General features: G+C 46.2%; 17 protein-coding genes across 18 annotated transcripts; 9 read left to right on the top strand and 8 right to left on the bottom strand.

Annotated features, from left to right (window-relative positions):
* On the top strand, positions 17,535–20,096 carry LOC110430089. Its single transcript, XM_021447039.1, has 7 exons — positions 17,535–18,081; positions 18,192–18,286; positions 18,486–18,606; positions 18,708–18,826; positions 18,914–19,109; positions 19,200–19,346; positions 19,665–20,096. Exons 1-7 carry the CDS (start codon positions 17,845–17,847, stop codon positions 19,953–19,955), a joined length of 1,206 nt encoding a protein of 401 aa, XP_021302714.1. The 5' UTR covers positions 17,535–17,844; the 3' UTR covers positions 19,956–20,096.
* Positions 20,219–24,594, top strand: LOC8085916 (probable WRKY transcription factor 58). Its single transcript, XM_002466374.2, has 4 exons — positions 20,219–22,555; positions 23,174–23,760; positions 23,852–23,998; positions 24,111–24,594. The coding sequence occupies exons 1-4, from the start codon at positions 22,277–22,279 to the stop codon at positions 24,370–24,372; spliced, it is 1,275 nt and encodes a 424-aa protein (XP_002466419.1). The 5' UTR covers positions 20,219–22,276; the 3' UTR covers positions 24,373–24,594.
* On the bottom strand, positions 24,699–28,186 carry LOC8086210. Its single transcript, XM_002463809.2, has 10 exons — positions 27,443–28,186; positions 27,094–27,333; positions 26,905–27,000; positions 26,408–26,806; positions 26,183–26,318; positions 25,937–26,099; positions 25,703–25,828; positions 25,441–25,635; positions 25,203–25,325; positions 24,699–25,077 (listed from the first exon to the last, which is right to left on the bottom strand). Exons 2-10 carry the CDS (start codon positions 27,308–27,310, stop codon positions 24,964–24,966), a joined length of 1,569 nt encoding a protein of 522 aa, XP_002463854.1. The 5' UTR covers positions 27,311–27,333; positions 27,443–28,186; the 3' UTR covers positions 24,699–24,963.
* On the top strand, positions 33,341–35,829 carry LOC8085915 (origin of replication complex subunit 1). The gene is made up of 4 exons (XM_002466373.2): positions 33,341–34,244; positions 34,420–34,845; positions 34,928–35,240; positions 35,324–35,829. Exons 1-4 carry the CDS (start codon positions 33,457–33,459, stop codon positions 35,372–35,374), a joined length of 1,578 nt encoding a protein of 525 aa, XP_002466418.1. The 5' UTR covers positions 33,341–33,456; the 3' UTR covers positions 35,375–35,829.
* Positions 37,225–40,067, bottom strand: LOC8086209 (probable receptor-like protein kinase At5g61350). The gene has a single exon (XM_002463808.2). The coding sequence runs from the start codon at positions 39,905–39,907 to the stop codon at positions 37,370–37,372; it is 2,538 nt and encodes an 845-aa protein (XP_002463853.2). The 5' UTR covers positions 39,908–40,067; the 3' UTR covers positions 37,225–37,369.
* LOC8085914 (transcription factor bHLH123) lies at positions 52,605–56,587 on the top strand. 2 transcript variants are annotated; one of them, XM_002466372.2, is made up of 7 exons: positions 52,605–52,802; positions 52,913–53,374; positions 53,581–53,688; positions 54,072–54,137; positions 54,973–55,038; positions 55,310–55,363; positions 55,479–56,587. In XM_002466372.2, the coding sequence occupies exons 2-7, from the start codon at positions 52,943–52,945 to the stop codon at positions 55,725–55,727; spliced, it is 975 nt and encodes a 324-aa protein (XP_002466417.1). In that variant the 5' UTR covers positions 52,605–52,802; positions 52,913–52,942; the 3' UTR covers positions 55,728–56,587. The 2 variants fall into 2 exon arrangements, with proteins under 2 accessions (XP_002466417.1, XP_021315929.1); XM_021460254.1 differs by lacking the exon at positions 54,072–54,137.
* Positions 57,204–60,100, bottom strand: LOC8086208 (isoflavone 3'-hydroxylase). The gene is made up of 2 exons (XM_002463807.2): positions 59,078–60,100; positions 57,204–57,929 (listed from the first exon to the last, which is right to left on the bottom strand). The coding sequence occupies exons 1-2, from the start codon at positions 60,017–60,019 to the stop codon at positions 57,312–57,314; spliced, it is 1,560 nt and encodes a 519-aa protein (XP_002463852.1). The 5' UTR covers positions 60,020–60,100; the 3' UTR covers positions 57,204–57,311.
* LOC8086207 (isoflavone 2'-hydroxylase) lies at positions 69,251–71,572 on the top strand. Its single transcript, XM_002466371.2, has 2 exons — positions 69,251–70,372; positions 70,633–71,572. The coding sequence occupies exons 1-2, from the start codon at positions 69,308–69,310 to the stop codon at positions 71,245–71,247; spliced, it is 1,680 nt and encodes a 559-aa protein (XP_002466416.2). The 5' UTR covers positions 69,251–69,307; the 3' UTR covers positions 71,248–71,572.
* LOC8086206 (isoflavone 2'-hydroxylase) lies at positions 74,588–76,539 on the top strand. The gene is made up of 2 exons (XM_002466370.2): positions 74,588–75,602; positions 75,707–76,539. The coding sequence occupies exons 1-2, from the start codon at positions 74,679–74,681 to the stop codon at positions 76,319–76,321; spliced, it is 1,539 nt and encodes a 512-aa protein (XP_002466415.1). The 5' UTR covers positions 74,588–74,678; the 3' UTR covers positions 76,322–76,539.
* LOC8086205 (isoflavone 2'-hydroxylase) lies at positions 95,889–98,092 on the top strand. The gene is made up of 3 exons (XM_002466369.2): positions 95,889–96,095; positions 96,161–97,180; positions 97,302–98,092. Exons 2-3 carry the CDS (start codon positions 96,242–96,244, stop codon positions 97,917–97,919), a joined length of 1,557 nt encoding a protein of 518 aa, XP_002466414.1. The 5' UTR covers positions 95,889–96,095; positions 96,161–96,241; the 3' UTR covers positions 97,920–98,092.
* On the top strand, positions 100,752–101,742 carry LOC8085913 (cytochrome P450 81D1). Its single transcript, XM_002466368.2, is given in 4 exon segments — positions 100,752–100,760; positions 101,206–101,259; positions 101,399–101,507; positions 101,510–101,742. Coding segments are annotated over 4 exon segments (405 nt in total).
* On the bottom strand, positions 102,226–105,407 carry LOC8085912 (TIP41-like protein). Its single transcript, XM_002463806.2, has 8 exons — positions 105,226–105,407; positions 104,293–104,478; positions 103,860–103,950; positions 103,623–103,730; positions 103,494–103,553; positions 103,344–103,385; positions 102,666–102,800; positions 102,226–102,572 (listed from the first exon to the last, which is right to left on the bottom strand). Exons 1-8 carry the CDS (start codon positions 105,369–105,371, stop codon positions 102,468–102,470), a joined length of 873 nt encoding a protein of 290 aa, XP_002463851.1. The 5' UTR covers positions 105,372–105,407; the 3' UTR covers positions 102,226–102,467.
* LOC8086204 (zinc finger protein ZPR1) lies at positions 106,684–112,837 on the bottom strand. Its single transcript, XM_002463805.2, has 16 exons — positions 112,517–112,837; positions 112,362–112,406; positions 112,230–112,270; positions 112,036–112,117; positions 111,827–111,871; positions 111,681–111,737; positions 111,520–111,579; positions 111,318–111,445; positions 110,681–110,948; positions 110,524–110,590; positions 109,641–109,711; positions 109,443–109,532; positions 107,830–107,938; positions 107,607–107,698; positions 107,099–107,204; positions 106,684–106,982 (listed from the first exon to the last, which is right to left on the bottom strand). Exons 1-16 carry the CDS (start codon positions 112,649–112,651, stop codon positions 106,882–106,884), a joined length of 1,497 nt encoding a protein of 498 aa, XP_002463850.1. The 5' UTR covers positions 112,652–112,837; the 3' UTR covers positions 106,684–106,881.
* Positions 115,118–118,202, top strand: LOC8085911 (aspartate-semialdehyde dehydrogenase). The gene is made up of 8 exons (XM_002466367.2): positions 115,118–115,802; positions 116,581–116,667; positions 116,751–116,795; positions 116,890–116,985; positions 117,110–117,211; positions 117,454–117,540; positions 117,672–117,739; positions 117,866–118,202. The coding sequence occupies exons 1-8, from the start codon at positions 115,245–115,247 to the stop codon at positions 117,948–117,950; spliced, it is 1,128 nt and encodes a 375-aa protein (XP_002466412.1). The 5' UTR covers positions 115,118–115,244; the 3' UTR covers positions 117,951–118,202.
* Positions 119,618–120,586, bottom strand: LOC8085910 (peamaclein). The gene is made up of 2 exons (XM_002463804.2): positions 120,375–120,586; positions 119,618–120,212 (listed from the first exon to the last, which is right to left on the bottom strand). Exons 1-2 carry the CDS (start codon positions 120,460–120,462, stop codon positions 120,019–120,021), a joined length of 282 nt encoding a protein of 93 aa, XP_002463849.1. The 5' UTR covers positions 120,463–120,586; the 3' UTR covers positions 119,618–120,018.
* LOC8085909 (upstream activation factor subunit UAF30) lies at positions 123,504–126,440 on the bottom strand. Its single transcript, XM_002463803.2, has 2 exons — positions 125,988–126,440; positions 123,504–124,002 (listed from the first exon to the last, which is right to left on the bottom strand). Exons 1-2 carry the CDS (start codon positions 126,297–126,299, stop codon positions 123,883–123,885), a joined length of 432 nt encoding a protein of 143 aa, XP_002463848.1. The 5' UTR covers positions 126,300–126,440; the 3' UTR covers positions 123,504–123,882.
* On the bottom strand, positions 126,678–129,608 carry LOC8085908 (probable protein phosphatase 2C 34). The gene is made up of 4 exons (XM_002463802.2): positions 129,082–129,608; positions 128,625–128,992; positions 127,546–127,782; positions 126,678–127,452 (listed from the first exon to the last, which is right to left on the bottom strand). Exons 1-4 carry the CDS (start codon positions 129,338–129,340, stop codon positions 127,183–127,185), a joined length of 1,134 nt encoding a protein of 377 aa, XP_002463847.2. The 5' UTR covers positions 129,341–129,608; the 3' UTR covers positions 126,678–127,182.

The raw sequence follows: 129,854 nt of genomic DNA, 5'->3' as shown, positions 1-129,854 counted from the left end.
TCCGATGGTGCAGCTAAAGGGAAGCAGAAGGCCGAGGCCACCGAGGCCTCGGGATCACGCGACCCTAAGAAAAAGAAGAAGGGCCGCAAGGGGCGGCAGGGTCAGTCGGACGACAACCTGGTCGCTGCGGCAGATCGCAAGAACCCCAAGCGGGCTCCTGCTGGCCCCGGTCTCTTCGACGAAATGCTGAAGAAGCCCTGCCCCTATCACAGGGGACCGACCAAGCACACCCTCGAGGAATGCACTGTCCTCCGTCGGTACTATACCGACATCATCACCAAGGAGAGTGCCGAAGAACCTCCCAAGGACGACGACCCCGAGGGAGAGGTTTTTCCCAAGATCAAGAACTGCCTTCTGATCTTTGGGGGACGAGCGGCTCGCCTCACTGCGAGTCAGAGGAAGCGCGAACTCCGAGAAGTCTGCGCAGTCAGCACCGCCACCCCATCGTACCTCAAATGGTCCGAGAGCGCGATCACGTTCGACAGACAAGATCACCCGGAGCGGATCCCCAATCCCGGGAGCTATCCTCTGATCGTCGACCCCATCATCGCCGATACCCGTCTCACTAAGGTGCTGATGGATGGAGGCAGCGGCCTTAACATCCTCTACGCCGAGACTCTGGCCCTCATGGGGATCAGCAAGTCCCGGCTGAGGAACGACACCGCTCCATTCCATGGAGTGGTGCCGGGGCATCGTGCCCACCCCCTCGGACAGATCGATCTGCCCGTCTGCTTCGGGACCCCCAGCAACTTCAGATGAGAGTTCCTCACTTTCGATGTGGTCGGGTTCCCAGGAACCTACCACACGATCCTGGGACGACCGTGCTACGCCAAGTTCATGGCCGTCCCCAACTACACTTACCTTAAGCTCAAGATGCCAGGGCCAAAGGGCATCATCACCGTCAGCACGACCAGCCAGCACGCCTACCAGTGCGACGTCGAGTGCGTCGAGCAGGCCGAGGCTCTGGCAGAGTCTCTGGCCATCCTTACTGGCCTCGGCGACTGCGACCTGGACGTCCCCGACCCCAAACGCCACGCCGGGAACTTCGAACCGGCAGAGGAGACCAAGCTAGTATTTCTCGACCCCGGCACCTCTGAAGGCAAGGCGTTGAGAACTAGCTCCAGTCTCGACCCCAAATAGGAAGTGGTGCTCGTCGACTTTCTCCGCGCAAACGCCGATATATTTGTGTGGAGTCCCTCGGACATGCCTGGGATACCGAGGGAAGTCGCCGAGCACTCCTTGGACATCCGAGCCGGCTCCAAACCCGTAAAGCAACGCCTGCGCCGATTCGACGAGGAGAAGCGCCGGGCCATCGGGGAAGAGATCCACAAGCTGCTGGCGGCCGGATTCATCAAGGAAGTATTCCATCCCGAATGGTTAGCCAACCCCGTGCTAGTTAAAAAGAAAATTGGGAAGTGGAGGATGTGTGTAGACTACACTAGTTTAAATAAAGCATGTCCAAAGAATCCCTTTCCATTGCCTCGTATCGATCAGATAGTTGACTCCACCTCGGGATGTGAAATTTTATCTTTTCTTGATGCTTACTCCGGCTACCACCAAATCAAGATGAAAGAGTCCGACCAGCTCGCGACTTCGTTCATCACCCCTTTCGGAATGTATTGCTACGTAACCATGCCTTTTGGCCTCAAGAACGCGGGGGCTACATATCAACGATGTATGCTCCAGGTTTTTGGGAACCTTATAGGCAAAACGGTAGAGGCATACGTAGACGACATCGTCGTCAAGTCCAGGAAAGCAAGCGGCCTGGTTGCCAACCTGGAAGAAACATTCCGATGCCTTAGGGCGAAAGGGATCAGACTCAACCCTGAAAAGTGCGTTTTCGGGGTCCCCCGAGGCATGCTCCTTGGGTTTATCGTGTCTGAACGAGGAATTGAGGCCAATCCAGAAAAAGTCTCGGCCATCGCGAATATGGGCCCCATTCGTAACTTAAAGGGAGTACAGAGGGTGATGGGATGTCTAGCCTCCCTAAGCCGTTTCATTTCTCGCCTCGGAGAAAAAGGGCTGCCTCTGTATAGGTTACTCAGGAAATCTGAGCACTTTTCCTGGACCCCTGAGGCCCAGGAAGCCCTTGACAAGCTCAAGGCTTTGCTCACCCACCCTCCTATCCTGGTGCCCCCCGCCGAGGGGGAGCCACTTCTTCTTTACGTTGCAGCCACTGATCAGGTGGCCAGCGCAGCTATCGTGGTCGAAAGGAAGGAAGAAGGGCACGCCCTGCCGGTCCAAAGGCCGGTATACTTCGTCAGTGAAGTACTCTCTGACACAAAGACCCGATACCCCCAGATTCAGAAATTACTCTACGCTGTAGTGTTGGCTCGGCGCAAGCTCCGACATTACTTTAAATCTCACCCGGTCTCAGTGGTCTCATCTTTCCCTCTGGGAGAGGTGATTCAGAACCGAGAGGCCAATGGGAGGATTGCCAAATGGGCCATAGAGCTCATAGGCGATGGGATCGCCTATGAGCCTCGCAAGGCCATAAAGTCCCAGGTCCTGGCAGACTTTGTGGCAGAATGGACCGGGACTCAGCTCCCACCCCCACAAATCCAGCACGAATGCTGGACCATGTACTTCGATGGGTCTCTGATGAAAACTGGGGCCGGCGCAGGCCTTGTCTTCATCTCACCCCTCGGGGTAAGGATGCGATACGCAATCCGGCTTCACTTCCCTGCTTCAAACAATGCAGCTGAATATGAGGCCCTCCTTAACGGTCTTCACGTCGCGATCGAACTTGGGATCAAGCGGCTCGACGTCCGAGGCGATTCTAGACTCATCATCGATCAAGTCATGAAAGAGTCTACCTGCCGTAACCCGAAGATGGACGCATACTGCAAAGCGATTCGATGCCTGGAAGAAAAGTTCGACGGCCTCGAACTTAACCATGTGTTAAGGAAGTATAATGAGGCCGCCGACGCGCTCGCCAAGATGGCATCCGAGCGGGCCACGGTCCCCCCGGATGTTTTCGTCAGTGATCTCTACAAACCTTCCGTCGACTACAAGGACGACGGGGGGTCGGACGAACCCCAAAACAAATGGAGTGCCGACCCCAAAGACGCCGTCCCCCAAGAACAGGAGGCCATGGACATCGAGCCAGAGCCACCTGCGACTGACGATTCGCCTGACTGGCGCTACCCTTTGCTTCAACGCCTGGTCGAAGGCACTCTGCCCCTGGACCAGGCTGAAGCGAGACGCGTGGCTCGTCGTGCCAAGACCTTCGTCCTCCTCGACGGGGAAATGTACAAATGCAGTCCCTCGGGCATCCTCATGCGTTGCATCCCACGTCAGGAAGGAGTCAAGCTCCTACAGGACATACACTCGGGGGCTTGTGGCCATCACGCTGCACCTCGAACGTTGGTAGGAAATGCCTTTCGACAGGGTTTCTACTGGCCAACCGCTGTAGCCGACGCCACAGAAATCGTAAGGACCTGTGAGGGATGCCAGTTTTACGCTCGGCAGATACATCAACCCGCCCAGGCCTTGCAGACGATCCCCATCACCTGGCCTTTCGCCGTCTGGGGCCTCGACCTAGTCGGGCCTCTGCAGAAAGCGCCCGGGGGCTTCACCCACGTGCTTGTCGCAATCGACAAGTTCTCCAAGTGGATCGAGGTCCGACCCATCACAAGGATCAAGGCCGAACAGGCGGTATTGTTCTTCACAGATATTGTCCATCGATTCGGAGTGCCGAACTCCATAATCACCGACAACGGCACACAATTCACCGGACGAAAGTTCCTACAGTTCTGTGACAGACACCACATACGTGTGGACTGGGCGGCAGTCGCTCACCCCAAGACCAACGGTCAGGTCGAGCGCGCCAATGGCATGATCCTCCAGGGCTTGAAGCCCAGGATCTTCAACCGCCTGAACAAGTTTGGGAAAAGGTGGCTCAAACAGCTACCGGCCGTCGTCTGGAGTCTGAGAACCTCCCGAAGCCGAGCCACGGGCTTCACCCTGTTCTTCATGGTCTATGGGTCGGAAGCCATCCTCCCCACTGACCTGGAGTACGGGTCTCCAAGGGTACAAGCCTACGACGAAAACAGCGGCAAGACGTTCCAAGAAGATGCGCTGGACCAGCTCGACGAAGCCAGGGACGTAGCTCTCCTGCACTCCGCCAAGTACCAGCAGGCCCTCCGCCGATACCATGCGCGGCGGATCCGAGGCCGAGCATTTCAAGTCGGCGACTTGGTGCTAAGGCTCAGACAGAGCAACAAGGGTCGTCACAAGTTCACACCCCCCTGGGAAGGACCCTACGTCATCGCCGAAGTTCTCCGACCAGGCACCTACAAGCTCGCCAATGAAGCAGGGGAGGTCTTCAAAAACGCATGGAACATAGAACAGCTACGTCGCTTTTTCCCTTAGAGCTTTATAAAAATTTCTTTGTTCATCCATTGCCTCCAAGGAATAAATCAAAGTTTAAGTTATCAGAGAGCCTCGGACCTGCCGAGCTAAGTCCGAACCTACCTCGGGGGCTACACGGGGGGAACCCCCTATGTCGACTCCGAATCTTTTTCTTTTTTCGCACAAGTTAAAAGAACCCCGACCCAAGGTCTTCCTCCTCCTTCCTAAAAAGACTCAAGAAACCGAGAATCCGTCCCCTAAATCTTAAGGTATGAGCCCGAGGAAGGATCCGCGCTCACGAGCAAAGACCACCTCAACTCACCTTAGATTCGGGAATGAATTCGGGCTTCCAGGAGTTACTAAGGAAAAAGGAAAAACACTTAGGCTTGGGGACTCCGACTTGCGCGATAACTCTAAGTAGCTCACCCGACCCCGCGCTGCCGAGGTCGGATCGGTATAAAGAGAAAGGAAATAAGATACTTAGGGAAAAGGCCCAAAAAGAGCAGTTATATTTACATTCAACATTAACATTATATATATATATGCTACAAGGCCCACCGGCCTCAATACCCACAAAAAGAAAAGAAAAACTAAGAATCCTATTGTCCTATCTACTCAGGTCCTTGAGCCCCGAGGGGGGAAGCTCCGCCTCATCGTCAAAAAAGGCGGCCAAGGCGTCTCTAGGGACAGCCGCGGCATCATTGAGCCTCTGCACCTCCTCCTGGGCTTCTGTTTCGTCGTCAGGGAGGACGTAGCCCTCACAAACCGCCGGCAAATCAATGCCGACATAGTGAGAGCTCACCACCGCCAGGGCCTTTTTCACCCCGGTGTGGAGCGCCTCCCTCATCCTCTCCCCAGCCCGGGAGTAAAGGGCCTCGACCCGACTGCGCAGCGACGACCCCGACACCGATACCCCGAGCGCCTCACACGCTGAGGTGACCACGGCTTCAAGAGCCGAGCGGTCCGAAGCCTCAGCGTCGAGGGACTTTTCCAGGGCCTCGGCAGTAGAGGTCGCCTCGACCACCTTCACCTCCAATTCTGATCAAAAAACAGAACAAGAAACGAGAAGTCAGGAAAAGCTAACTCAAAAGTACAAAGGCGTCTAAGGAAAAGGGCGCAAGTCCTACCGTTGGCGCGCTTCTCGTACTCGGCCGAGCTCTGATGCCAGCGGGACACCTGGCTCAGAGCCCCGGCCAGGTCGGTCTGAGCTTGGTTCAAGGCGAGGTCTTTTTCGGCGAGCAAAGCTTCAAGCCGAACGACCTCACTCTTGTACCCCTCAGCCGCCGCCTTCTGCGCCTTGGACTCTTGCGTGAGGGCCCCGATCCTCTCCTCCAGGGGGGCGACCTTGTCTCGGGCCTCCCGAGCCTCGGGGGCCAGTGCTGAGCACTTCTGCCGAAGATCGGCAGAAATCTCGCACTCCTTCGCGAGCTCCCCCTCGGCCGCCTCCCTGGCAGCCCTCTCCTTCTCAAAGGACGCCCAAGCATCCTTCTCCCGACGGAGAAATACTGATTTCTCCTAGGAGGTGGCCTTGAGCGCCTGCAAGATCAGAGGTCACACACGGGGTTAGTACCGCAAAGGTAAGCACAAAACTACTTTATAACGCGGAGAAAAATCTCACCTGAGCCAAATTAAACATGTCGCGACCCACAAGCTGGGTAGCTCGGTTGAGGGCCTCGACACCGGCGCGCCCACACGCATCCAGACCCTGCCAGAGGTAACTCTCTGACGGGTCGTCCAGGACAAATCTGGCTCCCCCCTCAGCATCGCCGAGGTTGGGCCAGATTACGGGGCTCTTGCCCCATCCGGTTTCCTCCTCCCTCCCCGCAGCGGGGGCCTCGGGCGCCGCGCTGGACACCACGATGGCTCGCCCCTCCTCAGCGCACGCAGGACGGGCCGCGCCTCCGAGGTCAGCGTCCTCCGGTCCCTGGGGTTTCGGCGCCCCCGTGTCTTGCCCCGGGTGGCGTCCTGCCTCCTCGTAGCCTGGAGGCGGCGGAGACACGGGCCTAGCCGACCCGGGAGTCGACTGAGCCCCCCTCTTTACGGCCTTCAGGGGGGCCAGCGCCACTGAGGGCGCCTTCTGCTTACGGCTGGGGGAACAACAACAAGTTAGAAGAAAGAGAAAAACAAAAAATCAGCTGAGGAGTCAGAAACCCTCATGCATACCTCGCTCGGGGAGCAGACTTCTTCTGGGAGCTCGGAGCTCCTAAGGGGCCTCCCGCGGCACCAGGGGCCGCCGGTTCGACCCTGGCCTCGCCTGCCGACGGCGCAGGAGATACCGCGGCAGTCTCGGCCTGCGACGCCTCCGCCGAGGCATCAGTTCCCACCCCGGTCGCTGGGGCGGGCTCGGCCGGAGCCTCCGGCACTACCGGTTGAGGTAGCGCCTCGGATCCGACCTCCGACGCCCTCTCCCCTTCTTGAGGACCCACCGGGGCCGAACCCTCACGAGGGGCGCTGTCCTCATCATCCACAATGATGTGGGGGGCGGCCTGTCCGCCCCCCGGCGCTTAGGCCCCCTGGGGGGCCTCTGACCCCTCTCAGATCTCCGACCCACCTCGGGCCTCCGACCCCCCTCGGGCCTCCGACCCCCCTCGGGTCTTCGACCCCTCCGGGGCCTCGACTCCCCCGCCGGCCGGAGGGATAACGTCGTCCTCCTCCATCAGCTCGTCAAGCCAGTCGATGTCGCCGCCCCCGCCCTCTATCTCCGAGACCGAAGTCTCGGGAGAGGGGGGCGGGGCGACCCCTGCCTTCTCGGCTTCACGATGATTTTTGGCGGAGATCTCCCGCCGCTGCGCTTTCCGCGCTGCCTTGGCCTTCTTGTCCTCCTTGGCCTTCTTCTGCTCCTCGTTCCGAGCCCGATTCTGGCCCGGAACTCCTTGTCCTCTGGGACAGGGGGTAGGGAGTCCTTGACGACCCCCATCCTCTGCGAACGATCGGGAGTCAAGGACACGACGAGAAGGATACGAAAAGAAGGCACAAAAAATCCATACTTACCAGGGAAATGTAGCCCTTTTCAGGGCGCATCGGCAACACCCGGGAATTCTTCATCTCTAGGTGTGTCGTCTTCTCGACCCGGGCGGTGATGTCCGAGGCCGAAATCGGCTCGGCCAACATCCTCGTCCCGGCCCAGGGGACCCCCCGGGTCATCTCGAACATGGGCACTCGCCGCTGCGCCAGCGGAAGTAAACTCCTCTTGTGGAAGGCGATTGCCACCGTCGCCGCGGTGACTTCGGCATCTCGCAACTTCTGAAGCCCCGCGAGAAGCGGGGCGAGCCTCTTCTGCTCGTCGGACGGAGCACCCCACGCCCACTTCATGGGAACCTCCGTCACCATCTTCCCGGAGTACTTCGGGAGCAAGCCGCCGTCGTTCCGGAGGTAGAAACACCCGCTCTGCCACCCCCGGTTCGACGAAGGCATCGAGCTCCATATGTACAGCCCGGCCCGCTGCTGACAAAGCTGCAGCGTGCAGCCGCCGGCCCGCAGGGGGAATTTCTCCTTCCCCACGTAACGAGCCGACATCTCCGCCTTGAAGAGGTGGAGCCAGAGATTCCAGTTGACCGGAACCCCCAGGAACCCCTCGCAGACCGTGGTGAAGACGGCAGCCTGCATCACTGTAACATCCCTGATGTTACGAACACTAAAAACGGATCATGTCATCATAAGCATTGCAAAGCATATTTGTTAAGCACATTATTATGCATCAACTTAAAACAAGTTTATTTTGATTGCTTGTGCTTAGGGAAGTAGAGTGTACTTATGTTGTGAAGTGATGCTTGTGTTGGTTGTATAACCCCTAGGGCGGAAGGTTTCCGATAAAATAGGGGGGAAAACCCTGATTTTAAAACCCTGGATTTGCCCCCTTTTTCACAATTTAAAAACCAAACAAAATTTGAGGTTGAGTTCAAAAGCAAAGTTGTAGATCTTGTAAAGATGTACAACTTTGGTGTTTTGAGTTTTTGAAGTTTCAATACAAAATTCAAAGTAATTTTGAAAATACAGATTTCCAAAAAGTGTCCCCTTTTCCAATTTGAATCCCCAATTCAAAATCTATTTGGAATTTTGAAAAGTGACCAACATGAAAGTTGTAGAGCTGAAAAATTTGAACAACTTTCTTGTTGGAAATTTTTCAAGTTGTTATGCAAAATCAAAAGTAATTTTGGAAATTCTGATCTGCTCCAATTCAAAAATTGGAATTTCCCCCAAATTGAGATTTGAATTTCAAACTGTTTTGTCAAATTCATCTTGTTCCACTCAGAATTGGCTTTGGTCACCAAAATAAGTTTTGTAGCTTGCAAAATTCTGAAGAACTTTTGTTTTGGTGGAATTTTGGCTCCAGTTTAACTTTTGGGCGAATTTTGCAAAACCACAAAACTGGTTGGTTAGAGCTCGCTACAGTGCTCGAGCAGGGGGGATGCTCTGCCGCCGGGGGCAGAGCCGCTGCGTCCAGTGCCGCCACGCGCCTGGCCACGCAGCTGCTTGGCTGCGTGAGCCCGCCGTGATGTGGACGAGCCCCCAGCGTGCTCATCCACTCCCCTCGGTGATCCCACTGCTCGGCCGCCTCGTTTTTCCCTTTTTCGCCCAACGCCGACGACCGTGCTGCGCCTGCGAATTTAGCCTCGCTCGCTCCCTTCCCAAGCACCCCGAGTACACCAGCAGCTTCGCCAAGACCTTAGCAACCGATTGCGCGCCCTCTCGCAAGCTCTAACCTGTCATAGCTCCAACCCGAGCTACTCCTCTCCAGCTCCGGCCAAAAGCGCCGTCGAGGAGCACCTCACCGTGGCCAAGCCACTCTAGTGCATCTCCACGGCTGAAAGGCACCTGTACACACTCCCGGTGAGTCACTGATGCTCACGCGCCTTTCGTTTTGCTCTCTACCACGCGGTAGGTAGTGGGCCGTGACATCGCCGCCAGTCTGCACAGCCGAGCTCCACCTCCGCGTGGCCATGCCTCTGCAGGCCATCTCCGACCGAGTGGAGGACACCATCAAATGCGCATGAGTCCGAGAAAGCTCCCTCGCCACTCCGTTGCCACAGATACGCATCCCACAGTCGAAACCACAAGCTCCGACGAGCTTCCTCTGTTTTCAGTTCGTGCCAGGGACCTCGCGTTTGAATTAGACACAAGGCAGGGGTCTAATTGCGAAGTTCGTGACTCAGATGATTTGTTAGAATCTTTGGAAATTCATATCTGGAGCTTGGTAACTCCAATTTTGGTGAACCAAATTTTGTTGTGCTCCTTGAAATGTCTAGTTTTTATTAAAAATATGGAACTGACTATGTTTTATAGTAAAATAATTAGTTATGAATTATGTCTTTTAATTATGCTTAAAAGGAAGAAATTCATATCTATTGCTGTATAGCTTCTTTTAAGATGAAACTTTTATGGTAGACTAATGATTATGTGTGTGTGCTGTGGTTAAGTTTTTAGATTCATTGGATGACATATGATTAAGTTATTGATTTATCTTGTGTAGTGCTTATTAAATAGTTTACAATTAAACTAAAAATGAATAAATGTAAAATATGGTTCCTCTACCTTTATATGAGGTTGTTATATCATATAGATACATAATTTAGCTATGTGTGTGTAGAAAATGTCGAGTTTCTTATTTATCTTGTTGTTACATGCTTCCTTGTGATGGAAATTTATCTTTTTCATGGAAATTGCTATACTTAACCAAATGGCATGAAATTTATACAGTAGACTTTGGAGAGAATATATGAGCCTCTGTAGTTTTCTCAGATTTTACTGTGTACTTTTGATATATGGTTATTACTTTGTCTATTTATCTAAATAAATTAATAAAGACATGAAAGGTACTTATTTAGGGATGACCGTGATATTTTCTAGTATCTCTTTGATGTATTCCAACTGTTGGTGAGCTGGGTTTTGCCCAGGTTTAAGTTTGGAACATAAATGAAATGTTTTTCTCTGTAATTCAATTATTAGTGATTTCTAGATAGTTTCTGGAACATTATAAATTGCTCTAGGTAAATAATGTTGGATATGAAACTTGTCTATAACAAAGTTGTATATAATTCATGTATCTACCTGGTGTTAAATTTTGGTGGCATTTGTCCCTGTAGTTTCTGAGTTATGCTTGTTTCAATTTAAGTTTCAGAAATGGTTCCCCTCTGTCAAATCCTGGATCAGTTTCTGTAGTAGTATAATTTCAACTTGCTAAACTTATGAATCATGCTTTCATGATAAAAGATGAAATGTGGTAATTTTCATAAGCTTTCCAAAATGTTATGGATCATGAATTTTGGTGATCTATAACTCTGGTTATAGATGTATGAAGCTTAATGTCTGATTCTGTCCATGGTCTGGACAGGAATGTTTCTTCATGCTATTTGGCCATCTTATCTATTAAATCAGTTCTCGAAGATAATAACAAAGTTGCAGAAAATTATCTAAGCTTTTCAGAAAGTCTAATATCACCTTTATTGGATGCTTGGATCTCTAATTATGGTTGAATGAAGTTACATATATGCTGCTGTCCTGGTTATGTGTGCAAATTTGATTTATGTTTGAATATATATAGAAAAGTTGTGCAGATTCGAAAATAGTGAAAATATTTGGATATGTTCTATGCAGTATGTAGAACACAGAAAAAATGCTAGGTTTTATTTTCTAGCAATATATATATGTATGAAAATGGTAGCCTTTATTTAGTAAATAACACTATCATGAATTTCAATAATTTAGTGATATGTCCAAAAATCACCAAAATTTGTGGGATGCCTCTGAATATTATTCCCTGGCATCACACAAAATTTGGTGGCACTTGGATGAAGTTTGAATAAAATATTATTATACCCTTAATTAGTAATAATTCCAAAATAATTAGGTAATGATTAGTTAAATTCTCAAAATTAGGGTTTGAGTGATTTTGGGATTATGTGATGACCTGAGGTCATTGACCTTAATGACCTTTGGCATTTAATTATTGTTTGCCCTTAATGCTTAATTATTGTCATTAGTAATTAATTAAGAATTAATTAAGGTAAATAAGATTAATAATTAGTTAATTCAGGTTAATTATGAATTAAAAGAGATTTTATTTTACAGATGCAACCTCTTGGGTAAAAACATTAAGATGTTAAACAACTTTATTTAGTGATAATTCTGTATTGCATCAAGAAGGCGAGTTGTACTCGATTTGGTCCTTCTTACATATTTGTCATACGCATATCATAAGCATTCATCATTTTGCGTATAGTGTCCGTGACCGAAGGAGCGCCCGTTGAACCGAACCCCGAGGTCGGTGCTCCGTTCGAGGAAGTCGGATCCGAGACTTGGGAAGTCTCCGAGGGTCCCTCTCTGCCCTGCAACCAAGGCAAGCCCCGGATGCATTAACCCCTCCTTGAATGTTTTGAATCTTTTATCACTTATGAATTGAAAATGCTGCATTAGGTAGTTGAGAATTGGGTTAACCTACTTGCTGCATTTACTACCTTGATATCTGTATCCTGTCCTTGACACCTGTTTTATTTTAAAACTGCGTAGCGATGCTTAGCCCTGCTACTAGATAGGTTTTTAAACAAGAAAGTTTGAAGGGTTGTTGTGGGATACACTTACGATCAGTGATGTTTCAATTTGAGACCGGTCGGTGGACTTGCTCTAAGAATGGAGTCTTAAAGTAGTGTCTCCGACTGTGTTGATTAAGGACCGTTCCGTTGATGGCCTGCTGGGTTGAGAATTTATAGTACTAGCCACTTGCCCTCGGTAAGCCCGATCTTGTAATCCCTCGACGCGAACAGCTACTCGCGCACTGGGAGTGGAAAGATGGCGAGAGTAACGTGTGCCCACCTTACGGATCTGAGATGACCGGAAAACATCTAGATCGGCTGTAGGATGGTGGAGTACTGTGCTCTCGGGTGCCGCGAACCTGGTCAAATTTGGGGAGAGCTTGATTCGGGTTGATATATGCAAGATTTGGTTCTACATATGTCGGGTGGTTAGGAACTCCAGCTGGATTGCTAAGCGATTCGAATTGTCGTTGCTCCCCGATTGGGAGACTCAATTCCTTCGACCCTCATCGTAGTTAAATATGCAACTAAGCGATAAAATGAGAAAGGGGGAAAATGTCTTATGAGGTTCGGATCCCAATTCCCGGACTCAGAGTGACATGAAGCTTTGGCCGTTGGATAGATAATACTTTGATTAAGGACGAGGAACTTACAGACTTGTCTGTGAGAAGCAACTAGATAGACTGTCCTCGAACTCCTCGACCTCTTAAGGAGAGGAATTCGTGGGTAAAACTTGAAAGTAAGGATGCACTATTAGTAAGCTTTTTGGCAAAACAATTTGGCTCCTTGCTCAGCCACTCCTTGTCTACCCCAAGCCTGCATTCCTAAGTTCTCCTCTTTTTCTGCCGGGTAAGTCTTGTTGAGTACTCCCATACTCAGGGTTTTATAACCCCTGTTGCAGGTGCTGACTTATGCTGCTAATGGAGGTCATGTCGGTGGGCGCGACATGATTTATCCACCTCTTCTACCTTAGAAGCTTCACCTAAGATGCTTCCGCTACTCCACACACCTTTTGGAAATTTAGTTGTTTATATTCCATCATATGTTGTAAATTGAGTTATAAATCTTGCGCACTCCAATGTAAGTTATTTTTGTAACAAATGATGTAATGTTGTGGTAACTCCATGTTGATCCTGTATGAGTTAAAATGTGGATGATTCGGGGTCCTCTAAGGGCACCCGACAGACTACCTGGGTTATATGACTCTCATGTGCAGTAATCAGAGGTCTTAATGACAATGATAGGTGCATGTGGGCCATATAATTTAGGTGGTTCTGCCACAATCACCGAGTTTGGGTTCAGGTTGTGTAACTCCACCTCATAGTGGTGGAGGATGGCCCTGATCAGGCGGCCGGCCGGAACTCCGAACCCCCGGTCTAGGAACGACAGGAAGCACACCACATTGCCCGGCGGCGGGTTTGGCTCCCTGTCGTTCGCCGAGGGAACGATCCACTCCGGGAACCCGACGTCCTTGAGAGGACGAAGAATCCCGGCCTTCACGCGCGCCTCAAGCGCGGACTTGGTCACATTGCTCGGCGGCCACGCCTCGACGCCGGCCATGGCTTCAGGAGGAAGAGGAAAGTCTGCGCAGTGAAGGTGGAGTGGACGGCGGCGCAAAGAAGAGTAGGAGGCAAAGGCTTGGTGGCGCGGGAGCGAGAGGAAAGAAATCAAGCCCCCAGTAGCCGCTTTTATAGAAGGGGCGAGCCACGACCACGCCCCTGTGAGGAAGGCCAAGAGAGAGAGAGAGCAACCGTCGCCCACTTAGGTGAAAAACTCGAAGCGCCAACTCCCTCCGATTCCCGCACCCACCGCACGCGCGCATTAAATTCGCAGGCGAAACGTCCCGTCCAAACCGGGGCGAGACGGCACAGCCGTTTCGAGTCCCCACGCGCCGCGCCTCAAAAGGAGCGCCCTAAAAAGTTATGTCAGGGCGGTTCCTTCCAAGGGACGCGGCGCCCGACCCCCCGCTGACCAAGCGTCGCATGGAGGTCTCAGTCGGGCGTCAGATTCCGTCTCGCCCGACCCCGACGCGAAAGAACGAGTCTAAAGAAAGCCTTTCAAGGCCCAAAATCCCCAGGCCATGGCCACCTACGTTCTAGAGGTTGCGAGACTGACCTGCGACACAGGTTCGAACAGTCGCCTCATGATAACTGAGTGAGGGATGACTGGAGATGAGCACAATAGAGGCCAAGGTCCGAACCCTACAGGGAGTCGGCGCATCTTTGCAAGTCATATCCGAGACCCATGCGGGTGCCACGAGAGTGGGACCCCATCGAGGGAGGCATCGAGCCCTCAGGACCTAACGAACGGTTCCGACATCCACCGTGACTGCCCTCGGGTACTTTTTGAGATGTGCCCATAAGGCCACTAGCCGACCCCTATCGAACGGGACTCGGACATCCACTCGGATCTACCCGCCTGCAGCTCCCGGGAAGTGTCGTCACTCGCCCACCGAGGGTAGTACGGCACGACCCACCCCTCCTCCGAGCGAAAGGAAGAATGAGGGACGAAATTACAAGACGAGAAAGAACCTGATCGACCCTTGCGGGGAAAGGGCTCGGGGGTTTCCTCGCACCACAGGAACAGGCACTACGTGTAAAGAACACGTAACCTTTTCCTTGAAACACTCCAGACTAAAGATGTCAAGGGGTGAAAGCCTTTGAAGGAATAACATCATTCCTCCAAAAGGCTCGGGGGCTACACCCGGCGGGTGCACTCGCGCGCACCCCCCGGAAAAAAGTAAAAGGCTCCGAGTCGACTACAGTTCGTGGGAAGAGAACCTCTAAAGAGGTGACCTCACCCCTTCAGAGGCTCGGGGGCTACTGTTGGGTACCATAATAAGGGATACCCAAATCAGAGCAATAAAAAACGCAAAGGAACGTACTAACCACAATCATCAGGGCCTCGGACGCAAGTTCCGACTCGCCCGACCCCTCAGGGCCTCGGACGCAAGTTCCGACTCGCCCGACCCCTCAGGGCCTCGGACGTAAGTTCCGACTCGCCCGACCCCTCAGGGCCTCGGACGCCAGTTCCGACTCGCCCGACCCCCCAGGGCCTCGGACGCCAGTTCCGACTCGCCCGACCCCCCAGGGCCTCGGACGCAAGCTCCGTTTCGCCCGACCCCGTCTAGGCTCGGGCGCCGGACCCCACTCCACCTGGGTAACAAGACTTCCCCCGACATGACGGACGCGACGGCCCCCATAACGCGGCAGGGCAAGGCGACGACTGTTTCAACCACCCCGGTCACTGTGGCCTTACCTCTGTCACTATACACCCTTACCCCTGTTCACTGTAGCACACTACCGCACAGGAGAAAGGGAATGGGTGAGGTAAATCAGCACCACTGTTTGTGGTCATTTCCCACTGTTGACAGGATATGCAGCAGTACCGGCGATCCGACCCCCACGACCCCTACAGGGTTCGGTAACCCTCTACAGGAACAGCCATGCCGTCAACCATCCCTCAAGGACGAGATGGACCAGCCTCAACAGGGTCGGGACTGTGGTTTCACCATTCAACAGAAGAAATCTACTCTTGTAAAAACCTGTCTTCCCCTTTACACTATAAAAGGGGAGCCAGGGTTCACAACTGGATGACACGCACAGGTCCAGAACACACGCACGCATACACTACCGTCACACTCTTCCAGAGCAGCTACCCGCACTCTTTCCACCACCAAGCCGAGACCTGGGACTTAGCACTCTCTCGCAACCAGCTTGTACCCCCTACTACAAGCGCCTTTGGGTGCAAGGTTATACAGAATCTACAGCCACACTGGACGTAGGGCATTCTTAGCCCGAACCAGTATAAACTCTCTGTGTCCCACTTGCATCACCATCCGAATTTGGGTAGTCACGGAGACTTATACTCGTCAGTGCCTAGATCGCGAGTCTAGACGCCGACAGATTATGTGCGGGTCAAGCTTTATTAAATTTGACTCGATCTATAGAAAATTTTAGCAACATTTGTATTTTCAAATATTTATTATAAAATATATTCATCTAATATGTTTGTTTTAAATATATATAATCTAATAATACTTGTGATTCATTATAAATATTAATAATTTCTTGTATATATTTGATCATATGGCTGAGAGGAGCTCATATGTAAATGTTCTCTGTCCAACTCGATCGAAATGTGTTTTTTTTTTCGACCTTTGCTGGCTTTTTTTTGACAGCTAGTTTATTTTTCATAATATACAACGCCATATGTTCAGGGTGTGATTGTTTTGTGAAACTATAAAACCGCAAATACAATAAGTTCAAGTTTTAAAATGTTTTTTGAGCTATTACTGATGGGCATAATAGCGTGGTGGTATGCAACCTGTATCCAACCACTAAAGTCCACAGTTTGAACCCTCGTATAGTTGGAAGTTGCTCGGTTCCGTATTATTTCTGTGTAGAGAATGGGATAATTTTGTCCTTTAATATGGACAAATCTAATATTTATCTTATTTTTTAAAGCATTCTCTATAGCCGGTCTGCCCACTAGCCTATCCTACTTTAGTCAAGGTGACGGGAGATTGCTCAATCAGAAAAGGAAAACATTAGATCCTTGCAAAGCTTCACGACATGAATTGGAATGAAAAAAAAAGGAAATGATTACTACAAACTTTAAGACGCTTCGAAAAGTCGATCGAATTGTGAGAAATTCAAAAAACAAATATGCTTTTTATGTTGTATAGAATTCAACATTGGAAGTAACTTGTATGAACATGGACCATGAAATCCAGATCACATACCATATAGATGTACGGTGAGTGTGTAAGGGCGGTTTGAAGTTAAAATAGTGAGAAAACAACACATTAAATCCCGTTTGGTTTGTCCTATTAAAATTTACCACCCGTCACGTTGAATGTTTGGACACATGTATGGAGTATTAAATATAGATTATTTACGATAAGCGAATCTTTTAAGCTCAATTAGTCAATAATTAGACTCTAATTGTCAAATAAGACGAAACTGCTACATATCTGTTAAACTTTAACATCCCAACCAAACACACTATTGGGTTGTATACTCGGTTTCCTTGCTAGACATTACGTCGTCTTGCTCAACAAGTTCACATGAGACACAAGTTTGATTTTCGGTCAAAGGCGCATAAGGTCATAAGGATACGCGTTTTCTAAAATTTTAAAACAGAGTGGTAGAGATAGAAATATTAGGTATAACTATAGAAAAATTTATTGAGTACAGTAGTTGGTAGAATCAAAATCAACAAAATAAAACGAAATAATGAATTCACATGATCACATCTTTTTCCGGAAGACACATTTTTCTGATGTTTTGAATTTCATAAACTGTAACATGTTTTCTCGGCAGCAAAAATACATCATCTTGATACGCGTTGATAGCTTGATAAAACTCCGCATATCAAGTAGACACATGTGCTTGTTCAGTACGTCTCAGCTTCGTCTTGTTCGCTTAAGTTTATCAATCGAATCTGTCAGTCATTCAACATTCAATAGTATCACAACAAATCAGCCAGCGGTATTTTCTGTCATGGTTTATCAATCAAACAAAGCTGAATTTGTTTTTATTAAACCATTTCATAAAATAACTCATGTTTATTGCAAAAGAGTAAAATACCTATAATATATTCTTTTCTTTTCTTTTCGTGATTTTTCTTCTCTCTTTTCTCTCTCCACCATATCTCTTCTTCCACTGCGTGGTGCGTGCTAATCTTCTTCCCCGGCTGTTTGCTCCACGCGCGGCCACGCGACGCGACCCGCCTGAGCTCCTCCTCGCGCGGCCCACGCCACCGTCGCCCTGCGCCGCCATCACCGCGCCTCCGACCCGGCGCCTCCGTCGTCCCGCTCCGCCGGCCTTGCCCGCGACGACGCGCGACGGGGTAAACCGGACAACGGACACGCGAGGGCCCACGAGGACATCAAGAAGCGGGGCAAAGCTATAGCACATCTATCCCGCTTCCCTCTCGGCCTCTCCCCACTCCACTCGCCATGGCAAAAGCCCTTGTGGGCCTCCGCGTCTCTGCCCCCGCCGTCCCGCAGCCTAGGAGCCACCGCAGCCGGCTTCTCCCCACTGCACGCCTCGCCGCATTCCGGCGCGGCCGTCAGTGCACCGCCCGCGCGGCCGTCGCAGGTCCACCGGAGGTGGACGAGGACGACTCCATGAGCATCGACAACTTGCATCGCTTCTTCGACCTCAACGTCGGGAAGTGGGATGGCTCGTTCTACGTACGCTCCGCCCTCTTTGCCAGTTGCCTCTAATCTTCGAGCTTTTCTGCAGTTTCCGGATTCGTGATTTGGCTGAGTGTTGTGCGCGCCTGTGCTTCTCTTCTGTGTAGCAATTCGACGCGCACGGGAGGGTTCTTCAGGAGATTAGCACGCGGCTGTCCGTGAGCACATACGGGGAGGACAACCTCATCAGCCTCCTGCAATCGTAATATTTCTTCCCACAGAAAACAATCATATCATTATCCATGTTAAATTGGGAATGTGTTCAGTTGGCATACTAATTTTCAATCAGCTTGTACGTGTATATTTCTAGTTTACGTCAGGTCTGTGACAATAAATAATTCGCAATACTTTTGCTTGTTGTATCTGCCTGAATCAATGTATTTACATATTGAGATTTTCAGGTTGTACATTAAGCAAGCATCCTCTGCAATATCAATTGTGGACGAGGAGGATTCTGAACCTGAATGGATGGAGTACAAAATCAAAGAGACGAACATGTTCACTGTGGACAAATATCAGCAGGTGCACTGAAATTTGTACTTTTCCCATGGTGCCATCCTTCTTATAGTTGTGAATTCTGTATGTCTGGGCTTAGTTAATGAGTGGCATTGTTTAATGTACAGATAGGGTTCTTTCCTGAAAAAAAGGCATTTGCTCTGAGGTACCAGACTGCTGGAATGCTGGAGACTGTCCTTCGGGTTGGTGTGCTTGGAGAAGATGATACTGGTGAAGAATCCCCCAAGTAAGTAATAGCTACAAATTTAGTTGCTTATTGTCCAGTAGTGAAACTCTTATACGAGGTGTAACATAGCTATTTTGTCTTCACCAGAAACTTGAAGATACCTTCTCGTAAGCCCTCTATTGTATGTGAAAATTGTCTTTACTCCCTTGAAGGCAATGGTCGAATGAGGGCTTTCCACATAATGGATCCAAAGGGAATGCTTGACACACTTCTTGTTTTTCATGAGAAGAGGCAGGGATCTGAAGTGCCACAGTCTATTAAACACCATTCAGTTGGTACCACTGTGAGTTTAGTCATTGTGACACTGAAACCTTCATGTATAATTATCTTATGACAGGATCTTGCTGAATTAGCCCCAACCTTTTACTTTTAGAGTGCCAGCAGTGATAGGATAAATACACTACTTGGAAAATGGGAGGGGCATTCTGTTACTAAGAGGAGTGGGGTGTATGGAGCAACACTTGCTGAAGCCGATACAGCTGTTGTTCTCAAAATGGGCAGTAATGGCCAATTGATTCAGGTATGTTTCAGAGTTTCTTGTTGGCTTGTTGCAATTTGAAACATAATCCACTGTTTGAAACGTAAAATTCTGACTAATGTTTTGGCAGAATGGACCTAATCAACTATTCCTCCATCCATGTGTGCATGAGCATGCTTATACCTTAGCTTTTATCTTAGTCAAACATCTAGTTTACACATAAAAAAAAAGAAAAAAAAGTTTATGCTGTGTGCCCTTTGTAAGTATCAGAAAATTTGTAGAGGAAAAATGGCCATTTACAGTAGCGGTATATTTTCTTCAGAAGAACGTAAATAAGAATTTCGGTATTTCTATTCATAGGATACTTTATCAACTAAAGTCGGAACTGGCACAACAACAACTGTCAACTGGACAGGATCAGCAAATGAAAACTTGCTTCAGTTTGATGGAGGATATGAAATAACATTGCTACCTGGTGGGATGTACATGGGATATCCATCAGACATTAGCAAATCTGTTTCCCAGTTAGATTCTTTTCATTTAGAGTTTTGTTGGATGGAATCACCTGGAAAGAGGCAGCGGCTTGTCCGAACATACGATTCAGCTGGTTTGGCTGTTTCATCGACCTATTTTTCTGAAACCAAAGTATGAGTCGCAGCTTCTACAAAATGTATTGCAACAATTTTGTAAGTCATCCAGTAATCTCGCTATCTGTGTTGTTCAGTGAATTATACTTGAGTATATGTTGTCTGCAGGTCTTTCTATCCAAAAGCCAGAAATTTATGAACCAAACATATTCTTGTTTTGCTCAAATTCTACTGTCGTCTTGCATTCGTCCCTATGATAACAAAGGAATAATGGAAAAATAAAAAATAGTACACTTTCTCACAACATATCACCGAGCACCTTGTGAAGTTTAGTTTTCTTCTTTTCTATTTTGTTCTATTTAAGTTTTCTTTATTTTTCTATTTTTTTTCTTTATTTTCCTTCTATAAGTGATGTACTTTGCAATGTTTTATATTGTACGGTGTGATATTTTAGGTATGCTTTGGGTGGAATACATTTTTTTCTTGGACTTAGATGGCCTGATCAGTATATATTCACAGCTAACTTTCTTGGACTTAAATGGTCTGGTGTAGTTTAATTATAAAATATTCCATAGCTAATCTTTCTTGGCCTGATCATTAATATTTATTAGCTAACACAAAACCATCTTCAGGGTTTAGTGGTGAGTAATGGGTTCCTGTCTTGTGTTCAACTCCTCCCACGACACATTCTGTTTTTGCTCCTATTTATGTATTTTGAAATTTATTTAGCTCCTTTGTCCTCTCTGCATTCACGGACTCCCTCCGCTCCACAAATAAATGTATTTCTTGACTACTATGATTCATGTTTGACCATTCGTCTTATTTAAATTTTTATACAAATAATAAAATAAATAAATCATTATAAAAATAAATTTAACAATAAAATAAGTCATAAAAAATAAATAATATTTATTAAAAAATTTTAAATAAGACGAACGGTCAAACATGAATTATAGAAGTAAAAAAATGCAATTATTTGTGTATCTCAATTTCTCCGACCTCTGGCGGCCGCGAGCGGGAAGCGGATGCACAGGAGCCCAGCATTCACAGTTTTCGGCCCACAAGCGTAGAAGAAATGCTCGGCTTTTGGTCCACGAGCGCAAAGAAATGTGTGGCCATGGATGACTAAATATGCGCTGACCGGGTCGGTGTCTAATCGCTCAAAGACAATTGAGATTAGGAATTTACGATGATATTGAAAACTGTTGTAAAACACATCCACAGCGGTTAGAATTTTTCTCTCTCCATCTCTCATCATCAATATAGTAAATAAAATAGAACACATAGACAGAAGAGATAGAAGACTATTCTTTATTCTCAAATAAATATTATTGATTACAACATATATTTTCCATGTATTACGAATATTTAGAGCTTAGTAAGAGCCCACGTGTAAACAGAACATGATTAGGATTCCTTCTTCCTTTTTATTTTAGAATAGAGTCCGCATGTATTACAAGTTCACAACAAAAGCAAAATACTAGTGATTAATTCATAGGTTGAAGTGTGTGAAGAACCCCGTTGGTCTCTCGCTGCCGGGCCTCGTTTGTATACTCGTAAACTTTTATCCTCATAATAAAATACGGTAATAAAATACCGGTGAATAACTCGATCGTGGAAAAAAAAGGTTGAAGTGTGCGATGGTGATGTTCCATCGCGTGTGCCCAGAGCTTGGATGAGGACTGGCTCCGGTAAATTTTAGAGTTTAATTAGTTCAGATTTTCAGGTAATCTTTAGGTTTCAGTAAACACATTTTGATGCCAAAGCTCCTAAATCTAAATGACTCCTAGAGAAGTCTGCTCGGAGCTCTTCAAAAAAAAAAAAAAAGTCTATGCTCGGAACCAATGGGGAGCCTTGGTCAACGTTGTTTGAGACCGTGTGCCCGACGATGCCACTCGTAATGGTCCGCCACAATTAGCGCTACAACTCGCAAATCGTAGATGAGCCTCGCTCGTAAACAATGCAGCTTTAGTTGTAGACAGCATGCGGTCTCTGTGACAGCTAAAACTGAAAGCTAGCCTGGCTATCCATTTGGCAATTTTTGAGATAATCTCAATTCTCAACCGCGTGGCATATAGCTAGACTACAGTTTAGAGACTTTTGAAATACGTCTCATTGGTAGAGGCAATCGAAGACGAATCAAGTTTAGAATTCAGAGACAGTTCGGAGTTCATTCAGACAGCCGGTCGCGCTTCGGCAGCCAGGCGTTGCACTTGACAGCAACGGTGCAACCCAGCGGCCGCCAGCGCAGCCCTCAATCTCTCTCGGGCTCTCGGCCTGCCTCTCTATTTGTCGCTGGTCTGTTCTCTGGTCGGCCGCCGTCCCTGTCATTGCCACCGCCAAGTCTTCCTTGGCTTCTCCAGAGAAGCAAGAAAGGTCGCGGCAATGGACGACCGCCGCGGGCGCCGCGACGCCATGGGCCAGAGGCCGTTCGCGTCTGCTGCTCAGGGACAGGAAAGGGTGTTCGACGGTGGAGGCGGTGGCGGTGGCGGCGGCCCTGGGCCAGCGTTTGGCGGTGAGTTTGATCAGGGATCGTCGTCCCTCATGGCTCTTCTCGGAGCTGGTGGTGCAGTCAGCTCCCAGCCACCGCCGCCGACGTGGGGCGTCGAGGAGGTGACAGCGGCGCCTGCCATTAACCTGGTGCCTCAATCATTATTCTCCATGGTAAACTCCGTGTCTTTAATTTATATTCTTTCTTCTCAGTTTGATGCATGTGTGTTCATTGCAAGTCAGTCAAGTTCCTCTTTGAATCTGAGTTCATTTTATCGTCGTATATGTGTTCATTTGACAATCACGGTATATTTCTACTGCTATCTTGGTCCAATAACTACGATCAGAACCATGTCTTCTGTCAGATGTAGTTGATTCATATGCTCTTTAGTCACTGTTACAAAATCTAAAAGATGCAATGATCTGGCGTTCTATTCTAATTACTGGCTAAGGGATTGATTTGCCCATCATTCGTTGGAGTTTTCTAAAGAATTAGCTGGCCAGGGATACACAGCAGGCTGCAGTTGTACAAGTACTTGGCAATGAACTTTCAGCTTTGCACGTTCTAGCGTGTTGGATTATTAATCTACAAATACAAATTAAAGCCTCCAATCTCGGGTTCTACTCCTAAATGCCAACTGGCACTTGCGAGAATTTTATCATCCTTTCATGACTGGTAACACAACGTAAACATGCAATTACGAATTATCACATGCATATTGCAGTACAATTGACAAATGACAATGATACCTCAAAGTTCACAACAAGGCTGCATGTTTCCCCTCCATGCAGGCGAACTACGCGCCACCGCCGCCGTCCTACCAGCAACCCACCTCGTTCGCCCCATCGCCGCTGGGCGGCAGAGTGGATCCATACCCGCCGTACCTTGTCGCGGACCAGCCGCCGCAATGGCCTCCTCCCCGACCGGCGGCTGCTGATTCCTCCATGCCGCACTCCAACTTCACCGTCTTCTTCCCCAGGAATCCATACGACCATGACATGCAGCTGCGAGCGACCGCGCTCTTCGGCGGCAGCAGCGGCTTGCACGCGCACGCCCTGCCGCCGCCGCCGCCAGCCATCGAGCAGCCGGCGAAGGACGGTTACAGCTGGCGCAAGTACGGGCAGAAGCAGCTCAAGGACGCCGAGTCGCCGCGGAGCTACTACAAGTGCACCCGCGACGGGTGCCCCGTCAAGAAGGTCGTGGAGCGCTCCTTCGACGGGTTCATCAAGGAGATCACCTACAAGGGCCGCCACAACCACCCGCGCCCCCAGGAGCGCGGCCTCGCCGGCGGCGGGAACGATGCCCTCGCCGCCGCCGAGGAGGACGTGGACGGCCCCAGCGACGACGACGACGATGACGTCGACGGGGCTCCCGGCCGGTGAGTTATTCTCTGCTTGGTCCCAGTACATTATAAGGCGCCGCGCGCGCAGACAATGTGAACCGTGGCAGTCTGGCGATTGTTTGGTCAGGGCCGCGGACGGCGTTGTGGCCGGGCAGAGGGTGGTGAAGAAGCCCAAGATCATCCTCCAAACGCCGAGCGAGGTGGATCTCCTGGACGACGGCTACCGGTGGCGCAAGTACGGGCAGAAGGTGGTCAAGGGCAACCACCGGCCAAGGTGAAAAATTCACTTCGACTATCTGATCCTGAACATTTTGTGACGTGCACCAACCATTGTGAGCTCTGATGGTGCTCAGTGCATACTCACTGGTCTGCTCAATGCTGTGCAGGAGCTACTACAAGTGCATCGCCGACAAGTGCAACGTGCGCAAGCAGATCGAGAGGGCGTCCACCGACCCCAGGTGCGTCCTGACGACGTACACCGGCCGCCACAACCACGACCCACCGGGCCAAGGCAACGAAGCCGCCGCCGCCACCGTCGCCGCAGGCGGCTCTTCTGCTGATCCGGGCCCTCCGTCCAGGAACACGGCTAGTGGAAGTGGGGCGTTTCAGGAGAACTGGGGGGCTCGGCAGCTGAAGGAGGAGTGCTAGCCGGGAAATGATTGGACTTGGCCATTGGCCTCATATGTGGAGTGTGGCTTTCCTGGGTGTGAATAATAGAGGCTGGATCATTGATTCTTTTGGGCAGGTGTGTGTCTGCCGGCTAATTGTTATTCGATTAGATTTCAACTGTTGTAGAGGAGCTGACATGTTGATTTCGGCTAAACATGTGCTTGTGCTGCATGGTATATATGTACATTTGTTTTCTCTTTATTTATTTCTTTTATTTTCACTTTTTTTTCTCATGGGAAAACTTCTAGCTGAAGAATGGAAGGAACTCGTGTGGTGATGTAACTGAACCATTAGTAATCGTCAACTGAAAACACAGACATGTATTTCCTTTCAAAGAGAAAAAAAACAGACATGTATATACATCTTCAGAGTTCATAACGAAGATTGCTGCAATATCTTTTTTCTCCTCTTTTGGGGCAATGATCAACAAGTATTTACACAAATCTGTGTGCAGTATTTCTTAGCTCACAAACTTGAGTTAGTTCCTACAACTATCTGCCGCTCTATACAAACCACACTCTCTTTTGCTTTTTTCCTGAAAGTTAGAGCCCTACAGTAACATGACAGATTTTACTCATCAGCTGCAGTTATCAGCGTCGGTATCTGCCCATTGTCGGCGAAGTCGATCTTGTTTAGCCTCATGCAGCATAAGACATGCTCTGGCAACTCCTCAGCCTTTTGTGCCTGCAACCAGTATCAGACCATGGTTAAGTTACAGACATTCAGTCAAGGGGTCACTTTTCTTTTTTCTTTTTTTGAAACAAATCAAGCGGTCCCTTTTCAGCCACGAGCAGAAGAAAACTAAGTACCTGAATAGTTAGACCAAGATCAAGAACACCATGCTTGAGCCGCTCCCGGAAGGTCTCGAGCCCTTTCCGCGATATGAAGCTGAACCGATGGACATCGAGATCGATCTCAAAGTAATTTGGACCCTGCATTATCAATGAAAACACACACATTTTTTATGTTTCAGTCAGAATTGAAAACACATTTTACTATTTCAGCACCTGTTTGTATATAAACTAGTGAGGAAATGCAGTCAGTTACCTTGTAGAACTTGTGTTGTGGGCGAGATAGCACAGGCTTCTGATTGTAGGTCTGCACCAGCTTCCTCTCTGCCGTGCTCAGCTGCAGGTCTTCAGGGTTTGCCAAACCAGCCAGGATTTTCAGCCTCTCTGTGTATGGCACAATGCTGTCTACTGGGAATCCCTTCACCTTTTCGGTTTCCTCATTCATAAGCCTCTGCATAACTAGTCAGTCAGAAACTTTTCCTAAGGAGGTGCTTCATCTATGTACAAGAGAAATCTACCTTGATGCTGTCCTGCAATTGAGGGGAAATCTCCTTGTCAAAATTGTCAGATAACTTGAAATACAGAACTAGGCTTATCCCATCACCGTCGTTATCGCCAAACACTGTAGCAGGATAGGTGGGCAACTGCACGAACAAGTAAACTGTCAGGCTCAGAAGCCAGAACTGATAACCAATTGACAGTCGGTAGTTAAAAAGTAGCGATTAAGAACCCTTTATGACCTACTGAATTACCTGAATGTTGACAATGAGGAGAGTAGGAAATGTCTCATGTGTCTTCAGAGATGGAAGGGAGAGGTGCTGCGCAATGTGATGAATCTTCCTCGTGTAGGCGAACATGTCCGCTCCAATAGGAGTGTAAGGGGAGCAGTCTGGAGCTGGGTACTTCCTCTTGTCCCTGCAGGAATTTAACAGATTCAGTCAGGCATAATCACGTATGATATTGTCAGAATTCTGTTTAATAATGCCACTGCTTCTTACTTGAAGAAGCTCTCCCCTCGGACTCTGAACGTCGATGGCTCAAGAACCGACCAGCAACCTTCTGACAGTTTCTCGCCGGTTGAACACGGCACCGTGAAACCTGCCCTTGGGCGGTACAAGTAATTTGCAGAACCACCTGGGATTGGAATTTGTCAGCAAAGTAAAATTCAGCTACTGAACGGACGCATTACGTGAAATTCAGCTACTGAACGCTAAGCAACTCACTCATTTCGGTCATCTCGTCACCCTCATATGACCTCCTCCTGAACGAGAGCCTGACCACGGCTGTTTTCTTCTTCTGCTGCTGATGGTGCGGGCTGACACCAACGATCGGCATCGGCTGGACCTTGTTGCTCGGAATCGACGCCGGGAACGACGGCCGCGGCGACATTGCAGCCTGAAGTTCCTTCAGTGTGCTACTGCAGAACTCCTCATCATTGCAGGTACCACTGTTAGTTGCAGCAACATTCGAGTCGTCACTCTTGTCAGGTTGTTCACTTTGATCACAAGCTTCTGCATTTGCAATGCTCCTAAGGAGCTGCATGGTGTCCAAGAAGCACGCTGCGTCCTTGCGCTGCGGCGCCTGCGGTGCATTTGAGCCGCCCGTGACATCAGGGAGAGGATCTGGATTGAAAGGGAACACGTAAGTACTGGAAAGTCTGAAACTGCAGTTCAAGTTTTCAGTTTGTGACTATGAACGACAAATGTCTGAACTACATTACCTCCGCTGACGCTAGCGAAATCGTTGTCGAGATCATCGTCGGAGTCCGGTGACTCCAGGATACTGACAGAATCGTACCATGCTTCTTCGCAAATCACTGCACAAAATTTGCAGAGGTGTAAGGAAATCTGCTACTGCTGGTACCAATTACAGAATTCAGAAGGAGGATGAGTATGCTGCTGCTATTTACCGCTCCCGGCGTCCATCTGGCTGTGCTGCCACTGCAGCTTGGTGAGGTGCAGGGTGACGTTGGAGTCCGGCGCCTCCACATGGACGACCCCGTGCCGGCCGCGGATGATGGGCGCGTCGGCGATCGCCGAGGACACCTTCCGCCGGAACTTCCTCGCCGCGACCGACAGCTTCCTCGACCGCCGCCGATGCCTCGTCGACGACACGCAAGAACCCATGGCCGCCTAACTAGGCTACGCACCTGGATCGACCACCAAGAAAAAAAGCAAGTCGCACCTTGCAGAATCAGCAACCTTCAAGAACTGATCAAATAACGATCACCAAATCATCAAAAGGCATTAAGTAGTTACCCTTATCAATCGATCCAGGAACAGCAACTGACCGGCCTCCAAGTGTCTCCGCGCTCTCTATATTTCTCCGCGGATAATGCTAACAAGAAAGCTTCCGCTTTTATCAGAGGTCACGGACTCACGGCCTCACGGGCGGCAATTCTGAAGCAGCCAGGCCAGGCGACTAGGCGAGCGAGAAGGCAAGCACCCAGAAGAAGCAACCTGAATCAAATCCTCAGCTGCCCCCCTCTACTTGCAATCCGCGGCAACGGCAAATGCGAAGCGGCATCCTCCTCCACGCGAGAACGTGATGTGCATGCGATTAGAGAAATATAATGGCAGCGGGATGACCCGTGTGTGCTGCCGGAAGCGTGTTGATCCCTCTGCTTTTCTGCTCCGCAAAGGCACGGCAATATAAATCATCAGAGGAGGGGGGAGGTCCGGGGCCGGGCCGGGCTGGGGGAGATGGTACAGGTCGCTGTCACGCGTGTTCGAAGAACCGGTGGAGCCCCAGCCGCCTGCCCCAGACCCCAGCCGCCGCAGGGACTCATGAAGCGCTAAACAATTCAGGCCATGCCCGTGGGTGAACCGGTGAAGGTTCTAATGGTCTAGTGGAAGTCGCCTTGTTTTTTTTTTTTTTGGTAGGTTTGTGCGTGCTGGGGGAAGGCAAGGGAATACAGGTTAGGTGACACAGCAACTAACTCTGCTCCATGTCCATGATCAAGGTTTGGTTTTCGTGTGGCCAGGTTTGGCAGAGTCAAATGGGCAGTAGAGTATGTAGGTGCGTGTATATAAACTTCAAGACCTGGTCATGGAGGAAACCTAATGGATTGAAGCGACAAACTGGTTGTGGGAGAAAAATATGCAGCTGATTGATACGAGTATATCTTTCTGGGTGGCTTGCAAATCTCAGCAAAATATGTACTCCTACTCCATCAGAGAATATTTTTTTAAAAAAAAACTTTGGATTACTCGTCGTGAGGCTGAGCCGCTGAGGCATCTCCAAAGCTGATTGAGGGACTGAGACTGACGTGGACACCTGAGCAAAATATCACCATATATAATTGGGGTGCTGCAATATACTACTACTAGTAGTGTTCCGAAAAAGAGCTCCTTTTTTGGAGGCAGACAGCTGCAAGCCAATACCATAACCGAAGAGGGAATTTTTCATTTCAGCAAATGATTTGCAGGCCAGCTCCAGCTGCTGAAAAGGGCCTCCCAACCCAACCTACCAAGAACCCGAGAGAGAGAGAGAGAGAGAGAGGCGCCAAACCGGTCAAGCCGAGGCCTTTCTCTTTCGAATGGGAAGAGCACATCATGATAATGCGACACGCCCGGCCCCTTTCGTTTTCCTGCTCGGCCTGTCGTCTGTCTGCTGGTGGCGTGCTCGCCTTGTAGGGCCACGCCACACTCGAGCCGCGTATTGTCAAATCCAACTCCAGGAAAAAGAATTGGAATGGAATGGAATTTGTGGCAATGCGAATGGACGTACCACCATCTGTGCGGCTGAAACTTCCAAAGTAGCAGTACAGTACAGGTCTACAAACTACTCCATCAGAAACAGACATGACAAAAAAAACATAGTCCGTGATTAGTTGAGTGCTAAACTGCTAATGGAATTTATTTTGCTAACTCAATGTGGCAGAGCCGTGCTGATGGGCGATGAATTTGAACTCGTGAGGGTGGTTAGTGGACTCCGGAAGAAGACGACCTAAACTCCCGAAGCAGCAGTGCCGTGCAACCGGCGTACCCAACGCTGCCCCGATGTGGGCCGCAGACGAAGCTGGAGAGGCCTTTTCAGACGGAGACGCAAGCAGCCGCAGCCGCGAAACGCCGCGGGTCGCGGCAAATGGTGGGCATCGCATCGCCCATCGTCGGCATCTCGGATGGTTCAGAAAATCGGGTGTGTTTGGTTGGCCTCAGACTAGACCGTTTGCAGCTGCTGCAGCACGCGGTGCGGTCGTTCGTTGGACACTTGGACGCGAACGCTCGGAGTCCGAACAAACGCCTCGTGGCCTCATTTGCGTTTGTCAATAAAAGATTTTTTTCTCTCTTTCTCTACTAGACTTCTTTTTTTTCGTGGAACGAACTGAGCAGTGAGTCCGCAACGTGTCGCCGCATCGAATCGTCAATTTAAATGGCTGTGTTCCTCTCTTTTCAGACACGGCTGTGTGACCTGAATGAAACGGAAAGAACATGACGCGTGCCTCTCTGATAGTCGTCTGATTGGAAAGGTACGTGGCACGGTGGTAGATTTACGCGGGTAGGAGTAGGAAATTGGATCTCGATACAACGACCGGAGAAATAAGCAAGAATGGTAGGTCGACCATAAATCCATAATGCATCTAGTACTCTATTAGCACATGCGGTTTTCTCTTTATAATATTATTAATAATAACAAAAATAAAAACGCTAATAACCGTGCTATTGTAGCCATCCTTTGAGGGTGCAATTCCATGCATATTACTTCGTTCCTAAGTTTTAAGACTTTAAGCAATAGGATTTCGCCGAAAATTACCATAAGTAGAACTCTGAAGAAGCTACATGTAGAAAATGGCATGCAAGTTGGTAATTGCGCAAAGAGAAGAATGGCCATCCCCTGCCCCTCTTTTTTACCATCCTTTTTGAAGAAAAAAGAAGGCAGAGGAGGAACATATGCTGCGGCTGATATCAACCGCCACTAATCGTACTCACCATTCTTTTTCGCAGTAAACAATTCTTCCATTTTGGCAAATATGCTATTGTGACAAGGGTACATAATACTTCTACGTTCCGGCTAACAATATGTGTCCCCGTTTTATTTAAGAAAAAGTCTTGAAGGAATTGGTTTTTCCTTCAAGACCGCGGTGCTGTATCTTACTAATGTCTAGCTGTATTTTTTTTAGTCTAATGTCTAGCTGTGTATTTCGTTGGTTATATATAGAATTTCCATTAACGTGTAATAACAAGTAATATGCTGGTCCAGATCAATCGCCTAAACAGCATCAGGTATGGATTTGCAAGGTACTGCTCCATCAATTAATTAAATAATTAACTAACAAATAAAGGGAATACTGTTGCTGCTGCTGCTTTGGGCACTTTGTCGCCCTGTCCCCTTGTAATCATGTTGATGTGGAAAGACTGCGCAGCATGATGCCAAGACAAGTCCCTGTCTGTCAGGTCAGCACGCCGTGACTCGCCCTCTCATCTCCGAGATGCACCGCACATAATAATTTTTATTACGAGTTTGTATGCGTTGCCGCCTGGACCGGATGGACGATCGATCGACGCGCCTGTCCAAGTCCGTATTGCAAAGAACAAAGAGTTGTTCTCCGTTGACACCACCCATCGTTGTTAACAACGACAATGTATAATCTAGACATGCTTGACTAATCAGTAGGTTGTAAGATGGATTAGTTTTGTTTCTGTGTACTCGTCGGATAATAATAAAACAACAAGCGTTCCTTGTGGACGAAGGCAGCAGACGCGAGAAGGGGGAAAAAAAGGACCGCGCGCGGACCCGCGGCCGGACGTGCACCGGTGTTCGTGCTGGTGAATTTGGCTTCCTCTCCAGCGGGGCGCGTGCTTTTTTGCATCTCGGAGTGGTGGCGCCGTGAACGGCTGGGTCACGCGGCGGATTATGGTTGTTCTCGTCGAATAATAAACAACGCTATTGCACTAATATAGCGGGGACACAAACACCAAGGCCCTGTTTAGTTTCGAAAAGTGAAAAGTTTTCGGTACTGTAGCACTTTCGTTTATTTGTGACAAATATTATCCAATCATGGACTACCTAGAATCAAAAGATTGGTCTTTATGATTTACAACTAAACTGTGTAATTAGTTTTTGTTTTCGTCTATATTTAATGTTTCATGCAAGTGCTACGAGATTCGATGTGACGGGAAATCTTGAAAACCTTTTGGTTTTCAGGGTGAACTAAACGAGGCCCAACACGTGGATAAATTCATTCTTGAAGTTTGCCTCGATGAGTTATTATAAAAGAATCTTGTTAGACTTGGTCAATGGAGTGAACCGTGCGATGTGTGTTATCCATTTGGGACGTGATTAGTACTGGATGCTGATATTTCAATGTTTTTTTATAGTATAGTAGTGACAAACAACACCTCGTTAGGACATGTTTGATATACATAGCTAGCTATTAGTAGTTGGGACTAAAAATTAGACCAAATTAGCTATTATGATTCCGATTTAAAAAAAACTAGCCCGTATTTCTTATTTTTGGATGTACTAGCGCTATTTTTTAGCTAGCTAATTAGCAATTCCTAATTAATATTATCTATAACTCCATACCCACCTTTTGGAAGGTTTCAAAAATGATATGTAAAATCCTGTTAGATCAACAAGAGGTTTCGAAGTTGAGAATAAAATCACGTTAGATCAACAGACACGATTCTTCCTTCAAAACATCTGTCATGATCGAGACCAATATCCTACATCTCTTCTAGCACTCTGTTTCTTCTTCTTTTTGTGATACAATAATCGTCAGAACAGGAGTTTATGGATTACTTTTATCATACGTGTGGACACTGAAAATGATACGAGCAAACTTGTCTATAAAAATATTTTTAAACAAAATCGTACTTTCATCACCGTGTACATGTGCAAAATATCTTTTTCATTCGTGCACCCATTCATAATGTATTTTTCTTATTATTATAGGGAGAGTACACCGGAGACGTGACATAGCAAGGACCAAGGACGATGGCTGCTATTTTCCCCATTTTTTTAATCTGAAAGTGGCGACGGCTGCTTTACATAGGTATACACGGTTGCATTAGATTTTTATTATGATTCTTTTGACACCAAATTTGGATCACAATGTTATTGTATACTAGCGATATAGTTATTGGTTAAAGTTTTGACCTAACGAAATAAAACATGATTTACATTATTACACAGGGAAGTGCTCTCTCTCACTTGAAAAAGAGGAAGCTAGAGAGCTTCATTTTATCATTAACATTAACATCCATGTTTACATCTAGAAAAATATAGGAGAGAGGCCAGCAAGAGCAAATACAAGATGCCATCTTCTAGAGTCACAAGCTACCTTTTCCCAACACATAAGAGCCTCCTTATTTGAATCTCTACCCTTGTGCACATAATGCTCAAATAAAAAACATGTTGTTCTCTCTTGGATGTGGATAATCATAGAAGCATCTCTCAATTATTTATTGATATAAACATTTAAGCAGTCTGAAAAGCCACTTTTGTGATTACGAATCCCATAATCTTCAGCAAATGCAAAAAAGCGTCAACATTCATTTTGTGCAAACCACTCTCCATGGTGTGTTTAGTTTCCCTTTTATCCCAAAAAAGTCTAGGTTTTAGTTCATCATTTAATATAATGAAATTAAACATCATGCAAAAAATTTGATAAAAATGTGGCTATTCTCTATTTTAGATTTTGGTCTTAAGAGGCAAAAAAAAACCCAAATTCTGTATTTTAGATAAAACTAAACATAACCTTAAATATTATTTTATATTTTATTATTCCAAATATTTATTATTTTGTATTTTGCATTTTACGAGGAACTATACAGGCCCTCAAACCATGGACGAGCATTTTCCCATGTCTTCCTCCACATCTTCTTTCCTGAATCTCTCTGGTCTGTGGACAGTGGACCTCTAAGTTTGGGCTTGGTATATGGTCAGAAAGGCCCTACTTCATTCATTCCTCAGAGGGGAACTACTCTTCTCGATTGGGGCCAACCCTTCCCCAAGCCCAGCTTGCCACTGCCCGTGTATCCCATGAGCTTTCTGGGCTTCACCCGTTTACCGAGCTGACCGCCCGTGGATCCATTTCTGTTCGGAACGGAACTGCCAAAGGCCAATGGAATCGACAAGGGCCCAACCGTCCGTCATCTTCCCGCCCGCCCACGCCGCGGCGCGGCGCGCGCCCAAAATTTCCCCAAAGTCCCGCCCGCGGCTCGCCATTCCCTGATCCCCTCCCAAGTCCCACCCGGTCCCCGCCTCCTGCCGCCTAGGGTTCCGACGGCATCCTCGCCGACGTCGACCACCGCCGACACCCTCCGCGATGTCGCAGCCCGTCACCCCGCGCCGCGCCACCCGCTCCTCTACGGTCGATCCCGCCTCCCCGACCTCCCCGTCCGGATCCAGGCCCAAATCGACGCCCAGGCGCCAACCCATCCCCACCGCCGCCGCAGCGAAGGAGGAGGAAGGGGAGCATGAGCGGAGCACCGTCGACGCGCTCCTCGAGGCGTTGCCCGGCCGCCGCGCGCAGGCGACGGACCTCCTCCGGCTCCTGGCACCCGCGCCGGCGCTCCCGATTCTGCTCCACGGGGGCGCCGCCACGGGGAAGACGCGCGCGCTCCTCCTCGCTCTCCGCCACGTGCGCCCCCGCCCGCTGCGCGTCGCCTACGCCGCCTTGCGCTCCCTCCCGTCTCCTCGCGCCCTATACGCCTCCCTCCTCACCCAGCTCAGTCCGTCTTCGTCGTCCTCCGCCTCCTCTCGCCTGCGCATCCCCGACAAGCCCTCGGACTTTGTCGCTGCGCTCCGCGACGCGCTTGCTGGCCTCTCCGCGCAGGGCGAGGCCGTGTATCTGGTGTTTGATAATTTGGAGGTGGTTAGGAGCTGGGACAAGGGTGGCCAACTTCTGGCGCTCCTCCTCCGCCTCTACGATCTCCTCCGTTTGCCGCAGATCGTGCTCGTCTACGTGAGCATTGCTACACCTGATGCGTACTACTCCATGACTGGCTCTGTCGAGCCGAATCACATTTACTTCCCTGATTACACAGTGGACGAGGTCCGAGACATCCTGATGCGAGGCCATCCCAATCCGAAGCTGTACTCGTCGTTCCTTAGGTAAGGCATTCATCAGTGATTCTGGCTTTTGTGCTAATTTGATCCTGGGTACGGGTCGAACCAAATACCAAGCAGTATATTTGACATGGGTATGCTAGTGCCTTGGGAGCATTGTTGGACTGCGATTACTCAATCGTGCTATTTCTTCTTTTTCATTCCTCTTGTTGTTTGGCAGTGTGGTGCTGAAGCCATTGTTCCGAGTAACAAGGAGGGTAGATGAACTGGTGGCTGCCCTGGAGCCACTTTTCAGGAGGTACTGCGAGCCACTGGGGGATTTGAAGGCAGTTCCGGATGAGAGCATCAAAAGGAGGTTGTTTGAACATATACAGCCACATTTGGCTGTTGCCTTGAACGAGACATTCAGTGTTCCCACGAGGATTTCTTTGGATGAATGCAAGGGCAGCAGTTCTGGTGGGAAGGCTAGTAGTAAAAGACAGTTTGGCAGTAGGGATGGTTTGCCGACTGAATTGGAGTTCCACATGTCTGTGTCTGCGAAATACTTACTATTGTCAGCTTTCCTGGCTTCAAGGAACCCGGCTACTCTTGATGCAGCTTTGTTTGATTCAACTGGAGGGTCAGATAACAATAGGCGTAAGAGAAAGTATGCCACCTAATGCCATCTCTTGACTTGCCAACACCCTAATCATCTTATTAGATGCTTACATCATTGTTCTTTGATGTAGGAGCTCTCAGGCGTCGATGAATATGAAGGACACCATGGCTGAAGAGATGCTTTTGAAAGGTCCTGGCACATTTCCTCTTGAGAGGCTCTTGGCTATATTTCAGTGCATCACGTCAGTGTCAGAAGATTATCTCGGTGATGTTGAATGTCCTGATAGTATGATGAATGGAAGTGGAATGACTGGTTTGATGTCAGATGTTCTTTTGCAACTTTCAACACTTTGCAATTCTAATTTCCTCTCCAAAAGCCGGAGCTGCCCGTTAGAAGGCTCAGCTAGATATCGATCTAACATTGATGAAGATTTAGCACTCAAGGTGAGCACCTTGTAACATTCACCTGTAAGACACTGTGGCTGTATTATGATCATTTTGTGATTTCTTTATCATATTATTTACAGGTTGCCAGGAGTGTTAGTTTCCCCCTCTCGAAGTATATATACAGAAGATAGCCTTTGCAGCCTTACCTAGGCTGTAACAGCTGTTGTTGGTTTTAGACTATATTGGTATCTGATCTGTCTAGTTCCATGGTAGGGCATCAAGGGATAAAGCAATTGCTATATGCTCCATCCTCTTCAGTTTTCTTGACTTCTTTCATCTTGTTTCTCAGTCAGGCAATTAGTACTATCCAACCCTGGATATAGTGGCAACTTAACATTCTGAGCTCTATTGAAATGTCTCAGCTCGTGCTTCAGAAAGCAAAGAACCATTAGCATCTGAATCAAGCAATGTTTGGTTAGATTACTAGATGTTCTTTTCTTCACAATTCATGTAACGCCATCAGTTCAACCTCTTTTTTTTTGTGTGGCATAGTGGTACCATAAATCTATCTGAAAAGATCAGCGCCACTTTGTCCAAGTCCAATATTGTCATATTGATCTGTATTAAGTAATTATTCCTTTCACAATCATCCTCTGCCTGATCTCACCATTTGAACTTCCAGTGGTATTGGTATAGAACCCTTAAAAATTTAACATAGCGTTGAGCTGTTGAGGTATTGCCTCTGGCAGCTGATTAAACCTTATGAATGCATTTTATTCTTTGGGACTAGAATGCCCTTGTCTATGCTTTACTTGATATTATGCCACTAGCCACTTAAATAGGAAAATTCATATCATCATAGAAACTGGAAGTCATATGTCACACTCTTACACCAGTCTTGACTGCTTCATCAGTCAATTGAGCCACTTTTACAGTTTTACTGCATCCACAATTGTATGATTTTTTTATATAATTAAGTGAGAGATCAAATAAACAGTACTCCAAATTACCTCTTTCTTGACAGCTTATTGTGTTATTTGAAGGTGTAAGTTTTCAGAAATGCATGTGTGTTCAAAAGGAGCTCTTTACAATATTCAGGGCCTCCTATGGACAGTTGAAGATGAATGTGGCCTTTGGTGTTTGGCGGAGCTTCCAAGTTCTAGGACCTTCTCTCTAGATGAGTCATTGACTTGGGATGTCATGCGCACCTTTTTTAGTCCCCTAGCTGGGCGTCTGTTTTCTTCCTTTTGTTTATTTAGTTTTTCTTGTTTGGTGTTTGGGCTATGAGTTCAGGTGGGGCTCTTCTACCTTGCCTCTGTTTTGTTTTGTGTTTCTCCTATTTAATCAAATGACACACAGCTCTCATGTGTAGTTCAAGGAAAAAATAGTGTGTGTGTGACATTCAATATAGCTATCAAAAGCAACACTTCCCTCATCTCCCTTCGCGGGTGCCATTCAAGTTAACTGGTACAGACAAGTAATGTTCCTTTCCTTGTAAGTCATTCTCTCTAGCAAAATATAATTTGAAATGCATATCCTACACATATTTTTCACATTGTTATGAAAAATTCATTGGATCCTATATATCACAAATTCACAATCATTTTTATGATCCATGATTACCTGATATTTTGGTAATAACAAGTATAACTTTGAGTGAGTGATAGTATATGTGCTACAATAGAACATTTGTGATAACAAATATAAGTGATAATTTATAATGCATAGGTTAACAACTGATGTGCCTTGTTCTATTGTCGGTTAGTTACACATAGCATATTTGTACAACAGTACAACATGTATACACTTCCATAGTACCTGTTTCACAATTATCCTAGCAATTGTATTTCACTATTACTTGTTATCACTTTCTAGTTTGTACACTTCAAATATTTGGAACAAGAATTAAGTTCAGTAGACCAAGCAATTACTTTACCTCCAAGAGTCAAATCAAATAATTAAATTTAAGAATTCGACACTACAGTTTAGTTTACAAATAGTTTGAGAATGCTCTCTAGTTCATTGAATGTAACCTCAATCATACAAAACAATAACTAGATCTTTGAAGTAGAAACAAAATAATGTACATCTTTATATCTGGAGCCCATATCATTTTCCATGACTGGACAACAAAAATGTAATACTGGATTACTACAGTTGCAAATCTTGGTGATGTGATCATATTGTTATCTTCCTTGAACAGGTGGCCCTGCACTTCTAGATTTCTCCATGTCATCATACACTGAGTCATTGAAGTGCTTCATTGGTATCCCGCTGCTGGTTCCATCAACAACATCACCCTTTTCTTGAAGTTGCAAGGCAAATTCAAGTTTCCACAAAACATCTCCCATTGATGGACGGTCGACTCCATAGTCAGCAAGGCATTTTTCAGCAGCCTCAGCAAACATCTCAAGTGAATCAGGCCTGATTTGACCTGCAATGTGAGGATCAATTATTTTGCTGAGCTCTCCCTTGCGGTACCATGTAAGGGCCCATTCTGCGAGGTTCACCTGGTCTCTTGGAAGTGCTGGATTGATGGCTGGCCTTGCACACAGTACCTCAAAGAGTACCACCCCGAATGAGTATACATCTGATTTCTCTGTTAGTTGTTGACGTCTGAAGTACTCTGGATCAAGGTAGCCAAAACTTCCTTTGACAGCAGTGCTGACATGAGTTTGCTCTAGGGATGGAGCAGCTTTTGATAGGCCAAAATCAGCAACCTTGGCCACAAAATTTTCATCAAGGAGAATGTTAGTAGTCTTGACATCACGGTGAATTATACCCTGAGCTGCACCTGTATGAAGATAATGCAGGCCTTTTGCTGCCCCAATGCTAATTTCTAAGCGTTGCTTCCAAGATAGAGGCTTCAGGTTTGTAGCACCATATAGATGATCCCTGAGTGGACCGTTTGACATGAACTCATAAACCAGGATCATCTCATTATTCTCATCACAGCAACCAATGAGTGAAACCAGGTGGCGGTGACGAAGCTTTGACAACATTTGAATTTCAGTCAGGAATTCGTTCATACCTTGATCAGAAGATGGATTGCCTCTCTTGATAGCTAGCTTTGTACCATCCTCAAGAACACCAAGATAAACCTTCCCAAAGCCACCGACACCAATGACATCCTTTTCTTCAAAGTTTTTTGTGGCTTTCTGAATTTCAGCGAAGGTGAAATAGCGGCCCAGTCCATAAGCACTAGATGCAAACAGGCTAGAAAAACCACTCTTGGTCCTTGTGGAGCCAAAGCGACTTCTGGAGAGCCTGCTGCAGCTGTTCATGAAGCTGGACTGGTTGGAGTTGAGTCGAAGGAACCAAAAGCTGTCTGTCTTCTGCCACTCTGGCCTTTGGTTTCGCCTGCAGCACATAACTATGACCAATGCAGCTGCAATCACTGCCAAAGAAAGACCTATGCCAGTTAGTATCCTCTTACCAAGATGTGAGCTTGTTTTTGGTGAAAATAGGCCATCTAAGCTGTTTGCTTGGTTGCTTATTTTCATGACTTCAAGACCATTAAGGATGGCATCAGTATTGCTGGAGTCGGTTGTGCTTGGGCCAACCTGCACTAGAAGGGTGGAGTTGATGATGCTGGATGAGTCCACGGTGAAGTCCTGGTAGTAGGCTACTGCAAGGCCCATTGTCAAGCTTGAGAGGTCAAGGTTGGATACACCCATCATGCCATTTATGTACACATTGAAGTAGAGGCTATTGAGTGCCTTGCTTATAATATCACAGAAATGTAGGCGGATGAGGTACTTGAATCCTGGCTCTGCTTCCATTTCCCAGGTTATGTTGAATCTTGCTTGTGAGGTATTTGTCGATGCTGTCTGCTGTGCTGTTGAGTATATGTTTGCTGGAGCAATGAGTGGTGTGACTGCCTTGTCATCAGGGTACTTGATGGTTCTAGGAGGAACCCAAGCCGCCTGTGCTGCTGTCTCAAGCTTCAAAAAAGGTGCATCTGGTAACCAGGTCCTCCCTAGTGTGTCATTGAAGGCTGTCACAAGTGCACCCCCCATGTTGAGCCGGTAGACTACCTGCAATGCATTGTTGGAGATATCAAATTGTTCTTGACGAGGCAGGCCATTGGTGGTATTTGGAATTAGGGTGGGTGGCACCGAGACAATTTCAATAGCATTGATGAATGCTATTGAGTCCTTCTTTGGGGTGAAAATGATCTTCAAGGTTTCTCCCTGTGTTACAACAATATACTCCTTAAGGATGGGGTTAAGAGGACTGGCTATGAAGGAGAAGTCATGGAGAAGAACCATATTGTCAGTGAACACAGAGAATGTTGCTGAAGTGAGGTTGTATTTTTTGTCAGGAATAGGTAAGAAGTAGAGACGGATCCAATGGCGGCCAGGCTGCGAGACAAAGAAGCTATAAGTTGAAACATCAGAGAAAACTCTTGCAGATAGGTAGAGTGGGGATAATGGTGAAGCAGCAGTTGGAGAATTGTTAGCTGTGATCTTGATGTCCACTGGGGTGGACAGAAAAGATACTGACTCTGGATCAGAGCGGAATGTCCTGCCATCATCAAGCTGCACAGAACCAGAAGCTCCGCAGCTAATGAGGTAGTTGTCTTGAGGTACAAACGGACCCTTCTGTGATGCAATTGCATTGGTGCTGGTTACACTAGTGATACCAAGGATGGAGAGGATGATAAACATTGGTACTCTCTTCCACTCAAGCATGCTTCTAGCCATCTTTGTTGATGTTGGCATCAGAAGCACCAGTATGTAGCAAAACTTACTGGTGGTTTCTCATGGGGAGGAAAGTGGTCTCAGGGTTTGAAGAAGAGGGAAAGGGTGCAGGGATGGATGAGGTCTGTGGTTCCCTTTTGGAGGGAATGGATTGATTACAGAGATATAAGGTATTGGTTGAGTGCACGTCCAGATGAGATCAGGTTGCAACTTAAATATCATGTCTAATTATTAACTGGCCATTATCGTCAAATATTTCTTTTCCGAGCTCCTGTACTGCTGACGTGTGGACGTCAAATAAGGGAGCTTGCAGGCCAATAGCTGGAGTACAATAGTCAGGCTTGAATAATTTAAGCATAGCTATCTAGGTGTTGCACTTTGGTATCTTTTTCATAAAAGAAAAAAGGATAGCTGTATCATGTTGGTTTATTCCGGTAGGTTGAGATTTGGAATCTGAGAGCTCTTTTCTTGCAATGGTTTGTTGTATGATATTGATGGAGGAACTAATCAATCTAATTACCAGTTGGTTCTTTGCTGTTTACCAGCAAATGGCTTAAGTAATTGTAACCAAACTGAGTTTGAAAAGGAGGTTAGTTTGTCAAACACGGTTATGAGGGATGACCATCATTATCTTAGATTCCAGTGCCCCACTTATTGATGTAATCAACATAACTATCTCGGTTATTATGTTTGTAGTATATCTTTTCCCTAAAATGGATCTGGTTTGATCTCAGAACCTTTTGTAGTCTGTCTGTTCAGGAATCACATACTTAAGCTTCCTGTCATCCTGTGCAACGCCTTGAATAAGACTACCACCTTTCATTTTCTTATCATGCAGACATGTCTTGTTCCAGCAAAACGTGCAACCCAAGTTATTGCCCATCTGCCTGTACAAGATCATATTGTTATTTTTAGTCTAACAAAGAGCATTTCGCATCCTGATTTTCCTTGTAGGTGCTGAACTAGAGGGGGGCACATTGGTCCACTATGCCCGATTGCAGCTGTAGATCACGTAAGTGGCTCTCCATTTCTCTGCTCATGTATCTTTGTTTGACCAGCTACTTAGTGGGGCACCAATAACTTTAGCTGCTATGGAGCATCCAATCGTTTAGTCAAAGCGTTCCTTACAAAATTTGAGACCATGTTCCGAAGAAAGAAAATGGAAGTGCGATGTAGGATCTTGAACATGGGGGTTCACGTCTGTAGTCTGAGTGTGGCTGCTTTGTACGACACCGGAATTTGGCAGGCCCATGCTAGGCCCATCATTTGTCTATTAGGGTCTTCTAGAGATCCTGAACCACAAGGAAAGCCCATTAGAATTTGCCATGAGTGTTTCTCTTGTCGTTTGGGTTTGGGCCTTGTTTAGTTCCAAAATATTTTGGACAAAATATAAAATTTTTTGCTATTTTGCATTTTGGAAGTAAACATGCCCTTTATTTTGGCCCTAAACTTTTTGCAAAATTAAATAGGGACATTGGTCTTGTTTAGTTCCAATTTTTTTTTGCAAAATGGACATTGTAGCACTTTCGTTTGTATTTGACAAAAATTGTCCAATAATAGAATAATTAGGCTCAAAAGATTCATCTCACAAATTACATATAAACTATGCAATTAGTTATTTTTTATCTGTATTTAATGCTTTATACATGTGCCGCAAGATTTGATGTGATAGAGAATCTAAAAAATTTTGCAAAATTGTTTGGGAAGTAAACATCAAAACCAAAAAATTTTGGTGTTAGAGTTTTGGTGGGCTGCTTAAGGTTTTGGGTTTTTGGATTTTTTGCAAAATACTTGAGGAACTAAACAAGGCATTGGAACCCTCAATTTTCACGTAACTCCCTCAACTTTTAAAACCATTCATCTCATATCGTGGCTCTGTTATAACCGATCTTAAAGGCGGTTTTGTCTTTTATTTATTTATTTATTTATTTTAGTTGAATCTTCAAAAAAATTATAATAAATCATAGAAAAATCATAAAATAGCAAATTCACTTTCATTGGACTCCAGTAGATCTACACAGTGAATATATAACATGATATACTTTATAAAGTTTTTTGTTGTACCTTTAGATCTATGTTTTTTTAGTTAAATGGAATAATTTATAGTTGCAGTTTTTATGGTCTAATTGTGGTGAATTTTTTATACTAGGCTAATTATTATATTCTTAAACTGTAGTAAAAATTTCATACTCATTGGATCATGTATAACTTAGTTATAGATTTTATTTATATTTATGCTTGTTAAGTATGAATAAATCTATAACTAACCTACATATGATCCAATGAGTATGAAATTTTTACTACAATTCAATCATGCAATAATTAACTTACCATAAAAATTTCATCACAGTTGGACCATAGAACTGTAGCTATGAATTATTCCAATTAATTACAAAAAGCATAGATCTAAAGTCACAACAAAAACTCTATACTAAATATACCATATTATTTGTTCACTGTGTAGATCTACTCATGTAAAATCCAACAAAATTAAATTTCCTATTTTATGATTTTTCAAAGATTCAGCTGAAATAAATAAAAAAAGAAAAGACAAAACCAACTTCAAAACTGCTTATAATAGGGCCAGGGATGTAAGATGAATGATTTTAAAAGTTGAGGGATGTGTTTTCCCTGGTTTTGAAGTTTAGGGAGAAAAAGCGGATTTTTGCGAAAGTTGAGGTAATATGGACTTTTCCGTTTGGGTTCTTTCACAAAGGCAAGCGGTGGGCAGTGGGCTTACTGTGAAGCTCTGCTTTAAGATATTGCTGCGGCCTGCGGGATGCGTGATTCACCATCTTTTAAGCTGCATTTCTTCTAAAAAATCTGTGCCTTTTCTTCTTCTGTAAACCCTTTTTCTAAGAATGGGCATGGATTTTTTTTCATGAATTCAATTTACAACTTATATTTAACTAATTCTCCAGTTTGTCTAGCTGAAACTGAAAAGTTAGTTAATCAAGTTGAACTAGAGTGGTGGTGAAATGAGCTCAATGGTTGTGAAGCGTGATAACCTAACATTTAGATCTTGTCCTGTTTTGGTAATAAGCTCAAACTATTTAGTGAAATTTGAATCTGTGAACAGGAATGTAGAGTACATCTTTTTTCTGTTCTGTCTCTTTCATTCAGTAAAAAAAAGGCTTAATCTTTGCTTATGAGGAACAAACTAGCAGCAGCTGTTATTTATCCTTTGCCCGATTCCAAGCCAAGTAGGCAACCCGTGATCTGTTGGGCCATACATGCACAAATGGAGACAAGTTTGCATTCAGAAAATCAAATTAAGGTAGGCCACCTTGTGCGACCTTTTCACAGGCAGACAATTCCATAGTCTAGTTACTTTGATTGTGATGTCAACGTTCGTGTACTTAATCCGAGCACAGCCTCGGCCTCGCTCTCATTCCACAAGACAAGCACCCCTTCACGAGCAGCTAAGTTATGTAGGCGTGCCGAAATGGACGCCTAGCTACCAACTGTCCTTTAATTTAGTTATTATTTGTCACCTCATGATTCACAGCATAAAATTTCTCATATCGTCTGTCTGGATCGTGATGTACGTCGCAGCCAGCCAAAACCGTTCGTGTCCAAACAAATGATGACTGATAAGTATGAACAGATTATGATTGCAGGCCTATTCAGGACTTCATTTTTGTTTTCTGTTCCTGTCTGTGTCGTAAGAAACCTTGCACAATACATTTTCCTCTAACTGATTAGTGGGCCCTTGTTAGACTGTCATGAGGCTGACAGCTCAGCCTGCAGAAGCATCTTGCAATATGGATGGATGCGGCAAAGTAATATACTACTAGTTCTACAAAATCGAAGAGTTGGACTCTGAACTGGTGTTCGTCGTCTATCCAGCGTCACTTGAAGTGAGGCCGTAGAGTAGGCTAGTAATCAACATTAGGAAATGAGGCCATCATTGTCTCTGGAAGTCTGTTGGTGTTTGGATTTTGCGGCCTCCCCCGTATGCATTGCATTCCCACAAGATTGAGGAACCATCGAATTTGGAGTTTGCCGCCTAGTTAGGCAATGGCAATCAAGTAGGAGCTACTACGGACCTACTGTATGCTTTGATATGACCAGGATTTAACTATGCACTCAACTTGGTAAAGCTGTCTTTCCCATCAAATGCTTTTTTTTTATAGTACTACGATTTGCATCTCCTTGCATGCTAGTACCGCGATTCCTTTTGGTTTGGTACTGGCAGGCAGGTCTGGCGGAACACGGACGATGGACGGACGGCCTGACTTGTTTGGAGACCATTCATTTGATTCTTGCACCGGTTCTTTTCTCAAATTAGTTAAAAGCTAGCACTAGATGCCTACACAGAATAGAAGGTCCACAGCCGTTCATCCTACACCAGAAAAAAGCAGCGCTAGATGCCTCCTCCTCATGTTGGTATTGCAAATTTGCAATTGAAGTTCCCAAAATCACCTGGTATTCTTGAAACACGTTTTCCTTGCAGGTATACACGATTGTGTACCATACAGCATCACGTACCACGGTGTAAGTAGATTCTATGAGCGCGACAGGTCGAGGCATGCGTGGTTGGGAGTTGGACGTACCCAACCCAGCTACAGGACACGCGACAAGCCAAGCCACGCCTTCTTCAAGGGCTTCTCGGGGTCGGCATGTCGGAGACTTGACCCCACAGTATCCGAGGCCCCAGTAAACAAACCAGCCAGAGCTCTCTGTGTAGTATACTACACGTGAAGGGAAGAGAAGAAGGAAAGAAGCCCATGGAGCAAGAGCAGCACGAGCCCACCTGGGGTTCGGCCCGCCCGAGATAAGAAAAGGGCGAGAGTTGCAGTCCACGCGTACTCCCCTCCCGGAGTCCCGATAGCTCTAGTAGACGGTAATCGTATAGTAGGATCTATCGACAGAAGAAAGGGAAACGACAAGTCCTACGCAAACATGTCTGTCTCCGGCGTGGGCCCGCTGCGCATCGCGGTCGTTGGTCTGTCGCGTAGGCGGCGACGCGGGGACAAGGCTAGGGTTAAACGACCGACCACAAACCCAGACATATCTGTGGACCTAATTGCCTCGTCTACGCATGTGGCAACACCACAAACTTGCGAAATGTCAAGTCACGGCGGCTACAGTATAGGTCTGCCTAGAGGCTACAGGAGCTGGTCGTTTTATGCAGTGTTTCACCAGCTCACATGCCACAGTTCCGGGCTTTCGGATTGTTTGTTTGGTCATGGCTTCTGCAGACTCACTTAGGGCCGGTTTAGAATAGATCCACCACTAAAAGAATAGTTATAATGACCTAATTTTTTATTGGGATAGGCTCCACGTGTTAGTGTATGAAAAAAAATCTTTTTTTTCCAAATGTTCTAGGACAGCTCCAACACTATTTTTTTGTTGGAATGGCCTAATTTGCCACTGGGATAGGAAGAAAAATCTTCTTCCTAATTCTTCCTTCTCCACGTGGCTCGACAGGGTGTAGCCGGCCATGGCGGACGGTGGCCACGATCGAGCCCCTGGTCGGTGTAGAGGTGGCGTGACCGAATCCGGGGCTAGGGGTGAGCGGATCCAGGGATGGGGCGAGCGCGCGATGTCACACCCATATTTTAAGAACAAAATAGGATGCATAAAAGACTCATATGTGCCCCAGGAATAGTCGCACACATAAGTAGACAAATCTCAAATGTACCATTGCAGTGTTTATTACATAGCGGAATATCATAAATCACATAGTCTCATACAAAAATGATAGCATAAAGTAATCCACGCTCTCGACGGAAGCTCCACACAGGGACACTGTTGACTGGTTGACTCCAAACCTAGTACTCATAACGGTAATCCTCATTCCAGTCATCTTCATTATCATTTCCTGAGGTGTTGGGAAATTGCAAGAGTGAGCACATATCGTACTCAACAAGTATAACCAGGGGTTCATGAGGCTCAAGTAGCTGACACTGGTTTGACTGCATTTAGCTTTTAATAGTGGATAGCATGTTCATAATTAAATAGCAATTGTCAAGGAAGCATAAATAATCCATTAATCCCATGATCATGTGTAAGCATAATTAATCCATTGCATAAACGATAATCACATGAACATAACAACTTAATAAGCTCATCGTCGGCACAGCAAGAACCCCCAAGGCCGCTCATAACCGTGAGCACGGCTAGTATACCAGTTTTACACTCTGCAGAGGTTGTACATCTTTACCCATGAGTCATGATTTACCCTTTCGCCCGAGGCCCGTCGACCTCTTAACCCACTACCAAGGAAGGTCGGCAGGGATCACTATGAAGCCTTTCAAAAGTTCGTCTAACATGTTAGGGCCGCAAGGTTTCCTTTGCGAGCAGATATAGATACCCCCCTTCCGAATGGCACAATGACGCGCAGCCTATACACATAGGGACAGGGGCTCGCACTATACCCGTGTCGGTTCAGCCCCTCTAGCGCCCTTTCGGGTAACCTCTAACAAGCTAGAAAAGGTCTCCATACTGAGCTAAAGCCAGAGCCATTATAGCCCTCATGGTTGCACTGTTGTCCCGGTGATCACTTACAGACAAGATCTCATATAGTTATTTGTCATCTTATAACGTTCATTGCATAGCTATTAATCATCTTACAAGATCATGGATTATATTAAGCACTAGCACATCTACACCAAATGCATAACAAGTAGGTAGCAAGGAATACAGGTAACAATCATCTATGATTTTGCTAAGGTCGACAAGGTGATGGCATGCATATAATATATATGTAGTTATAAGTGAATAGGTAACAAGGATGATCCCAAGTTATACTTGCCTTGACTAAAGCTCTCCTGAGCCTGCTGGTCCTCAAAAGCCTGGTTTTGATCACCAACGTACGGCTCACCGTCTATTTCCCAAACATCAATCAACAACACGCAATCCAATGGGGACAATCATACACAAGGCAAACAAGGTATAATTAGAACATTACACCAATCAGTGGTAAAACAAATATAAAAGTTTATGAAAATATTCTACACAGCGCTACGATCACACAAACGTAAAGATCACGAAAATCGGAATTAAAACGGAAAAGATATGAATTTTCTAAGATTTTATATAGAAAAAGTAATCAATTAAATAGGATCACGAAATTAAACAGTTACAAAACAGAGAATAAATAGTTCTAACATGTAGAGCATATAATTACGAACCTAACGCAATTTGGATGGACAAAAACGGAGTTGAAATGAGTATTTTATGAGCAAAACAAAATCAGTGGCATTTCTGTAATTTCTGGAAAGCGTAATTTACTCAGCCCGCAGAGAATACGTTTTTGAAAACGAAAGGCGTAAAACTGAGTAGGCGCTTTGGACTGCGGGTGAAATCTCAGATTATCCAGGGGCTCTTAAACAAATTTCACCCCGAAGGGGTATCTTCTGTTTGGGGCCGTTGATCTTGGATCCAACGGTGGAAATCCCACCAGGGGGCCTGCGGCGGCCGGCCGGCCGGATGGGCACCCGACACGGCGGCGCCATGGGCATGGTCCCTGGAGCTCGCCGTTTCTTCGATTCAGAGCACGAAAAAGAAAACGAAACCACCAGGCGGTGGAGAAACTCACCAGGAACTCACCTAGACGCCTTGCTCGCACCAGGAGAGAACAGGGAAGGCTCGCGGCGACAGAGGGTGCTCCCAAACTCGGTGAGATTCGTTTTAGCGCGACAGCGGGTTCTAGGGCAAAGTTCTTGCGGCGTAGATGGAAAAACCGAGACGCGAGGCATCACTAGGAGCTTTATAGGGCTCGGTTTGATCTCAACATGCCAAATCCCGGGAGAATCGGGATTTTGGTTGGCGCCGGTCTAAGTCCGGTTCGGCTCCGTCTCGTGAAGAAGGAAGGAGGAGAAGGCGCCCGCTGCCATGCGGGCCCGCGCTGCCAGTGAGAGAAGCGGGGCGGGGCCCGGTCGTCAGCCGAAGGGGAGAAGGAGGCGCGCGCGTTGGGCCGGGGGAGGGAGCTGGGCCGCGCGAGGGGTGAGAGGGGGGGGAAGCTCGGGCTGCGGCCTGGGATTTCTTTTTTTTCTTTTTTTTTTGTTTTCTTTTTCCAAGACAAATTCCAAAAAGGCTTTTTGAGTAGAATTTGAGAGCAAATAAATTTCAACAAATATCAGCAGCACAAAATAAATGCTATTCTCAGCATGAATGCAAAAGCATGTTGCTGGTCTTATGATGAATTTTATTCTCCACAAAATATTTGATTTGCTAAATTCAATGCCCATAAAAATATTTAAATAAATCCAATTAAATCCTATTAATTGAAATTCAAATTTCGGGTGTTACACGCGACCAGCCCGAGGTGGGGGAGGCTGGCTGGGGGTGGCACGAGGCCGACCATGGGTGATGCGAGTGAATTCGAAGTTGATCCACATATACTTTCTTTGTTTCAAATTCTAAGACATATTTTCTATTTCAAGTACATAGTTTATCTAGACAGGATATTTATCTACAGAGTATACATTATTATCTAAACAACATTTATTTATGCATATAGTAAAAACTATTAATTTTAGAAAAGACAAACTTATTTAGAACGAAGAAAGTATCATTTTTAATTTTGACTCTGTAAAAACACGAAAATGAGAATAGTTCGGTTCTCTTGAGATTAATATCCCACCTTTTCATCCTTCAAAGAAGCGTGCCCAAAGTTTTTTTTTTGTCAAAGCGCTTTATCAATTTGTAAGACCCAGTTTGTTTGAGCTGTAATTTTAGAGCTTTTGGCTTAAAAGTTAACTTTATAGCTTTTGGCTTCTGAAAAAACAGAAAAAAAAACTCCTCAAGATGTGATTTTTAGTGTTAAGTTCATTTCCTCAAGAACCAGGTTTTTATCTTTTCGAAAGCTAGCTCAATAGTTAGGCAATTTGTTTCAATTTTTGGTTTCTAATTGGCAGAACTGCATAAAAGTTGAAACAAACATACTCTAAGAGTCATTTATATGCCTTTTGTTGCTTTCGGTTTCAATGAGTAGTTAGGGTCTCCGTAGTAGGATTTTTGTTGAGGCTTCTCCATCAGCTTAAGTAAAAAACCTACTAAACAAGCACAGACAGGAACTACTTTTGAAGACAAAACTAATAAAAAAGATGAAGCTATTTTAGTGTTAGAAGCCGAATCTACTAAAATGTGGTTTTTATCGGCTTCTTCATTTTTAGAAGCTCAAGCCTTATTCAAGTGCACCCTAGCACGTGTTTCACAAGATTTCTTGTGGCTCATTCTCTGTAGTATTGTATTTCATAGAAGTTGTTTTTCTCTCTTAGCAAAAAGAACATGAAGCCAGAAGAAACCATGATTTATGGCTCTGGTGCTGAGAGCGAGGAAGAATCCTAGCCCTCAGTACTTGCGAAGTTTAGTGTCATAATATCCAGCAAATTCTCCTCATTTTAGCCCATTGAATAATTGAAGCCATATATAAACAGGAAGAAGCCATGATTTATAATATCCAGCAAATTCTCCTCATTTTAGCCCATTGAATAATTGAAGCCATATATAAACAGGAAGAAGCCATGATTTATGATTCCTCCAACATGCATGTTCGTTTTATTGAAATTTGACTTATGCTGAAATTTTATACCACTAAAGTAGTGCTGCAGAACAAAGCCTTATATAAACAGAATCATATTGTTTTTTACCTTTAGCGATGTTTTGGACCAAAAATTCTCGATGCCATTATATTGTTTTTGTTTATATTCCACACTCCTGCAATATTGTCATAAATAGACTTTTACATGTATGTGTGAACATGTGTATAGGCTGTAATAAAGCATGTTTGCTAGTTAAAAATATAGTAAAACGTGTTTAAAATGACTTGGCTTATCAATCCTTTAAATAGTGTTGATAGACTTTTACTGTACAATATCAATTAGCGACCGATATTGAGGCTATTCGCTTGACAAAAATGTCATGGCTAAAAATATTGTTTGCTGATTTGTTGTGAGAGAAAAATACTACTGAAATGGCTAGCAGATTCGGCAGATAACCTCAAGCGAACAGGCACAATACAACAATATCGATGCTATATTTATTTATAGAGATAATTCTTTCTTATAACTCATAAAATGTTCTAGTTGAGGCTACTTTTTTTTTGTGAAAGCATTAAGTGTCAAACTTAAGACCTTATTACCTTGTTTGATATGTAGTTTTAGGGCTTTTTAGCTTGAAAGCTAATTTTATACCTTTTGGCTTATGAATTTTCGCTATTTACTTTTTGTTATAACTTTTTAGGTTTTCAGCACACGAAAAAAATCCTTAAAATGTGATTTTAGTTTTTAGTCCATTTCCTCATAAATCAGGTTTCTTGCTTTCAAAATCTAGCTCAACAATTAGGCTATTTGATTTTGCTTCTTGGTTCTGACCCGGCGGAACCGTAGAAGTCAACAACAAGTTGAAACAAAATAGGCCTAAGTTATTTACATACCTTGAGTTGCTTTCGGTTTTGATGAGTAGTCAGGGCCTCTTTCCAGAGCTTTTGTTGAGGCTTAATTAAAAACCCTACTAAACAAGTACACATTAAATAGCTTTTGAAGCCAAAACTAACGAAAAAAAGGTAATCCTGAAGCCGTTTTAGTGCAAGAGACGGAATCTACTAAAATGTGATTTTTACTGATTTCTTCCTTTTTTATTAGAAGCTCAAACCCCTACTGAAGAGCACCTTGTACTTGCAAAGCTTAGTGTCATGATATCGAGGAATATCCTCCTCATCTTAAGTCCATCGAATAATTGAAGCCATATATATTGATGTTTAGATCTGGAAAAAATATCTAACGTTTTGCTGTTTTTAGCCAAACAAAAACCCAAGCCGGAACTATGTCCAACTTTTGGTTTCTTTGACGTCATTTTACCCGCATATCTCACAAGAAAAATAAAAGAACACATACCTACTTAATAACTATGGCCTTATTTAGATTTAAAAACTTTTTAGATTTTGATACTATAACATTTTTGTTTGTATTCAACAACTATTGTTCAACCACGAACTAACTAGACTTAAAAAAAATTATACAAATTACAGATAAATCGTGTAGTTAGTTATTTTTTATATATATTTAATGTTTTATATATGTGTCATAAGATTATATGTGATGGAGAATCTTGAAAAGTTTTTAAATTTGAGTGGAACTAAACAAGGCCTGTAATATGGTTCATGAGCTGAACGTAACATTATGCTCTCCACAAAAAGATAGGTCCGGTTGGACCCACTTAAAGATGAGCAACGGGCCGTGCTACCGGGCCGTGCCTTTATAGGCCACTGTGCCTGCTTGACGGCTCAGGCACGCCCCGTGGGCTGATTTTTGGGTCGGGCTGGACCGAAAGCACGAGGCCCAATAGTCCTTCGGGTCGGCCAATGGCCCGCTATATAAAAAACACTAAATTTAATACAGAATTTAACAAAGCATAAGTTCATTACATTCAAGTCACAGATATTAATACTTCACAATTCACATAACACAATATACTCTCAGATCATATTTCACTTGTCAAAAGTCACAAGTTTCACTCACAGAACCTCATACTTCAAGTTTCACAAATTCCCTGATACCAGGCTGACACCGTGCTTGCTGTTAAAAGCGGGCCGTGTCGTGCCGTCCAGCGGGCTGAGGGGTCAGCCCAAGCACGGCCTGCTACGTGCTTCGGGCCGGCCCGGGACCAATTAGGATCGGGCCGTGCCGTGCTTGGATCGGACCAAATCACTGTGCTTTGGGCCGTGTCTTTGACCCGTGGGTTGCATGCTCAACTTTAGACCTAGTGGAAATCTGGTCTACATCACTGGAAATAATACAATGCAGCATGTACATTTTCAGCATTGCTTATCTAGACCATCCAAATATGCTTTGAGATTCGTGCTGCTACACTTTTCTCCAATGTTTCACATTTTTCCCTACTGTTTCATACACACTCTCTCCATTATTTCACACATCTCGATACAAACTCAACGGTGTAGATACGCAATGCTCAACATATACATACAAAAAAAAACTGCTTCTCTTTCCAATAATACAATGCAGCATGTACAGGTTCAGCATTGCTTATCTAGACCATCCAAATATGCTTTGAGATTCGTGCTGCTACACTTTTCTCCAATGTTTCACATTTTTCCCTACTGTTTCATACACTCTCTCTCCATTATTTCACACATCTCGATACAAACTCAACGGTGTAGATAAGCAATGCTCAACATATACATAAAAAAATGCTTTCGGCTCTTTCCATCGATCTTGTGCTGCTGCTCTCTTTTAGGCCTTGTTTACTTCCACCTAAAATCCTAAAAATTTTTAAGATTGTCCGTCACATCGAATCTTTAAATGCATGCATGAAATATTAAATATAGATGAAAATAAAAACTAATTGCACAGTTTGGTCGAAATTGACGAAACGAATTTTTTGAGCCTAATTAGTCCATAATTGGATAATAATTTTCACAAACAAACGAAAGTGCTACAGTGTCGTGAAATATTTTCCCCCAGGAAGTAAACACGGCCTTACACACTGGTCAATCGATTGTTGCCTATAGATAGGCGAAACGAGCAAGCAGGGGTGAATCTACGTGCATTCATTGGGGTCAGCTGACTCCGATAACTTGCCAGAAATTCACTTAAAGCTCTTTAATTCACCTACAAATTATTCTTTCAAATAAAAAATTAATAAGTGTTTGACTCCATTATTTAGTCCTTGACCCCAGTGACATAATATAATGGATTCGCCCTTGCGAGCAAGCACAGACGACGGAAAAATGGTCCCCTTTCTTTCACCAGACCTGAGCCGAGCTCGGCCCGTCTCTCTCCAATCCCGTGCTGCTCTCCCCAATTAAAACCCTTCAAAAGTCCAAGGCGAGTTCAAGTGTGTATATGAATCTGAACACACAGACAGAGCTCAGAGAGACACAGCTTCCGCACAAGGCTACAACAAGGCGCGAAACTTCTTTGACCCAAACAGAGGACCCCGACTGGTACCAATCTTCCTTCTCCCCTCTCTTCTTGCATCCAAAATAGCCGCCCATCTGATCTTGTTGCCACACCCCTCCTCGCTTGTAACTCGTCATCTCCTTCTCCTCTGCAGTGGCAGTAGTACCAGCTGCTTCTAGTGATCATGGTGAAGGAAGAGGAGATCATGGCGGAGGCAGGAGGAGGACGCGGCGGCTACATGGACCTGCTTGGTCTCGGAGAAGACGACTACCTGCTGTGCCTGTCCCCTTCCTCCTACTTCGCTTCCAGCGTCGTCTCTGCCACGACCACCAGCGCCACCACCACTGCTGCCGCGTCGTCGCCTACCTGCGCCTCCTACCTGGACATGGCTCCTGCCTACCACCACATGCTGAGCTTCGCTGGCCAAGATCAGCAGTACCATGGCGACGGCGTCCTCGGCTTCCAGTACTACGGCGCCGGCGATCATGCGATTCCGGCGGCTGTCCCGCAGAAGTCCAGCCCGACCACCGAGTGCTCCTCCATCTCCTCCATGTCGTCCTCGCCGCCTGCGACGGCCATCTCCGCCGTCTCCTGCTCAAAGCCACAGGCTTTCAAGGTGCGTTTCCATCCGGATTATATTGGCTCTTTATCGTCGAGGAAAAAAATACATGTTGTTTCTTGCATTGTGAATAATAAGTGATGGTTTGGATGGTGTCTGTGTTGGGGACGGTCTTTGCGCGGTTCATGAACGGTTGTCGCTGAAATTTCTGCAATAAACAACGCAGTACAGTACGTAGTTGGTAATTGTTGGTTCTTGTGCAGAAGAAGGGATCAAGGAGCAGTGAGCAAAGAAAGGCTGCGTCTGCCGCCGCCGCCGCCCCCGCTGCTCCGGCTGCTGCTGGTGGTGGTGCTACGAACAAGAGGCCCAGGGTTAGTTGCTTTGTTTAGTTCTAAAATTTTTTGCAAAATCGACACCGTAGCACTTTCGTTTGTATTTGACAAAAATTGTCCAATCATAGCTCAAAAGATTCGTCTCATCAATTTCGACCAAACTGTATAATTATTTTTTATTTTCATCTATATTTAATACTTTATGCAGACGTCTAAAGATTCGATGTGACGGAGAATCTGAAAAATTTTGCAAAATTTTTTGGAACTAAACAAGGCCCTAGCTTGAGTGGTTTTGCTAATCAACTGTGGTCCAATCTGGCACTGATTAGTACTAGACCTAATTAGTGAGCTGTTCATGTTTCGCTAATCAATCAGTTCATTCATTAATCCAAAATCATAAAAAAAAATCATTTTTTTATTAGGTAAGGAGGGAGAGGCTCGGGGAGAGGATCATAGCTCTGCAGCAGCTGGTTTCTCCGTTCGGAAAGGTAAAAAGGGTAGCGTTTCAGGCTTTTGGCGATACGCCCTTTACTCGCTCGCTGTACCTGTAGGAGTACTTGCCTTTCGGCGTTTCCTTTGCTGGTGCAAACGTAGACAGCCAAAATTTAACTGCGAGCCTTTCTCCTGCCGTGAAAGCAAACACACAGCAATGCAGCATCCCCTGTCACATTACTACTCTGAGCCAAAGAAAGCGGTCAAAGTGACATGGAGTACTGATACGCATTAACCGACGTGCAGTGCATACATATCTCTTGCTTGCTGGTGCTGCATCTGCATGCTAGGAGTAGCAACAGAAGCAGTTAATTAGGGCAGTGGATTAACCCTGCTGGTGCTGCATCTGCATGCTAGGGCCCTGTTTAGTTCCCTACCTAAAATTTTTTCATCCATCCCATCGAATCTTTGGACACAAGCATGGAACATTAAATGTAGATAAAAAAATAAACTAATTACACAGTTTAGTTAAGAATCGCGAGACGAATCTTTTAAGCCTAGTTACTCCATGATTAGCCTTAAGTGCTACAGTAACCCACATATGCTAATGACATATTAATTATGCTTAATAAATTTGTCTTGCAGTTTCCTGACGAGATATGTAATTTGTTTTTTTATTAGTTTCTAAAAACCTCTCCCGACATCCTTCCGACACATCCGATGTGACATCCAAAAAATTTTCGTTCCCAATCTAAACAGGCCCTAGGAGTAGCAGCAGCAGCAGTTAATTAGGGCAGTGGATTAACCCTGTCGCCCTCTTTTTGACCTTTGACTGACGGGTTGATATGAACTGCATTTGCATGGACTGTGATGCTGATGCGGTGCTGCCAGTCTGATACGGCTTCCGTTCTGCACGAGGCGCTGGGATACATACGCTTCCTGCACGACCAAGTTCAGGTGCGCTGTTTACTAGTATAATAATACTCTCTCCCTATCTCTCGATACATACGAACACGCGCAGTACACGATGCTTGGTACAGTGTGTGTTCCTGCCATGTCTATGTATAATGTATGTATCCCGGAATCCCAGTAAAATGTCTGTATATCTTTTGCGTATACGGAGTGCTGTACGTACTCCTGTGGTGGCTAGGTCTGCTGGTCAGGTCTGGTGCACCGTGCTGCACCCACTGTTTGGGACTTAACTGGCACCGGTCGCTTTTCGTGTCAGGTCCTGAGCTCGCCGTACATGCAGCGCCAGCCGGCCTCAGCAGCGCACGTCCCGGTAAGCAAGCGGCAAACGCCAACCCAAACCCAAACTTATTACCGCCAGTAATTACTACTGTACAGTAATTAACCGGACTTTTTTAATTAACACCGGTGCTCGTACTTTGGCGCAGGAGAGCGCGGCGGGGACGGTGGTGGAGCCGCCGCGGCCGAAGGACCTGAGGAGCCGGGGCCTGTGCCTGGTGCCCGTCTCCTGCACGGAGCACCTCGCCGGCAACAGCCACGGCGGCAACGGCGCCGACCTCTGGTCCGTGGCGGCGGGGATGGCGAAGGCGGCCGCGGACAAGGGCCCTGCCGGCGGAATGCTGCTGCCTGGTGGTGGTGGTGGTGGTGGTTACCCTCGTCAAGGGCACCTGGCCTAGCTGACTGCGGACACACTTGCTTTACAGATTATGCGAAGGGTTTAGGGCTTTCAGTAGGCTCTTTTGGGGGCTAATCAGTTCCGGCCGTACTCCATAACCTTTTGCTTGTCTAAAGTAAACTTTTGGGGGGCCGGGTGCTGCTGCTTTTGGTGGGTAAAAAAGGCGCAGGGATCCATATTTGATCACAGATGCCACAGCAGCCAGGATGCGATGCAAATGCAACTATGCAAGCGTCAAGTGTGCATTGTTTTGGATGGGGGGTTTTGGTTGTCTTAACTTTAGCTTAAGCTTAAGAGAGAAGGGTGGTAGTAGTAGAAGACAGTGATGTGAGGATGCCGAGATCTTTGGGCACGAATGTCCCTGTGCTGTCACGCCCATTGAATGAATGCTACTCCTCCGTCGATGTTGCCTGCTCGGGAGTCGTGCATTGCATTGCATTGCATTGCATGGGTGATTTCCCCTCACCTGCTTGTTGATCTCGGCAATCGGTTTGCCATCCATCCATGGTCCTTGGAAGTTGGAACTGCAACAAGCCACTGCAATTTCATGCATTGTTTTTTCGAGGCTCATGACGGTGCAGTGCTGCACATCGGAGACGACTCGTTGAAGACTTTTGTACAGTGCGTTGTTCTCGTTCATGTTCATCCGACAGTACGGATCCGCTTCCATAGCTTTTGGGCAAAGCAGGTCCACTGGACGAGCGTCGCCAGTGGTTCAAAAAGGCTAGCAAAAAGGAAGGAACCTCGCCCTGTTTATTTGCTTGTAAAAAATTGTAAAAACGGCAGGCCGACTATCGCAGGCCTGAGTTAGTGAGTTCTGTTTATGGCCTCTCAAAAGACCAAAATATAATGCTTCAATAAGGTGTTTCATTCGCACGTTTACTTTCACATCATTTTGTAGAATTTTGAAAAAATTGATCAAAAGATTGAACATAGGACGAACTGAAATGACTATCGTGTTAGAAAGTATAAAGTAAGTAGTTTTAATATGGTGTCGCGTCAAATCGTTTTTACCTTTAGTTTAATCAAAAATTTTAAAATATGACATCCACATATAGATACTAAAAATAAGTGTTTTTTAGGGGATGATTCTAAAAATAAGTGCCATCATCATCCAAACGGCGAGGACAGATTGAGGTCGGCCTGGGATTGGACAGAGTCGCGGCCCGATCCACGGGGGTCACTCTGACGCACACTGAACTCCCAATCCATAATGAAAATTTTGTGTTCGGTTAGCCCAAACGCGTTTCCAACTCCGGCCCATCTCGCCGAAATCCTCTCATTCTGGCGGCATGGCCTGGGAATCAACTCACGGCCCATCTCAGCTTGTTTATGTGGGCTTAGCATGCTCACATCTATCGCCGGCCCCGCGCTAAAGATGCTCCATGGCTTCTCTGTTTGCCTACTATACTCCAGGAAGATTGTGAGTGTCAAACAATGAAGAAAGAAGCTATTGCTTCAGAGTTCAGACGCAAGATATTTAACTGCTTTACTGAAGAAAGCTTACTTATAGTTAGTATTACACACACACACACACACACATTAATACTACATTATTATCCCACGGTATCAACGACAATCAAGCTCACAGTCCCTTGAGGACCTCAAGCATAGCATGGCGCGGCTTGCAGATGGCCTCGAGAGGGACAGCCCTCGGGAGCGTGATGCCGACCCCTTCGGCCATGTCGACCTCGGCGCCGCCGACGGTCTCCCAGTCGAAGCACTGGATCAACGTGCCCAGGACCAGCCCCAGCGTCCGCAGCGCGAGGGCCTCTCCGGGGCACTTGCGCCGTCCCATCCCGAACGGCATCATGAACAGCCCTTGGGCTCGGCCGCCGTCCTCGAACCGCTCCGGCCTGAACGCGGCTGGGTCCGCCCAGGTCGCGGGGTCCCTGTGGATGGCGTACACGTTGACGAGCAGCATCGTCCCGCTCGGCACGTGGTGGCCGCCGACCGTGCAGTCCGCCGTGGACTCGTGCGGCACCAGCGTCGGCACCACCGGGTACAGCCGGAGGGTCTCGGTGACGATGCACTGGAGGTAGCCGAGCCGCGGCACGTCGTCGGCGCCGAGCAGGCGGGAGTGCCCCACGGACGCGTCGATTTCCGCCTGCGCTTTCTTCAGAACGTCCGGGTGGCTTAGCAGCAGTGACATCGCCCATTCCGCCGTCGTCGCCGTTGTTTCGGAACCCCCAGCGAACATGCTCTGCGAATTAGTAGAGGGGCAAAACTCAAAACGGCGTAGTCAAGCCGTGAGCATACGTCTGTTGCCGTCACATTTCTATTTGCTACTAGGAGCGTTGCTGTCACTTGTACCTTCATACGAAGGTATAAATCTAACGTAGTTTTAAGTTAATCAATCTTAAATTTAGTAAAAAAAATCTATAAAACAGTACTACTAACACACCCAGATCTAACGTATTAGCTAATGCTGTATTGAGTATGTGTTGGCACTGTGCAAGCCTGCATAGCCTATGCACGAAACCAATTAGGAGCAAACTACACTGCATAATCCTAGATACAGCCTAATGCAAACAACTCATCAGAGTCATAGTAACTCATATATTTTGTGATGTATATCTATTGGCGGTCATAAATGTTTTATATTAACTTTTATAAATTTAGTTAAAAATAAAATTGTTTGACTACTAAACCTATAATAACGACAGACACGTCAACGTGAGCGAGATATGGCAGCACACGTGCTCCCACAGATATGACATACTAGGCTGTCCCAACCAAGTGAGAAACATAAACATTAGCTTACTGGTGGCTGCCAATTTTTGGATAAACGTTCCTACAAAAGGTAGGCCTTGTTTACTTCCACCAAAAAATAAAAAAAAAATTATTAAGATTTTCTGTCACATCGAATCGTATGACATATGCATGAAGTATTAAATATAAATAAAAAATAATTAATTGCACAATTTGTCTGTAATTTATGTGAAAAATCTTTCGATTCTAATTAGTCTATAATTGGATAATAATTAATTAATTATCAAATACAAACGAAAGTGCTACAATGACCCAAATTTTTAGTTCGTACTCCGAAAAGTTTTTAGAGTTGCGGTACATGTATAACTATAGTAATCAGTGTCTACTTATCGATTAACTAGACTTAAAAGATTTATCTCACAAAATATATACAAACTGTGCAGTTAGTTATTTTTTATCTATATTTAAATTTATGTGTCTAAACATTCGATGGTGTGAACAATCTTTATCTATGCCAATGTTCTCAGTTTGATCCAGCATCAATCAATCCCATTTTCAATAATTGTGGGAACTGAAACTGTAGCTACGAGAGTGGTGTAATAGCCAGTGCAAGAAGAACAAAGACGAAGAATCACTTACCGAGCACAGAGCCATGATCGTGGTATCCGTGTACACCTCCGGCTCTGACTTCTGCAATGAGAGGAGGACCCCAATCATGCTCTTCTTCTCGTCGTTCTCGCCGCCCTCCCCCTCCTCCAGCCTCCGGCGCTCCGCGTCGATGAGCCGCCGTAGGAACGCGTCCCTTGCGCTCACCGCGGCCAGGATCTTGTTCCTCACCCCGAACATGTCGAGCCACCGTAGCACCGGCAGGTAGTCCCACGAATTGGCCGCACTGAGAAGACGAAGCAACACGTCCAGCGCCTTCATGAATTCCTGGGCCTCCGGAGACATGTCCGTGTCGTCGTCCGCAACGGCACGGGACATCTTGGTTCGCGCGATGGTTTCCATCAGGGCGCTGAGGGAGAGCTCGAACAGCCTCCGCTTGAGCTCGACCCTCGCGGCGCCGCCGCCGGCGGCGGAGCGATACATCCTCCGCGCCATCGCGCGCACCTCGGCGGATATGACGGGGAGCATGCAGCTCACGCGGTGCGCGGACAGGAGGTGCACCGTGGCGACGCGGCGGATGCTGCGCCAGTACGGGCCGTAGCGGCACATCGGGAGAGTGGCGCCGCCGAAGGAAACAAGCAGGAGCGTGGGGAACCGCGGCCGGTTCGCGAAGCAAACGTCGTTCTCGGTGAAGCACTCCGTGGCGCATGCCGCGGAGGACACCACCACGGCTTCCCGCGAGCCGAGCCGGAGGGAGAACACCGGCCCGTAGCGCTCCGCGAGGCGAGCGAGCGCCGCGTGGATCGGCTTCTTCCCTAGGAGGTGGAGGTGACCCAAGACCGGGATGGCGGGAGGGCTCGGTGGCAGCTGCGCTCTGTTGTTCTTGCCATTGATCCGGCGGCGATGGCGGCCGAAGAGGCGGTGGAGCAAGAAGAGGAAGACGAAGGAGAGGATGGCGACATAGGCCGGCTCCATGGATTCCTGGTCTTGGGAGTAAACGACTAACGAGTGAGCTTTCTGCTCAATTCTCCGAAACTTTTTTATGTGCTTGCTGTGTTGCATATCTGATGGATGAGTCACTGGCGCACTGTATAATTTGGCATTTAGTTTTGAGTTCGCAACCCCTGACGTTAGTGGAAATTCGTCATTTAGCCACGCGTTATAGTCTTCTAGAAGCTGACAAGCTGTAGATTTTCTATTAGAATATGTACCATATTGTGATAATTGCAATAACAAATATATGTAATGCTAGAACAAAAATGATCTAAGGGTATGTCATATCAAGTTCCACTAAATTTGATACCTATTTTTCCATATACCAGTCCATCAACCGACGGATCAGAAATTTATGATACATAAGTATTTACACTTGTAAGTTTGTCTTTAGTACCACAACTAATAATCTAATAAGAGTTAAACACGAACATGAGCAGTCTATGAACTTAACGTGGTGTATTATTCAAACCTCTAAACTCTCAGAACACATTTTCAGGTCTTTGAACTTGTCCTTATGTGTAATCTAGGCCACATGCTCTTAAATTGCTCTGTTTAGATCTCACACTTATCTTAGAGTGCTATTCAGCTCTATGAACTTATCCACACTCATTCTTGATCGCAGTGGGAAAACACTAGTAAAGGAGTCATCAACCTATATCTTCCACCTAGGGATAGCACCATCTTTGGCCTCATCACCTTCAGCACTATAAGGACATCATGGCATTTGATAACGAGAACGATGAAGGTTGGGGGAAGGGGTGGAAATAGACATTGATGTGGTGCCACATTGGATTGGAGTGTAGAGAGATAGAGAGAGCAAAGATGGAGCTTTAGGCTGTCTCCAACAGATTCCGCAAAACGCTACCCAAACGCATTTTGCGTTCTGCATAGTGTTTTTGCGGAAAGAAACACGCTCCAACAGCATACGCAAACCGAGCAGCCATTTTGGGTACCGGATGAACGAGAAGGCAAATATGCGTCGCATGGAATCCATGACGCAAATCTCTGGGTGGAGTGACTGACCGGCCAGGACCTTGTCGGCAGAGGGCCTCTGTTTGTTTGCGTTCGCTGTTGGAGTTCGATTGTTTTTGGTGCTGTCTTCTCTCACTGTGCGTAACCCAAATGGTAAAATAGGTCTTGTGTTTTGGTCAGCTCTGTTGGAGATAGTCTTAGTGGGGCTTATTTGGACCTGGATGACACCATGAAACAAGTTGCGTGACCTGAAATGGTATTTTAACATTTTGGACTTTACACCCAAAAAAACTTTAGGTACTACCCATATATTTTTAATCTAAATTACTTTCTTTGTGCAAAGCTGCTTTGTGCATTTTCTAATGCAGAGCAATATAATATATGTGTGTTGTGTCTAATTATCAGTTACTTTATATGTTTTATCCATTCATATCTATAGCGTTTTCGCCCCCATATGGCACTCCATGTGTGTCTTCAAGATGCATGCATCTTTAAAACCGTTATGATGCCTTTTGTTATAGCCTATGTCTCCTGACGATGTGAATATAAATTTTGACTTTTAAAATTTAACCCATGTTAATTGGTATAATGATTTTATCCACACATTAGGTTGAAAATTTCGTTCTTATTGTATTTTCTATTAGAAAATATTTTTTTTGTATTTTACTAAAAAATGGTGATTTAGGCCATATATTGCACTTTTAATAATTATGGCGGCACATAAACTAAAATATTTTTTTAATTTGTTAGTGGTGGTGATGCCTATTTAGTAATTTATAAATAGACATAGGATTATTCCAGGTTACTTTCATAATAGTAGTTATAGGTGGTTTGTATATAGTTATATGGTCAATCTGCATTCATTTTCCTCTGGCTTTAGACTTTGAGAGCGGATATGGTGGCTTATTTTCTTTAAATATTGGGTGCAAACTAGGTACCCATGCAATCCTAAAAACCTAAATTTCATCCATTGTATACGAAACGGATGGCAAGACGAGTTCCCAAAATCCTCATCACACTTTGCGATCAACCCCTGTGCTCGACTTGGAACATTCACAGGAACACCATGTTCGATGGAAGAATATTAACACGAAACATTCACCTCCAACCTCTTTGACCTATCCTGGTCCGCTGCACTCATATAATATGACTGTCCTGAAATCTATAATTACAATAAACTATGGTTATAAGAAAGGTCAAATGGTGGTTCCGCACAACTTCTCTCCAATGCCATTCACGTACTAGTCGTAAGAGATTTGCTTGTAATGAGGATTGCGTGTGAGTTTTCCTCCAATATAACTTATAGGGTTTTCATTTAACAATGATGGTTGGTGGTGGTGATAGTGATCACTTCGAGTGCAGTCTAGATTGTGAACAATGTATTTTTTATAAAGACGGCAAGAGTTTTGCCGAGATTATATATTAGACGAGAGAAAAGGGGGGAACTATTGTCTTCTGACCGAAACGACTACAACTGAGATCATAACGGGCAACCCCCCCCCCCCCCCCCCCCGCCCCGAAAGATTTAAAAAAAGAACACTATTAACAACATAAAATTTTTGACTTCCCACATCCTTGCTTGTGGCGGATAATTTTTTTAATTTTGGCATAAGAAATCAATGCAAGTTGAGTATTGGGGGGTATTCGAAATCCTGTTTAATTATTTTTCTTGCGCGATTCTAGTGGATGAGGATATTGAACCAGGGAAGGCTTTCTTTGTGCAAATACTCTATCAATAGGGTGTTCCATGCGAGTGTTCAAGTGAAGCCGTGAGGAACTGAGGATTAACTGGAGTGTCATGAAGGTCTGGGAGCTCATCACCGCCCATTTTACTTCCGACGGATGAGATTCAGGTTTGATTGCACTAGGTACCTGCCCATTTGATTGCTGACTGTGTCAACAGTGCTCGACCGCGGATGAAGCCATAAAAAACTGTAGTAGTTTATCTCATGCATGAAGAATTGAAGACTGCAGCTCCTTCATATGAATGTCCGCACTTGGTTATATGAACTCTTCTCCTTTTTTTTTTTGGCTTTAGCTCATGAAATGGCTTCACCGATGGAGCTAAAGTCGATTTGATAAACCGTTTGACAACGGCTTTATCTGTCTATCTTGTATGACTCAGAAAGATCAATTATCCAAGATACCCTTATATATGTACATGTGTAGTAATAATATTTGCAAGCATACATATGTTTTTTTTTATCTGAATAAATTTGAACTAAAAAAATTAAAATTTCAATATAAAGAATTTAAAATAAAAAATAACATAAGGTATTAGCACACTACAAAGGGAAGAGAAACAGACTCGTGAATGTTTTTCCTAGCGACGGATCGTGTCATTTCATCAAATTCCAAGGGTGCATGGTCCTAGTCTCCTAGAGAACGAGCCGGAAGAAAGCACTTTTTATTTTGTCTCTATCTAACCATAAACTCCTACAAAAATATGTTTTTAGGGCCTTCGGCTATTTACCGTGCTAACGCTACGGTTTTATTTTAGGGTGCATATGAAAACAATCAAACAACAAAATAATATCAATATTAATTTATATAATCTTTTGAAATAATACAAAGTTAAATACAAAAAAAATAATTCACATATATACATACTAATTTCTATGATTTATATTGCCCAAAATTTCACATGTATAAGCTAAGGCCATCTCATAGGGGAATTTCATCTTAGATTGAACTTTTTGTCTAAAATTTCAAATCAGCGGGGTCGGAAAACTCATGGCCCTGTCGATGTCATTGCCACCATTGTTGCCTTGTGTCATTGAGCTGACAAAACTTAATTTTTTCAAAGACAAAAAGCCCACCCAATCTCTGCTACAAGAAAAATAATTCTGAAACCGATAACCTCTAATATTTGTTTAGCCAACTTTCTTATTTCAATTCTTTCCTTTTCAAAAATTATATTGCAACTCCACTAAAACTTTGTAGCCAATTACATTGCCAAGACCCTAACGATCTGCGGCGCCAGATCTTCCTCGCTCCTTGCTCGAAATGCCTCCAGCATCGGCAACTCTGACCGGCCGTGCCGTGTGCCGCCCCAGCTAGGCCGCACCACCTCAACACCCACAAGCAAACTCAAACCTATACACTAAAATTGTGTAGCACATTGAAGCGCAAAAGATAGATGTAGGATTTATATATTTCTCAGAATGTCTAGCATGGAAAGAAATTTATCCATCTAGAAAAAAACATGCCAAGATAACAATCTCAACGACTGATCAAATACATAACAAAACAGTTAAGAGAAGAAATAAAATTGTGTAGCACATTGAAGCGCAAAAGATAGATGTAGGATTTATATATTTCTTAGAATGTCTAGCATGGAAAGAAATTTATCCATCTAGAAAAAACATGCCAAGATAACAATCTCAACGACTGATCGAATACATAACAAAACAGTTAAGAGAAGAAATATATTGTAGGAAGTACAATAGATTTACTAAAAGAAGAGCTTACAAGAAACGGGAATGCTTATTCAACAACTGCATGCCAAAGAAATATAAACAAACAGCTAACCTGGATCTCTTTTGGGAACGTTGCACTAAACAACATTGTCTACGTGACACCTGGAAGTGACATGTCCACTTGCTCAATAAGGGCACTCACAATGCAGATTTTATCATAGAGTCTAAAGTTATTTATTACCTCGAACAATGTGGACTTGGAGTCTAAATAAGACTTGGAGTCTTATTTTTTCTACCTCTTTCTTCAATAAATATGCTGCTACATCAGTAAAATAGCATAAATAATATGTAATTAAATATCTTAGACTCTGTGATAGAGTATTGCATTGTGAGTACCCCTGATTCTTCTAACTGTGGTTCGAAACACATATCAAGCATTCTACCTACCTCATCACATGGCAAAGCTAGAGTGCAAGATATTCTTGCCCTTTTTCAACAAAACAATCATCCAGTCAGGCTGGCCATAAGAATGTCAACACCCCTCTCGAGATCTCTTAGCTGCAAATTAGAATATAAATTTAGAATGTGATACAAATTTCAGAAAATAAGTAACCAAACAACTACAAGAGATCTTTTGTGCTGGGATTTGAGTATAAAGGTCAATTGATTATTCCTATATGGAGACCAGTTGAATATAGTAAATGAAAGATGCAAGATACAGAGAACCCATGTCGATTAACCACATTATTGCCAAAAGGACACCACTGAGGCCTTGTTTAGTTTGTAGAATTTTTTAAGATTCTCCGTCACATCGAATCTTTGGACGCATGCATCAAGCATTAAATATAAATAAAATAAATAACTAATTACACAGTTTATCTGTAATTTACGAGACGAATCTTTTGAACCTAGTTAGTCCATAATTAGATAATAATTATTAAATGCAAACGAAAATGCTACAGTAGGCAAAAACTATGTGTATGCCTAAGTACTCTCTGCTCGTTCAGAGCACCATGTAAGAGAGATTTTGCACGGGGCAAGACAAAAATACTATCGTTCCTGGATTAATCGTGCGTGGCTACCTTGTTCTTCATCTGAGTAGAATTTTTCCAGACACTACCTACCTTGCCTCCGAACCTGTCTTACACGAATCTCATGTGTGGCATGATTCATGCAAGAAGAGATCACACAAATGAGCTAGAGGAAAATTCCAAATTACTTGGAAAGCAAAGCAACTAAGGCCTTGTTTAGTTCTAAAATATTTTGCAAAATGGACACTGTAGCTCTTTCGTTTGTATTTGACAAATATTGTCCAATCATGGACTAACTAGGCTTAAAAGATTCGTCTCGTCAATTTCGACCAAACTGTGCAATTAGTTTTTATTTTTGTATATATTTAATACTTTATGCATGTGTCTAAAGATTCGATGTGACGGAGAATCTGAAAAATTTTGCAAAATTTTTTGGGAACTAAACAAGGCCTAACCTTTTCCATCTAGTTTTGGATCTGCAGGAGCTTGCCGAAGGAAAGAAGCAGACCACCGTTGATGGGATGTCCCCAATCTTTCTGCCATATAAAAAATAGATACCTTTCTATTGCCTACTTCCCCCTATCAATACAGCATTTGTGTCAAATATAATCAAAATTTAACCTCAGTAACAATTACCAATCTTTCTGCCATCTAAAGAAACATCGTTCTATTGCCTACTTCAGCAGTTAGATGGAGAGGCTAATTAATATGCGGTGGCTAAACGCCCCGCTTGAGGAACCCAAAGCACCGGCTAAACCACAAACCATCGAATCTTTGGACACATGCATAGAACATTAAATGTAGATAAAAATAAACTAATTACACAGTTTGGTTGAAAATCGCGAGACGAATCTTTTAAGCCTAGTTAGTCCATGATTAGCCTTAAGTACTACAGTAACTCACATGTGGTAATAATAGATTAATTATGCTTAATAGATTTGTCTTGCAGTTTCTAGACGAGCTATGTAATTTGGTTTTTTATTAACCCCTCTCGACATCCTTCCGACACATTCGATATGACACCCAAAAATTTTTATCTCCAATCTAAACAGGGCCTAACATGAATAACTTTTCATCTGAGAAACACATAGAGCAATAAAATTGAACAGAGAACTCCTTTGGCACCTGCTTGACCGCCGCTGCCTAGCAAGTAGTAGTACAGTAGAGATGACGTGATGGATCAACTCCTTGGCAGGTTGCTTGACTGCTAATGCCTGATGGATCAGCCGCATCACCCGATCAGCCGGGGGGGTACGTGAGGTCGTGAGGATAGCTAAGACGCGACGCCCATGTGGTCGACCGCCGCCGCCGCTAGAGTTCACCGATCAGCCGCGGGCGTATGTGAGGATGGCCAAGACGCAACGCCCTTGTGCTCGAGCGCCGCCGCCGCTATGAGTTCAGATCGGTCGCAGCAGCCGTGGGTGTCCGTGTGCGAGGTGAGGGGAAAGAGTGCGGGAGTTCGATGCAGGCTTCAAACTTTCCTGTACCACCGTTGGATTTGATGCTAGTTGATTTTGAGTCGTTGATTTTAATGAAGACAAAATTTTGTGTGTGTTTTGCTGGGTCATAGTGATTGAGGCCCTCAGTAGAGAACGTTTTCTTTGGTGGACCAAGCATAATTCTGCTGGATCAATTATAGTAGAGATTTTGTTTGATAGAAAACAACTACAGACGCTTTGAGCAAGTGGAGAAACCATGTCAAGACCTTATTTAGTTCCAAAAACTTTGTCAAAATTTTTCAGAATCTTGCGGCACATGCATAGAATATTAAATATAAATAAAAGAAATAAATAATTAAACAATTTATTTGTAGTTTGCGAGACGATCTTTTGAGCCTAGCTAGTTTATGATTGGACAATATTTGTCAAATACAATCGAAAATGCTATATTTTGCAAAAAAAAAACTAAACAAGACCCTGTTGAATATAATGGGCTTTTAGCCCATAATTATATTTGATGATTAATTCAAGAGTCCATAATTAATGCTATAATGAAAATAGTTTAGTACCATATAGATGATCGACCATGTGTTAACTCAACTTAAATAGGTGGCCTTTGTTAGCCCCTATGGAGAAGTTGAGGGAGGGAAAAGGGGTGCCACACGCGCGCGCCGCCGCCGCCGAGCCATGCCTGTCCTGTCGAGACGTGATGTGGCACATGTGTGGTGAATAAGGAAAGGGAGAAAAACGGGATCTGACCGTTGTGCAATTAATGGCAATTGATTGTCTCGTTTATGGCAATTAATTGTGATTGATTGCCATTAACCAAACGTTTCCTCCTGGGGCCTATATATTCCATACGCACACACTCTTTCCATACCTGCGAGACACAAGTCATTCCTTTCCATTCCAGTCGCGTTGCTCTCTGTCCATTTCCGTCCCGAACCTCTGCGCGCACAGAGCTCGGGAGAGCAGGCCTCCGGAACCCGTCCATACGCACACACTCAATTAATTGTGATTGATTGCCATTAACCAGACGTTTCCTCTTGGGGCCTATATATTCCATACGCACACACTCTTTCCATACCTGCGAGACACAAGTCATTCCTTTCATTCCTTTCCATTCCAGTCGCGTTGCTCTCTGTCCATTTCCGTCCCGAACCTCTGCGCGCACAGAGCTCGGGAGAGCAGGCCTCCGGAACCCGTCCATACGCACACACTCTTTCCATACCTGCGAGACACAAGTCATTCCTTTCCATTCCAGTCGCGTTGCTCTCTGTCCATTCCCGTCCCGAACCTCTGCGCGCACAGAGCTCGGGAGAGCAGGCCTCCGGAACCCGACGCCTTGCATCGAGACACCTGCTCGGGTGTTGCGGGCAATCAGGTTTTTGGGGAGCGTCTTCGCGACTGCTCACCGGCGAGATCGTCTTCTTCCACTCCGGCGGATCGAGATCGACTACTGCATCTTCGTCTTCTTCCTGGTGGACGTTCGCGGGACTGCACTGCGAATATCTTCCTGCATCGACTGTGGTCCGCTACTTCACGCAACGCACTATGTCGACTAGTGCGAATGGAGCCGCCGGTGCCTTCGGCATTGGTCCCTCCTCTGGATACAATCTTAAACGATTGTTTTTCATTTTCAGTATGTCTACTGTTTTTGCAGTAGGATTTGCAATGTTTATCTCTAATCAGTGATAAAATTGCACACGTGCACATATATGTCACCACAATATTATGCGTAATTTTCTGGATTAAATTAAACATCAAAATGTCTAAATTTGTAACATACCCAAATAGGATGAAATCTGCGTATACGAGGTCACCTACGCTAATGACCCGCTACACCAGGACACCCATGGCAAGCGTGGCCCGTCCCAATCCCAGCCACACGGTGATGTAAAAATGCACATGTTGAACATGGAGTTTCCGTCAGTTCGCTGATGTTACTTGCAGAAGAATCAGCTGATCAGGAGCCGTTCTAGTACGGGTCATTAGAAGTAAAAACCCAGCGCTCACGAAGTAATCCTCACGAATGGAGTTCCTTGCTTCCAAAGGAAGTCACAGACGCACAGATAGATGTCGAAGTACGAGTTGGCCTTTGCGAGCCCATGAAGAGATGCCGGCCGATCGAGTGGCGCTATCCTGGAAAACGCAGCCAGACAAGGCGCTCGTGCCCGTGGTAGCAGGCGCATCTTTCTCTCCCACAGTCTAGCTCCCTGACAATATCGCCAAAGACGCTGAGCCTACACGAACCATCATCCACCTCCCCAAACGTCAGCCATTGCGTCTGCAATATTTGTATATATATTTGTTATTTGTATGACAATCTTCTCCTTCAAGTCGTCGTAGATCCACATCTTTGATCGCCTATAGGTCTGGGGGTCGTGTGTATATATATGTGCAGCCATGCAGGATGGTGCCAGTGCAGTGCCACATACAAACGCAGCGAATCGACCCATCCATCCATCAATCAAAGCACGTCAGCCTCACAACATCATCTCCTGCTCCTCCACAACCATGGATAAGGCCTACGTGGCCGTGCTCTCCTTCGCCTTCCTCTTCGTGCTCCACTACCTCGTCGGCCGTGCTGGCGGCAACGGCCGCAAGGGCAACAATGGCAAGGGGAATGCTGCGCAGCAGCGGCTGCCACCCAGCCCTCCCGCCGTCCCGTTCCTCGGCCACCTCCACCTCGTCAAGACGCCATTCCACGAGGCGCTGGCCGGCCTCGCGGCGCGCCACGGCCCGGTGTTCTCCATGCGCATGGGCTCCCGGGGCGCCGTGGTCGTGTCCTCGCCCGAGTGCGCCAAGGAGTGCTTCACGGAGCACGACGTGGCCTTCGCCAACCGCCCCAGGTTCGCCACGCAGGAGCTCGTGTCCTTCGGCGGCGCCGCGCTCGCCACGGCCAGCTACGGGCCCTACTGGCGCAACCTCCGCCGCGTCGCCGCCGTGCAGCTCCTCTCCGCGCACCGCGTCGCCTGCATGTCCTCCGTCATCTCCGCAGAGGTGCGCGCCATGGTGCGCCGGATGAGCCGCGCGGCCGCGGCGGCGCCCGACGGCGCCGCGCGCGTCCAGCTCAAGCGGAGGCTGTTCGAGGTCTCCCTCAGCGTGCTCATGGAGACCATCGCGCAGACCAAGACCTCCCGCACCGAGGCCGACGCCGACACGGACATGTCGCCCGAGGCGCACGAGTTCAAGCAGATCGTCGACGAGATCGTGCCGCACCTCGGCACCGCCAACCTGTGGGACTACCTGCCGGTGCTGCAGTGGTTCGACGTGTTCGGTGTGAGGAACAAGATCATGGCCGCTGTCAGCAGGAGGGACGCGTTCCTGCGGCGGCTCATCGACGCAGAGCGGCGGAGGATGGACGACGGCGGCGACAGCGACAAGAAGAGCATGATCGCCGTGCTGCTCTCATTGCAGAAGTCAGAGCCGGAGCTGTACACGGATACCATGATCATGGCACTTTGCGGGGTGAGTTTTTCTTCCAGTACTTTCTTCTCTGAACGAAGCTTTGACAAACCACTTCTCATGTGATGCATATCAGCAGCGTTTCTAACAAAAAAATTGACAGCGGACAGTGACATCTGTTGTCGCTGCCTCTTCTCATGTGATGCATATCAGCAGCGTCGCTGTCCAGTTTTTCCAAATAAACGAAAGTATCACCAGCAGTTCCAAGTCCATGTAACTGAGTCACTGATTGTTCGTTCCTCTTTTTTTTTCCTGTGATGAAGAATTTATTTGGCGCCGGAACGGAGACCACATCGTCCACGACAGAATGGGCCATGTCGCTTCTTCTGAACCACCCGGAGGCGCTGAAGAAGGCACAGGCAGAGATCGACGCGGTCGTGGGCAACTCCCGGCTGATCACCGCAGAAGACGTGCCTCGCCTCGGCTACCTGCAGTGCGTCATCAACGAGACCCTGCGCATGTACCCTGCCGCGCCGCTGCTCCTGCCGCACGAGTCGGCGGCGGACTGCAAGGTCGGCGGCTACGACGTGCCCCGCGGCACGCTGCTGATCGTGAACGCGTACGCGATCCACAGGGACCCCGCGGTGTGGGAGGACCCGGCCGAGTTCAGGCCGGAGCGGTTCGAGGACGGCAAGGCCGAGGGGCGGCTGCTGATGCCGTTCGGGATGGGGCGGCGCAAGTGCCCCGGGGAGACGCTCGCGCTGCGGACCGTCGGGCTGGTGCTCGGCACGCTGATCCAGTGCATCGACTGGGACAGAGTCGATGGCCTGGAGATTGACATGACCGCGGGTGGCGGGCTGACCATGCCCAGGGCCGTCCCGTTGGAGGCCACGTGCAAGCCTCGTGCAGCTATGCGCGATGTTCTGATGGAGCTCTGAGCCTCTGATGAAGAGTAACATCTTGGCATATGATCCCTAGGGTCTCACTGCGTGGTACTGAGGTTCAACCGGTACTAGTGTGTAGGTGTGTAGCAGTATGCTTTGGCTTATGGTGTGTGCTGAACTAAATAAGCTTGGGTGCGTAATACCCTCGTACGTTTTATTTCTTCTGTAAAATATATGGTCGTTTGTATGAGCAATTAGTAGTTGTTTCACAGTTCACAGTATGGTTTAGCAAATTGTGATCTTCTCCAGATTATCTTGTATAGTATTCAAGATATGTAAACAATTTATTCGTTTGAGTTTATCTGTCGAATCTACCAGTTATCTAATAATGTCTTTCTCTCACAACAAATTAGCAAATAATACTTTCATTCATGGCTTTTTACCCAAGCGAACAAGCTGGTTTTGCTTGGCGTTTTTGCTCAATTGCTTGAAAAAGAGAGTGTTAACATATATCATTAAGAACTTGAATAAAAATGTTATATTTCCAATTCAAGAGGTGCTTTAGTAAGGACAATCCTAAATACAAATAGTTTTCTATGATATAACATGTCATATGTAGAGGTGGGACTTGGATTGTGCAGCTCGGGCATGACCCAGCATTCCGTCTTCGTCTTTGTGCCGCTCTCTGGATTATGACCTCACCGCTCTGGACTGTGACTTCTAGGCACATGTCACATATTTGTATGACACAATAAGTCTTGTTCCAAGGTACACCTTGGTATCATGTTAGCCCAAGCACAACCCTTAAAAGATTTCTGCTTGTTTTCTTCGCTCGCTGTGATATAGAAAACTATAGTTGTATGTATCATTTCTATGAAAAAGCTCTAATGATTTTTATAGTCCATTCAAAAATGAGATGAAAGGTGGTATAATATAATCACTAGAAAATTGCATTGTTGCATTCTAGACATGCTTACGTGCCACTTTTTGTTCAATGTCATGCCTCAAGCATGTATCAAAATACGAGTTGTATTCTGCCACCCGACGTGATAAGATTCTAGGCACAACATGACCCTAGTGTTTGTGCTCTTTGGGCCTGCCTGCCAAAAAGTCATGTCATGACCTCCTCTCAAATAGCGTGGTATAAATAATAGCTCTAGTCATATCCTAACGGTGAGAAGAGAAGAGAAGAGTGAGGGTCGATGGATCGAGTGAGAAACAGACGAAAGAGATTGTGATATTGAGAGACAGATGATTTTTTTTTTGCTTTTTAGTATGAGATGTAGACTAACTAGTACTTCCTCTATTCCAAAAAGAATGCAGAGATTGAGGTTATGAAAAACTCTTGAAAAAATAAACAGCCTCCTAATTAGTTGGCATTATTTCTTTTCTTAAATTCTTTTAAATCCCAGGAAAAAATGGAGCAGAAAATCCTTAATTATTTTTTCCAAAGAACTTTTTGTTCAGATTGTTAGACAGGGAGCTTGCAGCCCCCCACAGCGAGCGCTTAATGAAATCATACCTTTGCATTGCCTAACCACCAGTGGCGGATCTAGCACTAGGGCCAATAGGGCCATGGCCCTAGTCTTAGTCTTTAATCACAGTGAACAATTTACTATTTCTCTTATAACTAAACACAATTAGCATTGATGTCTATATAATGGCCTTAGTCTTTGACTAATTCTGGATCCGCCCCTGCTAACCACAGTTGCAGTCCATATCCTAGCTTACATTCACCTGACCTAAATTATTCGCGAAAGAATCAGCATCTCAAGACCGTATGAATTAACAAATCCTACCAATCGAGCTCGTTTCTTGTTTCCAAGGACGCACGGATCTCGCAGTACGGGTTGGTGGTCTTTGCCAGTCCTGGAAGTAGCCGCGCTGGTGCGATATGGCGACCTCCAGAGCCATTCATTTCAGATGTAGCGAACGAGCTGACCGTCCACCTCCTCTTCCGCTTCTCTTTTCCTTGTTCTTTACGTCATCATGCAAAAAAACAAAACATTTATTTCAAATTGCTATAATTTGTAAACGGTGTGTCTATTTTTAATTCCGTCTGCATCAGTGTGTTCAACGTGACAAGATGAACAAAACTAGACCCCAATTTCATATATTTCGAAGAATTTTATTTTTTATTAGCAATTTATGTATATTAACTTATAACATGTAATTATGCTATTAACTTATTCTGCTAAGTTATGTTGCTAACCTATTCTGCTAAGTTACACTGTGTAATTTATGTCTGTGTAGAATAACTTTTATAAAAGCACAACTTTGTATGTACACTAATATATTATTTCGGTAACTTATGTACATAAGTTGTATTGTGTAACCTATATACTCCCTCTATTCTAAATTACTACCTCCATCCACAAAAGAATGCTAACTAACTTATTTCATTAACTTATTGTACACAGTTATATATCAAACTTGTGTTTTCATGTGTATGTCATCTTAACTTATTTGATAAACTTACTTCATTTAGTTTCATGTGTTATCACATTATATTAGATAACCATGTTAGTATTTTGCTATTAACTAAAGTGTTTCTCTAGTCAACTTTTGTTATTTGAATTTATTATTTTACACATTATATATTTTGCATATCTTCCAATTAAAAACACATATATGATGAATACCATACTTGTATAAGTTATGCAAATCTATTATGTAACTTGTTATGTAGCTTCGCATTATCTATATAGAAGTTGTTGTGTAATATAAGGTGTAAAAGTTATTTTTATTTTACTCTCTCACCCTTTTTAAAATACTTTTTTCTACGTTTCCGGATGATTAATTTTTGAAAAAAAAGTCGATGAAACGTAAAGAGAATGCTATTCTCGCAACTGTTTTAATAATATAAATTTCGCACAAAAAGAAAAAGGTAATGTTGTATAACTTAGAAATATTAAGTTAATCTTAAAAGTTATACTGTGTAACTCGGTTTTCTAAGTTATGTGTGTGGTTTTGAAAAAATACAAAAGTAAAACTACCATCGCTCGTGTGGCTGCATACGAAAAGAAAAAAAAGCGCACGCAACGTCCGCCTGGAAGGAGCCTAGGAGTTGCGTGTCTCTAGATGCGTCCAAAAATGGTATTATGCGGGATTGAATGCTTTCCTAAAAAAGGATAGTTTGATTGGTCGGAAATCGTTCGCTGGATTCATTCTAAATGAACGTTCGTGAATTAGTGTGGTCGCCTCCAGAGTCCAGACGCAATCAGACAGTGATCTCGAGCTTAAAAAAAACGCATCCACGCACCACAGATCCACAATATCGTGCAGGTCCTATAAACAGCATCAACCTCTCCGGCCGTGCGTCATCCGTTGCGTATGCAAAAATGTATAGGGATTAGGGACAGCAAACTAATCTTGTGTGTGTATATATATTGCATCAAATGAATGATGGCGCCACACACTGCCACAGCAGTACAGCACACTAACAGCAACTTGCGATCGATCCGATCAGAAACACATCGGCCATCATGGATAAGGCGTATGTCGCCATCCTCTCCGTCACCTTCCTCTTCTTGCTCCACTACCTCATGGGCCACGCCGCCGTCGGCGGCAAGCGCAAGCGGCTGCCACCGAGCCCTCTGGCCATTCCGTTCATCGGCCACCTCCACCTGGTCAAGACGCCATTCCACTCGGCGCTGGTCCGCCTGGCGGCGCGCCACGGTCCGGTTTTCTCCATGCGCATGGGGCACCGCCGCGCGGTGGTCGTGTCCTCGCCGGAGTGCGCCAAGGCGTGCTTCACGGAGTACGACCAGAGCTTCGCCAACCGCCCGCATTTCCAGTCGATGCGGCTCGTGTCCTTCGACGGCGCCATGCTCTCCGTGTCCAGCTACGGGCCCTACTGGCGCAACCTCCGCCGCGTCGCCGCCGTGCAGCTCCTCTCCGCGCACCGCGTCGCCTGCATGTCCCCGGTCATCGCTGCCGAGGTGCGCGCCATGGTGCGCCGGATGAACCGCTTAGCCGCGACGTCGCCCGGCGGCGCCGCGCGCGTCCAGCTGAGGCGACGGCTGTTCGAGCTCTCTCTCAGCGTGCTCATGGAGACCATCGCGCAGACCAAGACCTCCCGCTCCGAAGCCTACGCCGACACCGACATATCACCCGAGGCGAACGAGTTGACGCAGATTTCCCAAGAGATCATGCCGTACCTCGGCACGGCCAACCTGTGGGACTACCTGCCGTTTCTGCGGTGGTTCGACGTGTTCGGCGTGAGGAACAAGCTCATGGCTGCCGTGAGATGGAGGGACGCGTTCCTGCGGCGGCTCATCGACGCAGAGCGGCGGCGGCTCGACGATGCCGGCGACAGCGAGAAGAAGAGCATGCTAGCCGTGCTGCTCTCTTTGCAGAAGTCAGAGCCGGAGCTCTACACGGATACCATGATCATGGCGCTGTGCGGGGTGAGTTTGCTAAACTTATATCTTGCTATTACAAATAAACGGAAGTAGTAATCACAAGCAATTCCACACATGTACCTGATAACTGATATATACACTCTATGAAGGACATGTTTGGCGCCGGAACGGAGACCACATCGTCCACGACAGAATGGGCCATGTCGCTTCTTCTGAACCACCCGGAGGCTCTCAATAAGGCACGGGCAGAGATCGACGCGGTCGTGGGCAGCTCCCGCCTGATCACCCCGGATGACGTGCCCCGCCTCGGCTACCTGCACTGCGTCATCAACGAGACCCTGCGCATGTACCCTGCCGCGCCGCTGCTCCTGCCGCACGAGTCGTCCGCGGACTGCAACGTCGGCGGCTACGACGTGCCCCGCGGCACGCTGCTGATCGTGAACGCGTACGCGATCCACAGGGACCCCGCGGTGTGGGAGGACCCGGCCGAGTTCAGGCCGGAGCGCTTCGAGGACGGCAAGGCCGAGGGGCGGCTGCTGATGCCGTTCGGGATGGGGCGGCGAAAGTGTCCCGGGGAGACACTCGCGCTGCGGACTGTCGGCCTGGTGCTCGGGACACTGATCCAGTGCTTCGACTGGGACAGAGTTGACGGTGTCGAAATCGACATGACCGAGGCCGGCGGGCTGACCATGCCCCGGGCCGTCCCGTTGGAGGCCACGTGCAAGCCTCGTGCAGCTGTGAGTGATGTTCTCAAGCAGCTGTGATCTACTGTAATGTTTTGGCATATCTTAGGTTCTCACTCTTCTATAGGTGAAAGTTTCATCTGTAGTTTGTAGCAGTACGCATGGCTGATGATGATGATGTGCGCTGAACTATATAAACTCGGGCATGCGCACGTACGTTATTACTGTCTGTAAAATACAGTATATATGGCCGCATATATGTATGAACTTTTTCACCCTATCCATCGAATATTTAGACACATGCATTAAGCATTAAATATAAATAAAAAATAATTAATTGTATATTTTGCATGTATTTTGCAAGACGAATCTTTTGTTGTTTGAAGTTTAACTTTTTTGAACCTAGACCATCAATAATAATAGGTGAATTCCCCGCGCGTTGCTGCGGGATTTTCTTAAAAATAAATCATTATATACATAACACTACTATATGGTATTTAGTCTATTATGTATATACACATATGAATTTGACTTACATGTATTCTATTGTATTAGATCTAGTAAAAAATTGCTAAGCTAATAAAACAAAAACTAATATTTGGTTACATTATAGAGGAATTAATTGGTGATGAAACAAATAATGTATGTACATGACTTGTATGTGAATATATTAAAGATTTAAAGTATTTCACATGATATAGATGACATGGTTATTTTTTATAATTAATATGGAATGACATGGACTTAGTGGAGAATGATGTGGACATATTGCATGAAGAGATAAAATATTTAGTGGGTCACTTAGTGGGAAATGATGTGGACACCTTGCATGAAGAGAGAATTCATCTAGTGGGGTTTAGCTTTATAAGAGTTATAGATACAAATGGTCCACGGAAGATTGATGCTACTTGATTCATTACAGAAAATTATTTAAGATAATATATTTTGTAGATGTTGCTATTCAAAATGGAAAAGTGACTTCGGACAAGCCTAGATGAACTTATATTTGTGAACTATGTTACGCATGTCAAGCAAAATCACACACCATTTCAAAACATTCAACACGTATGATGTGGCAAAAAAATTATGCAACATATTTTTGTGTACACATCTCTCTTTAGATTACGGAACAAGATTATTTGAGCTTTACCTAAAAATTGCACATAGTGTTCGTTATTACAATAGGGTAACTCACCCCTAAAAAAACAATAGGGTAACTCGTCACAAAGGAGAAAATAGTCTCATAAAAATGCAACTTTGGAAATAGAACCCTCAACCATGTGACACATAAGAATCAAGCCTACAATGGCCCGTGTATATATTGATATGAGACTATGGGAGTTTAGTCCCACCTTAGTTATTGATGGCAGGTTAGACCAACATATACGACTTTTGGAGTTCATGTAATCAACTCTAGGTTAGCCTTTTCACAGGAAGCAAGGACAAAAATGTAATTGTGTTTGACTATGTGGTCACTCACCATGTACAAAGGCACAGACATGTGGCGCATTGTGTACGCGGGAAGAGTTTTCTTTAAGACATGTGGCGCATTGTGTACGCGGGAAGAGTTTTCTTTAAATACCTAAATTCACCGATATTTTCAAAATTTCCATTCTATCCATAGAGTCCCATAAAATTAGATGTCGACCAATTTTTTTTTGGCTATTTCCTACTCAGACCAAATTCGCACGGTCTAACAAAATCCGAGCAATCCAACTCTTATCCCAATTGTTCCACTCACATGCTACATCCACGCTCATCTCGGTGTTGTCGCCATATCCACAATCCCATACTCATAGTGTTTTATTCTTGTTTTTAATTTATATCATTATATGTGAACAAGTGATGTTTAATAGCTTAGGAATAGTTTGAAGTCAAATTCTATGGGCGTTTTTTTCAAAATAATTTGAATTGTTTTTGAATTGGGTATGATATTTCCTATATATCAAGTTTATCCTATTTATCCATGACCTCTGATAAATTTTTATTTCCAATAATAAAAATTGGATATGGTGTGGTAATGGAACATGTGCCAGAACTAGATGCGTGGACACTTGTGCCAAGAGGAAATGCCAATGGTTATGTTTGCTTAGTTGTGGGTGTGTTTGGCCAATGAAGATGTCACTCACTCACTCTTTGAGGTGGGGTATATAATATAAGCTTAGTTTTTAACTAGGCTCATGGTGCTCCATGCATGTGTTGATATAAGCTTGTGGGGGTTAACTACATCTTGTTTGTTGATGGTAGGTTATACCAATATACAAGTCTTATGAGTCCTGCCACTAACTACAAGCAAAGCGGCTAGAGGGATTGGGGGTTTGGTTCTTGGCTCTTGCTAATGGCCTCTCGCCACTAGCCAAGCGTATCTTTGTAACTGTTCTAAACTCCGCTCGCTCTTAATGAAATACGGGCCATAGCCTCGTTCGCGAAAAAAAAACATATGCAACATGACTTCGTCTTATCAATTTTATAGTACTAGTATAATACCCGTGCTAACGCTACGGTTTTATTCTGAGAAAATCTTTTAAAACAAAAAAAAATATTTTTACATAGTCTAATTTTTATACAATTTTATTTGAGTCTATATATAATTCGAAGATAGTTTTGCATATAAGAATGCACAACAAAGTTATTTATAATATTATAACCATCTAAGTTACATTCTGACTAACTTCTTTATTATGTATTGGAGATCTTAAGGGATGTTGTTGAAATATTCGTTTTCACGACTCGTTAAAACGTCTGCCAAAAATTCTATCCTCAGTGAAGTTGAGAGTTGTGTATGGTATAGATAATATAATAATAAGTTATTATTTTTTATGTAGTGTACAACATATAGAGACTATATATGCTTACAATGTTAATTGGTGGCAATCTTTAGTCGTCCCACAACTTCATGAAATTGTATATAAGAAAGCCTCCCAGTTTTATGGACAAAATCAGTTGTTTACTTGATTTACATAAATGAAATAACTATTTCTGTGATTTAATAGGTGACATGTATTACAACTGGTTACCAGTATTTTTTATGTCAACCTTTGTTTCACATGTAGGATATTCTTTCTTCCAATTATAAATATTGCCGTTACACTTAGAATTACACAGCCCTATGGCGAGACCGAACATTCTGGCAATAGTGTGAAATGTAGGTACCCACAACATCATGGATTTCGTCTAAACCTAGTTATGAAAATTTATGAGTAGCAAACATCGGTGCTATGACTACTGATATAAAGCCTTGTTTAGTTCACCCTAAAAACCAAAAACTTTTCAAGATTCCTCGTCACATCGAATCTTGCGGTACATGCATGAAGCACTGAATATAAATAAAAATAAAAAACTAATTACACAGTTTATCTGTAAATCGCGAGATGAATCTTTTAAGCCTAGTTACTCCATGATTGAACAATGTTTGTCAAATAAAAACGAAAGTGCTACAGTCCCGAAAACCAAAATGTTTTCGTAACTAAACAAGGCCTAATTATAGTAGAAAATAGTTATAGCATATATGTGCTATGTCTGCCTTTATACGTGCAGTATTAATTATTTAAGAGAAAACTGAATTCTGCAAGGTCATTTGCTTTTGTCTAGTTCGGTGAATATTCACGGATTTCGCGTTCAGTATTTAAAGTTTGAATGTTCCTGGCACCATGTATATATATGACTGACTGTAGAAATTCCCTCCTCATGGATCATCAGCCTCCACTTCTGCCTTTCCATCTCTTGTCAGACCTGCTATAGGAACCAGATTCTCCTTCTGTTTTCTCAGCCAGAAGAATCTGAAAGTTTTGAACCCAAACATCATATAAGAGATAGATGAAACATATATACTGTCACCAGACACCGTCCAGAAGAACATTGAAGCAACAGAACATAAATTAGGTTCCAGTATTGATAAACCATTAATTAAGTATTAACCCACTAAATTGAAATGATGCTTAAAAATAAAAGCATGAAGCACATACCCAAGAATATAAAATTCAGATGATTTATATACAATGAAATATAATAAAATAGTCTAATTATACGCACCATCATTCACTAAGTTAGGGCGTATTTATAAACTATATTTTTGGTGCTCTTCCCTATAGGATCCAATTTCTCTGTTGGTTTTGCTAGAATTCTAGTTGTTGATCTTGACACCCTCTTTGATGAACCAACATAAAGTCGTCTATGCCAGAAGACGGGCGTATTTATCTGGTGGGATATTTTCCTTGTCCAATATAATTGGTGTGTCTTGCTCCATACCACAACAATTAGTACTTGCATAATTTTGTTGTCAACTGCACAATGGAAGTTTGCCCAGTGGGTTGATATATACGTGAGTTTATGGTGTAATACAAAATGTGAATCAAAGAGATAACATACCTATAGTTAAAGAATTTGGCACTATTTCACCAAAAGTATGGGAAGTGGTAGCATTTTGGGACGTAGCTTTCTTCCGTGCTTGATAATTACACTGGTACTCATGGTGCTTTATCCTAATTTCTTCTCTTTGTTCGTCGGTCATTTGAGCTCGACGATTACGCTATTGCATATTTTTTTCCTCCCTCCTCAGTGAGGCTTCATCTAAAGTGGATGTTTTAACATATATATTACAAGAATAGAAATAGGAATAGAAAATTAAAAATACACTCCAACAGAGCAAATTTAAAATAACTGGATCTCTGAGTTTTTACATATAAAGTTGTAGTGTAGTTTTTACAAAATGAAAGTAATTTCAAGGGTTTACACTGACACACAACACAGGTAAAAAAAGAAGTTACTTGGTGTCGACGAAAGCTGGTCGGCAGTCTACCTTGGGGTATACCCACGGTAGTAGTTTATCGGTAGACGGTGCGCAAACTACGAACTCGATGGTGACGCAAGACACGGACAAGCTTTTTATCCAGGTTCGGCCGCCGAGTTGGCGTAATACCTACGTCCTGCGTCTGGTTGTATTGATTTGTGTTGAGAGAATATAATGTCCTAGGGGGGTCCCTTGCCCCTCCTTATATAGTCTGGAGGGCAGGGTTACAGATCTGGAAACTAATCCTAGTCGGTTACAATTGCCATGGATAATTCGATATCAATTCCTATTCTAACCGACTAGAATCCTGCTTGATCTCCACATCTTGTTTCCTTGCGCGAAACTCCAGGTTGTCGGATCAAGCCTTGAACTCGTCTCGTAATGGGCCAAGCCTCCTGGCCGAAGTCTAGCCGTAAGGGTATAGGGGTTTATACCCCCACAGCTAGTCCCCGAGCACCACGTATTGTGATGTAACACGCCGTCTTGAGCTTCTTCGATCAGTGAGACTTGACGTCTTCAATAAGTGGGAAAGTCGCCCAAACAGTTGCAACGGTTCTTTGACCAACTCAAAAGACAGTTGATCAACATTGACATCGAAGAAGCGAGTTGTTCGAAGAATGCATGGTGCTCCAAATTAAAAAAGATTTCTTTCCTGGTGAAGTGTGCCCACTTTACTTTTTTGAAAGGTATAAACTTCAAAAAAGCAAGCATATTCACCGCAAGGTGAAGTGTGCCCACTTAGTCCCCGAGCCTGGTAGTAGGTGACGTGGGCACGTGGTGCCAGGGTCAAAATAAAAGTCCTCAAAGAAATTCTGTAACTGAGATGCATCGTTAGATGCATCGTACCGATGTAGTCCCCGAGCTTGCTGGAAGGCGAAGTATGAGCCTTGTAGCAAGGTCTAAAAAATTGAATTTACCAGTCCGTCTGCAATTGAATAGACTAATCGACCAGTCCCCGGGTGTATAATAGTATGACGACCAGTCCCCAAGCACCAAGTGCGCTCCTTAGAATTCTGCGTTGCTATACTGTACGACCAGTCCCCGGGCATCGAGTGCTCGGTGGTCGGTGCAGTCTTTGTAGTTCCGAGCTGATAGACTGGGCGACCAGTCCCCGAGCGTCAAGTGCTTGGTGGTCGGTGCAGTCCTTGAAGTTCCGAGCTAATAGACTGGGCGACCAGTCCCCGAGCGTCGAGTGCTCGGTGGTCGGTGCAGTCCTTGAAGTTCCGAACTGATGGACTGGTCGACCAGTCCCCGAGCATCAATTGCTCGGTGGTCGGTGCAGTCCTTGAAGTTCCGAGCTGATGGACTGGTCGACCAGTCCCCGAGCATCAATTGCTCGGTGGTCGGTGCAGTCCCCGGATTGTTGACTCTCTGGCATATTTGTCTTCTTTTTATTGAAACGATCTTTTCCGTTAAAGTTGACATGACGAGACCTCCTGATGGGTTGTCAGATGGACGCATGAAAAGTTGCGCCTGGCAACTGTGCAGCCGCCCTTTGCGTGGTTTGAGAAAAAGGAAACCATCAATTGGTACGAAAACTCCGCCGCATTAATTGTCTGTAAACCGAAACGCCGCATCCGCCGCATGGCCCGCCCACTTCCCGAGAATACAGGAAATGGGAGAGGTGGAGTTGCGGGTTATAAGAGCCTGACAGTTCCGCTTGTACTCCTTACCCTGCCATTGCCCTCAAGCCTTCCATTCTCGCCTCTTTCAATCACCTGCATCTTCGTAACCCAAATCCACTTCTCACCTCCAATGGCGAAGAGTGACTCCAAGAAGAGGGCCGAACTGATGGCCAAGGAGTGGAAGAAGTCCCGCAGCACCACCAAATCCCTCGGTGACCTCGTCGACATGGGACTCCTGCACAGCTCGGAGCTTGGCGGCTGGAGAGCGCCGGAAGGAGAAAGCTTCCCCGACCCTCGTGCCGGTGAGATCGTCGTGTTCGAAGATTTCGTTAAGAGGGGATTTGGGGTTCCGGTTCATCCTTTTCTCCAGGATCTTCTTTTGTATTATGAGATCGGGATTTGCAATCTGCACCCGAACTCAATTCTCCTTATCTCCACGTTTATTCATCTGTGCGAGGCCTATGTTGGCATAGAGCCGCACTTCGATCTTTTTCGTTACCTTTTCTGCTTGAGGAAGAAGGGAGCAGTTGGAGGCTCCAAGGTTGCAGGTGGAGTATACCTCAACCTTCGTGATGGAATGAAGAATCACTACCTTCACTGTCCATGGAACACTTCCTTGACCGAATGGTATAGGAAGTGGTTCTACGTCAGGGAGGAACCGGGCAGCTCCACGTTCTGCGACGTGGGGTACATTCCCGAGAAGAGGGTGAGCTGGACCGACCGCCCGGACTTCGACGGTCAAGTGGCGGATCTGATGAAGCTGATCGACTGGTCGCGCCTGGATGGACTGGGCGTGGTCGGCAACTTTATTTGTCGTCGGGTGATGCCCTGCCAGAAGAGGGTGCACTCGGCGTACGAGTATGCCGGAAGCGTGGACCCGACCAGGATGCGACCGGAGATCTTGGAGAAGGCGGAGGTACAACGGCTGTTGAACGAGCTGTTCAACTTCGCGGACGGAGGCTTCATCCGTGGCAGTGATCGGGTGCAAGCCTTCAAGTTAGGCCGACCAGCACCAAAGGTATGTTGCAGATTATTTTGTTTTAGTATTCGTATATCGTATGTGGCTGGCTCATCTTTGTTGCTTTTTGTAGATCGGCGATGTCGACCGGTGCACAGTGTATGTATCACTGGCACCGGGGATGGAGAATCCTGCGGGAGAAGACCCGCTAGAGGAGGACGCTGCTCGGTGTGCTCATTACACCAGCAGTGAGGAGGAACAAGCCCGCCCCGTCCCAACGACCGAGGAAAGGGTGTCGGGGAAAAGGCCAATGCCTGTGGATCCGTCGCCGATGCCGACACTGCCGGCGGAGAGCAGCCGAGCGCCGAAGCGGCGTCGGTTCGTTCGGATCGACGACGAGGAGGAGGAGGAGGAGGCCGTTCCGTCGTTGGTCCGGAGGCCTCCTAGCCGTCCGGACGGCGGGGCGACCACTGCCGACCGTGTGGCCGTCGATCCACCTGCGCCTCGCGCTGGGGAGTCGGGAGCACAGGTGCCGACTGGTCGGACGAGAAGGAGGTTTACCGCGACCCACCGCCGCTCAAACCTGTAAGTGTTCAACTTACGTATTTCACCGATGTTTTTTTTATTGTAGTTTTGTTCCTTTTAGCACGGCGTCGGATGTCAACCCTGGCCATGCCGCTGGCCAGGGGACGAGTGAGCCGGTTTGCGCTGCTGAAGACGCGGCCCCGCAGACCGCAGAGCAGCCTACGGCTGCAGCCGTGCCTGAAAGCGCCGAGGAGTCCCTGGCCGCGGCACCGGCTACGTTGAGCAGCCCGACCAGGGTTGAGGAGGCTATGGGGACGCCTCCCCCAGCCAGCACCACGGAAAGGGAGGGAAGGGCCCCGACCCCTCCTCCCGCCGGGGAGGGTGAAGTCTCCACACCGCCCCGAGCAGGGGCCGCTTCGACTGCAGGCTCCCCAGGTCTGGTCCGGGGACCAGTAATGCCTGGGACCGCTACCGGAAGCAACGCAGCGTGGGAGGAGGAAGCTCAGGCGGCCTTCGAGGACGAGGTGGAGGAGATTGAGGGTCGTCCCCGTGATGGCCGCCAACACGTGTATGTGTGGCGCCAACGCGGGGATCACTTTATCGGGCATGAAGAGCTCGCCGAGACCGAGGAGGCCGCCAGGGTGGAGCGTGCGGCCAAGCGCCTCGTCGACGAAGTCAAGGTAAGCGACTTTTTGTACTGCTGTACATTCTATGCCTTGTCTTGCATGGTCGTTATATGTCCGCTTTGTAGGGCGCAATGAAAACGGCGAAGTACCGGAAACGATGCTTTGACCAGATAGAAGGCGTCGTGGCCGAGAACAAGGCCCTGGCCGCGGAGGTAGACCGGCTGCGGTCGGAAGTCGGGGAGAAGGTGGCCGAGATGAGCGCCCAAGAGGAGCATCGTTTCGACCTCACTCGTCGCTTGGCCGACCAGTACCGGCAACGAGAAGGTTAGTCACACGCTCCGAGCAGCTTTGTGTACTTGTGTAGTTTGCTTTACTGACCCGTTTATGATTCACGCAGACTTGGAGGAGGAGGTGGCGCGCCTCCGACAAGAGAAGGAGCCGCTCAGCCAACAGCTCGCCGGTGCGCTGGAGTCCGGGCGGCGAGCACGAGAGGAATTGGGTCGAAAGGACCGGGAATTATCTGGTAATGGGTGCCGCCTTGTTAGCTGCTGCTTGCCGCCCCTTTGTTTGTTTGGTATGCCGAAAATAATGCTTTGTTTCGTTTGCAGTGCTCAAGGTGAACGCCAAGAAGCACCTGGATGATCTGATCAAGGACCGGGACTCCTGGAAGGTCAACTGTTGCAGGATCTGGAAAGGAGTGTCCCCGGTCCTAGACTTGATCAGTCCCGAGCTCCCGGAGAGCCAGCCCCGCGCGCCACAGTTGACCCCGGTCGAGAAGACGCAACGGGCGTGGGACTGGCTCCAGCAGTTCGTGAAGGACGCCGGGGAGTTTGCCGGCGCGCACGTCCTCAGCATGGTGCGCGCCCACTACCCCCTGGTCGACTTGAGCAGGCTGGAGAAGGGGTACCCGAAGGAGGTCGGCCCACAGGAGGCGGACGAGCTTCGGGGTAGTCTGCTGGACTTGTCGTCAACAGTGATCGGCGACATCAATCTGTGCGGAACGGCCACTCCCCCAGACCAGCCGAGTTCAGATAGGTCGGCCAGGGAGTTGTCGGGCGCGTCCGTTGCGGGAGATGGGCGGTCGACGCCTGCGGTCTCGACCAGCCAGGCGCCGGTGGCCCCGACCCCTTCGTCCGGGCAGCAGGGCCAGGCGGGTGATCAGCCCGAGCAGCTAGGCCGATAGAGTAGTCTGTAGGAATAGACTAGTGTCTGCCCGTCAGGGTATTTATTGTAAACTTTGTATGTAAAGTTTGTAATAAAGTTTGCTTTTTGTCATGACTGTTGTTTTGAGCGCTGTAAGATTATCGGAGTGACGTGTCACCGTATTCGTCTTGGTAGTCGTTAAGAGCATCCATTGCAGAAGTTTTGCCGAGTGCTGTGTGCGACAAGGTATAGGCAAAAAAGTAGAGAATTTCGTTATTAACAATTATAAGATACTTACAAAGGAAAGTTATTAAAACTTTATGGATAGAAACGTCGCAGTTTGTCTATGTGCCAAGAGTTAGGCACTCGTGTTCCGTCTGGGTACGCCAATCTGTAGGACGTAGGTCGTGTGACCTCGGTCACCACGAAGGGTCCTTCCTAGGGAGTGGATAGCTTGTGCATTCCCTCCTGGCATGTTTTCCATCGAAGTACCAGATCGCCGACCACGAAGGAACGGTCCTTGACGTTCCTGTTGTAGTATCGCCTGACTGCCGCGAGATATTTTGCTGTTCGGAGACAAGAGTCTAAACGCTTTTCCTCCATGCAATTGATTTCGAGTTCTCTGGCGTTGTCGGCGGTCGCCTGGTCGAAGTGTTCGATTCTAGGAGATCCGAAGTGTATGTCAGACGGCAGGACCGCCTCTGAACCGTACACCATGAAGTAGGGAGACACCTCTGTGTTTCGACTGGTCTGAGTTCGGAGGCCCCAGACCACTGCCGGCAATTCTTTCATCCATCGACCGGGTGCTCTGTCGTTTTCGGTGTACAACCTTTTCTTTAGGGCGTCAACGATCATTCCGTTAGCACGTTCAACTTGACCGTTGGCACGTGGATGCGCTACTGACACGTATTTTATGACTATGCCTCTGTCATCGCAGAAGTCCCAAAAAGTGGTGCCAGTAAACTGAGTGCCCAGGTCGGTGATTATGCTGTTCGGGATGCCGAATCTGTGTATGATTTGATTGAGGAACTCCACAGCCTTCTCGGAGGTTGCCTTGACCAGAGGCATGTATTCAATCCACTTGGAGAACTTGTCGATTAACACGAAAACAAACTTGAAATTGCCCGGGGCTGGTTTAAATGGCCCGATCATGTCAAGCCCCCAGCAAGCAAAGGGCCAAGACGACGGGATGGTTTGAATTTCATGGGCAGGTACGTGAGTCCTCTTAGCGAAAAACTGACATCCTTCGCAATGTCGAACCAGTTTTTCTGCGTCGCCGACCGCGGTTGGCCAATAAAAACCTGCTCGGAAAGCCTTTCCGACCAGCGTTCTGGATGCGGCGTGATTGCCGCAGGATCCAGCATGTATGTCTTCTAAGAGCTTGATACCATCATCTTGGGGTATGCACTTGAGCAGTACTTCGGAGCTTGCGTTTTTCTGCATGAGTTGGCCGTCGACCAGGATGTAGTTCTTTGATCGTCGAATGAGGCGCTCGTTCTCTGTTTTGTCCTGAAGGCCTGTCCCGTCCGATATGTATTTGATGAACGGGGTACGCCAGTCACGCCCACCGGTTGTCGGAGTGGCGTCGTCTATGAGCATTGCCTCGGTGGGTTGCTTGTCGACCAGGGAGGAGCCTACGCTCGGCTCGTGGATGTCCTGGACGAAAATACCCCGCGGGATCTGGGCCCGAGATGAGCCTAACTTCGACAACGCATCTGCTGCTTGGTTCTTATCCCGGACCACGTGGATGTACTCTATGCCGTAGAAGTTGGTTTCCCATTTGCGAATTTCTTTGCAGTAGAGATCCATCTTCTCGTGGGTTGCGTCCCACTCCTTGTTGAGCTAGTTGATGACCAAAGCGGAGTCGCCATAGACATAGAGGCGCTTGACTCCCAGCTCAACGGCTAGTCTTATGCCATGCAAGCATGCTTCGTATTCGGCGACGTTGTTTGACGCCGGAAAAAGGATCCGAAGGACGTAACGCAGTTTGTCCTTGTTGGGTGATACGAACAGTATCCCAGCGCCGGCACCGTTGATGTTCAAGGACCCGTCAAAGAACATTGACCAGTGGTCTGAGACATCGGGAACGGAAGGCTCGTTGAGATCCGTCCATTCAGCAATGAAATCGACCAGGGCCTGAGACTTGACAGTGGTGCGACTCTGGAACTCCAGGGAAAATGGACATAATTCCATTGCCCATTTCACGATTCTGCCATTGGCGTCTTTATTGCGCAGGATGTCCCCGAGAGGGAAACTGGTTGTCACCAGGACTCGATGGCCGTCGAAGTAGTGCTTCAGCTTTCTTGACGTTATTAGAATGGCGTATATGAGCTTCTGTATTTGTGGATACCTGGCCTTGGACTCGTTTAAGACTTCACTTATGAAGTAAACTGGTCTCTGGACCTTGTAGGCGTGACCTGGTCCACCTCGCTCGACCACTATTACCGTGGAAACAACCCTGTCGGTTGCAGCAATGTAAAGGAGTAGGTCTTCATTGGGCTGAGGCGCTGTAAGGACAGGTGGTGAAGTGAGGAAGGTCTTAAGCTGGTTGAATGCGGTGTCGGCTTCTTCTGTCCAAGAAAATTTTTCCGACGCTTTTAATAGTTTGAAGAAAGGGAGGCCTTTTTCTCCTAGCCTTGAGATGAAGCGACTGAGGGCGGCCATACATCCGGTTAGCTTTTGGATATCCTTTACGTTCTTCGGTGGTCGCATGTCGAGTACCGCCTTTACTTTTGAAGGGTTTGGTCGTATGCCGTCGCGACTGACAACGTTGCCGAGCAGTAGACCGGAAGGAACGCCGAAAATGCATTTCTTGGGGTTGAGCTTCCACTTGTACCTATTGAGTGCCTTGAAAGTTCGGTCTAAGTTGTCGATTAGGGTGCTCGCGTCCCTTGTTTTTACGACCACGTCGTCCACATAGGCCTCGACGAGGTCATCACGAATCTCGTCGTGGAGGCATTGCTGGATGGCCCTTTGATAAGTGGCTCCGGCGTTTTTGAGTCCGAAAGACATGGTCGTGTAGCAGTATGCGCCGAAAGGTGTAATAAAAGACGTTTTGATCTGATCTTCTTCCTTTAGCGAAATCTGGTGATAACCAGAGTAGCAGTCTAGAAAGGAGAGGAGTTCGCATCCGGCCGTTGAGTCGACCACCTCGTCGATGCGAGGGAGACCAAAAGGATCTTTAGGATAGTGTTTATTGAGATCAGTGTAATCAACGCACATTCTCCATTCATTATTCTTTTTGCGTACAAGAACCGGATTGGCGAGCCAATCGGGGTGATACACTTCTTTTATGAATCCGGCTGCTAGAAGCCGTGTGATTTCTGTCCTAATAGCCTCCTTTTTGTCACGAGCGAACCGTCGCAGCTTTTGCTTGATTGGTCTTGCGGTCTTCGAGACATTTAAGGAGTGCTCGATCAGGTTTCGTGGGACGCCGGGCATGTCTGCGGGTTTCCATGCGAAAACGCTTACGTTGTCCCTTAGAAACCTGACGAGCGCGTCTTCCTATTTTGGATCCAGGTTGGCCCCGATGAGGGCCGTCTTCTCGGGGCTGCCATCGACCAGTTGTACTTCTTTGTGCTCCTTGGATTTTGAGTTCTTTCTGGCTGTCTCCTGCTCAGGTAATCGGAGCTGGTCGGGAAGCAGCTGCGCGGCTTGAGTTGCTGTTTCTGCCATGCGGATTGAGAGGTCGATTGCTTCGGTGATCTTGAAGCTCTCCTCTTCGCAGGTATACGCAGTGTAAACATTGCCTCTGACGGTTAGGACACCCTTCTCCGTAGGCATCTTAAGGACCAGGTATGAGTAGTGCGGGACTGCCATGAACTTTGTCAGCGATGGTCGGCCCAGTATAGCGTGATAGGTCCCGTCGAAATCGGCGACCACGAAGTTGATGAACTCCGTCCGGAAGTGGTCGGGTGTGCCGAATTGGACAGGCAATGTTATCTGTCCGAGAGGCACTGAACTTTGACCCGGCAAAACCCCCCAAAATTGGGCGTCGTAAGGTTTTAGTTGTGCAGGAGATATCTTGAGGGCGGGCAGGCTGTTGCGAAAGAGGATATCAATGGAGCTTCCCCCGTCCACGGGCACGCGCTCGAATCTGATGCTGTTGATGCAAGGGTCCAGAATCAGGGGGAAACGACCCGGCTCTGGGATAGCGGCCCACTGGTCCTTCCTGCTGAACGAGATCTCCCTGTGGGACCACGGGGGGAATTTTGGGTCTGCGATCAGCCCGTCCGTGCTGTCTATGTTGAGGCAGGCTCTCTTTAACAGCTTTCTTTCTCGCTTAGATTCAATGGAGACCTTGCCCCCGAAAATGGAGTGGACCACGTCGGTGGGGCTGACGTACTGGTGTCGGGGGTCCCTATCTTGGTCCTCGTCCTCATCTTCGTGGTCGTGCCCGTCTCGCTTGTTGTTTTTCTTGGCGGAGTCGTCTTGGGCGGCCCGCCGTGTATAGATGCTTTTGAGGACGCGGCACTCTTCCATGGTATGATTAGACTTTGGGTGCAGTTGGCATGGTCCCTTCAACGTTTTGTTGTAGTCTTCTTGGTAGTCCCGTCGTCCGTTGGGACGCTTGACCGTGTTTACTTCGTGGTCGTAGTCGCGAGGGCGCTTTCCTCTGAAATCGTCGCGGTTGTCGCGCCGCCGATCCCAACCCTCTCGGTGATCGCGGTTGTCGGAGCGGCGGTGGTTTCTGCTGTCGTAGCGACCACGACCGTAATCTCACCGGGGAGGCTGGTCGGGACCTCTCGCATCGTCTCGGATTAGTTTTTCTGCGTCGTCGGCATCGGCGTAATTTTTGGCCGTGGCGAGGAGCTCTGCTACCGTTGTTGGACGTTTACGCAACAGCTTGTTCCTCAGCGCTTCGTGGAAACGCAGGCCCTTGATGAAGGCTGAGATGGCCTCGTCGTGGGAAATTTTCGGGATTTTGAGGCGCATATCCGAGAATCGTCGGATGTAATCGCGCAGAGGTTCGTTCTTCCTGTCCCTTATCCTTTCAAGGTCATACTTGTTTCCAGGCTGCTCGCATGTGGCGATGAAGTTGTCGATGAAAGCCTGGCGTAGCTCTTCCCAAGAGTCGAAGGAGTCCTCAGGCAAGCCAAGAAGCCACTGATGACCAGCCTGGTCGAGGACTACGGGGAAGTAGTTAGCCATGACGTGCTCATCCCCTGCCGCTGATCGGACGGCGATTTCGTAGAGGGTGATCCAGTTCTCTGGATTTTCCTTGCCGTCGTATTTTTTAAGTTTTTCGAGCTTGAAATTGCGGGGCCACACGACCTGGCGGAGGTGTGAGGAGAACTGTCTTAGGCCCGGAGGACCGTGCGTTGCATCGTATTCGATGCGGCGCAGGTTTTCGTGGACTGCTCTCTCTGTGGCGCGCCTGTTGATGCGGTCCCGGGCATCTTTGGGAGGGATGTTGTGGCGGAGATCCCTGTGCTGGTTTACTTCTTGGCCGCGTACGCGGTTCTGCTTGCGGCGACCGTCGGCGTCCCGACCACCATCGTCGCGCCGTGAGTCCTTTCGACGGTTGTCGGGAGAGCGGCTGCGGTGACGCCTGCTGGGAGACGGTGAGGCCCGGCTACGATTAGTCTGGTCGGAGGCGGCTTCCGTATAAGAGACGTCCTGGACTCTCTTGAGCAGAGTGACTGTCTGTCCCATTGCAGCGATCAGGTGTGCTCGGATGCTGGTCCGGACTCCCTGGCACTAGGGGGTATCAGGAAGCCGATCTAGGTTAGCCATGGCGACAGCCACGTTGGCGCTTGGCGTTTTGTAGACTGGCTGGTCCCCGACCATGTCAAAGGCATCGTTGAGATCATTTGGTGGCATTTGTTGTTGCTCGTCTGCGCGTCGTCGGGCGCGATCGGCGTTGCCCTGTTCGCGGAGTTGCCTCTGGTCATCTGTTTCTCCATCAACGACCGGTTCGTCGGCGCTGACATTGAACACAATATCTCCTCGCCGGGGGGGAAATATCGGGAATCGGTTGAAACCCGGAGGGTGTGAAGGAAAATCCAGGTCGTAGTCCTCGTCTTCGGTGTTTATAACCTCGGTGGGGACGGAACCGGTGCTTGAGTTGGTGCTGGAAACTTGGCCGTCCCGTAGTTCTCGGATTGCCACCATGTTGACGTAGTGACGATCGTTCCTTGTCGGCGACCAACCCGCCTTGCTGAAAACGGATTGGGTGTGCTGTGAGTAAACAGAGGCCGAGTTGTTCAGGCCGCAAGGATAATCTTCCTTCTTGAGCTCGACGGATCGTCCTGAGGGTGTTGAGGTTATCGTCAGAGACGTTCCCAGCCGTTCGTGTGTGGTGACACGAGTTGGCCGGCGGGATTTGAAAAAATCCGCTGGAGCAGCTTGGTCGGGCCGACGCAGAACTCCGTCTACTAGTTGGGAAACTTCGAGTAGCTTGGAGTCAACGCGATCAAGCGCTTGTAGAGCGGGAACGGTGGTCGGGCGCTCGGTGCCGCCACGTGTGTGGTCGGAGACGGCGTGATCTCAGATTGGATCTGGGTCTCTTTCGAAACCGTGGTCGTGAGGCCGCCGCTGCACGTCGTCCACGTGATCTGGCCAACGGTGAATGTGAGGCCTTCAGGCACGGTCGCGGAAGCTGGGATCGTGACCATCTTGTTCGCCGGAAAAGTTGCACGCACACCCCCTACCTGGCGCGCCACTGTCGACGAAAGCTGGTCGGCAGTCTACCTTGGGGTATACCCACGGTAGTAGTTTATCGGTACACGGTGCGCAAACTACGAACTCGATGGTGACGCAAGACACGGACAAGCTTTTTATTCAGGTTCGGCCGCCGAGTTGGCGTAATACCTACGTCCTGCGTCTGGTTGTATTGATTTGTGTTGAGAGAATATAATGTCCTAGGGGGGTCCCTTGCCCCTCCTTATATAGTCTGGAGGGCAGGGTTACAGATCTGGAAACTAATCCTAGTCGGTTACAATTGCCATGGATAATTCGATATCAATTCCTATTCTAACCGACTAGAATCCTGCTTGATCTCCACATCTTGTTTCCTTGCGCGAAACTCCAGGTTGTCGGATCAAGCCTTGAACTCGTCTCGTAATGGGCCAAGCCTCCTGGCCGAAGTCTAGCCGTAAGGGTATAGGGGTTTATACCCCCACACTTGGATAAAAGAATCATTTGCGAAAGAAATAAATTTATTATTTTATAATTCACCCAATTATGATTAAAAAAACTGTCCTTTTATAATCAATCTGCTAGATTGGAACTTTATAATCAGACTGCTAGACTGGAACTCCCTAGCTGAGAAAGGGTGCTCGGCAGATGCTTACACGTACAAGCACATGTTAGCAGAGCTATGTGCCCATGGAGACTTTGATGCTAGGTTGGGCATCTTCAAGGAAAGCTTAAACACAGGTACAGTCATTTTATTTAACATAAAGAAAAATCAGTTATTAACATGTTTTTTCTTCTTGCATAAAGGGCGGCTGGAACTTTTTTACCCAGACCAAAAGTAAATGGTTGCACATTATATAGACCAAATTATGAGTTTGTAATGATATTTGATTTACTAAAAGTAGTTTAAATTACTAAAAGTAGTTGTACCAAAGATGTTGGTGATGTCGCTTAGCGTCTCGCGTGTATCTTTCGACCTGGACTTGCGACGTCCTAACGTGTTGTCGTAGGCAAGGATGCCGCGGCTGCGGATCAGCCGCAATAGCCGCTCGTGTTATCTGCTGTAGTTTTCCTTTTCGGCATCAACGAACGCTAAGTCGACGGCGCCCTCGAAATTGTAGGCTTTTTCGTTAGCGAACAATAAAAGGACCCTGATGTTCGCGTCGAGGCCCTGATGTTCAGGTCGAGGCCGATCGACACAGGACCCTCAGTGTTCGCGCGGTTCCTGGCCTGATGTTCATGTTGAGGCCTACCCCCCTCGTCCGGTGGCTGCTGTCGAGTTTTGAACACACCAAATTGTTAGGAAAAGTTATATTTTCAAATGACCCACGAAATAACTGCAGAAAACAATTATCTAAACCGGAGAACTTCCTCCCTCTCAGTTTTCCAATTATTGTTAGAATTTGAATTTGAATAACAGACAACCAGCTCAGCCAAAACTCAACAGCTATACAATTGATCACTCGTTGCTCGAATTCTGAGGGATAGTAGCACCTATCAATGATACGTTTATTCCTAAAGAATCTTTTATACTAATTTGGTGCTATACCTAAATCTAGAGCCAAATAGATGCGGAGATATCAATACCAAAAACCTAGCTAGCAAGAAGAAAAGGCAAACAGAAGATCAGTTTGGATCGCAAGTGCAGTAAATGTCAGCTCCACACAAAGTGGACAGCTAGAGCCTAGAGTACTCACCACTCACTACAAAACAAAGACAATGATGCTTTAAGAAAAAAATTCCATACACAAGGTGCCTGTCCAGTGTGGTTCCTGGCGCCGGCGCGAGCGTAGATCGTGACGTTTCTGCATGGGATCTCCTGCCGCGGTTCTAGAGGAGGCGCCGACGCAGGCCTGCTGCCGCAGTTCCTGCGCGTGACGTCGGATCCGACGTTCATGTATTCCTACATCGGATCACGGTCGACAAAAAAAAAATCCATGATGATGTTCCGGCGTCAGATCTGGCGGAGCCGACGTCCTGCCATGGTTCCTGCGTGGAAGCAGCCGCGACCGGTGTTTTGGCGGGAGGGGCGGGCTGATCGTGATGTGCGGCGTGAGGGCGGCCTGAGAGTGCGGGAGGGTAAGAGTTTGATGCAGGGCTTCAAACTTTCCTCTACCGTTGTTGGATTTGGTACTGGTTGATTTGGAGACGTTGATTTTAATGGAGACAAAATCCTGTGTGCGTTTTACTAGGTACATAATGGTTGAGGCTCTCAGCGGGGGTTGTTTTTTTGGGTGGATCAAGCATAATTTTGTTAGGTGAACTATAGTAGAGATTCGCCTAACCTAAATTACTTGCGAAAGAATCAGCTGCTCAGCATCGTAGGAATTAGTCCTACCGATCGCGTGATTTTCTTGTTTCCCAAGAGGCTCGGATCTCCAATTGCAGGTTGGCCTTTCACTCACCTTTGCCACTCCAGGAAGAAGCGGCGATGGGGGGATGAGCGATAGCAACCACCACAGAGACGCAACAAGACAGTGGTCTCGACTCTTGAGCTTAAAAAAATGCATCGACACACCACAGTTATCGTGCAGGTTCTATAAACAATACGAAGTAAGTACTACACAGGATGGAAGGAACCATCCTCTCCGATGTCCATCATCAATTGCGTGTGCAAAATTGTATGTTAGCTAGTTAGTAGCTAGCACATAGCAAATATTAGCTAGCTAACTATTATCTGCGAGGGCCTCTGGATACATGCTATTATCTGATTTGGTTTAACTAGTGAGATAGTTATTATCTAGAGGTTTACATAACGATTAGCTACTCCATCCATGCCAAATTATAACATGTTTGATTTTTTTTATTTCAAGTTTGACCACTCGTCTTATTTAAAAAATTTGTGCAAAAATAGTCAAATTTAAGTCATTCTTGAAAAATTTTAATTAATAAACCAAGCCACAACAAAAGAAGTGATAATTTACACAAATTTTTGAATAAGACGAGTGATCAAAATTTTAATTGAGTAGTTCATTATTTATAAGAGATAGTTATTATTTTTTGACTGTCACAGGTGGGGTGGGAGAGCTCCCCACCTGAATTTTATTTCACTGATCTAGGTCTGAAAAAAGATAATTATTAGTTGATAGCTACTATCTACATAGAACCAAACAAGACATCAGTAGGTGCGAGATTGTCACATACATGGTGTGAGAGCTAATTAAAATCATCCACTTGGCATGTTACACAGTCCCATTACATATGCAACGTTGACTTCGTCTTATGAATCAGCTGCTCAGCATTGTATGAATTAACTAATCCTACCGATCGCGTGATTTTCTTGTTTCCCAAGAGTCCAAAGACGCTTCGATCTCGCATTGCAGGTTGGCCTTTCACTCACCCTTTGCCACTCCAGGAAGAAGCCGCGATGGTGGGATGGGTGATGGCAACCACCACAAAGAGTCAAAGACGCAACAAGACAGTGGTATCGACTCTTGAGCTTAAAGAAAAAATGCATCGACGCACCACAATATCACGCAGGTCCTACAAACAATACTACACAGGATGACACGAACCATCCTCTCCAGACGTTCGTCATCAACTGCTACAAGTATGTTATGCTTCAAATTGTACTAGATCCTTGTCAGGTTTGAATCTCGGTGTGTATATATGCAGCTATGGCGCCACACAACCTGCAACTCGCGATCAATCGACTAGAAGAAACACACAGCAGCCAAAGCCATCACTAGGCCTGACATGGATAAGGCCTATATCGCCGTCCTCTCCGGCGCCTTCCTCTTCTTGCTCCACTACCTCGTGGGCCGTGCGGGCAGCGGCGGCAAGGGCAAGGGCAAGGGCTCGCAGCAGCTTCCGCCGAGCCCTCCGGCCATCCCTTTCCTCGGCCACCTCTACCTTGTCAAGGCTCCGTTCCACGCGGCGCTGGCCCGGCTCGCGGCGCGCCATGGCCCGGTGTTCTCCCTGCGCATGGGGTCCCGCCGCGCCGTGGTCGTGTCCTCGCCGGAGTGCGCCAAGGAGTGCTTCACGGAGCACGACTTGAACTTCGCCAACCGCCCGCTGTTCCCGTCGTTGCGGCTCGTGTCCTTCAACGGCGCCATGTTCTCCGTGGCCAGCTACGGCCCGTACTGGCGCAACCTCCGCCGCGTCGCCGCCACACAGCTTCTCTCCGCGCACCGCGTCGCGTGCATGACCCCCACCATCGCCGGGGAGGTGCGCGCCATGGTGCAGAGGATGGACCACGCCGCCGCGGCCGCACCCGGCGGCGCCGCGCGCATCCAGCTGAAGCGGAGGCTGTTCGAGCTCTCCCTCAGCGTCCTCATGGAGACTATCGCGCAGACCAAGACCTCCCGCACCGAGGCCAACGCCGACACGGACATGTCGCCCGAGGCGCACGAGTTCAAGCAGATCATCGACGAGCTCGTCCCGTACCTCGGCACGGCCAACCGATGGGATTACCTGCCGGTGTTGCGGTGGTTCGACGTGTTCGGCGTCAGGAACAAGATTCTCGACGCTGTGAGCAGAAGAGACGCGTTCTTGAGGCGGCTCATCGACGGGGAGCGGCGGAGGCTGGACGACGGCAGCGAGAGCGAAGTTAAGAGCATGATTGCGGTGCTGCTCACTATGCAGAAGTCTGAACCAGAGGTCTACACTGACACTGTAATCATAGCTCTGTGCGCGGTGAGTGCTTCTTGTACTACCATATATATCACTTCTCTTATCTTGCAATCTCCTTTTTCCTGGATCTGGATAATTCAATCACGCGACTGACTGTCGTTTTCTCATTTTCGCTGCGATGAAGAACTTATTTCTCGCCGGAACGGAGACCACGTCCACCACGACGGAATGGGCCATGTCGCTCCTGCTGAACCACCCGGAGGTCCTCAAGAAGGCGCAGGCCGAGATCGACGCCGCCGTGGGCACCTCCCGCCTGGTGACCGCGGACGACGTGTCTCGCCTCACCTACCTGCAGTGCATCATCAACGAGACGCTGCGCCTGCACCCAGCCGCGCCGCTGCTGCTGCCGCACGAGTCCTCCGCAGACTGCAAGGTCGGCGGCTACGACGTGCCCCGCGGCACGATGCTGCTGGTGAACGTGCACGCGGTCCACAGGGACCCCGTGGTCTGGGAAGAACCGAGCAGATTCATGCCGGAGCGGTTCGAGGACGGCAAGCAGGCCGAGGGGCGGCTGCTGATGCCGTTCGGGATGGGGCGGCGCAAGTGCCCCGGGGAGGCGCTCGCGCTGCGGACCGTCGGGCTGGTGCTCGGCACGCTGATCCAGTGCTTCGACTGGGACAGGGTTGATGGAGTTGAGGTCGACATGGCCGAGAGCGGCGGGCTGACCATGCCCAGGGCCGTCCCGCTGGAGGCCCTGTGCAAGCCGCGCGCAGCTATGCGTGATGTTCTTCAGAAGCTCTGAACATATTGATGGACCTTGTTGGCATCGTCTTGTCGAGTCTGATAGTGTGTGATGTAGCTACCGAGCGTATGTATTCGTATAATCGTATTGTGTATATGAACAGCTGTTGATTGCCTTGTACTAATTGATCTTTGACGAGTGTATGGAACGGATGTGAATCGACCTTCTCTCCACGGCCCCATCTAATTTTTTTCCGCGGTGGTCTTATGTTTATTTTTTTTAGCAACTCTTATGTTTACTGGAGTACATGCTACTATATATTTTTTTTTAAAAAAAATGTCGGAACTTTATTAATGATCTTCCGACCCAGCAGAATATCTGGTCACCAAATCCTCCAAAGATGGAAGTACTCTCTCCCAAGTGTTATAACTGCCACTTGGGGGATTACAGCCTAGAGCAGCTAAAGAGTGTACATTCCCTGTTACAAACTGAGATAACGCACTTGTACATATCACCTCTAATAAGAGCAACTCCAGCAGTACCCCAAAACTAGGCTCCTACTTTTAATTTGGGTGCTCACTTGGGGCTCAATTTTTTTACTTCAACTCCAACAGTAGCATCTAAATTTGGACTCCCAAACCTATTCCAGAGAGAATGACAGAAGGGACCCACTTATCATTGTTTTTTCTTCTTCCTCTTTCTTCTTCCTTTGGACAGGGACACAAATAGAGCATCGAGCCGGTTACGTGTCATGCACATGCAAGGGAAGAGAGAGAGGGAGAGCGCGCTAGGGCTAGGACACGCGATGGAGGATGGAGGCTGTCCTGTTGGGCCAACAGAAATGGGGTCTGGGGAAGAAATATGAGTGTCCAACCAAATATAGGATCTGGAGTAGGAGCCTGCTGGAGTAATGTTTTTAGCCTAAACACCCATATTTAGCTATTAGAGTTTGAGTAGGGGCCTGCTAGAGTTGCTCTAACATGTTTAATCTCTGACACTATGCCACCGGTTGACGCCAACCTATAGTCATCAGTTTGGAGCGCATCCTTTACCAGTGATGCATCCACCTCCAAAATAATATTGGGGCCTTGTTTAGTTCACACAAAAAACTAAAAACTTTTTAAGATTTTCCATTACAGCAAATCTTACGGCACATACATAGAGCATTAAATATAGATGAAAATAAAAAATAATTGCACAGTTTGGCTATAAAGTGCGAGACGAATCTTTTAAACCTAGTTACTTCATGATTGGACAATATTTGTCAAATAAAAATGAAAGTGCTACAATAATGAAATCCAAAAAGTTTTCACAACTAAGACCAATGTTTTCCTAAACGCTAAACGGTAAACAGTCGGTCACCTGCCGTTTAGCCATTATTCGGGCTAAACAGTCCATTAAACGGGCTAAACGGTCAATTAAACGGACTAAACAGATGATTAAACGGAAACGGTGTACCATTGTGTAGCGTTTACACGGCGTTTAAACGGTCTAAACGGCCGTTTAGGCGAACAGTGACTAAGACTATCTCCAACAATCATCACCCAAAATACAAGACACATTTATCCTTTGGGTAGCGCTACAGGTAAAAAGGTTCTATACCTATTTTTAGTCTTCTCCAGCAACGAGACCTAAAAGAAAACACTCTCTGCAAATAGGTCTCGAGGAGAGAGAATATCCAAATTTGGGTTATGCCTCTCCTGATACCTAAAATGAGTTTTCTGTATGGGTACTCTGTTGGAGGCTATAGGTATTGTGTTGGAGATCCATTTTGGGTTTGGGTTCCCAAATGGGTCTCCTATTGGAGACAGCCTAAGGCCTTGTTCAGTTCGCAAATTTTTTTGAATTTCAACACTGTAGCCCTTTCGTTTTTATTTGATAAACATTGTCCAACCATAAAGTAACTATGCTTAAAAGATTCATCTCACGATTTATAGATAAAATGTGCAGTTAGTTTTTGTTTTCATATATATTGAATGCACATGCATACGTCGTAAGATTCGATGTAACAGGGAATCTTGAAATTTTTTTCCAACTAAACAAGGCCTAAACAAGGCCCGGTAATCAAACGCCCCTCCGTGTTCAGTTTCAGCCCACCTTCCATCGGTTTGTGCCATCGCAGTCTCTGACAACATATTGTCCAATCATAGACTAATTAGGCGAAAACAAAATAATTACACAGTTTACCTGTAAATCACGAGATGAATCTTTTGACCCTAATTAGTCTATGATTGGACAATATTTGCCACAAACAAACGAAAGTGCTACAGTACCCGAAATCCAAAATTTTTGCCAACTAAACGAAAGGCTTCTGTCTGAAACGCAGTACATGTATGCCAGCTCCGCTACAGTCCTTCGCCTTCCTTCCTCCTGAAACGCAGCACATGTATGCCAGCTCCGCTACAGTCCTTCGCCTTCCTTCCTCCTGATCACAGTTAGCCGCTCTTTCTCCTTCAATTTCAGAACAGTTTCAACCATCTCTCTGGCTGATCGGGCTTCAGCCAATTTGCACCTTGCTGCTTTTAGATTCAGGCCTTGTTTAGTTCCCAAAATCTACCTAAGAATTTTTAAGATTCTCTGTCACATCGAAACTTACGGCACATGCATTAAATATTAAATATAGATGAAAACAAAAACTAATTGCACAGTTTGCTTGTAAATCACAAGATGAATGTTTAGAGCCTAGTTAGTCGGATAATGTTTGTCAAATAAAAACGAAAATATTACAGTACCCGAAGACAAAAAAAAAATTGGCAACTAAACAAGGCCTCAGCTCACGCCAAACCTTCTTCACCCCTTTACAATTCAGCGTGGCCACCATCCTCATCTAGTCTCCCGCAAATGCAACATTTAGTATCACGTTTCATTCCTCTTCTTTGCAGGACCCTTTTCATGGCTAAGGTATTATGGCTCAATCTCCACAGAAAATGTTTTATTTATTTGTTTATTGAGATTAGACACTATGCACCCAACTTTTTTTGCCAGGGGTCAGCCCAATTGCAGCTAGAAGTCGGCAACGAGCCCAACTGCATGTACTCGCAACACCCAGCCCAGAGTAGCTAGGTGGGCCTGGCACCTCACCAAGGGTATATTTGAATTCACCGATTTTCACCAAAGTCCGATTCGCCTCCTCTAATCAGAAAATTGGCATTCATTCTCTCTCGAGCCTTTTGCATTGCATGTCTGAGTTTATTAGCCATTATGTCTGAGTTTATTAGCCATTACTTTTCAGTTATTGAACAGTATCTTCTCTCAGAAAAAAAATCTGAGGCGGTCCTGTTCGGCTGATCGTATCGATCTTGCTTTCCTGAAACGTTTTCAAAAGAGATTTTACTCACCGATGTAGCGCAACATCGCCGAGACGCTCCGCCTGTACCCTGCCGCGCCCTTACTCACCGATGTAGCGCAACGACATCGCCAAGACGCGCCGCACCCTGCCGCGCCGCTGCTACTCCCGCATAAAGATGGGATGCTCCTCCAAATGAATAGAGAAAAATCGTGGGTGTCCATTTGAAGAACCGTCCCCATCTTTATTCCAGCACGAGTCGTCCGCGGACTGCAAGGTCGGCGGCTACGACGTCCCGCGCGGCACGGCGCTGCTGGTGAACGTGTACGCGATCCACAGGGACCCGGCTGTGTGGGAGGAGCCGGCAGGCTCGTGCCGGAGCGATTCGAGGGCGGGAAAGCCGAGGGGCTGTTCATGGCGCCGTTGGGGATGGGGCGGCGCAAGTGTCCGGAGAGGCGCTCGCGCTGCAGACGGTTGGGGTGGCGCTGGGGGTCCCTGATCCAGTGCTTCCACTGGAGCAGAGTCGACGGCGTGGAGGTTGACATGAGCGAAGGCAGCGGACTCACCATGCCCAAGGCTGTTCCACTGGAGGCTTAGGGCTTGTTTGATGCCAGTGCTCAGGCCGGCCTAGCTAGCAGGGCCTGGCTATGGCCAGCCACGGCCTGATGCAAACGGTGCATGTGACCATATTTGGTTACGGACCGCGTAGAGCCAAGCCAAGTAGAGATTATTTGTTTGCCAGCCAAATAGAGGATAGGAAGGGGAGGTGGGCAGCGTAGAGCCTGCTCCCTCTACTCAATTCAGCCCGACTCTGAAAAAACAATCCCCTCATCATTTAGCCTGGTGCTTTAAAGTTAGTGTGAGGTGAACTCCAAAGATAGACTAGCGTAACCAAACATGGGCTGCTGCAGCTAAGGAGCTCAGGCCACCCCCTAGAGCCTTTAGCAAACTCGCCCTTTGTGTACAACTCGCGGGGCTATGTATAATGTTCTTCAGAAGCTCGGATAGGACGCACACCTCGGTCATTCACGCTGTGCACACTGCACTGAACATGTTTTAGGTCATCAAATTTAAGACATGTTTTAGAGTGGCTGACGGAGAGAATTATTAATAAGAATAAAAAACACTAAAGAAGCGTCTAATTCAAGCATGACAAGACAAGCAGGTATCTCTCAGTTCAAAAAAAAAAAACAGCTATCTCTGTTTGGCCCAGGCGAAATGAACCGGTGGTTCATCGAAACGTACATCTACAACATGTGGCAAACAAAAGAGGCCACGATGGAACAGCCATGATGATGTACACAGGGTAAGGCGCCTTTGTGTCAGTCAGGTATTTTCAACTTCTGGGTCTTCTGCGTCACAATAGGAAGTTTATTGGCAATACGATTTGGGTCCGCGTAAGCTGCAGAGTCTGAAGGATATCCTTTCTGCATTATAGAAAATAGATAAACGATGAATACGTTTTAACACTGTGGACTTAACCTCATTCAAAGAAGGTGCTTGGTTGAGTGCTAGCATACCGCAGACAAACTAGCAAATGTTGCTTCCCTCCAGCAACATTCACGGAGTACCACTGGTTTGGCTCCATCGCCATTTCCAAATGAACAATGTAAACGAGTCTCTCTCAATCTCATCAGTACACCATCAACTCTAAGCTGTTAGGTCAACAGGCAATCATAAGTAAGGACAAGCTGGTCATATATGAAGAAAAGAATCTTGAAAATCCTACATATGTCAAAAACTTGCAACTTATATGTGGGGAACACTGTTACCTGCTTATATTACTCAAACATATGACTATGTTTGGAGGATCTTCAGTTCAAGCTTAGGCCTCAATAATTAATATACACCCTTTCAAAAGTTTTATCATTTCTTATTCCATAGGATCAGTTTAGCCTACCCCGACTTGTTTGGAACTTAAAGGCTTAGTTGTTTTATTTCAAAGGGATAAGCATAAAATCAATTACAAGAGGAGTGAAGTTATTTACTTATAGACCAGCTCTTCACAAGTTTCCCTGAAAAATCTTGGATTAATAGGAACACTGAGGGCAACAATCTGAATCAGTATTATCACTATAATTGTAACAGGTTCCATCCTATATGTGACAAGCCGACAATATATATATCACACTCAGAAATTGCTTTCATACTAATGAGGCATCAAGTAAAAAATTAAAATGCAAGGTAGTAGAACATACCCAGAAACGCAAAAGCAGAAACCAACCGGTTGGCATTACCCTCTGCACATACACAACCAAGAATCCTATTAATGAGTTGAACCAAAAGACTGTCAGAGACATTACAGTCGAGGAAAAAGGAACAGATAAGCATCATTTGGGATTGCATACCACTCGCACTGTAAGAAATGAGATACCATTGTCAGCCAACTCATCTTCATACAAGATAACCTACATACATCCTGTTAGGGGAAGACCAGTATCCAGATAAATTACGAATCATTTGTTCCATTTCCATACCTCGTCGTAGAAAAGAATTGGCTCTTTAGCTGAAAGGGCAACTAGGTCAATCCGATCATTAGTATCCTCCCAACACAAAGCGCTACATCCATCTAAACTTGTTTGTGTCTGGAAAAGGAAATTGTATGAACAGGAACTATTTGTCAGTGGACTACACCAGTAAAAAAGTGAAAGAGCAGAGGAACAAAGAAACTTTGAAATCGGATTAAATTAATTCAGCTGAGATCAGGTCCATACAGTGCCTGAGTTCACAATCACAACATCACTCCCACAGTATGGTGTTGTAAATGTATAGTCGTAATCAAGTATAACCTGGTCAGAAGGCTTACTGCAAGAAAACAAGTTAAAAGAACCTGTGATTAGGCTTTTTTAACAAACTCACAAGGTAACACATGATATTTCCATTATCTGATTGTGTTTTCAGCTAAGACCAATATAAACACATCAAAGTGTGTACTATTGTACTTCTCTCGAAACAATGAATGACACGAACAAAATAAAATCAATATCCATCCACAAATCTGTATTTCTGATCAAAGCTTCAAAAATTTTAAGACAAAGTGGGCTGCTTTGAAACAGGGTGGGTGATGCCAAGATCAACCAACATCTTTCACTACAAATGCTCAGTAGTATGAATTGAGTAAAAAATGGAAGTACAGTTATAGATGACCTTCTGAACTTCCATTTTGCTGCAGCAGGAACCTCAACAGGTGGCAGTGCCTCTTTCTTCCATGCCTTGAGTGCATCAAGCGCATTAAAATGCAAATTGATGCCAGTTTGAGTATGTTGAAGGGACAAGAAACTCTCTCCAAAAACCATTTCAGGTAAATGTGTTGTTTGAAGTTCATCTTCAAAACTGAAGAACAGAGTTGGCATTACAGAATTTAGCATTAGCTCTCTGTAACAGCAATATTCATCTATTTATTTAACACTGAAGACTCCACAGATGTAACACCAGTAGACACTGGATAGATCCAACACTACTAGTAGGCATAGTGCACTTGCTTTAAAGTAGCAATGATTTAATAAATCAACTCTAAAGTTACTGTGCACATTTTTCCTGATTGGATGTAACAATACGAAAGTTGGTTAATGATCAATTATCATTGATGTGACAGGGGGGTGATTCGCAGTTCAAGCATCACCTCCGATCCCTACCATGTGGAAGTTGAAATGCCAAGACAAGCATAGTGTAACAAAATTGGAACATATATGAATTCCATAAGTGATGAACACAAAACTAAGCCATGTGACATGTTTAATCAGATCAAAGGGATGGACAAACAGATAGGAGAAGTACACACAAATTGATCAAACACGCTGCAGTGCTACTACTACGAATATTGCAATAAAATTGGAATACATATGAATTCCATGAGTGATGAACAAAGAAGTAAGGCATGTGACATGAATAATCAGATCAAAGGGATGGACAAACAGATAGGAAAAGTACACAAATTGATCAAATACGCTGCAGCGGTACTACTGCGAATGTGAAGCTCTGCCTATTGCGAGTCTGAGTCCAAGTTTCCAGTCTTGTACATAGACGAATCGAAAGGACGGGGAGGGAAGGGCTAGGGTTTATGGTGGGGGCGGCTCGTACCGTTGGAGGGAGGCGGCGTTGAGGATGGAGCCTTTCTGGGACTGGATGACCCACCCCTTCACTCGCACGCCGCCGGGAATCGCCGCCGCCCCCGCTGACATGAGCTCCCCGGCCGTCGGGCCCTCCCACGCCGCCGCCGAAGCCATCTGCGTAGTTTGCTTCAAGCTGGGGAATTCGCAGTAGCAGTGCTGCCCCTTTGTACTGCTGCACCTGGCAGTTATTTGTCGACCGTTTGATAATAATCCGATGGCTATGATTCACTGTTACCCGTCCACTGCAGCGCTCGAAGCCTGGAACAGCCGAGCAGGTGCAGACGTGAGGTGAGAATTCGGCACGAATTCAAACGGAAACAGCCATGTGTTTTAGAATTTATGTGGATGATTTGATACCTAAACGTTCGGGAAATGACCAATGTGGTTCTTGGATCAAAGTTCGCGATCCTAAAGGCACGGTCGCATATCCTATAGTTGCATGATTAAACATTGTAAAGTACTCCTTCCATCTTAAATTATTGTCATTTCAATAATTTTGAAGAGTCAACTAAAGGCATATTTAGATGCACTCAAAAACCCAAAAGTTTATAAGATTATCTGTTACATCGAATGTGAAGCTCTGACTATTGCCTGTAAATCGCGAGACGAATATTTTAAGTCTAGTTAGTCCATAATTGGACAATATTTGTCAAATACAAACAAAAGTGCTACATTGTGAAAATCTAAAAAGATTTTGGATCTAAACACACCATAAACCATCTCAAGTTTGAACAAATATATGTGATATAATAATAACATTTATGATATCAAATAAATATTATTAGATTCTTTATTAATATATTTTCATAGTATACCTATTTGATGGCATAAATATTTTTTATTTTCTCTCTCTTGAGAATTACACAGTAAAATATACGCACTCACAATGCACGCACACTCTTACGTAAACTATATGCCTATAAACATTTGCAAAGGACTAAGTCGCTAAATCACAAGATTCACGAAGTCACCGCATAAACATGCGATGTTTTGATATTATAAGATTCTTAAAATGACTAATAATTTAGAATGAAGGGAGTACACACTCACACAATGCACAACACACTCCCCTATGAACACACTTACACAAACCCTACTCCTATAAGCACCTCAAAGAACTGAGTCGATATATCACAAGATTCTCGGAGTCACCACACAAACATAAGATTGATTTTCTAAGATTTTTAAAATAACTTATAATTTAAAATGAACGGAGTACATTGATTTACATGTATTAATGTATGATGTTAGAATGCTAGATTTTTAAAATAACTTATAATTTAAAATAGAGGGGTAAATAGATTTACACGTATAATACTTCCTCCATCTCAGTATATAAAGCGTAACCATCTCGGGTCCAGACTGGCAGTATGTACTGCAACTGGTTCCCGGGGTGACGGGGTATAGTGGGTGACCATCACTCAAATTTCGTCAAAGCTGGTGCTCCGCAGAACTTATAAAATGTTCTAAACATCGTTCAACGCATTGCCGCTCGATGTTTATCGTCAGAAGAAATATAAGTGGTTGATATTAGTATACACACTGGGAGTTTACCAAAGTAAATAGATAATGATACAAGCTAGCATAACAAATACATTCAGCACAACAAAACTTAAAAAAAAAATCATGTGCTGGTCGTGTTGTAAGCCGCGTCTGCAGAGGACGTATCCATGTCATTCAGGCCAAGTTCCTCATTCTGCTCCCAACTCCTCTGATACTCCTCCACTGTAATCCACAAAGAACACGTTCAGTATGAGTACATATACGCACATCCTAACTTGCGGTATTGGGTATCAGGAGAGCACCATCGTGTATCTGAATTGTTGGTAAGGTTAACTTACTGGTTAGCTGGCTGTCATCTTCTAAAGAATCAGTAGCCGGGGCTACAAACGAAGCCGCCAATCCATCATCAATTATTAGAGTCCAGGGCTCTTGTAAACTCAGAAGCTGGTAAAATACATTGACAAATAGTATTGATTAGGATAAACTTCCTCCATTAAACTATATAGAGAAATAGAGAGCCAAAGGATGCTAGTTCAGTTGATCTAGGCACTCCGGCGGCACCTTTCACGTCCTGAGTTCGAATCCTACTAGGAGCGAATTTTAGGCTAGGTTAAAAAAAAATCCCCTCGCTCATCCTCATACCAAAGCACTGGAAGGCCCCGGCCTAATTCTCACTTGGGCGACCGAAAGGCCACCATGTATGGATGGGGGTGGGGGTTCGGGGGTTTTCTCGCCTTGTGAGAAGGCACTTTCTTCTTAATTTGAAAGCTGTGGCGGCAGTTTTAACTTTTAACCGCCTTGGTCGAGTTTTTTTATAGAGTAATAGAGAGAGAGCAAAGAAATTACCTTGGATAATCTCTCCTTAAAATCCTCCCATTTCTTCTTTTTCCATTCCAGTGTGCTATCGCCCAATTGGAATCCATGTATTCTCTCCAGAGCTGTAAGCGGAAAAAAAAGGGGGAAAGCGAAGACACATGTCACACTCAAATCCTCTTCTGAGCTTCAAAAAGTGTGTACATACTATTTTGGAATCATAAACAGAGAGGTGACTAAAGTGAAGCAGACCTACCCTCACATATTTTCACAATTAAACCTTCAACAGTTGTGACCATACCACCCAACGTTCCACTTGAAAGCTCCAACTCAAGTTCAGGTACTTTCACGCTAGCTGAATCTGACTGAAAAACAAACCCAAATGAACAAAGTCATATATTGGAAGATGGATCCTGTCTAACAAGTTCTTTAGTCTATATAAGTATGTGGCTCCAGTAGAATCACAAATTATCAATCTGTGTAATGATCAAGGTAGAGAAATGCCAACATATTAGAGTGTGTTCAGTGGAGTTCACATTGCACACTAGACTGAGAGAAGCCAAAAAGGAAAGAAAAAACAACATGCACAGCTCAGAGTTAGATTCTGACTCGCAAGTTGAAAAATAGATTTCACTTGACATGACATCAAGTCATTAATGTCAAATAACCTTTTCCCTTACCTAATCCAAGGGGGAAGCTACATTAAGCTATTCCCAGGGCAGATTGAACAATTCCGAGTTGTTGCTATCTATTTTCTACTCAATCCATCCCAAATTGTAAGTCGTTTGACTTTTTTAATATCAAGTTTGACCACTCGTCTTATTCAAAGTTTTGTACAAAATATTACTTTTTTTTGTTGTGTATTGGTTTATTCATAAAAGTTCTTCAAGAATGACTTAAAATTTGACTATATTTGCACAAATTTTTTGAATAAGACGAGTGGTCAAACTTGGGGTAAAAAAAGTCAAACGACTTACAATTTGAGATGGAGGGAGTACCATTTAGGCACCCTCATGGCACCAAGCTATGGACCCACCAATCCAGAAGCAAATCACTTGGTTGGGCTGCAAGCTCAACCCAGCAACACCATGGGGTCATCCATTGTGTATGCTGTGCTCCCGGTCAATCTATTCTCCCCTATGCCTTCACTCTCTCTGCTTCAGCCAACGCAGGACATCCAGTATCCATTTTGAACTTTTCCACTGGCAATGCCTTTTTTATCATTCCAAATTTTTCCGGAAGTGGATCGTTCTAGCTAATTCCCTATTTTGATTTTCTGCAATTTAATTTACATGCTCCTTGGTTAAATTTTGATGAAACTGTAGGGTTTAGCTTGAAATTGTGGCATTCTAGAATTTGTGTGAAAAAATTGCAGTCTGCAGGGGACTCTTAGTGTAAAATAAACTTCATTATAGTGTCAACTCAAATGAACTTCTGGAAGCATTATACATGTTCCAATTGACCACCGTAAATCGCATGTTATATTGATGGTGCGAATTTTGACTGAAACATTAATATTAAGCACAATGTTACCCAGGAGCTGTGTATAGTTCGCTGACACATTACTACTAGTTCTTTATAGAGAATTGAAACCTACAGTACTTTCAAATTTAAGCTTTTGAGAACCTCGAAATCAGATGCCGTATTTTTTTATATAGCCATCACAGCTTCACTAACTACACTATTTTCTCATTTTTTGGTTTTTTTTTGTACGGGGCACTTGTATTGAACAACTCATTAAAAACAGAAGTTGTATTATTATGGCGCACCCCTCCTTGGATTTTACTCTAGATTTGTCCTTGCATAATCATATGATCATCATTCCCATGCACAGGCATGCAAGTTGCTGTAAACAGGAAACATCCAAACCTTTATGACATCGCGAGTAAGGTCTCGTGCGTTTTGAACACGCAGTGTAATTTTCTTTCCCTTAGCTGGAATTTCACCCCCAGGCTTCAGCTGATTGAATAAAGAGAAAGAGAGTTTCGAAATCATATAAGTGTCAAAAGGCGCCATTCAGGTAACAAAATCTTATTTACAAAATAGTGGTAGGACAATCAAACTGACCTCTGAATTGCGATAACCACACATGTCACATGTTGTTGCCATAACAATAACCTCCCGGAAATATGGGATTTCTAGCAAAGGTCAAGGTCCACATACTTTTTAATTCCAGTGCTAGGCAGCAGAAATGTATCCCAAAATGTTATGTTCCTATATTCAGGAACCTAATCAAAGGGTTGCAGCTATGTTTCAGGTCCTGGAAACCTGATGTCCCTGCAAGCATGTTTGGTAAATCCAACCAAACGATGCCTGTTTAACTGGTGTGAAACCATCATAAACCATAGCTCCAGCTAGAAACCCAGAAAAAATAAGACTTGTCTTGTTCAATACCCAATGTAACCCCATCCCAAATAATAATATTCACCGGTTCAAAAGTGAAATACCATATCTGGATCAACCAACAATGGTAAAATTTTAATAAACAGCCTGGGCAGGCCACATATCAGGAATATTATACCTCTGGCATAAATGTAAGATTGAAAGACAGAATCACAGACACCTGTATTTCCAACAAAATATCTTATAGCTAAATTATTGCATACCACCAAGATATCCAACCATTGCACCCTCTCCAGGTGGTTGATAGCTATTCACAGTAACTACCTTAACACCAAAGAAGAAATTTTCCAGTGGAAGTTTCAAGTTTCAACCATGAAAAAATTGCATGCAAAACCCATGGTACAGGAGCGAAGGCAGCAGAGGTGTTCTGACACAAATAACAAGATCCTTTTTCTAGTCCTTATTCTAAGAGAACAAATGTCATCACAAAACCAAATAAGCATAGCCAAGATACTATTCACACTCCATTACTGAGCTTGATCATGAAAATAACTAATGGCTACACAGGCATTATGTGCACTCTATTTTTAATCAGGAAAAAGGATACTTGTAGCAAAGAATCGCGTGACACATTCTGTTCCACAGGCCCCACATGTTGATGGTAAAGTATCAACCTGTCCACATGAAATTTATAAGATATAGATAAACAAAAATCGTGAGGAGATTGTTGCCAGCAACTTGGTAGATAATAGATACGAGTATACCTCTTCTGGTGCTGAGTATCTACACAATGCTGCAGCAACTTCGTCAGGGTTTCCCTGAGCTATAGCGCGACGACCTGCAACAGCTCCAACTGAGCCATGGGGCACGCTTTGCAACCCATCAGAATTGGATTCCACAGCTGAAGCAGGCAAAACAGCCTCTCCAGGTTGTTCTGTTGGTGGTTCAGCCAGAAAACCAAGTGCTGCTTGTTGTTCACGAGTCCTTTCGTAGAATCTCACAGATAGTAAAGGATCTGATGATGGAGCATGCCTGTGGGTTTATGAAGATTAATCAGTGTGGCAAACCCAGATCAGGCACATGCGTGGGGGGATTAATAAAACATACCATGTATTATTATCTTCCTATGTACAATCCAGCTGTAGCCATTACATAATAGCACAATCTAGTCAATTCAAATCACTATAGGTTTTTTTAGAGTTGCTAAAGGTTATTGACAAGATAAATCAAACTATATTACCGCAAAGGAAAACAATGTAAAAGAATATCATCCAAGTAGTTCAAACATTAAATTATGATGCATAGAACAGTGTCTTCCATATTAGAACACGTATATAGGTCAAAACAATTCTAAATCCCAAACAATATAAATTATGAGGTATACCCACAAAAAATACTTACGGGTTCTCGATAAAGCTATTTCCTGCAGGGTCATCAAGAATAAAGGTGAATGCAGCCTCTCCTGACCCAAGAGATCTCAACTTCAGTAAAAATTGATCGATAGCTTCAGCCTTCTGAGGATCCACTTTCTGCAGAAGATGCGTGTCATCATGTGGAGTCATTCGAATTCCAAAAGCCAAGCATACAAATGGCCAAGATTCACCTTTCGTTCATCTTGAAGTGCCTGCAGCTCATCCACAGCCCGCATAATAATCCCTTCCACCTGATTTACAAGATAAAGAATAAGCAAACTAGCAGGAAAAGAAAACATTTTGAAAGGGACTGTTTCCCAACAAAACAAATACAGAAAGCAATGAAGCATACAGTAGAAAGTGTTCCACGTTGAGCTTCGGGAGGAATCTCAAAGTCCAGCTCTGGAATCTGCAGATGGGTACAATGAATAATTAGAAAATCAATGCATTCTATATGTATTTACTGTAATGTATCAAGAGGATCAAATATCAGCATACCTTGATAGTCGCTGAATCAGACTTCACAACCTGACGATTCAGTATCTGGACCAGCTCCACTAGTTAGGTATTATAGTAAATATATTTCGGCAATCATAATAATGCTTTATTATAACAAATGTTAAAATAGATTTGTAGTATAAACATTAAGAGCGCCTAATTTTACCAAAATCAACAATTAAAACATAATCGTCATGCAGAAAACATACGTCACTCTGCCCCAACGGAACCTTCAAGCTATAGCAACATCCCTTAGGTTGGAGCTGTCCAGCAAACTGAATCTCATTGTTCCTACAACACAAGGATGCAAACTCAAATTATTACCATCAATTGGCAAGTAATAGCTCTACCGATCATAGACCTGGACAAATTCCAATAAACAAGAAATTGGGCATATCATTACCTCTCACCACAATGTGGGCATTCGAAGGCCATCAGAACCACCTGCAGATTCACAAAAGCAAGCTTCACAACTCCTGTCTAATCAGCGGTACTAATCAGAACAAGCAGCTGACGGCATGAGCACAGAAAGTACCTCTCGGAAGTGCGGGATCAGCGTCAGCAGAAGCCTCGTGATGCCCTAAACCACATGAAAACGAAGCAACAGGCCTCAGAATCCTTCGACAAGCGCCCCGAACAGAAGAGGACGGAATCATGAAAAATCGAGAGGTAAGTTAGTTGGGCACTCACGTTCTCGCCGCAGCGCATGCATAGGGACTCGATCTCGTGGAGAGGCGTGGCGTGCGCCTCCTCGTCGGCAGCCGCCGACTCCGCCGCGGAGCGGAGGTCCACCACCACGCGCCCTTCATCGCCGGAGCTCGCCATTGACGCCGGCGATAGGTGTCAGCTAGAGCACTCGTGGACGGAGACAGCTTTGTGAAAGCTCCTGGATATCGCTATGCGTTGATTTGGCTATGGTGCTCGTCAGCTTTGCGGGAGTTTGTTTGGCGGCTATGCGTCGCGGCGGGAGGGGAAGGGAGAAGCGAACGGGGAGAACCGAGAACAGGAGCGAGTGACCTAGGATGCTCTAGAAGCAGATTTTTGTTTTGGGCTGGGCTGGGACAGAGAACTGAGAAGGACAAGGTTTGCTACATGGACCTGAAGCCCAGCCGCCCACTCCGGCCAGGCGGACGGACGTCCTCTCTGTGCTTGGGCCGGCAGGGAGTAGAAAGAATTTGGCCCACACTTCGAATGAAGGTGTTTTGGGCCACGCCTAGGGCCGTGGCCCTAGTGGCTCTAGGCCCATATCCGCCCTGAGACTTGAAGCCCGGTAAAACGTAGTGTTAGGCCCTGTTTGGTTCCACCAACTAAATTTTAGCTAGCTAAAATTATTTTAGCTACTCTTGAGTGACTAATGGAACTAAACTATTTTAGTCTCTTTTAGTCGATGTGTTTGGAACTTTAGCTAAAAATTAGTTTGTGGAACCAAACGGGGCCTTAGTCTAAGGTCCAATGGAAAATGGCCCACTGTCATCTTTGTTTTTTCTGTTTTTCCAGCACAGTGAGAAGGACAAAGTTTTTTTGTAACATAAAAGGACAAAGGTTTTGATTGATGCATGCCGTCTCCATTAGCATGAGGAATGAGTTGAGGAGATTCTTTTGATCAATCATTCCTAATGGTTTCTATAATACCATTTTTTAATTTGCTCTAGTTCAAATCCTGATGGTTTCTTTGGATCAATTGTTCCTTATGGGTATTAGAGGAGATTAATAAGGAGAAAATTAGTTCCTTTTCTTTTCAATCTCATCCAATGCCATAAGAGATAGGTGTGTCCAAACTCCAAAGTCGTGAACTTCTTTCTTAACCGCATATCAAAGGCAAGTTTTTTTTTGAAACATACATGTATTAATATGATAGCAAAGTGTACAAATACAAGGAAATATACATGCACCTTCTAGATAGGTGCAAAAGAGGACAGTCGTCCATCCAAACTTACACAAAAAGACCCTAGCAACAGAAAAAAATACATCAAAACCCTTGGGATCTTTTGTGCTTGCCGTCAACACCGTTCGTTGTCCACCTCCATCGTCGCCGAAGCCACCACCGAAGTTCGGAGAGAATGGCAACACCAAGGTCAGAGGAAACACCATCGCACCAAGGCTTTGATTCGAGCTGCAATAAAACACATCCATGAAGGAAAATCGGTCAGTGACGCACCCCATGATCCCCTGACCCAGGACCAACACACATCGCTGGCAATCAATGACAACAAAGCACAGATCCATCCACCAAGAAGACCATAAACCCACTAGCCATCTCTCTATATCGAGTTGCCAGCACCTCCATCATTCCTGACAGAGGCACTAAGCAGCGGACTCCTACATCAGAATCCACGAGATCTAGAGAAAGCAAAACACTGGCTAATCTTCTAGATTCATAAGATTCCACCCTCACACACTTGTCGCCAGCAATGAAGTGCTCACCGGTGAAGTGGAACCTAAGCCGAAGGGTATTATTCCCAACATCAACGACACCTCCACCAAGCAAATGTTGCAGGAAAGATATACCTTAGCCCCTCCACATAGTAGACGCTTACACAGACAAAGCATCCACACCTCATCTCCTCCACGATGAAGAAGCCAAGCAACACCACAGCCACTGTTGCCGCCGACTCCACCGGTGGACAAACAAAAGCTATGTACATCGGCCGTCTGAACCCCACTCCCCATCCTCTCTTATGCCAAAATGGTCACTGGAGAGAAGGGGGGGGGGACTGAGGCCTTGTTTAGTTCCCAAAAAATTTTATAAATTTTTTCAGATTTCCTGTCACATCAAATCTTTATACGCATGCATGAAATATTAAATATAGACGAAAATAAAAACTAATTGCACAGTTTGGTCGGAATGGATGGGACGAATCTTTTGAGTCTAATTAGTACATAGTTGGATAATATTTATCAAATACAAACGAAAGTGATACTATTCCTATTTTGCAAAATTTTTTGGAACTAACCAAGGCCTGAGGGTAACAATGCCGAAAACAACTCACCTTCTTTTCACCCTTTCTCAGCAAAACCCTAGCTTGGAATGGAGGGACTCTGTCAAAAGGAGCGTGGGCCTTCTTTTCGCCCTTTCTCAACAAAACAGGCGCTTGGAATGGGGGACTCTATCAAGAGGAGCTTGGCAAGTTGGCAACGCATAATCCAACTTGCATCAATGAAAGACCAAATTGATGCTGGACTCTTGTTCGAGATCCCTAGTCTCCGTGGGCCGCAAGATTCGCAAGTTTGCAACCAAAACGGGACGCGCCACGCCGCCAGCACACCGATAACCGATTAGTGCGCGCCCACAAAACCCCACTTCATCCGGCATTCTACGCCCTAAAACCCTAATCAAGAATTCCCGTCGTTACTCGTCAGCGCCACCCCCTAACCCACCACCCACCCCATCCCCGTCTCAGCCTCGCGCGCCGCCACAATGCAGGCCGCCGCCGCCGTCCGCCACCCGCGCCTATTCTCGCCGTCCCCGGGCCGCGCCGCGCTGCACCGGCGCGCACCCAGCACCGTGCGCATGGCGCTGCGCGAGGACGGGCCCTCGGTGGCCATCGTGGGCGCCACGGGCGCGGTGGGCCAGGAGTTCCTCCGCGTCATCACGGACCGGGACTTCCCCTACCGCAGCCTCCGCCTCCTCGCCAGCGAGCGGTCCGCGGGGAAGCGCCTCGCCTTTGAGGACCGCGAGTACACCGTCCAGGACCTCGCGGCCCCGGGGGCGTTCGACGGCGTCGACATCGCGCTGTTCAGCGCCGGCGGGAGCGTCAGCCGGAAGTACGGGCCCGCGGCAGTCGCCAGCGGCGCCGTCGTCGTCGACAACAGCTCCGCGTTCCGGATGGATCCCGAGGTGCCGCTCGTCATCCCCGAGGTCAACCCTGAGGCCATGGGGAACGTCCGGCTCGGGCAGGGGGCGATTGTGGCAAATCCGAATTGCTCAACCATCATCTGCCTCATGGCTGCCACGCCGCTCCATCGCCACGCCAAGGTACCTTTGTGCACTTTATGGGATGGCGGAAGCATCATCCGTTTCTCAATAACTTTAATTTGAAGCGACGGAAGGCTGATGCTGAGGGACTGTATAATCTACATGCTATTTAACCGCAGAAACCAAACATTAATCTCTGGAATTATGATTCCTAATTCTAAGTAAACTACTATCTTTCAAAAATATATATATATGTATCGTATAGATGAATCCGTACATGTAATCAAACATTGGACTGTCTAATTTTAGTTCTTTTACTTTAATTTAATCAGGCTTGAAAATAGATATCATATTAACAGTCCAAAACATTGCAATCACTCGCTTCCCATCTAGTACTGTTCTGAATCTTCAATCTTCCAGTGTAGTTTTAGCCAACAAAAAAACACATCATTTATTCTTCCATGTTTTGGAAATTCAGTGTTCTGCGTCTGTCTGAAAAAAAAAATCTTCATTATTGAATTGATGGTCTCACAGCATGTCGATTTTTTTTTGGACAAATCCTTAGGAGTTGATGATTCAAATTAAGGTCTGCAGTAGGGATTAACCATAGGCTATTTAAGACGTACTTATCTGGATCTGTCTTGCCAATTCTATTTTTTTTTTATATGGGTGGCAGATTCTGCTTGATTTGCTAATACATTTGTATGGTGAGCTATTATGTTCCTATGATCCTATCACATGTTTTTTTGCTACTAAGATGATTTTTTACCGTATCCGATTTGCTTGTTGAATGCCCTGCCTCCACGGTCGAACTAATGGCTATTTGTTGATTTGGCAGGTGGTAAGGATGGTTGTCAGCACATACCAAGCAGCAAGTGGTGCTGGTGCTGCGGCAATGGAAGAACTCAAGCTGCAGACTCAGGAGGTACATATTTTCTTCTCCAAGTTGCCCTGTCCAGTTGATGTGTTTGTTTGGTTAGACACTCAATGCTTTACTCCTTATTTTAGGTCTTGGAAGGGAAGGCACCAACATGCAATATTTTCAAACAGCAGGTTGCTCTGGCTTACAAATTGAAGTATCCTGAGCACATATCAAATTATTTTAGTCATGGGTTCTTCGTGCTGAATATCTTTGTCTCTTGTGCAGTATGCTTTTAATATATTTTCACACAATGCACCGGTTCTTGAGAATGGGTATAATGAGGAAGAAATGAAAATGGTGAAGGAGACAAGAAAAATTTGGGTTAGTTTTTATGGTCCCATTGGTCTAAACAGCTTCCTATGAAGTCTGCATTACTCTGTCAAACTTTTCTTTCATTGTGATAATTTGAGCAAATATGCCTTCTAACTGTACGGTCCATTGCTAGAACGACAAGGATGTGAAAGTAACTGCGACTTGCATACGGGTTCCTGTGATGCGTGCGCATGCTGAAAGTGTCAATCTACAGTTTGAAAAGCCACTTGATGAGGTTGGTATTCTGCATATTATGTGCTAACTAGCATTAAAACTTCTCTGTTCGTGAAAATATGTTTGTTTCTTTTGTCTCTATTTGTGCTAAGTAAATTGGTTCTTGGAACCTGCCACTTTGTCATCTGGATAGGTGTTTTATTTGAATTTAACTATTTGTGAATGTGGGAGAAAAACGAATTGGTTATATTTATATTGTATAGTATAATATTGCAACTTCTGAGTTTGTGTGCTACTCTGAAGGATACTGCAAGAGAAATTTTGAGGGGAGCTCCTGGTGTTACCATTATTGATGACCGTGCTTCCAATCGCTTCCCTACGCCTCTGGAGGTATTTTGATTCATGCTCATCAATACCACCACGATACTCAATATACAAACTCGTTTGGTCTACACATTCGCCTATTCCAGGTGAGAGAAGTTCAAATGATTTTACTGACAAAGTAACCCTCTGCTTTTCAGGTATCAGATAAAGATGATGTAGCAGTGGGTAGAATTCGTCAGGACTTGTCCCTGGATGATAACCGAGGGTATGTATGATACTGTTCGACAGTTACAGTTGACAGAAACATTACCTCGTTGCGCAATACTTTTATGAAAATGGATAAGCAATTTAAGGATAATTATATTAAAACTAATCATCTGTACAATGGCAGGTTGGACATATTTGTCTGTGGTGATCAGATACGTAAAGGTGCCGCACTCAATGCTGTTCAGATTGCTGAAATGCTCCTGAAGTGATTATCCTCTTGTCTTCCTCTCCCCGTCCCTAGTTGCTCTGATCAATGCTGGACAGTACTCTGATTAGTTTGTGCTCAATTTTGGTCGCGTGTTCTGTATTCTGCCGTGCTAGTGCAATAATTGTGAGATGGGCTTGAGTTATCTGCTGTACACAAAAGTGGGCTCGTAAGTTTGGGGAATAATGCGCCATCCTTATTCAGCACTCTGGTTTATATCTTGTTCCGATTCGTCTAACACGCTTATAAAAAAAAACATCTAACACATCCACCAGTGCCGGGTTGGGTTCTGTGGACAACAGGGCCCAAAGTGTCCTACGGGATTTACACTTTCGTGTGCAAGAATAGGGTCTGATTTGTAACCTGATCAGGCCTTGTTTACTTCCAAAAGATTTTGTAAAATATGAATAGTATTACTTTTGTTTGTATTTGACAAATATTGTCCAATTATTATAGACTAACTAGGCTTAAAAGATTTATCTCGAAAATTACAGATAAACTGTATAATTAGTTATTTTTTTTATCTATATAGTGTTTTATGCATGTGGGGAATGTAAAAAAATTTGCAAAATATTTTAGAAAGTAAAGCCCTGTGGGCAGCTCTCTAGGGCAGGAAGCATCTGTTGCAGTTGTACTGAAAGGTGTGCAAGCCAACGATTAGAACATATAGTTGAGAGGGCCAGTTAGCCAGTGAACTTTTGTCTTCGGCCCCGTTTGGTTTCTTGTGCTAAAATTTAGGTCACTATCAGATTTATAATATTAAGTTAGTATTATTAGATTTATTATAGAATATATTTTTATAAAATACTTATTTTTGTGTCATAGATATTGATGTTCTTTTTTATAAACTCAAAGTTAAAAAAAAATCGATACAGATTCTAAAAATTGAAGCTTTCATAGCAGATAACTGGCAAAAGAGCAAGTTGTTTGCGCCCCTATCTTTTCATGTGTTGATTTTACTTCTTTTATCTTTCTACACAGGTTTTTATTGCATCTCAAGTTTTGCATCAACATACAGATGTTTGCATTGCCTATCCATTTGTATTTTTTTTTCGCAACTTTCATGTAACTATTTTAGGTGCTACCTCGTTTGGTACAGAGTCACCGTATAGGCCGGTAACGCAGGATATGTTTTCGCATCCATGCAAAGCATAGACCATTGCTCAATGTTGTATGCCTGATGTAGCTCCGCATGCCGATTATTCAGGCAAAAGTTTTAAACCTTATGTATGGTTGCCAACCAACAGTCTTGTTGGTAGGAACATCTCCATGAACTGTACTCGGCAGTTGATTTTTTTTACTGCTCACTGGTAATAGCAAAGGAGCAGCCAAGCAGGGAGGACGGTGGGATCAATCAACGATGGATCCCACTCTTGCCGTTCTGAGGTCTTTGTGTTCATGTCCAGCTGCACCGCAGCTAGTAATGAGCAAGCAAGGTCGGCAAAGACTTGAATTTCTTCGTTTCAGTGGGGCTGGTGGCGAGACCGACGCGTCGCAGTCAGTTAGCACTCGTAACTGAAGGACTGGAGGAGTGTGGTGGGGCCGATGCGTCTGCACCACCGACGCTCGTCTCATGCTTCAGTCATGCACTGAGCTAGGCTCACACAAATTAAAGCACACAAATTAAATTTTAATCACATTTCAGCACAATGGACTCTGAAAACTCTGTAGTAAGCACGATCTCTAGCATCTCATCTAGTAGCTGCCAAGGGTCTATCACAATAAATAATACACACCATTATTATATTATCACCTGGCCAAGCGGCCAGTGTACACAACACGAAATCATCTCCATGCATGCATGTCCTCTCTCATGCGCAACACAGTAGTAAGAGTAGTAACTAGTGAAAGCAGAAGCTTGAGAAAGCATGCAGAGTACCGGTAGCTAGGACACACAGATGTGTCTCATTCTCCAGACGTACACATGATCGACGCATGCACAGCCATCCGATCCAGAGTCACGGACGGTGCGGCATGCATGGTCTATGGACGGATGCTACGCATGGCAGCCAGCTGGAGCTGGTGACGGCGAGAGGCAGGCAGAGAGGGTCCGTGCCTCCGGAGGGAGGCATCTAAGGGCACTTGGGCCTGGTGCGGTTGCCGTGGCCGGTGGTCATGTCGCGGTAGCAGGGGCACTCGTCCTTGTGGCCCGCGGTGCCGGACGGCACGCAGTTGCAGCTGGCGCAGCAGATCCCGCAGTACTTGAGGCAGTCGTCGTGCCGGCTCGCCTTGGAGCACCTCACCCCGCACTTGCCGTCGCAGAACGCTGCACAAACAAATCCAAAGGAAGAAGAAGAAGAAGAAGAAGAAGAAGAAGCTCAATCGGTCAGCTCGGTCGTACGTGCGAATAGAATAGCCTGCCTGCCCAGCCAAGCGCAGCATCAGAAAACGGCATGTGAGAGAGATCATGGAGATGCTGGCGGGTTACCTGATCCAGCCATGGAGACACGGAGCGAAGGCGGCGCCAGGAGGAGGACGAGGAGGAGAGCAACGGTGGCGGCCGTCTCAAGCTTCATTCTGCCCACCTACACTACTACTGCCACTGCTGCTGCTGGTCGCTGCTTGGTGTGAGGTTTGGGAAAGCAGGGGCGGTGGCGATAAAGTGAGAGGGTGGTGGCGGCTTGGGGGTTTTGGGGGTGATTTATATGACGTCCTTGGCTTTTGCTCGGCGGTGATGTAGACTGTAGCTGTAGCTAGGGGAGGGTAGTTGGGGCGCTCTGGCCTCTGCCTCTGTGTATGTTGCCTTGCTGCCTTGCAGAGGTGAGCGTACGTACGCCATGAACGGACACGGACCCCATGTCCTGCTAGTGTTGGATTGATGAGATGTGAGCTGGCATCCAAAAGGCTGACCTTTCTTTAAGGGATCGGAGGTCATCATGAATACTACTGCACTGGTTAGGTCACATACATACATACCAACGTATACACGGTATACCAACGCTACATGGAGTATAGCTGTTCTTAGTCTCGACTACGTAATACGTAGTAAACGTAATCAGACAACTTTGGCAGCAGTAAATGGTGGACTAATAATGATGCAGCTGAAGATTGTAGGTGGGGTTATCTGGAGAAGACACCGGATTAACGTTTTGTGTATGCATGCTTGTTCAGCCTGAATTAACAAGACGACTGAGCAACTGCAAAAGCATAATAGTTGTTGTTTGCCCTCTCGCTCAGGCGGGCCTCCCCAGCTAGTGGCCAGGAAGCGATCAAAAGTACGAGACGGTCCATCACCGTGCTTCCCTCTTGCCTGGAGTGGCGTGTGGGGATCGGATGAGCATGTTAGCAATATCATGCATGCCTCTCCGATCGCCGTTTTCGTCAGATCAGCTGGGGGACCGGACAAGGGCGAGCCATCACTCATCCGGTGATACGGATCATGAGTGCCAAGTATGTATGTATGTGGAGGTGGGCGCGGGCGGCCAGTGCCACGTACGTGTCCCTCTCATGCACCTGGACGCGCCCTTCGTCGCAGACGGGTACAAATGTTGTCGATGGCGTACCCGACCTGACCACAGTCTGCTGGCACCGACTAGACGATCCGCACTGTCGTGCAGGAACGAAAACCACTTTGACTAGATAGCAGTCAGTCGCGATAACTAAGGCCTTGTTTACTTCCGAAAAGATTTTGAATTTCGGTACTGTAGCACTTCCGTTTGTTTGTGACAAATATTATTTAATTATGAACTAATTAGGATCAAAAGATTCGTCTCACGATTTCCAGCTAAACTGTATAATTAGTTTTTGCTTTCGTCTATATTTAATGCTTCATACATGTGCCACAAGATTCGATGTGACGGGGAATCTTAAAAACTTTTTGCTTTTTGAGGTGAACTAAACAAGGCCAGGGTTTCAAAGTCGATCGCGTGTACCGCGTCAACTGTTTCTTGTGCTACGGCGGCGCGCCGGGTGTCAAAATGCATGCGAACTGCCGGCTCTCACTCTCACTTTGCTCGTTGTTAACGCGGTCCAGTCCGATCTGAACATGCTCCTTGAGCGCGCTGCTGCTTCCCTTTAGCCGGGCAAGTGGAATTGATAGGCGTCTGTTGTCTGAATTCTTCATACACTAAAGGGAAGCAGCCTGGAACGTTCGCTAGTCACCAGCACGCGTGCTCACTCATCCTCCTAGAGATGTGGCGTGCAAGAGAGTCGCAGCCGCAGACACACCACGCGATGAGAGAGCACGAGGGAAGTGTAAAAGCGAAAGGAGAGCACGCCATTCTTACAAGGCAAGCAAGTAAACCACTGGTTTAATTTACTACTACAGCTGCTCTTCAAACCACTGGTTTACTACTACAGAACGGAAGCATCTTTGCCTCAGGATACGTTCGAGGTCGATACGTCCGCGGGGTTCAACTGCCCCGGCGTCAGAGCGCCTTTTGTCTGTCACACATGTAACGGCGCTCTTTTTGACACCATCCGTCTGGAACGCACAACACAACACAACCCGCCCGCACGCACGCACTTTGCGGTTGTGCTGCTCTGGTTTCCCGCTGCTCGTGTTCGGTTCGGCCCGCTTGGACGGCAGCGGCCGCACATGCGCGCGAACGAATAATCGTCTCGTCTTCGCCACGGCGGCGTGCGGTAGAGCCAGAGCACGTACGGATAGGCGCGAGCACAGATAAGAAACACAGGCGCGGGGGGGTAGGCGCGTCGGCTTTGTTTGGCGATCCCGCGGCGCGGCCGGGCATGATGGAGGACGCGATCGCGACGGGCCATGGTGATTGCTGATTGACGATTGCCGAGACCCCTCACTCCCTCAGTGTGGGAGCCGCGTTCGCTCGGGTGGCAGACGGCGAAGCACGCGGTTTCGTTCGTCCAAATGTCTTGTGGCAGTGTCTGATGCTGTTGCTGGGAGCTAGTAGTACACAGCAGCGCCAAGCAGCCTATCATCGGCTGGGGCACGCGAGCGCACCAGGCGCGGGGTGCGTGAAGGTGAAGCCCTCAAAACCACACGTAACAAGGCGGCGGTGCAGATTTTCAGACACGACTGTGGATTTGTGGTGCTGGTGTACCATAGTTCGCGACGTGGCGTAGGTGGTGTGTGTGGTCGTGGTCGAGTTCCACGAAGACTTACATGCCTACGACTACGAGGAACGTGAACGAACAACGAAGCCACAACACGTCCCTGCCTCGAACCGACGAAATTTGTCTGCGCTAAGATCAACTATTGCGCTCAATGCATGTTTCATGAGAGTGTCATGCACATTAAATAGGATGTTACATAAGCAAAACTGCTGACTTGGTAGGGTCGTTAAATGAAGGAGTTTCATCGGATGAGAGAGAAGTTTCATCTCTATGAAACTTCTATTTTTATAGTCTTGGTAGCTGTGTGCATTGACACTCTGCACTCTGCTACCTAGTTTCTGCACTCTGCTGCCTCGCGTCGCGTAGGCCGAAATGGATAAGCATTTAGACTTTGGACCCGATAGTATTTCAGGGCTGGACCCAGTGTTGGCCCAGGTAAAAATAGGCCTACGTAACCAGCTTAGGCTCAGGCAACGACAATGCTGTTTAATTCATTCACTCTACTAATAAGTTGATAGCTCACCAGATAAATCAGAATGAAACAACCAATTACCAATCCATGTCGAATGAGAAATCGCACGACAATATCCTTATATACCCATTGCAAGGACAAGGACTAATCTGCCAATGTTGACTGGGCAATGCTTAAACAACAGCAGAACACATTACTTCCCACAGCACAGGCTAACTGCATACGAGCTGAAGGCTACTAGGAACAACCAGTCATTTATTATATAACTACCACCAGACCACCACGAAGGGCGCACACACTAACATCGTCTGCAAGAGCTACAGCATTCTACTAAGTCGAGCTAACTCAGGGTCTGAGTCTACCAAAAACCAACCCACGCACTGTCAAGATCACAAGTGACCATCCATAGGCCAACTCAACTCCTGGGAGTGCCTTCTCACTTCACAAAGTGAGGGTTGAGAAGCTTGGCGATCTCAAGGAATCCAACTCGCTCCCGCCCAGCAAACAGGACCTTCAACTTCTCATCACAGATGACCACCTTTTTGTCAGAAGGATCCTGAAAGCAAGGGCAAAAGTGTTAGACAAGGCAACACACAAAGTATAGTTAAATAGAGAGATATCATCTTTACCGTGATCAGCAGATAAGGTACAGTGAAAAATAGAATGCAGATGGTAAAATGGACTTTGATAAAAGCATGAATCATGAGCAATGCATCTTTTTATAAGGCGTATTAGGATAGGAGTTGAGAAAGTCGTTGGTATGCTTTGATCATTAATTTATCGTATATATATTACCAGTTACTCTAAACCAACATCTTACTAAATGCATGCGAAAATGAATGAATGTACTGAATTATTGATGCACCTTTTGTGCACTAGACAAAGACATACTTGTATTTTTCACTAATTGATAGTAAAAAAGATCACAATGTTTGACCTTTTCTAATTCTAATACACCCTACATCCTTTGTTCATATCCCAATTTTTTTTAGGATATTTGGGGAGCAGGTAATCCTTGATTAATGAGGAGATGAACCTCAGATCGTTCAATCATCATAATTAGCACATTACCAAGGTTAACAACTTTATCATAATACTAAATCCAAAGTCCAAGCATGCTTCCAAGGACTTGGATTATAAGCAGTGTGTTACATGTGCCAACTCATCGCAATTGACAACCCAAAACAACAAACACCTGTATCAATCAAACTCAAGATATAGAATTGGGAAGATCTTTCAAACAGTAGATGATGCAGGCAAATTGAATTTTAACAGCATAAAAACTAGAAATCATATTCTGTTGAACAAACATATCAAAGAAAAGTATAAGACAATCCTATCTCTGTCACAACCAGCAACACCCGCAAATCATAACATCACCCACAACACATCATATTAAATGCTACACTATGGGCCTGTTTGGATACAAGAGCTAATTGCTAGCTTGCTAAAAATTAGTCCTAGTGCATCCAAACAGGAGGGCTAGTAGGTGGGCTAATTTTTTAGCCAAGTCTTGAACTAATTGTTAGAGCAACTCCAACAGCTTTGCTATTCTTATTATGGAGGCTTTTTAGAACTTTTATAGTAGAAAAATAGGCTCCAACAGATGTGCTATTTGGTTTTGTAAAATAGAAAATTTGTTATCCCTTGATTTTTGTTGGCCATATATAGCCAACCACTGGCACTAGCTATCTGATAGCAAGACTGTTGTAAACCTCTTCTTTTTTAAAGAAGTTATCTATTTTATAAAATGGCTAAACATTAGAATTTGGCTATTAATTTTAGCCAAGCTCTTGGAGATGCTCTTAGCCAACTAGCTAGCAAATATCAGCTAGTTTTTAGCCTAACTAGTAACTAGCCCTAGCTCATCCGAACAGGCTCCATCTAAGGGCATGTTTGGATATACATGGCTCATTACTAGCTGGGCTAAAAATGAGCACAGATTAGCTATGGTTGTCTAGCAAGTTGGCTAACTACTAGTTGAACACTTGGCTAAAAAATTAGCCACCTATTAGCTCTCCTGTTTGGATGCACTAGAGCTAATTTTTAGCTAGCTAGTGATTATTAGCCCTTGTATCCAAACAGCCCTAAGACTACACACTCAAATATCATGTACTGTGGACTTGATTACAATGTCTTCAGAGTTTGTATGAAAAATGACATGTACAGGCTTCTCATTTACTTCATCGATGATCCATTGAGAGAAAACCAGTCATGATCAATTGAGAGAAAACCAGTCACAGTGCAATTAGTTTGATTGCACAAACCCTAATTTATTTTTTAAAAGAAAACAAACCCTAATTTATGCAGTGACTATTGGCAGAATCCTAACTGATGCACCATTGACCAATGTTAGAATCCTACAATGACTATTGGTGGAATGATACACCACATCAACTAAAATTTGGTGCCTTTCAGGGTAAAACGGTCACATCAATTCCTGCTTGGCGCTATTAAACATCTTCAGCATGCATCCAAACAAGCTATACCAACCACAATGTACAGATACAGCGTAAGTAAGCAAGGGTTTTTGCTCGGGACCTGGAGGTTATGCTCCTTGATGTAGGCCCAGAGGCGCTTGAGGGCCTCGGTGCGGGGGATAACCGGTTCGCCCACGATTGCCTGCAGCGCCGGCGACACGGGCTTCGGCTGGGTGATGCCGGTCGCCCTCTTCTTCTTCGGGGCCGTCTCCGCCGCGGCCGGGGACTTGGACGAGGCGGCCGCCGCGCGCACGACGAGTGCGGCTGCCGCGCGGCGCGGCGGAGCGAAGGAGGCGGCGGCCGGGAGGCGCGGAGCTGGGAGCGGGGAGAAGGAGAGCGACGCGGCGGTGAGCATGGAGGAGGCGGCCGCCATTTTTGGGCTCGGTTCTGTGGTCGGACCCCTGGGGCGGCTTGGGTTCGGATAATGGCAATGGGGGAACGAGAACGAGGGTTTTGGGGTTTTGGCCTTTTGGAGATGGGTCTGTGAAATAGTGTGTGGAAGCTTCTAGGCTGTAGCCTTGTAGGCTCACTGGCTCAGGGAATAAGAAGAGATGCCCAGTATTAGAGTCCGTCTTCCCGTTTGGAAGACGTATTCCGATGAGGAGCGTTTAAAACCACTGTACATTATCAAAACAGAAGGCGTAATTACGCAGCGAACGACCTGAACAGTCCGTTCCACTAAACAGTACGAAGAGATATTTGAACAGTCCGTTCCACATCACGAACAATGAAGAATTTCAACGATTCCAGGTAGAGGTAATCTTGTCACTATACATAAAGTAAAGAAGTTTCCGACAAAAGGCATTGCTAAATGAAATAAGGAGCATCTCATCCGTTGCAAAGAGTATATATTCTCAGGTCACAACCTAACTTCCAGATCGTAAGCAGAGCATATATTCTTTGGTCTCCACTAACCTCCAGTTCGTCATCAACTATTTCAAGACACCCCTGTATTACAGATCTCTTAAATTAATTCCGATCCAATGGACGGGCTTACTGCTGTCTGCTGGTTAAGCATAATCAGACAAAAATAAACAAGAAAATGCTGTGATCAACCAATTATCTACGTAGTTCGGGACCAAATGATATTCTCCGGCACCAAAATGCTACGCACCCCACGCTATCTATGTACATCTCCGAGTTCTTCCGATGGCAATAACACTGCAGCGAGTCGTTCCCCTGCTCTGCGACTCCACCGTTCACCAGCAAGAGAGAGCCTAACTTGCAAGACAACCCAACATTCCTCTACCCAGAGTTCAGCACTTATAAGCGTGCAAGGGCTCTGCTGACTGGTGGGTGTTGGAGGAGTAGATGTCGACGGGCGCACTGGTGCAGTTGCTGCTCGAATCGATGACCCTGGTGTGGCGGCGCTCGCGGTGGCGATCAAGGTAGACCACAACGACGCTGATGTCATCGTGGAAATGCCGCCTCACTCCCCTGTCGATCGTCCTCAGGTCACGGTACCTGACCTCTCTCTTCCTGGTTGCTTCCTTCAAGGCAGCCTTCACCAATCTGTTGGCTATCCCCTGAAAAAGTTTGTGAAGACGGAATTAGTTAGACTGCAAACGATTTAAGCATAGACAAACCATATAATGAAATGACCAGTGAGGATCACTTACTGTTCTTGGATTCTTGAAGACAATTTGCACCGCATCATCGTCGCTGAGGTGCTCCCAAAGACCATCCGAAGCAAATATCAGAAATAGGTCATTTGGTTTCAGCTTGCGTACTTGAACTGATGGTTCAGCACTAAGAGCTGGCCTCTTCAATGGAATAGGGGCGCCAACTTGCCGAAACAAGGGGTCCAAGCTATACTCTGGTTTCTTCAGATAAAAATCGCCAATGGATCTTGACACCTGACATTACAACATTCACATGTTAGCTTACTTCTAAAACGTCACTTTCACATTCACCAGTGTTGACCACTTGCCAAGGACAATGGTTCACCAAGAAATATAAGCAGCTTGCAACTCAGATGCGGACCATGTGCAGAAGTTGCAAGATCAGGATGCTAAGCTAGTTGTAATAACTGAAAAGATATTTGGAGAATATCGATTGGAAGATATGATACATAAGTTGATCAAACAATGTGTGAAATTCATAAGCTAGGTCAGATATATAAAGTAGTTCACGTGCAGGTTACTGTCCCAGGACCAGGATACTATGCTAAGTTGTACACTAACTAAAGTCCGAAAAGATATTTAGCATAATAGTGATATCAAGATATGAAAAGTCAAAAGGTGGAGTGTTCTTTCTTGGAGTGGTTAGAAAAAATCGTCAGTATGATCGAACAGCATTTAACTAGTAAAACCTTTGATGGAGACTTTTCCATTGTGTTAGTTCCATCATAGCATAGATCATCAAAAGCATAGCAATCTACGCAAAGTTAGCAGAACAGGCATAAGAAAAGGAGAAAATTGTATGACTTGAAGCTTGATTCCAAATCTCTGGTCCCCTGGCTCACGCTAGGGCATAATTTATTGACACTGGAGCACAAATCAGGGAACTAACAGTATAATATAATTTTGTTACAGACTTATAATGCCACCATGTAATATGTTAGTAACTCGCAAACAAACTACTCCAAATTCTAACACAGACACACCAAGGAGCAACCAAAGAAAGATATTTCCCCCCAAATTCCACAACAGGCGCACCAAATCAATCAAATGAGACGGCTAACTGATCGCGTTCTCACCTGAATTATCCCCTTCACCCTCCACGCCCCTCTGGCGTGCACCACGATCTGCGCGTCGTCGGGGTTGAGCGCGGTGAGCTCCCGCCGCACCTCCTCGGACGCCGCGTTGTGCTCGGTGGACAGCCGTTCGGCGACGGCCACCCCACCGCCGACCACTCGACGGCCGAGCACGGCGCGGGAGTCCCCGGCGTTGGCCACGTACAGCGTGTCCCCGGAGATGGCCCCGAGCAGGCAGCATGAGCCCACAGCAGCCAGCCGCGGCCGCTTCGTCCACTCCTGCCTCACCTGCTTATGGAACTCCTCCTCGGCCGCGCCGAACGCGCTCCGAATCGCCTCCGCGCTCATGCCCCCTTGCTCCCTCGCGAAGCCTGCCACATGAAACTCTCAGAATCAGCGAGGAACGATCAAAAGCCCAGAAAGGAGAAGGCGGATACCAGTAAACAGCAATCAAACGCACGTTGGACATGGGGGAAGAGTCGGGATCGGAGGAACCGGGATGCGTCCGCCCCGCCGTGTCCGTCGTAGACGCCGACGAGGGTGGCGGCCGGGGAGGCCAGCACCTGCGCCTGGTCCTCCATGGTCACGTTGGCCTGCGCCGCGGCCATCGAGAACTCCCCCGCCGCGTGCGGCCGCAGTTCCGTCTGCCACAGCATCCCGTCCGCCGCCGCGGCGCCCGGCGGCCAGTGACCGCAGCACCTCGCCACCGCCCTCAACATCTCTCCTCAGCGCAGCCGTAAAACAAAATCCGACCTTTCCTCTCTCTTTCTCTCTGTCAACACCCACCAGCGCGCACGAAGACGACTATCGCCTGCTTGTTCTTGGCTTCCCTTCCCCCGCTCCCCGTGTGTACTCGAATGGGCTGGTTGGAATCAGGAATGGGGAATCGTTTGGCGGTGGGGTTAGGTTAAGTAGCAGCTCACGACGCTTTGGTGCGGCGAAAGCGCGTGTGGGGTGGTGACGGGTGGGGGGAGAATAGGCGCCGAGTCTACGGTGGTTATCCCGTGAGGTGTCGCTTTATAGGATTGGTTGATTTGACTTGCCGTTCTTGTTTTTTTTTCCCTTAACCGTGTCCGGTTTACAGGTTCCGGAGACCGTTTGTTTGGTGATAGGTTGTTGCATCTATCGCTGTAAGAGTAACTTCATGCAGTTTTCTATGTGACTGCGTGTACGTGACTAGGCACACTGATCCGGTACAAGAACAAGACCACGGTAGCTTCATTTCCCTATCCT

The sequence above is a fragment of the Sorghum bicolor genome, chromosome 1, assembly GCF_000003195.3.
Source record: "Sorghum bicolor cultivar BTx623 chromosome 1, Sorghum_bicolor_NCBIv3, whole genome shotgun sequence".
Lineage (NCBI taxonomy): Eukaryota > Viridiplantae > Streptophyta > Magnoliopsida > Poales > Poaceae > Sorghum > Sorghum bicolor.
Note: the sequence above shows the minus strand (reverse complement) of the source record. Positions and strands in the feature narration are given on the sequence as shown.

Bases quoted from the DNA above. Each gene is read 5' to 3' on its own strand.
- LOC110430089 (XM_021447039.1), top strand. From the start codon at position 17,845: ATGGCAAAAGCCCTTGTGGGCCTCCGCGTCTCTGCCCCCGCCGTCCCG. The intron at 18,082-18,191 runs GTACGCTCCGCC...TCTTCTGTGTAG, and splicing joins AGTGGGATGGCTCGTTCTAC to CAATTCGACGCGCACGGGAG. The intron at 18,287-18,485 runs GTAATATTTCTT...TGAGATTTTCAG, and splicing joins CTCATCAGCCTCCTGCAATC to GTTGTACATTAAGCAAGCAT.
- LOC8085916 (XM_002466374.2), top strand. From the start codon at position 22,277: ATGGACGACCGCCGCGGGCGCCGCGACGCCATGGGCCAGAGGCCGTTC. The intron at 22,556-23,173 runs GTAAACTCCGTG...CCCTCCATGCAG, and splicing joins CTCAATCATTATTCTCCATG to GCGAACTACGCGCCACCGCC. The intron at 23,761-23,851 runs GTGAGTTATTCT...TTGTTTGGTCAG, and splicing joins GTCGACGGGGCTCCCGGCCG to GGCCGCGGACGGCGTTGTGG.
- LOC8086210 (XM_002463809.2), bottom strand. From the start codon at position 27,310: ATGGGTTCTTGCGTGTCGTCGACGAGGCATCGGCGGCGGTCGAGGAAG. The intron at 26,807-26,904 runs GTAATGTAGTTC...CTTTCAATCCAG, and splicing joins TTTCGCTAGCGTCAGCGGAG to ATCCTCTCCCTGATGTCACG. The intron at 26,319-26,407 runs GTGAGTTGCTTA...TTCCAATCCCAG, and splicing joins TGACGAGATGACCGAAATGA to GTGGTTCTGCAAATTACTTG.
- LOC8085915 (XM_002466373.2), top strand. From the start codon at position 33,457: ATGTCGCAGCCCGTCACCCCGCGCCGCGCCACCCGCTCCTCTACGGTC. The intron at 34,245-34,419 runs GTAAGGCATTCA...GTTGTTTGGCAG, and splicing joins CTGTACTCGTCGTTCCTTAG to TGTGGTGCTGAAGCCATTGT. The intron at 34,846-34,927 runs GTATGCCACCTA...TCTTTGATGTAG, and splicing joins AACAATAGGCGTAAGAGAAA to GAGCTCTCAGGCGTCGATGA.
- LOC8086209 (XM_002463808.2), bottom strand. From the start codon at position 39,907: ATGCCAACATCAACAAAGATGGCTAGAAGCATGCTTGAGTGGAAGAGA.
- LOC8085914 (XM_002466372.2), top strand. From the start codon at position 52,943: ATGGTGAAGGAAGAGGAGATCATGGCGGAGGCAGGAGGAGGACGCGGC. The intron at 53,375-53,580 runs GTGCGTTTCCAT...GTTCTTGTGCAG, and splicing joins CAAAGCCACAGGCTTTCAAG to AAGAAGGGATCAAGGAGCAG. The intron at 55,039-55,309 runs GTGCGCTGTTTA...TTTTCGTGTCAG, and splicing joins TCCTGCACGACCAAGTTCAG to GTCCTGAGCTCGCCGTACAT.
- LOC8086208 (XM_002463807.2), bottom strand. From the start codon at position 60,019: ATGGAGCCGGCCTATGTCGCCATCCTCTCCTTCGTCTTCCTCTTCTTG. The intron at 57,930-59,077 runs GTAAGTGATTCT...ACTAATTCGCAG, and splicing joins CGATCATGGCTCTGTGCTCG to AGCATGTTCGCTGGGGGTTC.
- LOC8086207 (XM_002466371.2), top strand. From the start codon at position 69,308: ATGCAGGATGGTGCCAGTGCAGTGCCACATACAAACGCAGCGAATCGA. The intron at 70,373-70,632 runs GTGAGTTTTTCT...CCTGTGATGAAG, and splicing joins TGATCATGGCACTTTGCGGG to AATTTATTTGGCGCCGGAAC.
- LOC8086206 (XM_002466370.2), top strand. From the start codon at position 74,679: ATGGATAAGGCGTATGTCGCCATCCTCTCCGTCACCTTCCTCTTCTTG. The intron at 75,603-75,706 runs GTGAGTTTGCTA...CACTCTATGAAG, and splicing joins TGATCATGGCGCTGTGCGGG to GACATGTTTGGCGCCGGAAC.
- LOC8086205 (XM_002466369.2), top strand. From the start codon at position 96,242: ATGGATAAGGCCTATATCGCCGTCCTCTCCGGCGCCTTCCTCTTCTTG. The intron at 97,181-97,301 runs GTGAGTGCTTCT...GCTGCGATGAAG, and splicing joins TAATCATAGCTCTGTGCGCG to AACTTATTTCTCGCCGGAAC.
- LOC8085912 (XM_002463806.2), bottom strand. From the start codon at position 105,371: ATGGCTTCGGCGGCGGCGTGGGAGGGCCCGACGGCCGGGGAGCTCATG. The intron at 103,951-104,292 runs GTCATCTATAAC...GTTTTCTTGCAG, and splicing joins GCAAAATGGAAGTTCAGAAG to TAAGCCTTCTGACCAGGTTA. The intron at 103,554-103,622 runs GTATGGAAATGG...GGATGTATGTAG, and splicing joins CAATTCTTTTCTACGACGAG to GTTATCTTGTATGAAGATGA.
- LOC8086204 (XM_002463805.2), bottom strand. From the start codon at position 112,651: ATGGCGAGCTCCGGCGATGAAGGGCGCGTGGTGGTGGACCTCCGCTCC. The intron at 112,118-112,229 runs GTAATGATATGC...CTTGTGTTGTAG, and splicing joins TGCCCACATTGTGGTGAGAG to GAACAATGAGATTCAGTTTG. The intron at 109,712-110,523 runs GTATCCTTTTTC...GACCTTTGCTAG, and splicing joins CACGCGATTCTTTGCTACAA to AAATCCCATATTTCCGGGAG.
- LOC8085911 (XM_002466367.2), top strand. From the start codon at position 115,245: ATGCAGGCCGCCGCCGCCGTCCGCCACCCGCGCCTATTCTCGCCGTCC. The intron at 115,803-116,580 runs GTACCTTTGTGC...TTGATTTGGCAG, and splicing joins CGCTCCATCGCCACGCCAAG to GTGGTAAGGATGGTTGTCAG. The intron at 116,796-116,889 runs GTTGCTCTGGCT...TCTCTTGTGCAG, and splicing joins GCAATATTTTCAAACAGCAG to TATGCTTTTAATATATTTTC.
- LOC8085910 (XM_002463804.2), bottom strand. From the start codon at position 120,462: ATGAAGCTTGAGACGGCCGCCACCGTTGCTCTCCTCCTCGTCCTCCTC. The intron at 120,213-120,374 runs GTAACCCGCCAG...TTGTTTGTGCAG, and splicing joins TGTCTCCATGGCTGGATCAG to CGTTCTGCGACGGCAAGTGC.
- LOC8085909 (XM_002463803.2), bottom strand. From the start codon at position 126,299: ATGGCGGCCGCCTCCTCCATGCTCACCGCCGCGTCGCTCTCCTTCTCC. The intron at 124,003-125,987 runs GTCCCGAGCAAA...CCTTGCTTTCAG, and splicing joins TCAAGGAGCATAACCTCCAG to GATCCTTCTGACAAAAAGGT.
- LOC8085908 (XM_002463802.2), bottom strand. From the start codon at position 129,340: ATGTTGAGGGCGGTGGCGAGGTGCTGCGGTCACTGGCCGCCGGGCGCC. The intron at 128,993-129,081 runs GTGCGTTTGATT...TTCATGTGGCAG, and splicing joins ACTCTTCCCCCATGTCCAAC to GCTTCGCGAGGGAGCAAGGG. The intron at 127,783-128,624 runs GTGAGAACGCGA...TTGTAATGTCAG, and splicing joins GGGTGAAGGGGATAATTCAG to GTGTCAAGATCCATTGGCGA.